The 131,866-nt window shown below is 44.4% G+C and overlaps 1 protein-coding gene across 6 annotated transcripts; it reads right to left on the reverse strand.

Annotated features, from left to right (window-relative positions):
- Positions 1-8,828: 8,828 nt before the first annotated feature.
- On the reverse strand, positions 8,829-119,049 carry TBC1D1 (TBC1 domain family member 1). Of its 6 annotated transcripts, none has more exons than XM_054164090.1 (21): positions 118,551-119,049; positions 72,953-73,486; positions 68,950-69,039; positions 67,867-67,971; positions 67,122-67,254; positions 65,655-65,746; positions 58,000-58,110; positions 54,437-54,565; positions 53,405-53,491; positions 50,647-50,897; positions 48,572-48,700; positions 46,107-46,226; positions 44,836-44,972; positions 31,156-31,341; positions 30,515-30,676; positions 28,276-28,434; positions 21,913-22,157; positions 21,323-21,482; positions 16,109-16,278; positions 13,039-13,209; positions 8,829-10,405 (listed from the first exon to the last, which is right to left on the reverse strand). In XM_054164090.1, the coding sequence occupies exons 1-21, from the start codon at positions 118,965-118,967 to the stop codon at positions 10,205-10,207; spliced, it is 3,789 nt and encodes a 1,262-aa protein (XP_054020065.1). In that variant the 5' UTR covers positions 118,968-119,049; the 3' UTR covers positions 8,829-10,204. The 6 variants fall into 6 exon arrangements, with proteins under 6 accessions (XP_054020065.1, XP_009894857.1, XP_054020073.1 ...); XM_009896555.2 differs by having other exon boundaries at positions 50,608-50,897; XM_054164098.1 differs by lacking the exon at positions 46,107-46,226 and having other exon boundaries at positions 50,608-50,897.
- Positions 119,050-131,866: the final 12,817 nt, after the last annotated feature.

Genomic DNA, 131,866 nt, shown 5'->3' on the forward strand with positions numbered 1-131,866 from the left:
CTGCATCTCCACTCTGTCCTTTCCACAGCTTCTCTCTGATGCTGGGTGAGTCTGCTGGGTTTCTCTAACATCTTCACCAGTTGCTCTCCCTGCACTTCAGCAGCAGCCCTGCAGTGAAGCACAGCACTAGGAGCATGCAGGGCACAGAGCAACATGCTTCAAGCTGTCTGGTCTCATCTCCATTACCTTTCTTTTTCAGTGAGTTTTTTCCTCATTGCCACACTTACTACAGCATTGTAGCTGAAACCAGTTCACAGTTCTGTGCTTGGCCAGCTCATCAGTCCCCCACGGCCTAAACCCTCTGGCTGGGGCACAAGTTCACTGTTGGTAGAACACACCATGCTCAAAGTGCTGAAATCAGAAGTTTGATAGAAGAATCAACGTCAACAAATACTCTTAAACCCAGCCATCACTAGGGCAACACTTTCACCTGTAGAAGGTGTGTGCCTAGAATCATTAAGGTTGGAAAAAACCTCTAAGATCACCATGTCTAGCCACCAACCCACCACCACCACCACATTCCCTAAACCATGTCTCAAAGAGCCACATCTGCATGGGTTTTGAATACCTCCAGGGCAGTGATTCCACCAATTCCTTGGGCAGCAAGAGGTTGGTTCAGCAACTTTGTTCTGTTGTTTTTACCATGCAGCTCTTGGTATCATGTAGAGAAACTACATCTCGTGGAAGCTGATGTCTGGAGGAGAAGCAAGCACTCTGCAGAGCACTCAGCAGCTTGCATAACAACAGCAGCACGCCAGCTCCTCCTTCCCTTAGTTTCACAATTGCTGCTTTGCTTTGGAGATTAGAGGCTTAGGTCTTAAACTCCAAGGCTAATAAACAAGTTAAAAAATAAGCCAGCAACAACAAAGGAACCCCTCCCCCAGAGGCAGTTTCTTATCTGAGGTAGGAATAATAAGGGTACTATCCTGTTCCTGTTGGAACTGAGGATTAAATTCCACTCCCCCCCAGCCCCCGGGGGATAAATTCAGGCCCCTTAAGATCAGACACTGCGAAAGAACAGTAAAATGAAATGCCAACCAAAAGGCAATTTAAACCTCTGCCAAAAGTTTTGTGACTTTTCTTTTTGAAACCAAATTTCTTCCCTTGCTGATGAGAAGCAGCAGGGTAACACTTCATGGTGTTGGTGTTTCTTGCCTTACACAGAGCAAGCATCTCAGATGTGAGACAAAGTCCTTAGAACTTGTAAGAAGATAGTTACCATCTGCCCAGTGTAAGCCTGCAGTGCAGATTTTGGTACTGGATGGCTGAGATCATAGAATCATAGAAGGCTGGAAGGGACCCTTGAAGGTTATCTTGTCCAACCCCTCTGCAATGAGTAGGGACATCTCCAACTAGATCAGGTTGCTCAGGGTCCCATCAAGTTTGACCTGGAGTTAGTCGTTTAATTTTTACACTTTCTCCAGCTCTGGTGAGACCTTACCTGGAGTACTGCCCATGGCAGGGGGATTGGAACTAGATGATCTCAGCGGCCCCTTCCAACCCAAGGCAGTATGATTCTGTGGTTGGACTCAATGCTCTTCAGTCTTTTCCAAACAAAACAATTCTATGATTCTTAAATTAAGGCAAGGGAACGAGTGTGGACTTTCTGCAACTTGTAACTGTGGTTTTGCCTCCAAATGAGGCCAGTTTGGTAGCCAGCAAGACCTTCAGTATATATGGAAAGTTCAGGGGCTTGGTAAATTAATACAGTTGGCAACTCTTGAGCTGCTTACATTTAAAAGTGGACCCTACCTTTAAAAAGTTGAATCAATGATCCAGCCCACGGTCATCACCAGCAAATTTAAGAGGCGTTCCCAGAGTGTGCTGGGACAAGAAGATCTAACATCATCTACAAACACAGGGCTGACATGGGGCATGCAGAAGACCACCAATGGAGCATCATATATGGGGTTTGTGCCTGTCTTCCAACCATTATGAAAAAAGGAAGGTGGTACAGATGCCCATTTTCCAGTCAAGGACTTGCATATCTGTCATACCTTAAGTCAAGAGGAAGCCTAGAAGCTGAGCAGGTAACACTCACAGTATGTCTCCATGGAATGGTCTGAGCTGACATGAGCAAGCTCCTTCCATACTCCAAACATGCTGGGCACAGGCTAAGTCCAAACCAGAAACCACATAACTGCCATCAAGATTACAGTTAGCCCAAGCTGATAACTTGGCTAGGAAGCACATCAGCAAGGTGTGGGTTGTGGATGAGATAACTACTCCACTGGGCAGGTCAGTGTGTCAGGTCACAGACAGCTTTTTTCAAATCTGCCTCTAGAGAAGTGGGGAGATGAGCCTTGAGAAAGTAGCCAAGGATCAGGAACTGAAGGGAGGAACTGGATTTGAAACCAAGCCTTGTGAAGGGGACATGGCTTCATAACAAGCTCCTGACGTGCATAAAAGCATCACCTGATATTAGGGAAAAGAGATCAACCCCCACTTCACTCTTACTACAACCTCCTTTCAGGGAGTTATATAGAGGGCAATGAAGTCTCCCCTCAGCCTCCTTTTCTCCTCAGTTCCCTCAGCTACTCCTCATCAGACCTGTTCTCCAGACCCTTCCATCAGCTTTGTTGCCCTTCTCTGGACAGTGCCTAAAAATGTCTGGCATTTGTAGGCTACAGCAGGGAGATGTTTTGTGTTGCTTGCTCTCTGGAGGTCATGCAACGGGTTTGGGTAAATCCCTCCTGTCAGCTCTTTGCTTCTGAAAGTCTCATTTCCTCCTTCTCTCACATACACTCATGTTCCTTTAATCATAAAAGTTCCTGCTTCTTTTTTAAGCAGAAGCTGACAATGGAAGTTTTTCTCCTTTGTTGAGGCATGAAGTTTTTCAAAAGGGGAAACAAGAATTTGCTGTCCTTGGGCCACACTCTCAGCAAAGAATCACTAGCACAGAGCCACTCAAATGTCCAAGAATGCCCTTGTTGGATGGAGTAAGCATCCTGGCATTTTTAAAGCAGAGTTGTGATGTTTTATCCTCTGAGACAAGTATGTAGGACCAACATCAACTGCCACGACTAAGAGCTTGAGGCTCATGGCCACTTTGTTGGATTTACCTTTCACTCTACATAAATGGTTGGATTCCAGGATCTTAGAAGTCTTTCCCAACCAAAACACCTCTATGATTCTATGGGTCTATATTGAGCTGGGGAGACAGACACGTACCACTAATCCCATCAAGAATCTATGGCCTCATGAGCTCCAAGTCCCAATTAGTGGCCAACTCTTTAAGCTACATAGCTCATTTCAACTGATAGAAGAAACAATCTTTGAATCAACTCTAGCCTTGGCAATCCCAAATCTTTGACACTGAAAGGCATTTCACTATCTACTATCTACAACAACACCCCAAGCATCCCATGTTGGACACATGGGAAAAGACTTTCTATATCAATGCTCTAAGTATTTGTTAATCCTGTAACAGCTTAGGAAAGAAAACACCTGAGAAAATAGAACTTTGGAAACTTCTTCAATGCCAGTTAAACAGGCAAAGCCCTCTCCAATTGCAAGAGAAGTTGGGAAAAGCAAGAAAACAACTTTTCCCCTGATTACCATCCTGATTAGACTGACTTGCAAATACCTGGTGAGAAATGGAAACTTGCTGTCTCATTAGCAACGGAAGGACAGGTACCAAAGGTAATTATCATATTCTGCTTTCAGCTGGAAAATAAAAACAAGCATTGATATCTCCTTTGTAGACAAGCAGGCTGGTGTGAAACATTAATAAAAAGAAAGGTGCTAGACAGAAACAGAAAGCAGGCATCCAGCTGAGCCTAGGCACAATATGACTGCACTCAGAACATCTTTGTAAGGCATTTCACTCCTCATCAAAAGCAAATCTTGCTTCCACCTCGTTCCATAGCAGCAATTTCTACTTGTGAAATACAACACTTTTCAAAATGTCAGGAAAATTCCCTCAAATAGAATAGAATAGAATAGAATAGAATAGAATAGAATAGAATAGAATAGAATAAACTAGGTTGGAAAAGACCTCCAAGATCACCGAGTCCAACCTATCACCCAACACCATCTAATCAACTAAACCATGGCACCAAGTGCCCCATCAAGTCTCCTCTTAAACACCTCCAGTGATGGTGACTCCACCACTTTCCTGGGCAGCACATTCCAATGGCCAATCTCTCTTTCCATGAAGAACTTCTTCCTAACATCCAGCCAAAACCTCTCCTGGCACAGCTTGAGACTGTGTCCTCTTGTTCTGGTGCTGGTTGCCTGGCAGAAGAGACCAAGCCCTACCTGGCTACAACCTCCCTTCAGGTAGCTGTAGAGAGCAATAAGGTCTCCCCTGAGCCTCCCCTTCTCCAGGCTAAGCAACCCCAGCTCCCTCAGCCTCTCCTCACAGGGCTGTGCTCCAGACCTCTCCCCAGCTTTGTTGCCCTTCTCTGGACACCTTCCAGCAAGTCAACATCTTTCCTAAACTGAGGGGCCCAGAACTGGATACAGGACTCAAGGTGTGGCCTAACCAGTGCTGAGTACAGGGCAGAATGCTGGCCACACTGTTCCTGATACTAGCCAGGATGCCATTGGTCTTGTTGGCCAACTGGGCACACTGCAGGCTCATGATCAGCCTACAGTCAACCAGTACCCCCAGGTCCCTTTCTGCCTGGCCACTCTCCAGCCACTCTGACCCCAGCCTGTAGTGCTGCATGGGGTTGCTGTGGCCAATGTGTAGAACCCAGCACTTAGATGTGTTAAATCTCATGCCCTTGGACTCTACCCAAACATCCAGCCTGGCAAGGTCCCTCTGCAGAGCTCTCCTACCCTCTAAGAGATTGACACGTGCCCCCAGCTTGGTGTCATCTGCAAATTTACTGATGATGGACTCAATGCCCTCATCCAGATCATCAACCGTAACTAATAATCAATAAAGATATTGAACAGGATGGGGCCCAGTACTGATCCCTGGGGCACACTACTAGTGACTGGCTGCCAGCTGGATGTGGCACCATTCACCACCACTCCCTGGGCTTGGCCCTCCAGCCAGTTCCTAACCCAGCACAGACTGCCGCTGTCCAAGCCACAAGCTGGCAGCTTGGCCAGGAGTTTGCAGTAGGGGAGAGTATCAAAGGCTTTGTCCAGGTAGATGACATCCACAGCCTTCCCCACATCCACCAGGCAGTCACCTGATCATAGAAGGAGATCAGGTTGGTCAGGCAGGACCTGCCCTTCCTGAATCCATGCTGGCTGGGCCTGATCCCTTGGCCATCCTGTAAGTGCTGTGTGATTGCACTCAAGATGACCTGTTCCATAATCTTGCCTGGCACTGAGATCAGGCTGACAGGCCTGTAATTCCCTGGCTCATCCAACCAGCCCTTCTTGTGGATGGGCACCACGTTGGCCAGCTTCCAGTCTTCTGGGACCTCTCCAGTGAGCCAGGACTGCTGAAAAATGATGGAGAGCGGCTTGGCCGGCACATCTGCCAGCTCCCTCAGCACCCTCGGATGGATCCCATCCGGTCCCATGGACTTGTGGGGATCCAAGCGGCTAAGGAGGTCAAACCCAAACTCTCATCTTTCACCAACCTGAAAGTGGGAAGCTTAAGGCAGACTCAGCCATGTGGCTTCTGGCAATTTCATTAGGCCCCACCAGGTGTCTTTCCCATGTTCATCCCCTTGCATGGAGGAGACAGGAGGTCTGATGTCTCTGGGGCTGATCACTTCATGTGTGCAGGACAGATGTGGCTTCTTCTGGAAACTTCATTACGCCTCTCCAGCTGTGAAGAGTCTGGCTCCACCCTCCTGACACTCACCCACTGGATTATTGATCAGCATTACTGAGATCCCCACTCAGCTTCCTCCAGGCTAAACAGCCCCAGCTCTGTCAGCCTTTCCCTTTAAAGTTCCAGTCCTCTAATCATCTTAGTGGCTTTAATCTCTTCTGTTCTCCCTGTAAAAGGAGTCTCATCATTTTTTAGTATCTATAGCCCCAAAACATTCCTAACACCATGGAAATATACAGCACAATTAGATAGAAGGAAAAAAATATCCCCTTATACAAAGGGCTAAGTGGGAGTCTTCTACATAATGAAGTGCTTGCCGATTTGCTTCGGGCCATGTTGAAAAGCCCTACTGTGAGGCACCAAGGCTGTCTCAGGTTTGTTTAGATGAAAGCAACACTTTCAGGCAGCTACATGAGCAAATGAGCAGCCAGTGATCCACCCCAGGCTGGGTTATGTAAAGCTATGTCTGTGTAAGCCACACAAGTGCCCTCCAAAGGCGATGCCTGGGTTGCCCTCCTGCCGGTTGGCTTTGCTGCCAGCGTTCCTCTCCCTCCCACGCACCTGCTCTGCTAAAGCTGTAAAAGAAAAATGACTTCACAGGGTGTGACACAACATAAATACTGTGAAACGATCTCAGGTGCCTCAAGCAAGCATGGCATCCATCCAGCACTAATCAAAATAGATGTTCTGCACTTCAGGTGCTTCTTTGGTGTGGGGATGTCTGAAGTGGAAAAGAACATGCCCACGGTATTTTGAAGGAGATTGGAGTCCTGTAAGGGCTCTTCTACACAGTGTGGCCATTGTGTTGGAGATCCCTAAGCAAGGTGGAAGAGAACTGGCTTGCTTGCTCAATGAAGAGCAGCGGCATGCAGAGACACCTAAACAAGCTCTGACCAGCCCAGCTCTGGAATCAGCAGCGGTGTAGATGTGTAATCTGAGCTGTGCTACAGGGCTGTGCTGGGGAGCAGCAGGGGCAGGTGCTGCTCTGAAGAGGAAAAGTGAGTCAGGAGCTGAGGGTGACAGGCAGGAAGGCAAGAGGGGCAACTTCCTGACAGGGGGCTGTCCGGCAGTACCCAAAATGGACAAGCAGGGCAAGCCAACAGTTCAGGTCACAGACAAGGCTGTGGTGGTGAGTCAGGTTTGAGGACAAGCCAGGAAGCCAAGTCCATAGGTCAGGACTGACAAGGGTATGTGGGCAGATGAAAGTGTGGCTGCAACACAGCTCAGGCAGAGCTCAAGCATAAGAGCCTCAAGCTTAAATACAGGTAGTAGGAGGGTGAGAAGCACCTGGAGGCCAGCAGTGCCTCAAAGCTAGATGTGTGCACTTTCTAAATGGCATTATCTCATTAAGCACTCAAACCCCAGGAGACAGAGGTCAGTGCCCTTGGCTAAGGAGTGGTGATGTGCTCTGCTGTGTTGAAACATCAGCCTGTTTTATTAAGGTGAAGGTGCAGCAGCTATTGTGTTGGACTTGAAGCCCCAAAACCTGTATTCAGCTCCTTGCTCCACAAAATGGTGGAGGAAGATCCCGAAGGAGAAAAAGCACTGGCTCCATTGCCCTCTCTGCTCTGTGTGGATGATCACTGTCCTTCATTGAGAGTCCTACTAGCTGCGGTTGCGTGACTTTGTCCCAGGTAATGGCAACTCTTGACAAAGATTCCCCTTCATGCTCTAGTACAATCCTTGCTGCTCAGGATTGCTGGCAGTGCAGCTGCTGCAGCATCTCCAGCAAGAGCTGGAAGGTACTAGATACCTGCAGAGCAGAGGACAATATGTTTCAGCAGGACTGATGGCATGGAGGTAGAGCTGTCAGAGAAGGACAAGGTTCCAACAACTGCACATCCCATTTTCCATGGTTTTGGCAGAGCATTGCATGACTACTGAGTACATGTTACAGACCTTCTGGAACAGTCTTACAGACAACCAGCAAGACAGCTTGACCACAGCTTAGAAGATCTGGATTTCAGTGCCAGCAACCAGTGAGAAACGGAACTATTCGGTACAAGTCATTGATGTTCTTTGTCAGATCTCACTCAAATGAGGGATAAGTGCCTTTATGGAAGAGCTTTTAAGAGCATGACAGGGACTGCATCATCATTCTCAGGTGCTGTATCAGAATCATAGAATCTTTTTTTGGTTGGAAAAGACCTTTAACCACTAATTCAAGTCTGGTGCTAAACCAAGTCCCTCAGCACCACATCTTTAGGCTTTTAAACACCTCCAGGGATGGGGATTCAACCACCTCCCTGGGCAGCCTGTTCCAGTCTTTGAGAACCCTTTAAGTCACCAACTTTTTTCTAAAGTCCAACCTAAACCTCCTCTGATGCAACCTGAGGCCATTTCCTCTCATCCTATCAATTGTTACTATGGAGAACAGCCCAAGACCCACCTCACTCCAACCTCTTTCAGCTGGCACTCCTGTACTATGGGAGTTCTGAGCTGTCACCTCAACAACCATGGTTTTGGTTTTAAATTTCAGAAGATGTACAAATGTAGATGTAGGCAGAGATTATTTTTATTGCTCTTGTTAAAAATCAGTATATGAATTACGGCACTACGCTGTAAAAATGCAACATTGTGGAGGGCCCTAACAGTTTGAGGTCCATCATGACAAGATTTTTCAGCATGAAGCACGAGCTTCAAGACGGATTTCCATATTAAAAAAAGCAAGCCTAAGAGATAAGTGGATTAATAATAACTGATTTATCTGGAATTTCAACACTAAGTGAATACAGGGTGGACTTGCAAGAACCTGACATATTTAAGACATGACACATTCAAATAAAGAAGAAATGGAAGAAGTAAATTCTCTTTTTTTTTTTTCCTTGTTGACCTATACAGAGGTATTTTTACCTGCACAGTAGATGAATGTTACAACTCTCCTATAAACTACAACCACAATGTGCTGGGGGCGGGGGATGTTGCATGAGGAAAGGGGAAAAAAAGCAAAATAAACTCTCTTCTGCATTGCCAGGCAGAGAAAAAAACACAATAGAGTAAAAAAACAAACCCCTAACAAAGTAAAAACCTGTGTGCTTGAAAGTGGTAAAGATAAAAACATCAGGTTAAGAAAGGAAAAAAAAAAAGAACTAACCAAACCCAAACACAACCTGGCAAAAAAAATTTGGATCTCCAGCCTAACACAACACCAATGTGGATGAACTCTGTTCTTGGGGAACTGAAGAAAACTGTGGTACTACTCCTAACTGTGAAGCGAACCCAAACAACTGGATATCCATGGATATTATTGCACTTGCAGCAGTGGTGCTTCCTAACTGGCCTGGAAACATTCACTGTATTAAGGAAAAGAAGAATTATCTGTTTAGTTTTTAACATGTGTAATCTTCAAAGCTGCTTTGTGAAAAAGAATGGTGACCTATTTCAGACCCTTTCTAAACCAGTTTAAGCATATCTGGCACAACATGAAGCTCTTGAAATGCCTCCACTACTTCAGAAAAGAAAAGAAAAGAAAAAAGTCTTCAAGAATAACATTTGAGAGGGGACAGAGGACCAAATTAGGGGAATAAAAAAATGATAGAAAGGGGCATTAGTCTCCCATCAAAAGGATGCCTCCCATCACACAGCAGATCAGAAATAAATAAGATGAAATTTGAAAAGTCTTGAGCCTAGCTCCATGGATGCTGTTGCAGGAGTCACAGGCCTCACCAAACCCATGTCAGTGTGTGTTGTAAAGCATAATGCAGTTGCTATATACAGGATGCTTATTAGATAATGCCAGCTAACAATGCTCTAAATTAATGGCTGTTAAACAAAAGAATGTTCTGAAACAATGTACTTAGAAAAACAGACAGCAAACCTCAACTATGCATAGTTACATAGGAAGAGGTCCAGCTCTCTGGAGTCCAATGGAGTGGCACCTTCAAGCATCAGGAAGCACTTTTCTGAAGCCTAAACAAGACCATTAACAGCCAAGCTGAAGGGGAAATACACCCTTAAAAACATCTCAAGTCCAGTCACAAACCTCTATATCAATGTTATCACCACAGAGCTGCAACAGGGCAGCCATCCCTTCAAAGGTTTGACACTGCTGCATTTCCCCAGAGGACCTTCTCAAGGATGTACTGTTTAACATGGTGGTGGATCCACACACAAACCAAGTATGTGATCAACACAAAGCACTTAGGTGCACTTAGGTTTCAGAAGCACTTATGGAAGAATCCATGACACCTTTACAGTGTGCTGTGTATGACTGCACTTACAAGTCCTGCTTACTATCAGTAGGCATCTTACTGCTCATAGTATTTCTAGATACTATGAAGAAAGAACCTTCTCCCCAAGCTTCTCTGATATGGGAAGCCTCCATGCCTGTATCTTGCTTTGCTACAGTAAGGCATGTACAATGAAGGTGACAATGTCAAATTCCCAGGGATCGTGACAAAAAGACCCACTTCTTCCCTTTGTTTCTTGCTCAGCTTCTCAGCTCCATTACAGCTGTGAATGTCAGTCAGCATCCATGTGTTCTTGTCCAGTCAGAAGAGGCTTCCCATCAGTATCACCAATCTTCTTCTGCATCTCTTCCACTGCTTTCAGCAAAGCTGCTCTCTCTTGCTCAAGGGTGAGAATGGACTGCTTCAGTTTGCCTTCATTGCTCAATAAAAGCTCTACTGTGGCTTCAAGGTTTTGGATCTTTCCATTAGCCACCTTTCAAAGGAAGAAGAAAAGAGGAGTGGGGAGGAAGAAGGGGAAGAAAAGAAAAAAAGAAGAAATCAATTAATAACCAAACCAGACCTTAAACTATTTTTGTAGACAGTTGAATACATACAAAACACTTTCCAAATGATGAAAAATTGCAAAGGCAAGTGCAAGTATGGATGTTATTAGATTTTGTATATTTCAGATTACAACTAGGGCTTTGCCTATAACAAGAAACTTCCCCCTCGTAACTTGATTCCCTTGATTAGTTCACAATTAAACTCAGAATGGGATGCAATGTAACTGCATTAGAAAGTTACTAAGTCTACTAATTATTTACCAAAGAGCTGCAGGTTAAGATAAGCCTCTGTTTGGGTCAGTTAGGAGACATTTTTGGCCAGTTCTATTTGTTGAATTGCAAAGCAAAGAAATCCTGGTCTGTTAGCTGCATCCTCACTTCAGCATGAACTCCTTCCTGCACCTGTTATGTTACAAAGTCTGTGTCTTTAACAATAATCAAGAGACTTGAAATGCCTGCTTCCTATCCCTTTCTTCATCTAAGGAAGTGCTTGGTCAGAAGTTTTATAACAAATGCCCTGTTATGACAGGCTGTGAGAGTTGGGGCCATTCAGGGTGGAGACAAAAAAAAAAAGACTCCAGGGACACCTTCTAGCAGCCTTTCAGTACCCAGAAGGAGGCCTACAGGAGAGCTTGGGAGGAACTTTTTACAAGGGCTTGCTGTGATAGGATGAGGGACAATGGCTTTGAGCTGGAAGAGGGGAGATTTATATTGGAGATTAGGAAGAAATTCTTTACAGTGAGGGTAGTGAAACACTGGAACAGGTTGCCCAGAGAGCTTGTGGATGCTCTCTTCCTGGAAGTGTTCAGCACCAGGCTGGATGGAACCTTGAGCAACCTGGTCTAGTGGAAGGTGTCCCTGACCATGGCAGAAGGGTTGGAACTAGGTGATAGAATAGAAAAGAATAAACCAGGTTGGAAGAGACCTTCAAGATCATTGTGTCCAACCTATCATCCAACACCACCTAATCAACTAAACCATGCAACCAAGCATCCTGTCAAGCCTCACCCTGAACACCCCCAGCGACGGCGACCCCACCACCTCCTCAGGCAGCCCATTCCAGTGGGCATTCACTCTCTCTGTGTAAAACTTCCTCCTAACCTCCAGCCTAAATGTCCCCTGGTGCAGCCTAAGACTGTGTCCTCTTGTTCTGGTGCTGGTTGCCTGGGAGAAGAGACTAACCTCTGCCTCACTACAACCCCCCTTCAGGTAGTTGTAGACAGCAATAAGGTCACCCCTGAGTCTCCTCTTCTCCAGGCTAAGCAACCCCAGCTCCCTCAGCCTCTCCTCATAGGGCTTGTGCTCCAAGCCCCTCACCAACTTTGTTGCTCTTCTCTGGACTCGTTCCAGCAAGTCAACATCCTTCCTAAACTGAGGGGCCCAGAACTGGACACAGTACTCGAGGTGCGGCCTAACCAGTGCAGTGTACAGGGCACAATGACCATCTTGCTCCTGCTGGCCACACTGTTCCTGATGCAGGCCAGGATGCCATTGGCCCTCCTGGCTGCCTGGGCACACTGCAGGCTCATGTTCAGCCTACCATCAACCAGCACCCCCAGGTCCCTCTCCACCTGACTGCTCTCCAGCCACTCTGACCCCAGCCTGTAGCTCTGCGTGGGGTTGTTGTGGCCAATGTGCAGAATGTGTGCCAATGTGATCTTTAAAGTCCTTTCCAACACAAACCACTCTAGGATTCTATGACTTCCTGAACAGCTGCACAAAAACACCCCTACAAGAGACTGCTGCAGAAACTGCAGACCGAACAGGCACCGAGCACATACTAGAAATTATTTCATATCTTGTCTAAAGTTCTTTTAAAAAAAGTCTGCCAAGAAAGAGAGGCTCAGAGACCTTATTGCTGTCTACAACTACCTGAAGGGAGGTTGTGGCCAGGTGTGGGTTGGTCTCTTCTTCCAAGCAACCAGCACCAGAACAAGAGGACACAGTCTCAAGCTGCACCAGGGGAGGTTTAGGCTGGATGTTAGGAAGAAGTTCTTCACAGAAAGAGAGATTGGCCATTGGAATGTGCTGCCCAGGGAGGTGGTGGAGTCACCATCACTGGAGCTGTTTAAGAGACTGGATGGGGCACTTGGTGCCATGGTTTAGTTGATTAGATGGTGTTGGGTGATAGGTTGGACTTGGTGATCTTGGAGGTCTTTTCCAACCTGGTTAATTCTATTCTATTCTATGACAGACTAGTATCCCTGCAGCCACTCAAAATGTAAAAATGAAGTTGAGAAAGCACTTTCTGTATTTTGAGTCATCTTCTACAGCTATGATTTGAATTCCAAGAGAAGAGACAGTGTGACAAATCAACTGTTCATAAAGTGCAAGACCATGGTCTATGCACCTCCCTCAGTTTCTCCTGCACTTAAAGGCAAAACTAAAGAGAATTGCAAGTGGCTACAGTTTAAAGGCTAAACTAAAGAAAACTGGAAGGAAGATGCTACACTTTAAGGTCACTAGCCCCAACGCCAGCCTCTCCTGAGCCTTGATGTAGGATGTTCTCTTCTGAGAAGGTGGATAACTGAGAATGTAAATTAACTATGAACATAAGCTGTACCTGCAGTTCTTCCAGGAGATCAAAGTTCTGTTTGCGCAAGCTACTGTTCGCCTTCTCTAATTTATCCAGCCTCTGATTGTCATTTAACGAGGAGTCTATAAGCTCATCCTGAAGCACATGGTATTCAACTTCATAAGCTTGCAACTGCTTGGCAATATCCATTTCAAACACCTGTTGGATAAAAAAAAGTGTTATTAGGTGCTGTGCAGATGAAAGCCAGAGCTCATTCAGTGCTCTAAAACCAATGACTGAGATATTTAATCACCGCATACAAGGAACTTCATGTTTGCCATTCGCATTTCCTAGTGTGCAATACATCAGTGTTGGATCTACTTCAAGCCTTTGCCACTGATTTGCTGCCTGACTTCAGCAAAAACACTTGCACAAAGGTTTTCAAGAAGTGTAGACTCTGGAGGGTGTTCCTCTCTTTAGAAGTGAATTGAATGCATTTCACTTTGGCAGGGACCTTCCTGGACCTACTCAGAATGAGATGTCACTATACAGAAGTGTGGTCCAGACTCATGTGCCACCTATACAAGCGTAAGGCTCAGCAGAAAGAAAGCTTGACATGCAAAGCAGTAAATCTGCTAGGTTTAGTTATGGTTCTACAGTCCTCCTAGAGACTGAGAGAAAATGTGATGGTGATGAGACATTGGAACAGGTTGCCCAGGGAGGTTGTGGATACCCCCTCCCTGAAAGTGTTCAAGGCCAGGTTGGATGAGGCCTTGAGCAAACTGGTCTAGGGGAAGGTATTCCTACCCACGGCAGGGGGTTGGAACTAGATGATCTTTAAGGCCTCTTCTAACCCTAAGCATTCTATGAATCTATGAAAATGAAATCATCCAGCCTGACGCTCACAAGCTTAATGAAAACACTATGTAACGTCAGAGCAGATTTCTATTATTGTTAACTGTGGATCACTGCAATAAACGTCAGTCTTGCTCATGAATATTAAGAAAACTTCTTTTACCAGCAGGTAAATAAATAGAGATGCACAGAGTACAGTGCTATTGTACTTTCTTTTTTCCCTAGGTTTTGGCAAATACCTGCCTTCAAATTTATCAGGAAATATGACTTCAATGCCCCTAAGCTAGTCAACTCCTCCAAAAGCAGTGAAGAGGGTGGTAAATTAAAAGCACAAGTGTGCCAACCAATGAACAGCAGAAAGAAAAGCTGCTTGAAAAATGTTTTTGCAAAACAGCCCAAGCATGGAAGTTCAAGGGTTATCTCTTTTAAAAACCCTGGTACTTAATTCCTTTGGGAAATGAGTCAAATATCAAATTGTATTTTAAATACCTGTTGAAATAACAAGAATTATTTCCTAACTGATTTACCTGCTTTGTCTATAAAACTTTTAACTGTTGGCTAAAGGAAACATCAGCGTTCTAGCACCTGGTACTGATGCCATACCAAAATTCTCTCAGCTGCACAGCAGCAGCACACAGACTGAGCATCCAAGTGCAGAAAGCTGTACTGGATTTGGGTAGATATGGATTTTCCATTTTCTGTAGATCTGAGCATCTCTGGAGAGAGCACACTGGTGAAATTTCAATAAATCAAACTGTGCAACTCAGCAGAGCAGAATGCTAGTTCCTCTCATGACCCCTGCCACTTCCAGCCTCTGTGCTCTTGAGAAGGGAGGGAAATCACTGCTGACATACCCACAGTATCAAATCTGAAAGGGGGTAAAGCTTGACTTCTAAATGAGGTTACTGAAGGCAAGTTAAGGCATGCAAATGAAGGGCCAGGCTGCAGAAGGTGTGAGGAGGATGGAGATTAGCCTAGGAGCTCTGGATGGACTGCAGGCCGGGCCAAACAGCTACTCTCTTCAAAGGCAGTCCTCATCAAAGTAGGGGAACTGCTCTCTTTTCAATCTACTTCCACCTGCCCACTTGAAACTCAGAGCAGTCAGAGCTGCCTAAACAGAGCATCTCTCCCTCCTGCTGCTCAGAGACAGTGGTTTTCTGCAGGTCACCTAAGCACTTCAAAACTCTGCAGAGGTGTGCACTCCAGGCTTTTAGCTTGGCAGAGAATGGGTGATCCTCTTGTGTGCCCTAGAAATCACTTGCTTTCCTTCTCCTCCTACAGGATTTCTAGTTCTCCCTTCCTTCCTTTGATAGTGAACACTAAAAGAAAAGTTTCTGATCATAATTTGAGCCTGTGTCCCTTGGAAGCTTTGCTGCTAGGGATCAGAAGTGAGCCGCTTGCAAGCAAGGGTACTGCACTGCTGCCTGCTTCCTATAGGCTTTGCAGATCTCCTGCAACCCTTGCTGAGTGGCAGGCACTTGCAGTTCTGCACAGTACATCCCTGTTTTGGTCCACAAAAGGCCTTCAGGAAAACCAGATTAAATCCTGCTCCAAATGAGATGTCAAATTTAACAGTTAGGGTTTCTGAACAGGCAAGCCAGAACTGCAATAGTTTGTGATTTATTTCTTTTTCAAATTCCAGTGATCCTTTGGAGCCTTCTGCTACCTGAGCAATATTGCATCATTCTCCTTGTCTGCCATCAAAGTGCATCAAGCATTCCCCAGCTTTGCTGCCTAGGGTCACTGCTCACTGCAAGAGCCTGCAGTGCCCCATGGACTCCTGGCAGATATACAAAGGAGCTGTTGTAACATACTGAACCACCACCACCACCACAAAAGCCAACACAGACAAAAGTCAACACCGGGAGGCTTCTAATTTCATTAAGCAAGGTCAACACTTGTGAGGTCAATTTCTGTTTCTGAAATGAGACTTGGAGAGCAAGACTCTTTGGAGACAGGAAATCTCAGAAGGCTTTCAGCCCACCTTGCTGCTTGTTTTCTGGAATGCACCGTGTATGGGCTGTAATATTTGCTGCCAGTAACTAAGTGTTGCACACTTCCAAACCAAAAGTAACCTCATTTTTTTTAAGGGTTCATGAAATGACCACAACCAACACACATGTCACATGCTTGCATAAGTTTCCAGTATCTTCAGAACTCCAGTAACAGAATTCTCAACTTGAGGTAACACATGACCCTGTTGTGGTTCTTCTGTCAAGAGCATTCTTTTGCACACTACTCAGATGTCCAGATTATTTCATACCTGACTAATGGTCTTTTCCATCTGTACCAAACCCAAGTTGGGGAGAGTGCTTTTAATAAAATCAACAATAGTTTCTAGGTTCTCATGCTGCAGAATCAAGGGCTTGTGGCTTCCCAAGAGGCTTAAAGCCACTTTAAATATAGCCTCTGATCCTTGAAGAAAGAGCATATCTGTGAAAACAAAGAAAAAACCCAACACAGTACATAAAAAAGCTCACATTTTTGATGAGAATATTAATACTGTCAGATGTCCAAGGACAGCTTCTCACAGGAGCAATCTGGAGGCTAGCTATGCTGTGCCAGATGTGTTTTTGTTACTAGGGCTATGGCTTTAGAAGTCTTGTAGCATCAAGATTACTACTGTGAACAGCACACTTGACTAACACAACCCACTCTCAATTTTTTTTAGTGAGGTTTCATCCAAAAAAGCCAATTCAAATTTAAACTAAGGACACAGCAAACCAGGAGGTCAAGTTTTTAAGTGTTGCCACCTTTTGTCCATGTAATCATTTGAGAGGCTTTTTTTTTTACCCCTTTTGACATGTTCATGGGAACCTGAATTTGAACAGAATTCTAATCCCAACAGAACAGGTAATGGACACAACCCAAGATCTGATCTGATTTTTTTCTCATCCTGGTAGAGCAAGCTACAAAATCTCCCTGGGCAAGTGCTTATTTTCAGTGTGTCTCTCAAGCACTTCCGTTAATATTCCAATAGCTACGTTACTAAGTACCATGAAATCTTAGTAAGGCAGCTGAAGTATGAAAATCGCAGGGGGCCTTGCAATGCCAGCACCTGGCATACGCTCAAGCACACTGAAACCACAGTACATGATGACCTTTCAATGCAACTTCCTTTCTTTTCTTTTCCTTTACAAATTGCCTATGTCTTTACAGAGGAAAGAAACGAAGGCTGCAATAAGAGCATCAGACTCAAATCCCATCTTCACAAACCCATCTGTCCATGGTACAAACAGCACTGCCCTGCATTTAATTTCCCTGCTACTACAACTCAGAATCTGATCCTGGTTGTATTGAGGGACTTGCTATTGGCAAAAGCATCTAACATATGAAAGAATACTGATGGAGATGGAAATGAAGAGAAGATATTGTGGCTTTATTCCGTATTTGGTGAGGGGTTTGGAGCACAAGCCCTATGAGGAGAGGCTGGGATTGCTTAGCCTGGAGAAGAGAAGGCTCAGGGGAGACCTTATTGCTGTCTACAACTGCTTGAAGGGAGGTTGTAGGTAGGTGGGTGTTGGTCTCTTCTGCCAGGAAACCAGCACCAGAACAAGAGGACACAGTCTCAAGCTGCACCAGGGGAGGTTTGGGCTGGATGTTAGGAAGAAGTTCTTCACAGAAAGAGTGATTGCCCATTGGGATGTGCTGCCCAGGGACATGGTGGAGTCACCATCACTGGAGGTGTTTAAGAAGAGACTGGATGGGGTGCTCAGTGCCATGGTTTAGTTGATTAGATGGTGTTGAGTGATAGGTTGGACTTGATGATCTCAAAGGTCTTTTCCAACCTGGTTAACTCTAGTATTCTATTTTTCACAATGTATTTTTATTTTTAAAGAGTTTCTCTCTTGTTCTTTCCCTTTTTCTCTCTGAAGCTCTGAAGGAAGTCACAACCACTTACGAAGGTAGCACAATGACATCAAATAAATACTATGTCTTAATGATTAGACAAAATAAAAGAAAGAATAATAAAGAAGATAAAAATCTCAGCACATAGTATGGAAAACAACCACAACTAGCAAGCCCACATGTATCATAGAACATATGGAAACACTGGCTATCTTTTTCAGTAGTGGCAACCTCTCTGTCCCAGTTTGTACCAGTACCAAATTTCCCCTTGCACTCTTCTGCCTGTAACACAGAAGCCACACCTCAGAGTCACCATAGTTGGAAAAGACCTCTAGGATCAAGTCCAATCACTATCTTACTCCTCTCTCTCTATGAAAGAAAAGCATAAGTAATAACTAATCATTAACATTACACTTTTCTGCCATCTGACCTAGGAGTAGTGAAGGATTTTTCACCTCCAACCAATGTGAAGTCCAAAGGCAGGAATGATTGAAAGGTGGTAACAGAGCAGGCATCTGCCTTGATTCCCTATGGAAGCTGAGGACTATGGGAATATGCTTCATAGGGAAAGCTCTAAATGCAGAGAGGGAATGCTGAACAACAGTGAGAAAGCACAAAGTGAAAAAAGGGGTGGAAAATAATGCATGATTCAGCACCTGCCCCATAAAGACACATAGATTAACTCAGGGTGACCTATAAGTTGTTAATGAATGTCTGAGCGAGCTGAGCTGATAATCCAGGGCTGAAATCCCTCTCTCATTTAAAACAGCAAGTAGTTAACAAAGACCTATTTGTTATCCACTCCCCACGCTTCCCATTAAGTGGGCTGCCAGCCAACCACAGCCCAGTGAAGGTACCCAAATGAATGTCAACATGACTGGCAGCCTACAGGATGAAAAAGACTCAAGTTTTATCTACAATCCTGAAACAAAATAAACATTCTTCTACCAAGCCTCCTCCATTAATAAGTAATAAATAAGGGTATTAAAGAACAGATCTTTGTTAAAGCTGTATTTCATTAGCTCCTGCTCAGGAGAGCTGTTGAAAGTTTGGACAGATAATTAAAAAGTTAAAAGCAGTTTTGCAATTTCACTCATAAAACAGTCATTGAGTTAACCTCTTTATAGCCCACTTCTTTCATATATTGCTTTTAAGATCACAGAATCACAGCATGGCAGGGGTTGGAAGGGACCTCTGAAGATCATGCACTCCAACCCCTCTGCTAGAGCAGGGTCACCCAGAGTAAATCACACAGGAACATGTCCAGACAGGTTTGGAATGCCTCCAGCGAAGGGGACTCCACAATCTCTCTGGGTAGCCTGTTCCAGTGCTCTGCCACCTTCAAAGTGAAGAATTTTTTCCTTGTGTTCCAGTCCGTGTCCATTGCCCCTTGTCCTATCACTGAGAGTCTGATTCTACCCTCCAGTGCCTACAAGAAGTACTCTATGGAAATCTAAAGGAAGTGGTCTGCAACAATGGGATTATTAAACAGCTTCATATATGAAAGGTTCAGAGACACCATGTGAGAAAAAGGCAGTGTACTCCTACATTCTTGGTGAACTTATAGATCAATTACTCCAACATTAAAAGACCATAGGCTTTCATCCCAGGAGTTCTGATAAGCGAGGAATGAAAATATTATGTGTGCTCTACACATGGGTCAGAGCTGATGGGATCCTATCTTGCTATGCTGCTAACAACAGCCACTAGCAAAGAGTCACCTCCAGCCTTTTTCAGGTTTAGAACTGTGTTTTAGAGGTAAAGATGAGATTTTACTTTTGGATATAAAAGAGTGTCCAATGCTCTTGACTTCTGTAGTTCCAATAAATGGGGCAACCCTCAATGTCAGTACAGGCTGGGAGAAAGCTCCAATCCACCCTGCTCAGTATGTGATGCAGTACCACATAAAGAAATTAAAAAATAAATAACTGAAAAATAAATAAAGCATCTCCTCAAGTACCAAACAATTAATCTATGAACTGAAGAGCTGTAACATAAGATTGAGGTAAATTCTTAATTGGAATTGAACTTAAAACCTGAGAACTTTACTTCCATAGATTCTAAAGCAGGTAACAGAAGTGAATTTAGCTCTTCTTTAGTTCAGGTGCTTCCAAACATTTGATGATCCAAGGGGTGGAACACCTCTGCTATGAGGACAGGATGAGGGAGCTGGGGTTGTTCAGCCTAGAGAAGTGTGGCCGTTTGACGCTGTGCCTTTAAGAAAGGGGCACACTGGCTAAATGTTTGTAAAATATTTTGGTAGTCTAAACGAATTTCATTGGTAGGATTGTGGGAGGAGAGATTGGACCCAGGGGAGTTGGGAACTTTCTCTCAGTCTTCCTTCCTTCACTGTCCCTTTCGGCTGGATCTGCTTCTGGGATTCTGGCCAACTAAGATAAGATACTAACTCCCTGTGCAAGGCCTTTATTCTTTTCCTGCCCTGTTAACTGTCCTCGTCTCTTCTTCTACCTCTTTTGGGGGAGAAGGGAGGTAGGGGGTTGAAGGGGGCACAGGGGGAAGCCCCCTCTGCGGGGGGTCTGGTTTCTGGTTGAGTTCATTTGCTGTATATTCCTGTATATACTGTAAAATACCTGTGTTTGTTGTGTTGCATCTAATCTGTTTCCTTGTAAAATATAATCTCATTTCTCCGACTGGGTTTAGCCGTGGTCTCTTTCTCAGTGGGGGAAGGAAAGCAGAGCCTTTCCTTTCAAACCACCACAAGAAGACACTGGGAGGACCTTAGAGCTGCCTTCCAATACCTGAAGGGATCCTACAGGATAGCTGCAGAGAGATTTTTCATGAGGGTGTCCAGCAATAGGACAAGGAGTAATACTTTTAAGCAGAGAGAGAGCAGGTTTAGACTGGATCTTAGGAAGAAGTTCTTCGGTACAAGGGTGGTGAGACTCGGGAGTAGGCTGCCTGGGAGGGTTGTGGAAGCCTCCTTCCTGGGGGTGTTCAAGGACAGGTTGGATGAGCAGCCAAGTCTAGCTGAGAAGTGTCCCTGCCCATGGCAGGGGAGTGGGAGTAGATGACCTCTGAGATCACTTCCAACCTATGATTTTTGGAAAGTGGGATCATCAGTCAGGCTAAAACTATAAGGAAAAGAAACATTAGATTAAAAGCCCTCTATTTCTGTAGAGTAATCCATATTTAAACTGCAAGGACTATCTGTGTGAGTGTTTTAAAACCACAGATTAATTTTCCACTGACATTGCTGGAGACAATGTTAACGGAGAAGGTGGATAGATTTCTCAGATGATACCTTTGTTACATCTCTTTCTAGCTGGAAACTAACAATTGTCACTGCTGAAGGGCCATTGTCATAACACCATGACTTCATGGCACCAATTTCACATCCTCTCTACAAGTGCTTACAGGGTGGGAAAAGGTAAAGATGAGGATAAGAAGACTGGATATTTTGGGACTGTTGTATGCTTTCCTCTCTCTTTTCAGTTGATTGTAAATACATATTCCATAAGATGACCTCTGCTGTACTTCTGCTCATCAACAGTAAGTAAAATACTCTTCCTGGGTGTCTGAAGCAGGTGGGATAATAATGGTGTTCTAACACTGGAATTACAAATGTAACACTTTGAAAAGAAAAGACAGAAATTTCAGGAAAAATTACCAAACACTCTGGCTACAAATCCGAGGGGAAATTGAGAGGCAAACATGGTGAGAAACCAGGGAGCAGCATAGAGGCTGGGGCCAATCTCATGTTCTTCTAAGTGGTTATAGAGATCTCGATGGTAGTCATGAAGGAGTCGAGACAGCTGATACATCTGGATCTGTGCAGAGTAAGAACAAAGAGACTACAGATAAACGTCTTTTAATATTCACAGTAGCAAGGCCCATGCTTCACACTCTAGAAGCAGTGAAAGATACCTGTCAGCTAATGTTTAGATGGAATTACGTGAAGAAAACAAATACTCAGAAGCCACCTGAGAGACCCAGGGAGGGTCACCTCGTTTGCAGGGTCATTTGAACCTCATACAATAACGTAACAGAATTCTTCTTGTTTATGGCTTTCATCATGTCCCTGGGAGTCTTTTTGTTTGAAACTGGTGTATTGAAGATGCTGTATTCTCCTCCCAGATTATCTTCCCCTATTTTTGAGAATTGAATTTAAGCTGAAGTCCAAATTTTGCCAGAGCTACCTCTCTTGCACTCTGATGATGTGGCATTAGCAGCCTTCTGTTAGCAAAACTGAAATCCTACCTGTAAAATTGTCATGTCTGGACGGTACTGTTTCCGCAGGCCCATGTCAAACATGAGAAACTTTAGCATTTTAAAAGCATCTTCTTCACTCATATGAAGTAGTAAGACTCCAGCTACAAAACTAAGGCCCTGGCAATATCCTACTTCCTGGTCCAGAAGTGAATAGGCCTTCAAAATGTTGTAGAGTGACAGCTGCCCAGCTCCCAGCTGCGCTGAGAAGTACGGATGCGTCGGAAAGGTGCGCCCTGTGGAAAGAGCCAAAGTTAGTGACTTTAAACTAAACTAACAACAAACCACAAGAAACCTTTGCCATGTTATCAAATGAAACACTCATTCAAAAAGGCAGATTATTTTGAGAGGTAGATTCTGAGTCAACCCACAGGAACACCATCAAGAAAGGGAACAATACAAAAGTACTGACTCATACTCTGCTGTTTCATTACGGTAGGTGCAAGATTCATTCAGAACTTTTCAGGGGGATGGGGACAGGCTCTTGGTGGGAACAGCTGAGCAACCAGTTCTTAAGGCTGGCCCTTCACTGGTTTGTTACAAGACTTATAGGGGCTGGTTACCTGTCATAGCTAGAGCCTTGATTCAGTGGCTCAGTGAGTCCTCTTTTCTTAAGAACTTTTAAGCTAGTGTTTGTAGCTTTTAGACAACCATTGGACTCAGACACAGACTTAGAACTTCTGAGCTCGCTGGGTTGAGGTCCCTTCCCTTTCCTTTTTCTGCGTGCCTTCTCTTCCATTAAATGTGTCTCATCACCTCCCTCCTTGCATTTATCCCTATCCAGGGTCCTCCCTGCAATGTGAGACTCTTTCCATGAACTGATCCAGTTCACTAACCTGGCCGAAATAACTCTTTTAGAATTGAGTTGGTTGCTCTGCCCTGTCCCTCAGCTGTGTCAGCTCCAGGAAGTGTCCCATGAACACCAGCACAAGTGACAGGCTGGAGAAATCATAGAATGATACAATTGTCTGCTTGGAAAAGACCTTGAGATCACTCGGTGCAACCATAACCTAACATCTCCTTGTACACAACTGTTAGACCATGACCCTAGCACCTCATTCAAATGTCTTTTAAATACCTCCAGGGATGGTGACTCTACCACCTCCCTGGGCAACCTGTTCCAGTGCCCAATGACCCTTTCAGTGAAGAAATTTTTCCTATTATCCAATCTAAACCTTCCTTGGTGCACCTTGAGGCCATAATGGGATGACAGGAACACCAAGAAGTTCAAAAAAGGGAAGGACAAACATCCTGCACCTGGGGAAGAACAACCTCATGCACCAGTATATGCTGGGGATCACCATGAGGGTGCTGATCCTCACCAAGATGAACATGGGCCAGCAATGTGTCCTGGCAGCATCTTTGCAGTAGGAGGAGCATTGCCAGCAGATCAAGGGAGGTGATCCTACCCCTGTATGCAGCACTGGTGAGGCCACACCTGTGGCCAGCTCTGGGCACTTCAGTAAAAGAGAGATGGACATACTCAAAGAAGGGTCACCAAGATGATGAAGGGACTGGAGCATCTCTCCTATGAAGAAAGGCTGAGAGAGCTGAGACTGTTTAGCCTGGAGAAGAAAAGTCTCAAGGGGATTTTATCATCTGCATGAATATGCAGCAGCAGAAGAGGAGGGAGACAAGCTCCTCTCAGCAGTGCCCACTTAAAGGACAGGAGGCAATGGGCACAAATTGACCGACAGGAAATTCCACCTAACGTAAGAAGAAAGTACACATTTTTTGTTGTAAGGGCGGCCAGATGCTGGCACAGGCTGCCCAGGGAGGTTGTGAAGTCTCCATCTATGGATGTACTCAAAACCTGAGTGAACATGGTCCTGGGCAACCTGTTTTAGACAATGCTGCTTTGAGCATCAGGGGTGGACTAGATGATCTCAACAGCTCCCTTTCAACCACAACCACTCTTTGATTGTGTGAACAGAGGCATTAAAGGCTTCACTTTTGCACTTGTCAAAAACTTTTCCAAAAGGGAATATTTTCATTTCTAGGAAAAAAAAAAAAACAACAACCCTCCTCCTCTCAGATTTCCCTGTGAAATACCTCAACAGACAAGACATTTGAATACTTCTTTTGTTCTGGTATTAAGTGGAGCTTGTTTTTCAGTTGCCCACTTGTTAAATACCACCCCACCCTCAAGCTCCTGGAATGCTGCTGTACTGCCAGATAATATCAGAGCTCCTGTTTCAAGAAGACAAAGCCTTGGGCTAGAGTCCTTCTGCCTACCATATGCTAGCTGCTCTTGCCTGTCACATGGGACACTGGCATACAGTTCCTGAGCAGGTCTTCCCTGGCTGGGCTGTCACAGAGCTGAAGTTTACAGAAGTATTCCCTGCTTTCCAAAGTGTTCCTTTGCAAAGGACTCCTGTGACCAAATAAGTTACTACAGGAAAGTCTAAAGGCAGATGTGTAGTGCCACTCACACAGCGTGAAGAAAAGTTACGATCTGAGCAAGAACAAAGAACAAGATCTGAGCAATGCAAAGTTCTGAGGAACCCAAACAGTAAATGGAGGAGGAGCAGAACTGCTAAACTCACAAGCTGGTTTCTGAATCTCCTCGTGGTGCCTTAACTAAGAATTTCAGGTTTTACTTCAGAGCAAACAACTCCTGCCCCTGCTGAAGAGACTCTAAATGAACTGTGATATCTCAAGAGCATCAGAATGAAAAAGTAAGTAGCTACACTGCTTTGCTTTTGAAATGTGATAAACCAAAACATAATTTTCTACTATGTTCAGCAAGCACTCAATGATGAGTACAGTGGTTTCCTACACTGATAGCATCTGGAAGTCAGTTTACCTTATCTTAATAAGAACAGGAGTCCTTTACTGAGCATGACTTTGGTGCTCAGGCCCTAAAACCCCCAGTGACTGCATTATTTGTGTAGGTGGGGCCACAAAAGGGAATATACACACACAAAAAAAAAGCCTTAAAGGAATCGTGGCTTTATTCTTGTTCAGGGAATGAAATAGCACTGTGACATGAACTGGGCCAGGAAAGCAGCTGCTTTTACCTCTGCACTCAAGTGCACACTGCTCCCCTTATTCTCACTATTAAGATCCAACAAAGTGTGAGTGATACTATGACATCCTTGGCTCACACTGTGTTAGCAAGACCTCTTTAGCTTGATTTGGGAAAGCTTTGTTAAATGTTATAACCACATGTTGCAAGAACACTGCTGGGTGTTGTTTTTTTCCTTTCAGTGCAAGCTTTTAGAAGGATTCTTAAAGATTTAAGAGAAAATGCTTCTGACAGCCTGAAGGAACACAAGTGAGCACATGCAAATTTCTTCTACCTGCCTACCCAGCTATGCTGTGACTCTATTTCAATGGGAATTACTAGGAAACTAGGAAGTCTCCAGCTTTCTAGTTTCATCTTACTGAAATAATAGGGCCCAATCCTTCCCTCACCTCATGGGGTAGCAAATAACTCCCCAGCATGAAAACCAGCATGAAGTTACCAATTTGCCAACACTTGCAGTCATTTGTTTCTACAAGCAGAGCTAAGGTGAGAAAGCATTTTGTGCTGAACCAGGCAGAAAACATGAAAAGCTTGCTGAGCCAGCAAGCCCCAATCTGCTGTGAGCCAACCAACCTCCACCTAACTGTGCTCTTTGCTGTCCAGGAGTTGTCCCATCCCTCTCTCTGCAGCTGAAGGTGTTCGCTAACACTGACTGAGGCACTTCAGCATAACAGAAGCCCAATGTTCATTGCTATGCTGACTTGGCTAATAGGTGCTTGCTGACAAATGACCTCTGGCTGCAAATAAATATCTCTCTCCAAAAAAGGGAGGTGCAGTAAGAGCCAGGGGAATTCCTACAACTGGTGTGACAAAGTCTGGAGGGAAACAATTTACCTACATTGCAACAGCCTAGTCCCAGCTGCCTTGGAGTGTTAGCTTCCCAGAGCTGAGCTGAAATGTGGCAGGCCTGTCAAGTAGGGGAAAGTGAAGACAGCATCGACATCACCCTGCCCACCTCAGCTCACACCAGTTTCTCCAGATACTTGTTTTCTGTGCACTGCCTTGATACTCTGACTCACTTTACCAAGCGTGGCAAACATGGAGACCATTCTGACCCAGCTGAAGTGCAGCCATGTGCTGCCTGAGGGCAGGACTGGAGAGAAAAGTGAACAGCCTTCATGAGGGAAGAGAGAGAGGGCACTGAAAACTACCTCTGTGAGGTTCACAAAACAAATGGCTGACTTGTGGGAGCTGCTGAGATGGAGAGGTCACTAGTACTGATAAAAACCTGTACAAAACCATCTGGGAGCAGCAATCAGAGACAGTAACCACATTTACTAGTGACCATACATCTGACAGACTGTACTGACTTTAGGTCTCATTAAATGTGCTGGGGTTTTGTTATCTCCTCCTTCTACAAGTGACAAGAGTCAACCAGTTGAAGACAATCTCACACAAGAGAACTAAGTGTGATTAAAGAAGGAGGATCAGGGAAATTAAAAGAGAGGGTTAAGAATGGCATAATTGTTTTTGAGGCATATAAAGCCTGGTGTTTTGCAATTACCTGAAGCAATTTCTTTTGCTCCTACCCTAAACCAAACATTTAATTCTAGTTAGATTTTCTTTTTTTAAATTTCTTTCTAATACAAGAAAAAACTTTGTGTGCCTTGAAAAGCAAATCATAGAACGGTTTGGGTTGGAAGGGATCTTTAAGACCATCTAGTTCCAACTCCCCTCTACATCTCCTCCTAGACCAGGTTTCTGTAGAGAATAAATGTGAGCGAAAATAGAAAACGGCTCAAGAAGACCAAAAGTCTGTCTGAAGCCCACCTACCAGTCACTTCAAACAGAAGAGCCTTGGTTCTCTGGGCTGTATTAGAAGCAGTGTGGTTAGTAAGTCGAGAGTGGTTTTCCTCCCCCTCTGCTTTGCCCTGGTGAGGCTGCATCTGGAATATTGTGTCCAGTTCTGGGCCCCTCAGTTCAGGAAGGACCTCAGGGAACTGCTTGAGAGAGTCCAGCACAGAGCTACAAAAATGATTAAGGAAGTGGAACATCTCCCTTATGAGGGGAGACTGAGGGAGTTGGGGCTCTTGATCTTGGAGGAGACTGAGAGGTGACCTCATTCATGTTTATAAAGATGTAAAGGGTGAGTGCCAAGAGGATGGAGCCAGGCTCTGCTCAGCGATGCCCAATGACAGCACAAGGGGCAATGGGTGGAAGTTGAGGCATAGGACATTCCATGGAAACACGAGGTACAAAATTTTCACTGTGAAGGTGACAAAACACTGGAACAGGCTGCTCAGGGGGGTTGTGGAGTCTCCCTCTCTGGACACATTCAAACCCCACCTGATGTGTTCCTGTGTGATCTGGTATAGCTGATCCTGCTCTGGCAGGGCAGGTTGGACTGGATGATCTTTCAAGGTCCCTTCCAGCCCCTAACATTCTGTGATTCTGTGATTCCTAACCTCTCCTAAACTTAATGGACTCTAGCATATGTGCCTTCACAGACCAATTCACTCTCCCTAATTAGAAGCCAGCTACTGCTTAAAATCAGGCAGTGTGAATAACCTGCTTTAAAAAAGAGCCTTTAAAAGTTGTCATTAAAAAGCTTCTTCCATAATTATTTTATTGTAAATAAAAATACCCATTGATAGCAGCTATCCTTTAAAAAAGGAAAAGGCTTACAAGGGCTTGTAGTGATAGGACAAGAGTGAATGGATTGAAGCTTGAGAAGGGCAGATTTAGACTGGAGATTCGGAAGAAATTCATCACAACGAGGATGGTGAGACATTGCACAGGCTGCCCAGGGAGGTTGTGGATGCCCCCTCCCCAAAAATGTTCAAGGCAAGGCTGGATGGGGCCTTGAGCAACCTAGTCTGGTGGAAGGTGTCCCTGCCTAGGGCAGGGGGGTTTGAACTAGATAACTTTAAGGTCCCTTCCAACCAGAACCATTCAATGAACCTATGAAAAAAAGTGCAAAAAGCAAAACTTCTGTCTTATTTCAAATGAAAGTATTTGAGTGAGACAACAAACACTGGGCATCAAGAATGAACAGCACAGGATTCAACAGCCTCCTTGTAAATACTGATTTTCTTTCTTGATTATTTCTACTCCAGATGCCTGTGGAGTTCACTGTCTAGGTCTGACATACAGATGCATAACAGTTGCATCTAGCAACCTCTTCTATCATGCTGCAAAGGGTCCCTGTGCTTGAAATGCACATTTTCCTAGTGGTGTCAAGGAACAGATACTAGGTTCAAAGCAATTCTTCCCAACAAACTGCTATTAAATGCTGAGAGACTTTCTGTGTGTTAGCTTCTGTCATTTAATTCTCTTCCAGAGACCACAACCCCCTCATTTTAGAATCAGACCACTCCTGTACTTACCAAGGTCAATAAGTATGGCATGTTGTTGAGAAGTTAGCTGTTTTAGGAGCTCTTTGTAAGGCGTGTCCTTCGGTGGTTGTTTACTTGGAAACTGGTGTTTAAGATGGTATTGCTCTGCTAGGAACTTCCAGATCTCTCCACGGTGGTGACGTGGTACTCCTGAGAGAGGAAAGTCATTAAAACAGTAATTTGTAGTCAGACTGAAGGTTCAGCTATAGTTGAGCTAACAGGATTGAGGAACTGAAGATCCATATCTGCTTGATCTGTATCTGCTGTCTCCAGTAGACCATAGAAGCAAATCCAACTACAGTGCTTAGACTTCCTCAACCAGTAACAGACAGCACCGTAACAGAAAAGATTTAAGGGAGAAACAAGGTGAGCTGCTTAACTCTAAGGTTACTGCTTACATCCAGTCTGAGAAGTACTAGAAGAGGCAGCAAGAACTGCAATATCTGCCTCTGAAAATTTAGATGCTTACCTCTCAATTTTCCCATAAAGCACTAATTAACATTTGTCACTGACACTGTTGCTAGCAGGAAGTTTTAGGGTGCAAGCATGCCAAGAGCATCAACATGTGCAGAAGAGATGTGATCTAGAGCCTACAACAGAAAGCTGACAACCAGTCAGGAAGCTGGTGTTGAGTTTCTAGCTTTGCTGTTGGGTTTGCTGGATGACTGGCACCTAAAAATATTTTAAAACTTGACTTTCTTTCTGAATGAGAAGGAATGGTGCTACTTAACCTCTTCAGAGAGGTAAAGGTAGCTTTCATCTGTATGCAAAACACTGAAAGTAAAATCAAGTCTGTTGTTACACACACAGTTTACTCAGCACTAGGTTAAATCATCTACACAAGAAACCAATGTCCCTTCCAACCTAAACCACTCTAGGATTCTATGATATTGGTAGGAACCTGAACTTACCCACACAACTCAAAAGGACAGTTTGGTTTAACTGGCTTGAGTAACTGCTTATAGGCAGCTGCAATGTTTAAAACACTAAACTTCTACTAGTGGTGTATTCCTGATGCTTCATTTAGACACTGGAAAGATTTGTAGAGAAATATAAAAAGCACTTTGGATTAGCACTCTTCACCATTGGCTACACACAGCACTCAGCATAAAGCCTTTGGGTCTAAGCATGGCACAAACAACACTGAATCACAGAACAGAATACAGAATTGTGTTGGCTGGAAGAGAACTTTAAGATCAGCAAGTCCAACCATTATCTAATTCTATCTAATTCTGGTGCTACACTATGTCCCTCATGGGGGACCCAGCACCACATCTCTGTGGATTTTGAACACTTCCAGGGATGGGGATTCAACCACCTCCCTGGGTAGTCTGTCCCAGTGTTTGAAAACCCTTTTAATCAAGAAGTTTCTTCTAATAGCCAACCTAAACCTCCCCTGGTCCAACTTGAGGCCATCTCCCCTTGTCCTATCACTTGTTACAGGGAGAAGAAACCAACAGCCACCTCATTACAACCTCCTTTCAGGAAGTTCTAAAGCGTGTGAAGGTCTCTTCTCCTTTTCTCCATACTAAACAACTCCAGTTCCCTTAGCTGCTTCTTACCAGACCTATTCTCCAGGCCCTTCACCAGCTTCATTGCCCTTCCCTGGACTTGCTCAATGTCTTTCTTGTAGTATGGGCCTCAAAATTCAAGTAATAACCCCTTTTCTTAGAACATTTTAAACCCCCCCTTAGCTTATACAACTTTAAGGAAATGGAGATAGGGGCTGGCTGCTCAGCCCTGCAGCTTTTGAGGAAGACTGTAGGTGACAACTGCAGGCACAATGCCTTGTTCTCCAGAAATATCCACATGTATTGTCTGCATCCCAGGCTGGAACAGGGAATTTCCAGATAACAGTGCAGACAGATTCTTCACTAATTTTTCAAAAGCAATTTCTTTGATATTATTATCCAGGCCTTTTTATGTAATTTCAACTTTTAATTTGTAAAATCAGACTGCACCAATTGTGTGACACTGAGGCACTGTAAAACTTCCCTTTGAGATTAAATATTCTTCAAAGAACACCGACACTGTAACCTACTACTGTAAGGGATTGTTACTTACATTCCCATAACCATGAAGACACTGAACACTATCACTTCTTCAGCAACCTGAGGAACCCTTCTAGTGAGAATCTGGTTATAAGGAGTGGTTAAGGGAGGTCACCCCTTTCCTTTTCCAGTTCAATTTATATGCATTCCAGTAACTCACAATTACAAACAGTGCTTACCTTGCCCAACAGCAGAGTGTATTTTTTCCACATCAAATTTTGTCTTTGACCTTCCAGGTGCACTCAACATTTTTTCCCAAATCAAAGTAACATCTTTCAGGCATGGTGTGATTTCTTCATAGTCAAGCTTCAGACGTCTGTTCTGCAGATTGTTTTCTGAAGCTAGAAAGTGACACAGTGAAAGCACCAGTTAATATTCTTTATTGTTTGTAAAATGGACTAATTTCACCTAGAACTTCATTGTGCAGCCCACCTAAAACTGAATCCTCTTCCTTCTGAAACACTGTATGTCTAATTTTTCTGGTTTGGGATTAGGGGTGTTCTGTTTTTTATTTTGTTGTTTTGGGTTTGTTTAGTTGTTTTTTGAAGATACTATATGCCATATACAGAGATTCATAGAATGGTTTGGATTGGAAGGGACCTTAAGGATCATCTAGTTCAAATCTCCCTGCCTTGGGCAGGGACACCCCCACTAGACCAAACTGACACTAAAGATTGCCGAGGGAGATGCTGCTGAACTAATTTACCTTTATGCTCCTGAAATGTTTCATTATCGCTTGGTCCAAGCTGCTGCCAAGGCCACAGAGCAAACCAAAAGTGAACTTGTACTACAGTGGAGTGTAATCAAGAACTTCACCAACCTTGTAACTTCTGGTTTTCTTTCTCCATCCTGAGGAGCAGTATCTGCTGAATGATGGCTTTCTTCCACAACTCGCGAAGCTCATGGGGTGTCCGTTTCCTTTCCTCCTTCACTGGCCCGAAGGGGCCATCTTCACACACTGGTTCCAATGGGGATCTTGGGGGAAGTTCTCCCAATTCAGAGTAATCTTCAAAAGAGAAAAGCTGTTGTCAAGTGCTTGTCTTTCAAGAACAGCTGAATGAAGGGACACATTTTCAAAGATTGTATATGCACATGCACACACACATAGGAACCATGGAATGCTTTTGGTTGGGAAGAAACACTTTTAAGATCATCAAGTGGACCCTGTGCTCTTTAACATCTTTATCGATGATCTGGATCATTGAGTCAGTCATCAGTAAATTTGCAGATGACACCAAGCTGGGGGCAGGAGTTGATCTGCTGGAGGGTAGAGAGGCTCTGCAGAGGGACCTCGACAGGCTGGGCAGATGGGCAGAGTCCAACAGCATGAGATTTAACACATCCAAGTGCCGGGTTCTGCACATTGGCCACAGCAACCCCATGCAGAGCTACAGGCTGGGGTCAGAGTGGCTGGAGAGCAGCCAGGTGGAGAGGGACCTGGGGGTACTGGTAGATGGTAGGCTGAACATGAGCCTGCAGTGTGCCCAGGCAGCCAAGAGGGCCAATGGCATCCGGGCCTGCATCAGGAACAGTGTGGCCAGCAGGAGCAGGGAGGTCATTGTGCCCCTGTACACTGCACTGGTTAGGCCGCACCTCGAGTACTGTGTCCAGTTCTGGGCCCCTCAGTTTAGGAAGGAGGTTGACTTGCTGGAATGAGTCCAGAGAAGGGCAACAAAGTTGGTGAGGGGTTTGGAACACAAGCCCTGTGAGGAGAGACTGAGGGAGCTGGGGTTGCTTAGCCGGGAGAGGAGGAGACTCAGGGGTGACCTTATTGCTCTCTACAACTACCTGAAGAGAGGTTGTAGACAGGTGGATGTTGGTCTCTTCTCCCAGGCAGCCAGCACCAGAACAAGAGGACACAGTCTCAGGCTGCGCCAGGGGAGGTTTAGGTTGGATGTTAGGAAGAAGTTCTATACAGAGAGAGTGATTGCCCATTGGAATGGGCTGTCTGGGGAGGTGGTGGAGTCATCATCATTGGAGGTGTTCAGGAGGAGACTTGATGGGGTGCTTGGTGCCATGGCTTAGTTATTTAGGTGGTGTTGGATTGGTTGAGGGGTTCGACGCGATGATCTTGAAGGTCTTTTCCAACCTGGTTTATTATTAAGTCCAAACATTTTCTAACTCTACCCAGTGCCAAACCATGTCCCTCAGCAACATATCTAGATAAACATACTCTCTCTCTCTCTATGCTTATAGGAGGCAGCAATACCAATCACAGAATAGCTTCGGTTGGAAGGGACCATAGAGATCATCCATTCCAACCTACTTGCCATGGAGAGGGACACCTTTCAACTAGATTTGGCTGCTCAAGGCCTCCTCCAGACTGGCCTTGAACACTCCCAGGGAGGAGGCATCCCTAATCTCTCTGGGCAGCCTATTCCAGAGTCCCACCACCCTTGTACTGAAAAACTTCTTCCTAAGAGCCAGTCTAAACCTCCTCTCCCTCAGCTAGACACCCTTATGAAAAGCCCCTCTAAACCAAGCAAGGTTTCACAGAATACATATACATAGAATAAACCAGGTTGGAAGAGACCTTCAAGATCACCGCGTCCAACCCATCAACCAATCAAACACCACCCAAACAACTAGCCCACGGCACCAAGCACCCCATCAAGTCTCCTCCTGAATGGTAGCGATTGGAAGGCACCTCTGAAGATCATGGAGTTCAACTCCCCCTGCCAAACAGATTTACAAGCTGCTTCTGAACAGGAATCACATGGGCCAAAGCTTGGAGCCCTATTTTTTATTACCTGACGAAAAGAATGTGCCAGACACCAAGACAACAGCTTGCTAACTCCAGCTTTACAAGGACAGAACTAAAAGAGGAAAAGGCTAGTTTGAGAAATTGCTGAAACGCAACCTACAGTGGAAACCCTGCGGGATTCAAAGAGCGGATTGCATCAAACACAGAGAGAATAACCTCTAACCTGTGTTTAACAAACACAACACACACCCTTAGCTGCACAAACACACCACCACCTAAGGCCATACAATGGGATGATTACCAGTTCTTTAAGTAAACAGGCAGAAAGGGAGACAGGAACCTAAGACATGTTTGCTCTCACTCTAACTTTTAACTGTGTCATAACCTTCTGTGCTTTTCCTTTTGGCTCCAGCTGGCCTGCCATGAAATGTCTCTTTTTGTCAAGCATGTGAATAATTCCAAGACTGAAAACACTATAAAATAAAGTGAGAAGCACAGAACTTTCAGGCAAATGGAGGTGTTAGGTGTAAGGTTGGACTTTAAGGTTGGAGAAGTCCTCTATGATTCTATAAAACCTATCTTCCTTTTTAGAGAAAGGATAAACAGCACTGGTTTTAATGAAGTTGTCAGCACAGGGAGCACAAGTTCCTATACTTTGTTTTCTTAGTGCCTGCTGCAGTGTCACTTTATTTGATTGTTTTATACAGCTTCTCTGAAGGCTCAATAGTCTGTGATATAACCTGTATCTAAAAGTAAAATGACTCAGTTCACCTCCTTGAAAAGGAATGGTCCAACAGCCAGCACAAGGACACTTCTCCAGCCGAATGGAATGGCTGTGAAATGTCACCCTGAGGGCAAACTGACCAGCTGTGCAGGCAAGAAAATGGTTTAGAATCAGTGCAAGGAAACCCATTCCCCAGACTCTCCAGCCAAGCACAAGTCCATCGGTGCATGCTATTGCAAACAACTCCTGGAGAAGGGACGCTCCTGAAACAATTATTCTGTGTCCTAGCTCAGTGGTCCATTTCTTTATCACTGCCTAACACAGTGATAAAGATCTTGAATTAACCCCACACCCCCCTCCCCAATTATCTCTATAAACTAACAAAACAGGAAGGTTTTCACCCCTTCAGAATCTGCTCAGAAAGCTACCATGTACTGACTCACACGGTGCATAGGAAACCGTTCTTGTTTGTTGAAAGGAAGCTCAGGTAACTCAGTAACAATGGAAATACAGCCGTTGGCTTTTGCCACTGTCAAACTTCTCCTCTCAAAGAGTGAGTTGACAAATAGGGTGGGTCCAAACCCACTTGTTTCCTCACACAACATTTATTACTTTGGCACCACAATTAAATTCCAGGGCTAAAATGTACATACATAAAAATGAATGCAATGTTTTTGGGTAGCAGTACCACTGAAACTTTTACAAGCTTGCACTCTGGGTAGAAGTGTAGCTGCTTAAACTTTGGGTATCTACAGGCTTTCAGAGAACTATGAACTCCAGGGGAATGGGAATTAGGCAAAAAACAAACATTGGACACTTCAAAGGCAATGAGCATGTTGCAAAGAGAAGCAGGAAGCACTGACAGAAGCATTCAAAAATACAACTAGTTATGAAAAATATCAATGCCATGAATAAATCCTACTGTATCTTTTAAAAGAAACTGAGAAACATTCACTGATATATTTTTTCTTCTTTATTCCTTTGCAGGTAAATTGAAAGAAATCCCTGGAGAAAGGACTGCAATTCCAAAAGACCTTTAGGTGAATAGAATAGAATAGAATAGAATAGAATAGAATAGAATAGAATAGAATAGAATAGAATAAAGCAGGTTGGAAAAGACCTTTCAGATCAATGAGTCCGACCTATCACCCAACACCACCTAATCAGCTAAACCATGGCACCAAGCACCCCATCCAGTCTCTTCCTAAACACCTCCAGTGATGGTGACTCCACCACCACCCTGGGCAGCACATCCCAATGGCCAATCACTCCTTCTGTGAAGAATTTCTTCGTAACATCAAACCTAAACCTCCCCTGGTGCAGCTTGAGACTGTGTCCTCTTGTTCTGGTGCTGGTTGCCTGGGAGAAGACACCAACCCCCTCCTGGCTACAACCTCCCTTCTGGTAGCTGTAGAGAGCAAGAAGGTCACCCCTGAGCCTCCTCTTCTCCAGACTAAGCAACCCCAGCTCCCTCAGCCTCTCCTCATAGGACTTGTGCTCCAAACCCCTCCCCAGCTTTGTTGCCCTTCTCTGGACACCTTCCAGCAACTCAACATCTTTCCTAAACTGAAGGGCCCAGAACTGGACACAGTACTCAAGGTGTGGCCATCAGATAGAGCAGGAACACACACTCTTAATAACCCCCAGCTTGTGATAATAATTAAAGTATTTGGATTTGATTGTTGGTTTTGATGCCCACACTGCCAACAGTGTTCTGTACACACAGTAGCTTTCATGCTGATTTTTATCAAAGATCATTATAAAGGAACTGCTGTTAAAGACCTTAAAGATCATCAAGTCCAACCTGTCACCCATGACCTCATGACTACTAAACCATGGCACCAAGTGCCATGTCTAATCCCCTCTTGAATACCTCCAGGGATGGTGACTCCACCACCTCCCTGGGCAGCACATTCCAAAGGCTAACAACTCTCTCTGTGGAGAACTTTCTCCTCACCTCGAGCCTAAACTTCCCCTGGCACAGCTTGAGACTGTGTCCTCTTGTTCTGGTGCTGATTGCCTGGGAGAAGAGACCAACCCCCTCCTGGCTACAGCCTCCCTTCAGTTAGTTGTAGAGAGCAATAAGGTCTCCCCTGAGCCTCCTCTTCTCCAAGCTAAACAATCCCAGCTCCCCAGCCTCTCCTCAAGCTAATGCTGGTAGAACTGCCCGAATTTGCATGGATTAAAAAAAAAAAAAGAAACAACTGGCATCTGGAATGAAAAATTTTTCATCTTCTCTACATGCAACAAAGAAACATCACCATAAGAAAGAGGAATTAACAAAAATGGTCACGAAATATGAATGCAGAATGTCCAAGTGATCCAGGTAGGTACAGCCTTGTCCATGGCATGCTAGCTGTAGTCTATTCAGTTCTTAGTACATTTATGAGCACCCAGTATTTTAGAGTAAAAAACAAAAATCTCATCCTACACACCCTCTCAAGTGGTTTATGAATGTCCTTTAAAGTCAGTCATATTTTATGCATATATATGTGTTAGAAAATAGCAGACTAGCTAGAGATAGTTTGTGGTTACACACCTGCAAAAAACCCCAGGCTGCCAAGGAAACATGCAAGGAAATGATTAAACACATTATAATCCTAAAGAAAGAATGAACACATCCAAGACCTAAAATCTTCCTGTTTTAACATGCACATCTCACTTTCTCAGTGCAAATTTTGTGGCTTGGTCCTCAAGCACCAACTTAACAAATGTCACTTTTTATTTATCTGAGATGTTACTCACTTCTTGTCCTCCAGTGATCAAATTTAACTGTAGCAGCACTGAACCACTACAAAGCATTAGTTATTGAAGTTCATGGTCCTTCTTCCATCAAGGCTGAGCATTTCTTGTCTGTTACTGACTACCCTGATAAGATCAGTATTAGTAAAAGAATTTCACTCACAATGGTTAAATCTATAAAAGAAAACTGCAAGGCTACAAAACTCTACAGGCTGAACAATTATGATCATCAACCCTACCTCTAATTCTTCTGTGGAAAAGTCCTAGGTTGATTTTGTCTTCCAAGTGGCAGCTCCTTTTCTATCTTTTCTTTCTTTCTTATCACTTGTGGACACTTAACAGAAAAGTCTAAAGTCTACTCTGATAAAGTGCAACACATTCACAACCTGCCCTCCCTCCCATTTCCATGCTGGCCGGTAGCAGGATGTATAGAAACCCAAATGAACCTGTCTAACTGCTCAGGTGGCCTGCCTAAAGTTTGCAGAGTTGCATCAGCTGCTCAGCTGGTAAAGGGCGGGGAAGAAGTGGAATGTGCAGGTAAGGCCTCAAGTCACAGTGAAAAGCCAGACATTTGGTTAAGTCAGCTCTAACCCAAGTCATGAATATCATCAACAGGGTGACAGCCACCCAGCGTTCACATCCAGAACAGAAATACTGTAGCAAGAAACTGAGTATTACTTCATTATGCACAAATGACCTAGAGGATAGGAGCGAAAACAAAGCTAAACAGCACAGCAACTCAACTGGACATAACTGGGAGCTCACGTTCCATCAAACCAAACTGCCATGTGTTAAAATCCAGTTAATGTGCAGCATCCAGAACGTCTGTAAGATCAGCCACTGCACTTGAGCAGGACCTGAACACTTCAGCACACACTGAAAGCTTGCTTCCCTGTTCATCTGCCAACCTCATCTCCTTTGGTTGATTCCTATTCCACATTTGACTTGCACTCCTTTCAGATACGTTCCTCCCTTCCTTGAAGCTGAGGTATGAAATCCCATCTCTGTATGTGCCACTTCTACAGGTCCACCATACTTCTGCTCTTTCAGGCTCAGGACTGAGTGGACTCAAAAAAATCATGATTATATTTTACAAACATATAGATTACTTTCCATTTGAAGTGCAGACCTGAACTGCCCATTCTACAAGTCTGTGGGTCCAAACTGAAAAAGGAAATGCTCCGAGGGAAACCACACACACCAACTTGAAAAACAACAGAAGTGACAAACCTACCTCAAAAGCCTGAATTTTAAAGACATTCTTTCAGAAGCACTGAGTCTAACCAACCTCAAATACCAAAACCAAGATAACAAGACTCATCTTTGCCTAGAGACTGCAATACCTCATGTGGAAAGGAAGGGCTTGTTCTATTTGTATAGGAAGCTAATAGGGAGGAGGCTCAAGTACACATCACTCTCATCCTCTCTATCAAGCTTTTGCTATGTGGCTCTCCCTGCAGTGCTAACCAGTCACATCTGCTCTCCAGGGTTAAGACATCAGGCAGGACATGGAGAGAACATGGAGGGAGGAATTCCATGAAGCATTTCATTTTCTGCATTACACAGTTTTTCTTTGTTACATTTTCAACATTACAGAACTCAGCTTAGCAAACAAACCAGAATCTTCACGGTCATGTAAGATTAAACTGCCCAGAGGAAAGGACTTGTACAACATCCTTAGTTCTCTTCAGATCTTCCACCGAGGTAAAGTAACACACAGAATCATTTGGGTTGGAAAAGACCTTCAAGCTCATCAAGTCCAACCATTCTAACCAATTCTGGTGCTAAACTATGACCCTCAGCACCATGTGTCTGTAGCTTTTAAATACCTCCAGAGATGGGGGTTCAGCCACCTCCTGTGGGAGCCTGTTCCAGTGTTTGACAATCCCTTCAGTCAAGAAGGTTCTTCTAATGTTTCTTCTAAGATCCAACCCAAACCTCCCCTGGTGCAACTTGAGCCATTTCCTCTTGTCCCAAACACCACCTTTCATACACGATACAAAATCAGAGCATTAGCAAACTCCTATAACCATAGTTACCTACAGCATTTGACTTCATAACTGAATGTGCTTACATAACCAAGAGCCTTCTGCTACAGAAAGCTTCAGATAGGGCATCGCAAGAAGCAGGAATTTATTCTAGTCTGACATAAAACTTAAAGCAAGGGCTAAATGAGGAATTTTTTAAATACTGTGTGTTCCAATACAGTTAAAACAGCTGAGAGATGCTTTAGAGCTCGATTTTTCTTTTAAAGTCAAGAGCTTTTTAAAAAGTAATCAGTACATCCAAGAACAACCCGTTTAGCAATGAGAAACACATGCCCTGACACTTCAATGGGCACGGAAGCCATCATAGCTTGTGTGTGGTACTTACTGCTTACAACCAAGCTCCTGTGCTGCAAATCAAGATTATGAGCATCTATTCACTCTGAGAGGGACAGAGCTGAGTCAATTCTAAACAAGAGGCTTTCCTACAGCACTTAAAAAATTAGTCATTACTTAATTAATAATTAACTAGGATGAGTTAATAGGACAAGAGGAAATGTCCTCTAGTTGTACTATGGGAGGTTTAGGTTGGGTATTAGAAGGAACTGCTGCTGAGTACCCATCCTTTAGGTGTTTAAAGGAGGCAGAGATGTGGTGCTGAGGGACACAGTTTAGCATCAGAGTAGAGTCAGATAATGGTTGGATTCAAAATCTTAAAGGGTCTTTTCCAACCAAAATGATTCTATAATAATAATTCTGTTGCTAAAAAAGAATCATTATATGGCCTTAAATGACACCTTCCAAATAATTTACCCCACATAAATGCCCATTTACTTCACAAAACTACTCATACCCACATGACTCTGCTGGGAGTGTCTGACTATCTGCACAACACCTCTCCCACTTTGGCCAGTTACAAACAGCCAGTATGTGAAAATGGGAGTGGAAATAATAATAATAATAATAATAAACCAGGTTGGAAGAGAACTTCAAGATCATTGCATCCAACCCCTCAACCAATCCAACCCACCTAAACAACTAACCCATGGCACCAACCACCCCATCAAGTCTCCTCCTGAACACCTCCAATGATGGTGACTCTACCACCTCCCCAGGCATCCCATTCCAATGGGCAATCACTCTCTCTGTGCAGAACTTCTTCCTAACATCCAACCTAAACCTCCCCTGGCGCAGCCTGAGACTGTGTCCTCTCGTTCTGGTACTGGCTGCCTGGAAGAAGAGACCAACATCCGTCTGTCTACAACTTCCCTTCAGGTAGTTGTAGAGAGCAATAAGGTCACCCCTGAGTCTCCTCTTCTCCAGGCTAAGCAACCCCAGCTCCCTCAGTCTCTCCTCATAGGGCTTGTGCTCCAAGCCCCTCACCAACTTTGTTGCCCTTCTCTGGACTCGTTCCAGCAAGTCAACCTCCTTCCTAAACTGAGGGGCCCAGAACTGGACACAGTACTCAAGGTGTGGCCTAACCAGTGCAGTGTACAGGGGCAGAATGACCTCCCTGCTCCTGCTGGCCACACTGTTCCTGATGCAGGTCAGGATGCCATTGGCCCTCTTGGCTGCCTGGGCACACTGCAGGCTCATGTTCAGCCTACCATCTACCAGTACCCCCAGGTCCCTCTCCACCTGGCTGCTCTCCAGCCACTCTGACCCCAGCCTGTAGCTCTGCATGGGGTTGTTGTGGCCAATGTGCAGAACCCGGCACTTGGATGTGTTAAATCTCATGCTGTTGGACTCTGCCCATCTGCCCAGCCTGTCGAGGTCCCTCTGCAGAGCCTCTCTACCCTCCAGCAGATCAACTCCTGCCCCCAGCTTGGTGTCATCTGCAAATTTACTGATGACTGACTCAATGCCCTCATCCAGATCATCGATAAAGATGTTAAAGAGCATGGGGCCCAGCACTGATCCCTGGGGCACACCACTAGTGACTGGCTGCCAGCTGGATGTGGCACCATTCACCACCACTCTCTGGGCTTGGCCCTCCAGCCAGTTCCTAACCCATCGCAGTGTGCTCCCATCCAAGCCATGGGCTGACAGCTTGGCCAGGAGTTTGCTGTGGGGGATGGTGTCAAAGGCCTTGCTGAGGTCCAGGTAGACTACAACCACAGGCCTCCCCACATCCACCAGGCAGTCACCTGATCATAGAACGAGATCAGGTTGGTCAGGCAGGACCTGCCCTTCCTGAATCCATGCTGGCTGGGCCTGATCCCATCCTGTAAGTGCTGTGTGATTGCACTCAAAAGACCTGTTCCATAATCTTGCCTGGCACTGAGGTCAGGCTGACAGGGCTATAATTCCCTGCCTCATCCAACCGTTCCTTCTTGCGGATGGGTACCACGTTGGCCAGCTTCCAGTCACCTGGGACCTCTCCAGTGAGCCAGGACTGATGAAAAATGATGGAGAGTAGCTTAGCCAGCTCATCTGCCAGCTCCCTCAGCACCCTAGGATGGATCCCATCCGGTCCCATGGACTTGTGGGGATCCCAGCAGCTGAGAGCTCCAATAGTCCACCGCAGTGCAGTGTAGATGCTAGATGAAAGTATGCAAATTTCCCACTGCTCTGCAGTGCAAGGTGAAGTTTCATGATCACTCTGTACTGTATGCACAAGGGCAATGAAGTTGATGAAGGGACTGGAAAACAGGTCCTGCGATGAGCAGCAAAGGAATTGGGGTTGACTTAGTCTGGAGAAAAGGAGGCTGAGGGGAGACCTTCTCACTCCCTAAAAGTCCCTGAAAGGAGGTCGTAGCCAGATGGGTGTTAGTCTCTTCTCCTTAGTAACCAGTGACAGGACAAGAAGAAATGGCCTCAAGTCACACTAGAGGAGATTTAGGTTAGATCTGAAAAGAAAATTCTTGATTGAAAGGGCTCTCAAACACTGGAACAAGCTCCTCAGAGAGATGAATTCCCATCCCTGGAGGCATTTAAAAGACACAGAGATGTGATACTGGGGATATGGTTTAGCACCAGACCTGGCAGAGCTAGGTAATGGTTGGACTTGATGATCTTAAAGGTCTTTTCTAACCAAAGTGATTCTGTGATTCTCTGATTTTAAGTGTGTCCTGCTCCTCAGCAGGGTGAGATCACCCACCCTCAGCTTCCACACACGTGTCCCTGGCTCTAGTGCTTGTGTAATACTGAGTGGCACCAGAAAGCTGATTCAGTTGAAAACTTATCACTTTTTTTTTTGATAACTGGTTTAAAATTACTACCAGGTTGTCCCCTTCACCTTTTTACCATTGAAGACAGAGAACTAGGAAGTTCTAAACCATCTGCATAGCAACATTATCTGCTTAGAGAAGCTCCACAGAAGATTGAAAATCACTAAGCAGGGTGGGTAGGGTGTAAAGAAACTTACTTCAAATGTTTAAGACAGTGAGAGATCTAGAGTAAATTTTGTATACCTACAGAATCATAGAATTGTTTCAGCTGGAAGAGACCTTTAAGACCATAGAATCATAGAATGTTTTGGGTTGGAAAGGACCTTAAAGATCATCTAGTTCCAATCCTCTGCCATGGGCAGGGACACCTTCCAACAGACCAGGCTACTCAAGGCCACATCCATGATTATCAAGGCAAATTATTATCTAACTCTACCAAGTCTGGTGCTAAACCATGTCCCTCAGCACCACATCTAGGTGTCTTTAACCACTTCCAGGGAAGGAGACATGTAGAAAACAGACCCAAAAAAAGAGATTAATGGAAACCTTCTTTCAAAAGCAATATAGTATTGTAACAGCCCAAATTGTGATCCCTTTTGTAAGTGACCTGTGCTCCTCTTATTCTATCTCTCCTCTCCTTACAGGACACAACACTCACTCCACCCCTACAAACGAATAATGAGCAAGCTTTCAGAGGAAGAGACACTTGAGTCAGTCTCAGGGTGGTGGTGAGAGAAATGCTGCCCCCCAGTGCTCCACACTACCTGCAGCAGCAGAACTATTCCATCAACAGAAGAGGAGGCTGGACATTTCAACTGCAGCTTGCTACAACAGAACTAGCATAATTCAACCATCTATATCTCCAGCCACCAGCTGAAAAGCAATAAAAATCTCTAGAGATCACTTTGTCTATGCAGGAAAGCCTTTCTAGATCTCCAAACTGGTGATCAGCCTCATCTTCAGGCTTACCAGAGACCACCCGGCTGTCTTGCAAAGCAGCAAACTGCATAATGCCTTACTGGAAAGTTATGTATAGAAGCAGAGGAAAACAGTGGGGAAAAGGGTAAGTGGAAGCACCCACAAGTGCTGCTTCTCCTTGACAGAATATGAAAGAAAGAGGGATGAGATGATGAATGACATTTACTTTGGAACTACAGAGGGTACTGAGTGAACTGCAGAGGTGAGTCCAATATTAGATCATCTGTACAGTGGCTCTCTCAAAGGCTACAGAGATTCATAGATTCATAGAATGGTTTGGACTGGAAGGGACCTCCAAGATCACCTAGTTCCAACCCCACTGCCATTGGCAGGGGCACCATCCACTAGACCAGGCTGGTCAAGGCCTCATCCAACTTGTACTTTAACACCTCCAGGGACAGGGCATCCCCAGTCTCCCTGGGCAACCTATTCCCATGTCTCACCACCCTCACTCTTTGTAATCTCCAGTCTAAATCTGCCCTCTTTTAGCTTCAATCCATTCCTCCTTGTCCTATCACTACAAGCACTTGTAAAAATTCCCTTCCTGGCTTTCTTGTAGCCCCTGTCAGGTACTGGGAGGCTGCTATAAGGTCTCCCTGGAGCCTTTTCTTCTCCAGGCTGAACAGCCTCAACTCTTGTATCATTTACTGCCAAAAATGTTCAAGGAGATGCATGCAAATCCAAAGGGAAAAACTTAATACTTGCTATAAATAGGGAAAAAAACCTACCTAATTCTTTGAGTTTTCTCCCTCTGTTCCCAAATTGACTATGTACCTTGGAACAACACCAGAAAATGAAAACAGGAGTGTAGGAAAAGGCCAGATACTTCAAATTGCTCCTCCTATTAATAGCACTTCCTGTTTTCCATGTTGGCCACCCTTGTTTCTCCAACTGTTCTGCTTACCCAGCTGCAGGTTGTTAAGATTGTATCTTGCAGCTATTATGTCTCAGAGGAAATGCTTGGATAGGCAATTTAGGGTTTTTTTCCTATTTAACGTGGGAAGGTTTTCAGGCTTTCAAAAACAATCCAGTCCTAAAAAGATGCTCCAAGCCTGCAAAAACAGTAAACTTACAGAGAGCTCCTTCATATGACTTGAAGTACAGGAGAGCATTTTACATGTCCGGCACGCACCAACCCCATGAATGGTCCAGGCTTGGGGCAGAGTGGCTGGAAACTGCCCAGCAGAGGAAGACTTGGGGGTGTTGATCAAGAGCTGGCTGAACATGAGCCAGTGTGTGCCCAGGTGGCCAAGAAGGCCAACAGCATCCTGGCCTGGATTAGCAATAGTGTGGCCAGCAGGACCAGGGAAGTCATAGTCCTCCTGACAGGGCACTGTGGAGGCCACACCTTGAGTCCTGGGACATGGTTTAGTGATGACCTTTCACTACCAGGTCAAAGGTTGGACTGGATGGTCTTAGAGGTCTCTTCCAACCAGACACATTCCATGATTCTGTGTGATTTTGTGAGCAAAAAGTAGGTGTGAAACTGCTAAGACCATAAAAACAGAGCACTGGGCAAAGTATGTCTACCTGGTAGACAAAGAATAGCTTCAGTTGGAAAATACCTCCAAGATTCACAGATTCATAGTTGGATTGGAAGGGACCATAAAGATTATTTACTTCCAGCCCTTCTGTCATTGACAAGGATGCCCTCCACCAGGCCAGGTTGCTCAAAGCCTCATTCAACCTGGACTTGAAAATGTCTAGAGAAGGGGCATCCACAGCCTCCCTGGACAACCTGTTTCAGTGTCTCACCACCCTCACTGTAAAGAATTTCTTCCCAATCTGCAGTCTAAATCTCCCCTCTTCCGTCTTCAATCCATTCCCTCTCATGCGATCACTACCAGCCCTTGTAAAAAGTCCCTTCCTGTCTTTCTTGTAGCCTCACTCAGGTAGTGGAAGGTCTCCCCAGAGCTTCATCTTCTCCATGTTGAACAGCCCCAACTCTCACAGCCTGTCCCCAACCTTCTGATTACCTTCACAGCCCTCCTCTGGACCTGCTCCAACAGCAATTTGATGTCCTTTGCATGCTGGGGGCCCCAGAACTGGAGGCAGTACTCGCGATCATTGAGTCCAACTTAACACCACCATGGCTGTGAAACTATGTCCTGAAGTGCCATGTCTACAAAGTGATCTGCACTTGACAAGACTATATCCCCCAGCACTGTTCATGGGAGGCAATAAGCACAGACTTTACCATCATATCTGCTGGGAGAGTCACAGGCTTTCTGTGGGGTTGCCACTCGCAGGAATATCTGCTGCCTCCACGAGTGCCGTCGAGTCCTGACAGGGCTTTCCCCACCGACCTGCTGGCTGTGCTTGGACTCGTAGTCACTAAAATGGTGGGACAAAGAGTGGTTTGTGAGTAAGTTACCTGAATCTGCTTGTGACAGTGACACAGTCTTCAGTGAATATCATAACATGAGCCAAGGAGTGCAGTGTGCTGTGCACATGCTGAGCCAAGCTCTCAGTGGTAGGTAGGTGAAGCTTGCTTTGTGGCATCAGGCTTAAATAAGAGTGCAAACACCACTTAGGTTCCCCAAAAGGGGCTGGAGCAGCTCTGTGCAATTTACTTTCTCCAGTTTTAATTAATTTTCATCTCTCTCTGCAGCAGTGAATGAAACATAATGCATTAAGGACATAACTTATCTTTACCATCCACAAAATCTAGTAATTCATAGGAGAGACAAAAAATTGCTGATGCCTTTTAACAGAACACATCAGGAAGCTTTATCAACACCAAGTAAACTTCCAACCTTCTGTGAACTGGGTAGATAATATATCCCTTCACAGCAAGAAATGGAGCAAAACTTTTAACCTTTGTGTTCTTAAATCACCATCTGAAATAAGCAACAAAATTGGTACCAGTGTCCAGGAAGCTTGGATGATACTCCTTTGGTGTAATCCACAAAGTACATTCAGAGGTTTTTATTCAGAGTATGAAATGAAACAGTCAACAGCAATGCGCTTTCCTATTAAAAAAATCCCACTAGAACTTTTACCCATTACATCTTTCAACTTCTAATACCTTTAATTCCTGCTATTAGCTAAAGAGGTAAATTAACTCAGCTCTGGACAAACAGCTCTGGCAGCAGCTAGGAGGAACATTTCACAGGTCATCCTCTCCTTCCAATTTGAAGACACTACCAGTGCTTAGCTTAGGATGAACCATGAATAGTCTCGTAACTGAAAACTGCCAATATAGTCCTTTGGCAGGAATAACCACAAAAGTACACAGATGGAAGTTGCAATACCATTACAACATCAAAATGGCTAAGTTCTGCAGCCTTAATGGGAGAGGAGTCTGGGATAGCTGCATCCTTTGGACAGCAATCACATGCAGAACACATGCAAGTGAATTGTTGCACAAATCAGAACTTGCAAGTGCAAGAAGCATTTGAAATCATTCAGACAAGGAAACCTTTGAAAACACAGTTTTACCTCCAAGTCTTTAGGAGAGAACCCTACCTTGTTGTGTTCCTAAAGTCAGAGGTGTTATTTTCATCTACAGGAGCCAGAAATTTTAAGAAATTTGGCACAGAGGAGGAAGAATGAAGCTTTTTCCTTAAGGCAGTACGGTAGGACATGCTGAGAGTGCAGTTGGGAAAAGTAAAGTTTAGAACAAAGAAGCATAAACTCACAGAATAAAAATAATACACACTGATACATTTCAAACAACAACAAAAAAGGCAGCTACATCCTAAAGGCCTTAATAGCAAGGAAACCAAAGTCAAAGCTGAAACTGCTAACAAAGTGCTACTTTGAAACGCATATTTGTTTGGGCAAACTAAAATATCCCACTATAAATAAACGGACTTCCAGTAAAGCAGTTATTCTTTGCTATATCCCAAGATTCTCTGTAACTGTTTCAAGTAAATTCCTTTAATAAGAACTGATGCCAGCTTTACCGCTGTACATTTATTGAAGTGTCAGTTTCAATGACTCAGGTTGGAGGAAAAGGTTAGGAAAAGCTGACACTGATAATCATTATGCTGCTAAGTGCAAAAGAAGACTTTGGCAAATCTCATTTTGTAAAGCATTAACAGGGTTTTACTCAGACAGGAGTGGAACTCTGAGGTTAAAAGCTGCACCTTCTGACTGGTCATTTAGGATTGTGGCTCTACTTATGCAACAGAGAGGAGCACTGATCAAATTTCATCAGTCTTTTGGCCAACATAGTCCTGATCTTTCTTTTCAAATAAAAAGCTCTCAGCATACTAAGAATAAGGTTATGAGAAGGAAAAGGGAACAACTCCAATAGCAAAGTTTCTGCATGGAATGAAAACCATCCTTGGTTGAAGATACTCAGAAGAGTACACAAAAACACAAGAATAGGACAGTTTACTGCTGAAAAAACTAAGTATTAGAAAGAACTACTTTTGGTAAACCATAATGATCTATTTGGAGGGCATAAAGCATGATCTCCTGAAGGTGTGATTGAGATGGGGCATACACTGGGATAATCACCAGTATGAAGTAAAGCTGTTCTTCAGTAGCTGGGACCGAGCACAAAGCCTGGTGTACCCTGCCAGCAGGTTTCACTTACAATCATGTTGTAAATCCATCACAGTTACACAGGAATGTCACTTACAGATCACAACCAACTTGGGCAGTTTTACTTTACTGATTTGAACTCATTAACCCATCTGATAGCCCTATCAGTTCCTGTTTTCAGTCTTTGTTGCTCAGAGTTCCAACATGGTATAGCCTCAAATGACAGGGAAAGAGAAGGCACAGGTGCTGCTGAACATGCAGAATCATTACCAAATCTACTTTGGAGAGTTTAACCTTCAAGATCCAATTAAATCTTATCACAATGAAAAGAGCACAATGCAGACTCACATTTCCCTCCCTGAGCTATACTATACTTCTGAGGTGAAGCCAAATTGAGAGATGCTAGCTAGTACTCAGCAAACACAGCTGAAGGAACTTGTGCACCAAGGTTTTCAGATGAGTAGTTTCTCAGGATCCAAGGAATCAGCACCTTGGGGAGAGAGGAAATCTTCACCCAGAACAAAACCGAAGAGCAACAAATACAAATTGCTTGCCAATGAATGGCCAGTGACTGCTGACAGTGCTCCCAAGGGCATTTGGTCTCATCAGCCTTTTGAGCCAGAATAAACACTTTCAGCTTAAAGGGTCAAGAATGGGTTTCACAGTTAAGACTTTTTGGGAGCTGCTCAGGTTCTCAGGGAAAATAATGGGTTAACATCCTTTTCTCAATGGCCTCTACACAGATTTTTGTTCTGAGAAAGGAAGCACAGAAAAATATAATTTGATATTGTTCAAAGTGAGACAAATGTATGACCTGACAGGCTGGGGGTTTGGGTTTGTTCTCTTGGTTTTGAGGAGTGGGAGGTGGTTGGTTGATTGGTTTATTTTACTGGGTTATGAGGTTTGGGGGTTTTTTTGGTGTTGTTTTTTTTGGTTTTTTTGTTTGGGTTTTTTTGTATCAGTTCTCCATTTCTTGCTATTTCTTGTCCCATTCAGTTACCTTCCTCAATTTGCCTTTAATGCCAGGCACAAAGGAATATTGACATGATCCTGTGTTACTATGAAGAAAGCAGAACAGAACTGAATGATCAGGAGGGGTAGAGTGAGCTGGATCACAAGCTCTTGGTAACACATCCCCTACTCAACTTAAGCAGTGCTGCTGTCTGATGCATAATGAGAAGCTACTTTGGAGCAATTTGCTCTGAAAAAAAGTAATGTGTCCATGTGTCTGAAGGAATTTAACTTATTAAACCAAAAAAATATTATGACAGTAGCAGCTCTACCTTCAGTAACTGAGCAGTTGACGAGTTTCCTCTCCCATAAAAATCTACCACTTCTGCTCTACATTAAATTGTTTTAATTACTTACACTACAGAGATTCACGTTCGTGACACAGTAAAACAAACTTTACCCCAAACTACATACAGGTGCTAGCTCACCTCTTTTGTGCAAAATGCCCACTTGGTTCTCCACTTGAATTATGCCTTAGGTATTTAAAGAAGTTGGGTGAAGAGGCCGAGGGGTTAAGACGAGCTAGAGTAGGAGAACGTGCAAGTTGACCAGAGGAACTTTTAGATTCGCCGACAGATGCGTTCGAACCGCACAGCAGGATTCCAGCCCGAGCCACGGAGTGGAGGTAGCACAAAGGACACAGCACAGGAGGAGAGGAAAGGAGGGGGAGGAAAAGACAAAAAACAAAAAAAAAGTGAAATCCCTTCTCTAATCTTTGGAAGGGACCTGGCAGATACAAATAAGCCATTTCCTGTTACATGAATACAGTAACAGGCTGAACAAATTAAATTGATCTGCAACATCCCCGGTACACACTTTGAGGCTTCAGCAAGGCATTTTCAGTGCATGACTGAATTTAAACTCCCCCAAACCTCCCCCTTTCTTTTCCTTTGTATGCGCTTTCCCTTGGTCTCTAAGATAAAGTCAGGCATATGATCAAGAGTTCTAATGGATGAGAAGTGAAATGCTACAGGAAGAACTGAATTTATTTAACCTTTGGAAACAATTTCTGCCTTGAGGTAAAACTGTTCAAAAACACTCATGTCATGTACAAGACTTGTTAAAAGTCTGTCATTGTGGTGGTTTTGGAGAACTTGAAGTATACATCTAAGTTTTCCATTTCTCCTGGTTCTGCTCATTTGCTATGGAAGGGAAGCAACAGGGATTTCATTTTGGTTTGAGCTATCATCATAGAATCACAGTATGCTTTGGGTTGGAAGGGACCTTAAAGATCATCTACTTCCTAACCCCCTGCCATGGGCAAGGGCACCTCCTACTAGACCAGGCTGCTAAAGGCCTCATCCAGCCTGGCCTTGAACACCTCCAGGGAGGGAGCAGGCACCCTCAAGTCATACTAAAAATGACATGACCAAACCCTAATAGAAATAACCAAGGAAATAAAAAATATACTTAATCTCTAGTGGAATTCCTGTCACAAGGTAAGAGCTGACTGAACAAGCAGCCACATGCATCAGGTTATCTCATGAAGGTAACAGACCAACAACACAAGTCCTAAATGGCACTAAAAAAATAATAATCTAGTGGTTTAGACCTTTAAGATCATTGAGTCCAATCATTATCTAACTCTGCAGGTTAAAAAAGTGTTCAGAGAAGGAACAAAATGGCAACCTGGGTTATGTTTCCTTTCAAATACTATCACTCTTTCCTTTTCACTGTCATCACCTATTTCAGGTATTTTGATTTACTGCCCTGCCTCCTGCAGAGAAAAATCAGCTGGAACACACAAAGATTTCCTCCTCTCTGATTTGTGTAAATGAGCAGTTTTGGAAGCAAAAGAGAAGCCTACAGACAGAAATGTTTCCACAATAATTAGAAAAAGGCAGGCAGAGGGAGGGAAGAAAACTGCCAGGAAGTTAAGTAGAGAGTTTAGAGATGTAGAGGTAGGTTTTTGAAAGAGGACAGCTTGAAGATTATAAGCCTGAAGGCAAGTAGCAGATGGGTTTTGTGAGTAAAATCTACACAGGCTCATTGAAAAACAAGACAAAAAGAAGCCTCACCTCTCTCAATAACGATAAACTGCCTACCTGTCCATTTTGTGTGTTATTTTAAAGTCACATATGAGTTAATCAATTAGCCAGGTTTTCAGCACCACAAATGCTGCTGGATTTTTCTCTATAAACAGACAAGAAGAAGTAGCAACACCAATGAAAAAGAATGAATATTCATTGCCAAAAAAAAAAAAAGATAATTGAAACCCTTTGAAGCAATCCTATGATGTGCTTACATTTGGTTGTGTGACACATATTGTGAAACTGCAGGTCTCATGTTTTCTCTCCTCTGTAGATCACATAGGGTTAAAAGTGGTTTTAAACAGAATATCAATGAGTGACACGCTGCTGCAATATATTTCTTATCCATTAAGAGGACATACCTGGTATGCAATTGTCATCCCCAAATATGCCCTCAACAAATGAAATCATAGCCTGCTTTCAGTAAGTCTTACTTTCTTTTGTGAGGAGTCTCTGTGCTCACTGAGTGATACCTCATTAGTTTCCTCTGGGGAACAGAAGGAGATGTTTCAACAGGTACCAGAGGCTCCTGGCTTTCTGTTGGCAGATGACTCAGTGTGTTGGCTCGCCTCCGAAAGCTTTGCTGAGGGACCGTGACAGACTGCTCAAGAGGAGAATCATCTGCGTTGTTGGAAAGATCACCCACTGACCCACTGCTCTTGACAGAGCTTTCTGCAGGGAGTGCAGGAAGTCTGTCTTTCTCCTTTTCACACTCTGGTGGATCCTAGAAGTGAAAAAAATAAGGTTATCAATCCCTGGGTTTAGAACTGATCTCTGAGGTTGCAGTCCCATGTTGTTATTCACATCCCACAGAAACCTGCTTCAAACTGGCGCAAAGAAAAAGTTCAAACCAGCTCAAAGAAAGGATCTCTTATGTTTTATGACTTTATTATCAATCATTTAGGTCAACAAACCACAGAGAAAAAGTGATTTTGAGAATAATTGCACTTTAGAATATACATGAACACAAATAGGGTCAGAACAGATGACTTGGGTTTGGGTGACTGTGACAGCAATAAAAAGGGTGGCATAGATCTACTAGACAGAGTCCAACAGAGAGCTATGAGAATGATTAAGGGACTGGAACATCTTTCCTATGAGAGAAGGCTGAGAGGGGATCTGATCAATGTCTGTAAATATCTGAGGGGTGAGTGTTGAGGTGAATGCGATGATCTCTTTTTGGTGATGCCCAGTGACAGGTCAAAGAACAATGGGTACAATCTAGAACTCAAGAGGTTCCACCTCAGCATGAGGAGAAACTTCTTTATGGAGAGGGTGATGGAGCACTGGACCAGACTGCCCAGAGAGGTTGTGGAGTCTCCATGTCTGGAGATTTTCAAAACCTACCTGGATGCCTTTCTGTGTGGCTCGTCCTAAGTGATCCTGCTTTGGAGAGGAGTTAGACTCAGTGATCTCTAGAGGTCCCTTCTAACCCCTAACATTCTATGACTTCAGAGTGCTGTACATTTGGCATGCCCTCTAACAATAAATTATTCCTCTTCTGTAGATGAAGGTTTGCACAGAGGACTTCAATCCCATGACTAGATGCCTGTTTCAGTGCAAAACCATGTGCTCGACTTCATTCCCACGTTTCCTGCAGAGTCAGCCGCTCTCCAGAAACATCAGCAGAAAGAGCAGACTCTTGATAACCTCAAGTCAGGAGTCAGTAGGTGACTAGGCACTAGAGCAGAATCAATAGCTGCATCAACTGTGCCAAGTGCTGGGCTGCCTCCAGGGAAGAAGACTGGCTGCTTCTGTGATCTTTGTTTACATTGTTTTACTCAGACTAAAAGCTTTCTAACTGCACAAAGGGGGGAAATGACTCTGCTTCTTGTTTTACATTTCTTATGAATGTCATCCTACATTCATGGTATGGACTTACCGGCTGGAATCAAGCAGGGTAGGTCAGCAGCCGGGTAATTCATAGAATCATAAAATGGTTTGGTGTGGAAGGGATCTTCATGATCATCTAGTTCACACTCCCTTGCTATGGGAACGGACATCTCCTACTAGACCAGCTTGCTCAATGCCTCATCCAACCTGGCTTTGAACACCTGCAGGTTCAGAGGCTCCAAAACTTCTCTGGGCAACCTGTTCCAGTATCTCACCACCCTCATGAGGAAGAATTTCTCCCTAATGTCTCATCTAACTCTAACCTCTTCGAGCTTGAAGCCATTACCCTTCATCTTATTACTGCACTGGTTTCGCTGCACCTGCATCTTTTGTTGCAAGATTCAGATGTCACATAACAGTTTATGTGACAGACTCCCATGATAAGATGCATACATAAAACATGTATTTATTTATTTATTAACAGTACAAGGCATTTCTGATTTAAATGCAGACCACATTGCACTGCTCTTTCTTATAGCAGAATGGAAGACCTGAAAATTCAGCATGAACGAACTGAAAGCTGGAAGAGGGCAGATTTAGACTGGAGATTAGGAAGACATTCTTTACAGTGAGGGTGGAGAGACACTGGAACAGGATGCCCAGGGAGGTTGTGGATGGTCCCTCTCAGGAGGTGTTCAAGGCCAAGTTGGTTGAGCAACCTGGTCTGGTAGAAGGTGAGGTGTCTCTGCCAATGCCAGGGGAGCTGGAACTAGATGATCTTCAAGGTCCCTTCCAACTCAAACCATTCTATGAATCTATGAAGTTGAAACTTCTGGATAACAGAAACACAGACTTACCATAAGTCCCATCTTGTCAAAAGGGATGGAAATCACCAGTGAAACCCTACAGAGAGCAGGATCTTGCATATGATCACTGTGTTGCCATGTAACTGCTACTTCTTAGCCTGACTGTTCCCTGAGTAAACTAGGAAATTACTTTGTTCAAGTGACTTACACTTCTTCCTATGGAGATCAAGGTCACTTCTAAATCTTGTGTGCCATTTTGGGCTGCAGTAAGAGGTCAGACCCATGGGGATAAACAGACAGGACAAGACACCCAACAAAGGTTTCCATTCCATAAACATCATATTCAGTACAAAGCTGAGGGATCACTAGGGTTAAGTTCCCTTCTTCAATAGTCAGTATCCAAGGAGGACTCACAATCAGTCGCAGTCACAATCAGTCACCTTGTCAAACCCCACAAAATAACCGAAACAAAATGCAAGATGTTGGAACAGAAGATGAGCAGTTGGTGACCACGTTTCACACTTGACTATTTGTCTCAGGGAAGATTATCTGAAGTCTCTAAATATAAACATTCACCCTAGCCCTCACTTACTTTACTCATCCTGCTTAAAGTGCTGGACACGGTGTTGTCCAAATCTCCAGGTGCAGAACTGTCCAGTGGACCTCTGGCTTTACTGCCCTGCAGAGATAAAGCATACAAACAGTTAAGGTTATGATACGTGGGGCACACCAAAAAGATTTGTACAGCACAATCAAAATCCGTAATTTTCACAGACAGCATCAAATCAAATTTCCTGAAATGCCTAAGAATTGCCTTTGCCTCTGTGAGAAAGGAGAGGCTTCATTCAGGACATTGTAAAGGATCCTGTGGGATTAAGGAATTCTCATGGGCTTTTCATGATACGGACTCTTCTCTCAAGTAACCACCAGTAGGACAAGAGGTCTCAAGCTGCACCAGGGGAGGTTTGGATTGCATAATAGGGAAAATGCCTTCACTGAAAGAGTGGTCAGGCATTGAAACAGGCTTCTCAGGTAGGTGGTGGAATCACCATCCCCGGAGGTGCTCAAACAATGTGCAGATATGGCATTTGGGGACATGGTTTAGTGGACACGGTGGTCCTGGGTTGATAGATGGACCCGATGGTCTTAGAGGTCTTTCTTTTTCTTTACATCTTCAAAAAATCTCCATCATTTGGATGTTCAGCTGCACCTATTTGAGGGTAGCAGAACACTGGTACAAGCTGCCCAGAGAAGCTGTGGAGTCTCCAGTTCTGAAGGCATTCAAAACCCACCTGCCCTAGGTGATTCTGCTTCGGCACGGGGGTTGGACTGGATGAACTCTGGAGGTCCCTTCCAACCCCTACCATTCTCTGAGTCTGTGGAATGTCTATGTACTCTATTTCCCACTTAGAAACAAGTTCACACCTTCCAGGCCTTGGCATTCTCTCTACCAAAGCCTTGCTTTTGCCATCTTCCAACATGAACGCACAAATACTTATGTCACTGTTGTCCTTAATAATCACTTGGCTATGACCTGGCAGGAGAACAAATATGACTTTTCTATCATTCACATAAAGCAAGCAATGAAATTCTGTTCAGAAGCAATAAAGATGAAGATACTCACACGGGATAAAATGCTTTCAAAGGATTCTGTCAGAGACCTTTTTGCTTTGTTCTTTAACATATCTAATCTGAACCTCGGAGCGCTGCTGGGCACCTCATTTACAGCATTCTCAGCAGGGGCCTGTGAAGCCTGCAAGTTTCAAAACAGAAATGTGAAATACTCAGAGGCATGCAGCAGAACCTCAGTGAACAGTCTGAAGACTTCTGCAATCTGAGTCAATACTCCCTCCCGGCACCCTTGGCTTTTCATGCCTTTTTCTCCACTGACACTTACAGCGAAGCTTAATAAACAATACTAACACAAGCCCAGCAAATCTCCTGAAGGAAATGTGCTGAGGGCAGTAGTCTGCTTCAGAAGAATTGCCACTTTGGCAGGAAATTGAGGCTGTGTTGACAAAATTTCTTTAGTGACAAAGTACAAGTGTATGAATTCCAAATGTTTACATGTAAGAGATTACAGATTTCTGAGGGATTTACTTTTCTTCAGCCAAGAAATTAATTGAAATTGGTGAAGCTCATAGCAAGTAGAAACTCTGAAGTGTCTCCATCATATTAGGAGATGAGATATTATGATAGGAAGAGAGGAAGTGGTCTCAAGCTGTGCCATGGGAGGCTTAGGTTGGAAATTAGAAGAAATTTCTGCCCAGGGAGGTGGCTGAATCCCCACCCCTGTAAGTGTTTAAAAGCCACAGAGATGTGGTGCTGAGGGACATAGTTTAGCCCTAGCCTTGGTAGAGTTAGATACTGGCTGGACTGGATAGTCTTACACGTCTTTTCCAACCACAATGATTCTATTAAAAATGGGGCTTTCTAAGGGCTAAGAAAGTATGTAACAATCAAACTCTTCTCTGTATTTCACCAGTAGAAACACTTCCACTTTAAAGCTAAGTCTGTTGAGAGTTTTGCTTCAGAATCAAATCTTTTGGTCCATTCTCACTGCTTGTGAAGGCTAGCGTAGCACATACGGAAATATCACCAACTCAATCTAACACCTGCAGCAGAGAACAGTTTGCAGTGCTACTTTTGGGGGTTCATCCTGAGGCCGCCAGGCACCAGCTCTCTACCTGGCCCTAATTTTAGAAATCTGAATGTCTGATCTATATATAGTACATGGGCAGCTGAACAGCACATCACCACCATCACCAAACTCCTGTCTAGACATAATTTAAAAGCTTCCTATTTTCAGTTTAGCTGGAGAGGCACTTTTTAAAAAGGTGTGCAGTGACAGGTCAAGGGGAAATGGCTTCAAACTGGAAGCAGCTCAATTGAGATGAGACACGAGGAGGAAATTCTTCCCCATGAGGATGGTGAGGCACTGAAACTGGTTGCCCAGAGGCTCCAAGCCTGGAGTGTTGAAAGCCAGGTTGGATGGGGCCTTGAGCAAGATGAGTAGTAGGAGGTGTACATGCCTATGGCAGGGGTTTGGAACTACATCTGGAAGGTCCCTCCCAACTCAAACCATTCTATGATTCAGTATGATAAAGTTAAAGACTTCCATATTTTCCTTTTAACTTCACTCATCACATCCTGAAAAGGCAAACCAGATGCAACCTGCTGCCATGTTCTTATGAAAAGACACTTATCTGAAGGTTATTTTTGTTCAGTAAGATACATATACTACTACCATACTTATTTTTTTCTCTTTTGCCTTAAAAATTAAAGAAAACAAGTGATGAAATCATGAAAGTGAATACTTATGTAGAAAAGAAGAGAACAGGGACATCAGGATGTCATGGGTTAATGATTGCTGAGACTAGTAACACTGCCAGAGTACATGTTCAAAGGTATCTGCTCTTACACAGCTCTGGAGATAAATTGTCAGAGTAAATACAAAAAGTAACGCTAAGACAAATGATGGGTTGGGGGCAAGTTAACTGTGTTCTTAGAGCACTAGCATCTTAGCATGTGTGAGATTAAGCAACTTTAGGTCCAGCAATTGAGCAAACAGACTGCAAGAGGCCTTAGTAATTTTCAAATCACACTGAAGACACATTAAGGTCTTCTCTGGCTTCAGGTATCCCTATTTCCAAGCCATCAGGACTGACAACTATTTCAGCATCAGCTGGCATTAGACCACATAAGAATACTTCAGGTATGATGAAACATTTCAGGCAATGCTTCTTCCTCTCATACCATAACTACATTGTTTTTGCTTCTTAGAAACATCTATGGTGAGATGCTCAACACCAGAGATCAGAGAAGGAAATACCCAAATTTTTCTTCCTGCTTTCTAAGGGTGATCAATAATCAGCCAGTCAGGCATAAAATGAGAAGATATTAACAAAGTGAATTAATAGTAAGTGAAGACTCAGGCTGAAGGAGTTGGGTTGTTCAGCCTGGAGAAGAGAAGGTTCCAGGGAGACCTTAAAGAAGTCTTTCAGTACCTGAAGGGGGCTATAGGAGAGCTGGGGAGGGACTTTTTAAAAGGGTTTGTAGTGACAGGATGATGGGCAATGACTTTAAGCTGGAAGAGGGCAGACTGGGTATTAGGAAGGCATTTTTGCAATACATGCAGTGAGACACTGGAACAGGTTGCTCAGGGAGGTTGTGGATGCCCCATTCCTGGATGTGTTTAAGGCCAGGCCTTGAGCAGCTTATTCTAGCTGTCTAGAAGGTATCCCTACCCATGGTAAGGGGGTTGGAACCAGCTGATCTTTAATGTCTCTTCCAGCCAAAACCATTCTATGACTTGCTGCTATTTCCCTAATTTCTTCAGGGGCCTAATTACTCTCCATATTTCCATTTGCTGGTTTGTATCATAAATGGCCAAGAGAAGTCAGCACAGTGGAATTAACAGCCAGCAGTGGTGGGACAGCCAAGATTCTTAAAAGGGTCAAATAAATGGTACTGAAAGTTTCCAGAGAATAGGTGCAGATCCTCTTTCAAACAGAGGCCTACTTGAGGGGTCTCAAGTTAGTTAGTCACAAACCAAGGCACCTGAAGTCATTAATCCCCTTTGCAGAATCTTAATTGTGCTGTGTTAATAACCAGTTAATCAGCACTGAAAACCTGATACAGAGTGAGAGGTAGCTCAGCTCCTTGGAAATGGATGCCAGTCTCTGCTGCTGTTTCTGCAGCAAACCTCCTCTGCTACTCCTCCTCAAGGCCACTTCAGAGGGTGGTTTGCATACAAGAAATAACTTCCAGCTCTTGAGTAAATGCAATAGTCTCCATCATGGATCAGATCTAATGTGTTGGACAGAGAGAGGGAGGACAAATGTACATAGATGGGCTGAGAGCAATTACAAATTCATTATATATTCTCTCACAGACACTGAATTTTCATTGCACTATGAGAAACAACCAAATTAGTAGTCTACCTTGTTTGCATCTCTGTCTCCTAGGCGTGAAATCAAGACTATACTGGGTATCTCAAAACCTAAAGTATGCCTGATTTGGTACATGAAACAGCCTAGGAATCATACACAAACCCAGTGCTCAGCACTGCCTACAGCTAGAAGTTCCAAAATACCTGTAACAAAAATTTGCCTTTAGAGAGATATAAAAATGGAAAACTATTTCCTGGCTCCTCCTTACACAACCTAAAAAGAAATGATCACTTACCTGTTTTCCTTCTCCAACATGCACATGGTCCTTCTGCTTTTCTTCATACATGTTTCTCAAAACAGACATAACCAACTCATTCTCTTTTTGATCATTTCTTGGTCTTAATTTCTGTAATTGAAAACATTACAAGCACAATAATTATACATCTGTATAACAGCAAATATTTACTCGTTTCATTTAGTCACTGTCAGCATCTCCTTAAACCTCGACTTGGTTGATGCTACTACTCCAGTCCACCAGAGGACAGCAGTGTTCTGGGCACAGCAGCAACACAGCCAAGAAACACCTGACCTCACTACACACATGACAGCATAGACATAAGAAGATAAAAGGTTAACTGTCGAGGTATCAAATTGCCAAACACACACACCAAAAAAAACCCCACAAACAAAACCCAAAAAAAGACTTTAAAATATATTTCTGCCGCTTTGGTTTTGAAGTAAGGAAAACCAAAAGACCATAGCTCAGAGTTTGTAGCACATAGAATAGAATACATAGAATAAACCAGGTTGGAAGAGACCTTCAAGATCATCGCGTCCAACCCATCAACCAATCCAACTCCACCCAAGCAACTAACCCACAGCACCAAGTACCCCGTCAAGTCTTCTCCTAAAAACCTCCAGTGATGGTGACTCCACCACCTCCCCAGGCAGCCCATTCCAATGTGCAATCACTCTTTCTGTATAGAACTTTTTTCTAACATCCAGCCTGTATCTCCCCTGGCGCAGCCTGAGACTGTGTCCTCTTGTTCTGGTACTGCTTGCCTGGGAGAAGAGACCAACATCCGTCTGTCTACAACCTCCCTTCAGGTAGTTGTAGAGAGTAATAAGGTCACCCCTCAGTCTCCTCTTCTCCAGGCTAAGCAACCCCAGCTCCCTCAGCCTCTCCTCATAGGGCTTATGTTCCAAACCCCTCACCAACTTTGTTGCTCTTCTCTGGACTCGTTCCAGCAAGTCAACATCCTTCCTAAACTGAGGGGCCCAGAACTGGACACAGTACTCGAGGTGCGGCCTAACCAGTGCAGTGTACAGGGGCAGAATGACCTCCCTGCTCCTGCTGGCCACACTGTTCCTGATGCAGGCCAGGATGCCATTGGCCCTCTTAGCTGCCTGGGCACACTGCAGGCTCATGTTCAGTCTACCGTCGACCAGCACCCCCAGGTCCCTCTCAGCCTGACTGCTCTCCAGCCACTCTGACCCCAGCCTGTAGCTCTGCATGGGGTTGCTGTGGCCAATGTGCAGAACCCGGCACTTGGACGTGTTAAATCTCATGCCGTTGGACTCTGCCCATCTGCCCAGCCTGTCGAGGTCCCTCTGCAGAGCCTCTCTACCCTCCAGCAGATCAACTCCTGCGCCCAGCTTGGTGTCGTCAGCAAATTTACTGATGATGGACTCGATGCCCTCGTCCAGATCATCAATAAAGATGTTAAAGAGCAAGGGGCCCAGTACTGATCCCTGGGGCACACCACTGGTGACTGGCTGCCAGCTGGATGTGGCACCATTCACTACCACTCTCTGGGCTCGGCCCTCCAGCCAGTTCCTAACCCATCGCAGTGTGCTCCCATCCAAGCCATGGGCTGACAGCTTGGCCAGGAGTTTGCTATGGGGAACGGTGTCAAAGGCCTTGCTGAGGTCCAGGTAGACTACATCCACAGGCCTCCCCACATCCACCAGGCGGGTCACCTGATCATAGAAGGAGATCAGGTTGGTCAGGCAGGACCTGCCCTTCCTAAACCCATGCTGGCTGGGCCTGATCCCTTGGCCATCCTGTAAGTGTTGTGTGATTGCACTCAGGATGACCTGCTCCATAATCTTGCCTGGCACTGAGGTCAGGCTGACAGGCCTGTAATTCCCTGGCTCATCCAACCGGCCCTTCTTGTGGATGGGTACCACGTTGGCCAGCTTCCAGTCAGCTGGGATCTCTCCAGTGAGCCAGGACTGATGAAAAATAATGGAGAGTGGCTTGGCCAGCTCATCTGCCAGCTCTCTCAGCACCCTAGGATGGATCCCATCTGGTCCCATGGACTTGTGGGGGTCCAAGCTGCTGAGGAGAGCTCCTATCACTTGCTCATGGAACACAGGGAAACCATGCAGCTCCCTGGCTCCCTCTGCCAGTTCTGCAGGCCAGCTGTCTGGTAGACGTTCTTTCCAGCTAGTAAAAACTGAGGTAAAGAAGGTGTTAAGTACCTCTGCCTTTTCCTCATCCTGTGTTACAACATTTCCTTCCATGTCAACCAAGGAGTGGAGGTTGTCCCTGCCCTTCCTCTTGCTATTAATATATTTATAGAAGGACTTTTTGTTGTCCTTCACATCAGAGGCCAGTTTAAGTTCCAAATATGCTTTTGCCTCCCTAATTTTCCTCCTACATGCCCTAGCAACCTCTTTAAACATTCCATGGGTTGCCTCACCTTTCTTCCAAAGATTATACACCCTCTTTTTTTCCCTTAGTTCTATTAAAAGTTCATTACACAGCCAGGCTGGCCGTCTGCCCCGGCGGCTCCTCTTCCGGCACATTGGCACAGCCTGCTCCTGAGCCTTCATCAGCTCTTTCTTGAAGCAGGTCCAGCCCTCCTGGACCCCTTTATTTTTAAGGGCTTTCTCCCAAGGAACCCTCTGAATTATTTCCTTGAGCAACCTGAAGTCCGCCCTCCGGAAGTCCAGAGTGGAGGTCTTCTTGCTGCCCCTCTTAGCATGACTAAATACTGAAAATTCTATTATTTCATGGTCACTGGCCCCTAAACAGCCTCCGACCACCACATCACCCACCAGCCCTTCCCTGTTGGTGAAGAGGAGGTCAAGCATAGCCTTGCCCCTGGTAGGCTCCCGCAGCACCTGGGATAAGAAGCTGTCCTCTATGCAGTCTAAGAACCTCCTAGACTGCCTCCTCTCTGCTGTGTTGAGATCCCAGCAGATGTCAGGCAGGTTGAAGTCGCCCATAAGGACAAGGTCAGGAGATCTTGAGACAGCCTTAAGCTGTCTATAGAATGCTTCGTCGACATCATCCTCCTGGTTGGGTGGTCTATAACAGACTCCAACCAGGATGTCTGCCCTACCGGTCTTCCCTCTAATACTTGCCCACAAGCATTCAACCTGATTGTCCCTAATCTCTAGCTCAATGGCATCTAGTGCCTCCCTGATGTACATGGCCACCCCTCCACCCCTTCTTCCTTGTCTATCTCTCCTGAAAAGCCTGTAGCCATCAATTGCAGCACTCCAGTCATGTGAGCTATCCCACCACGTCTCCGTGATGGCAACTACGTCATAACTTTCCTGCTGCAACAAGGCTTCCAGCTCCTCTTGTTTGTTTCCCATGCTTCGTGCATTAGTGTACATGCACCTCAGCTGGGCTGCTGGTTTGGCCTCTGACCCTAGCTTACTGCCCCCAGACTCTTGCCTGAGGGGACTAGTTTCAGCCCCTCCCCCCTTCGAAACTAGTTTAAAGCCCTGTCGATGAGAGCTGCCAGTTCCCTCCCCAGAATCTTTTTACCTTTGGGGGACAGGCCATTCTCATATACTGTGACCTTTCCCCTTCTTTGGGACAGATGTACTCCATCTGTTGCCAGGTGGCCTGGTGCAGTAGAAATTTTACCAAGATCAAAAAACCCAAAATTCTTTTGTCTGCACCAGCCTCTAAGCCACTTGTTGATTATGGCTGCTGTCCTGTTCCTTGTGGTATTCCCTCCTGCAACTAAGGGTATTGAGGAAAAAATTATTTGAGCACCTGTCCCCTCAACCAGATCTCCCAGGGCCCTGAAATCATTTTTGATAGCCCTGGGAGTTCTGACTACAACATCATCATTCCCTATCTGCATAAGTAGCAAGGGATAATAGTCAGAAGGCTGTACCAGCCTGGGTAGCCTTCTGGTAACATCATTAATTTGGGCTCCAGGGAGACAACAGAGTTCCCTATGAGATGGGTCTGGCCGACAAATGGGGCCCTCCATTCCCCTCAGAAGTGAATCACCAATAACAATTACCCTCCTCTTTTTCTTGAGGGAGCAGGTCCTGATGCCAGGGGAGGGTTGTTTAACCTTAGGCTGTTTTGCCTTAGGCCATTTAACCTTAGGTTGTTTACCCTTAGGCTCTTTAGCCTCAGGGAGAACCCCAGATGGTGTGTCCTCTGGTAACAGGACCACCTCACCCTCGATCTCCAGTGCCCCATACCTGTTTTTCAAGAGCAGCGGGGAAGGTGTGGGAAGGCAAGGAGGTTTAACCTTGTGTCTTTTGAGAGGAACCTGTGTCCATTCCCCTCTGCTTTTTGGGTAACCAGCCTCTGCTGTGGGAGCCTGCAGAGCCTGCTTACTCATGTTCATATCTTTCCCCCTCTGGTTTATCTCTTTCCTCTTCATGTTCTTCTCTTCCCTACATTCCCTTACACTTTTAAGACTAGCAACCTCATCCTTTAGTCTGGCCACCAGATTAAGTAGGTAGTCAATCTGCTCACACCTTATGCAAGAGTTACCCCTACTACTCTGCATCTCAAGAGCCAGGCTCCAGCACTCTCTACAGCCAGATACCTGGACAGCTACCTGCTTGTGTTCTTCCTCAGTCTGGGTCGACACTGACTTTTTTAGGGAGTTTTTGCTACGAGTTACTACCATGATTGTCCCTTACCACAGAACCCACTAGGAAAGAGAAAGAAAAAAAAAAAAAAAAAAAAAAAAAAAAAGTAGCGCAACCGTGACAATACGGGCTTCCCGACGAAAAGACCCTCGCGTGCGGCAGTAAAGCGCGTTTAAATCAGCCGGGGGTGACGTAGCAGTCACAAGCCCCAGCGGCGCGAAGAGCCGATTCCTGCCGACCTCGCGGCGTGTTCAAGGGACGTTCTCAGCTCCGGTGGCCCCAACAGGCATAGAAGTTACGATTGCATTTCTAGTCACAGAGAAATCTTGCTCTAGAAATCCTTCTCTTTAGCAGCTGAGGGAACTGAGGTTGTTTAGCCTGGAGAAAAGGAGGCTGAGGGGAGACCTACTCACTCTCTACAACTCCCTGAGAGAAGGTTGTAATGAGGTGAGTGTTGGTCTCCCCCCACGTAAAAGTGACAGGACAAGAGGAAATGGCCTCAGGCTGCACCAGGGAAGGTGCAACTGAAAGGGTTCTCAAACACTGGAACAGGCTCCCTGGGGAGTTGGTTGAATCCCCATCCCTGGAGGGTTTAAAAGCCACAGAGGTGTGATGCTGACAGAGTTTAGCCTTGGTGGAGTTAGAAAATAGTTGGACTCGATGATATTCAATGTCTTTTCCAACCAAGATGACTCTATGATTCTATTCTCATTGAACAAAGGCAGAAGGTGAATAGAATAGAATAGGATAGAATAGAATAGAATAGACCAGACCAGGTTGGAAGAGACCTTCGAGATCATCGAGTCCAACCTATCATCCAACACCATCTAATTGACTAAACCATGGCACCAAGCACCCCGTCAAGTCTCCTCCTAAACGCCTCCAGTGATGGCAACTCCACCACATTCCCAAGGCAGCACATTATTTCTATTTAGATCATAGAATCATAGAATACTGGTCTGGAAAGGACCCCAAGGATCCAACTGATAGTGTAGTTGAAATGAGATGGCCCAGCAACGTGTCAAGCTGAGTCTTAAAACCAGTGCAGGGGAATGCAGTACTTCCCTTGGGAGATGATTCCAATGTCTGTCACCATGGTGAAAGATTTTCTTCTGGAGTCCAACTGGAATTTCCCCAGAATTAACTTGTGCCCATTGCCCCCTATCTTTTCCATATGACTCCTTGTAACCAGGAAGTCTCCATCTTCTTGGCAGCCATGCTTTATGTACCGGTCCATGGTAATTAAGGTCTCGCCTAAGCCTTCTCTTCTCAAGGCTGAACAAACCCAGCTCTGTCAGCCTTTCTTCATATAGCAGAAGAAAGGGATAATGTTTTTAAAACAATCTATTATAGAATTGAATCCCAGAAACCTAACTTCTGAAAGGCAGATGCTGCTTAAGCCTCTAGATGCAATGCAGAGGATACGTGATGAACTAGCTAAGACCAGGGTAGCCCAGCAGAGTAATAATAAAAATATCTTTCCAAAGAGCATTATCTAGACCCACAAATCATAATTACAGCACATGGAGCTGTAAGAATGTAACAATAAACATTTCAGGCAGTTTGGCTCAAAAAAACCAGCTGTAAAAGACAGGCAGGAGTGATGCACTTTACCCTTGGTTTTAGCAAGTTAATGGTTTGCAGTTTCCTGTGACTGTAAGCAACAGCCGTGCAGACCAGCTAGCTGCTGCCTACCAACAAATTACTTAGCTCATGGAATCTCTCCCACAGAGTAACTTCCAAATTTGGTACTGGATGATAAACTGCCACATGGAAAGACACAAAGAGACAGAAATGACTCAAGAGAGGAAGGAAATAGTATTTTTTTTAAATGTCTGAAATTTCCTAATCTTCAACAGTGTGCCAAGCCCACTGATACTTCCTACAATGTTCTGCATCTGTCTGTGATCCAGCTGCTTTCCTCTCTGCTCAGATGGATTTCACTCAGAAGAGAGAAAGTTCAACTTTTCCCCTTAGTTTGACACATATTAAGAACTAGGATAAATTTTAGGTGGGAAATAAGGATGTTGACTTGCTGGAACAAGTCCAGAGAAGGGCAACGAAATTGGTGAGGGGTTTGGAACACAAGCCCTATGAGGAGAGACTGAGGGAGCTGGGGTTGCTTAGCCTGGAGAAGAAGAGACTCAGGGGTGACCTGACTGCTCTCTACAGCTACCTGAAGGGAAGTTGTATAGACGGATGTTGGTCTCTTCTCCCAGGCAGCCAGTACCAGAACAAGAGGACACAGTCTCAGGCTGTGCCAGGGGAGGTTCAGGTTGGATGTTAGGAAGAAGTTCTATACAGAGAGAGTGATTGCCCATTGGAATGGGCTGCCTGGGGAGGTGGTGGAGTCAACATCATTGGAGGTGTTCAGGAGGAGACTTGATGGGGTGCTTGGTGTCATGGCTTAGTTATTTAGGTGGGTTGGATTGGTTGAGGGGTTGGACATGATGATCTTGAAGGTTTCTTCCAACCTGGTTTATTATTATTAAGTTTTATGATGTGGGAGTGCTAAAAGTAATTTGTTTGGGTCAAAGTAACTGTTGAATGTTTTCACAGTCCCAGTGGTTGCCTTCACCCACAAAAAATACGTGGGGTTTTACTCAAGATGTCAACATTCTCATGGAGAACAAGTAGTAGTAGGGGAAGAAGTAAACTGAGCCATTTTCATCAGAAGGCAAATTTTTAACAGCTCTAGGAAAACAATGATATTGGAATTTATGCACAGGGTGATTAAAATATAATGAATAATTCACAACTAAGAAAAATTGAAGCCTGAGAAGGACAGATTTCGATTGGCCATTAGGAAGAAATTCTTTATAGTGAGGATGGTGAGACACTGGAACTAGTTGCCCATGGAGGTCATGGATGCCCCACTCCCAGGAGGTGTTCAAGGCCAGGTTGGATAAGGTCTCAAGCAACCTGGTCTACCAGCAGGTGTCCCTGCCCACGGCGGGGGGTTGAAACTGGATGATCTTTAAGGTCCCTTCCAGCCCAAACCATTCTGTGAATCTATGAAAATAATGTTGCTGCTTCATACTGATGTTGGCAAAAATAGTTTTTAAATTTTGTAGGAAACAAAGGGCTTACCTTAACTTCTTCAAAAACAGAGGCCTGCTCCTGGTTATTTAGTGTTGTTAGATGCTTTTGCAGTTCTAGTTTAGTCTTAGAAGGGTGCAACCCTACCAAGAGGAACAGAAAAAAGAACAAATCACAAGGTCAAATACGTCAGAATTAATAAATCACATAAATCTGCACACAATTTAAGCCCAAACCCATCAATTACTTGAGCTGACCCCTTGCACTGATTTCATAACAGGGCATTAGAAGGAACTTTAGGTTAATTTCAAGCTACTACTGAACTCTTTAAAATGAGGGACACTAACTCTCTGAGGAGATTTACTGAGCACAGAGCTGGATTATACTCTTAGCTGAAGATTCCCTTATCACACAAGAGAAAATAAACCCACAATCTACCACATGTCAGCGGACTGCTTTGGTGGGGGTTTAAGCAGTACTGCTTGCTTGTGATATAAATACAATTTCCATTGATTTTCTCCCACTTGTATGCCTTGGCCTCTTCTGAAAAAAGGTAAATTTACTGCATGTTAGTGAAGCTCTTGCTTTGCTGCAGGCTGAAAACATTTACTGGCAGTCTAAAGCAGGCTACCCTCTCATTCACATTATGTTTTTTGCTCTCATCCTGGATTAAATCCCTTTTCCTCTATTTTCTGTGGAAAACCAGCAAAGCACAAGCAGCATTTTGTACTTCAGTTTCTGATCAAGGCGTTTCTCCCTCAGAAGAGGATGACATGATTAACCAGCTGGCATGATTAAAGGCATTAAGAATCATTTGCCTTTAAGAAATTCCTCCAAAACCATAGCTATCTGCAGACCAAAAGTAGTTTTGGAAGTTCTCCAGTTTCATCAAATTAATACTAGACAGGTTTTAGTTCACCAAGCTACTGTCATGTGATCTGACAAGCTGCTGTTGCCCTTTGTTCACCTCAGACAAAAGAATGAAACCTGTCTGATTGGCTGGAATGCAAAGATGTTTGCTTTTGTGGGTTTGGGGTTTTTTTGCCCTGAATTAGTTTTCTGGGCAACGACTACAACTCTCACTGCTGTCTTTTCATGAAGGCACACAGATCAAGACCAAAAATGCTGCATATTAAAAGCATACTGTTTGGTTCATGTTGTCCATGGATTCAGGAGGAGAGCAGGTCACAGCTACTGCAGCACCTTTCTTTTCTGGGAAGTTTCTGTCCTGCAGTTCTCCTTGGCTAACACAGCCAAGCTAGCTGCACTTCAGTAATATTTAGACTCTTGTTTTTAAAAATCAAAGTACAAGAAAGAGGCTTAACTTTTGATAGAAAATTCTTATTACCACACAGGTAACCTGACACTGCAGTCTCCTAGAGGGCTTTCAACCCTGTATCTCAAGTCCCAAGATCTTTTTAAGTATCCATTCCCTTAGTTTGCCATCTAAGATTGTCCCCCACCAACCCCCCAAATTGTTAGAAAAAATATTCAACTGGGAAGTTGTTTAAAGCTCACCTTCTATCTTCTCACAGAGTTTATGCAAGCTCTGCATAGGACATCCTTCACAGAGCTGGGGCTGTGCCTTGGAAGTCTGCTGCACAGCAGCTACGGTGAAAGCCTGTTTCAATGTCATCATGATTTCATCCACCTGGAAAGGACAGAGTGCAGCACAACAGAATTTCACTCCTCCACTGAGCTTCTGTTTTCCTTAACACAAACCCTACAGTCTTTCAGGATGACACTGCTGCTTGCTTGGGAATGTTTATGATTACAAAGAAAAGCTGTTCCTGTGCCATTTCTCCACACAAACAGACAAGCAAGTCAAAGCTCATTGTGAAATCTTATCTCTTCCACACTGTGGTCTAATAAAAGATATTACCTCTATCTAGAATCCTTTTCTTGTCTGAGATAAAAGAACTTCCGGTAGTTGTGATGCACTGGTCTGACCTAGAGCACATTACTGTAGTGCTCATTTTCTGAACAAGTACATTATGAAAAAACCCTCTTCCAAAAAAGAGGCACAGAGTCTAACTTAGTTTATGCAATCAATGAAAGGAAGTTGTATTGGATTTTTCGAGAGGATTTTAACCCCTGCCTTCAAAACAAATAAAAAGCTCCTTTGCAGACTGCTGTGTTAAGTCATATTTCTGAAGTACATCTGCTTCTTAGTAGAGTGGGATTTAAAGATGTTCAGCACAACACAGAGCATGGAGCAACAGAAGGCTTTTAGGGCTCAATAATCCATGATTCTGCCACTTACCAGTGCTTCATCTGTACACTGAAAGACGTAGCAAACAAAGTGGAAGCCTCCATTTTCTGATGACTCTCTGCAGATGAATCCAAAGTGATCCACGTGTCTAATTCCCTAGCACAAAAACAGCAGTAATGAAGCAGTCGGCTTTGCTTTCAGTGTGCATTTATTCCAGTAACAAAAGCAGGAAAGGCTCAACAGCATTACAGATAGGTCACATACTACAGTAAAGCCACCTGGCCATTAAAAAAAATCTATTCTGTTTTAGAGTCTGTTACTTCATCAGTCTTTTAGAACAGGTCCAGAGGGACATGAAGACAATCAGAGATCTGGAGCACCTCTCCTATGAAGATAGGCTGAGAGAGTTGAGGTTGTTCAGTCTGGAGAAAAGAACACTCCAAAGAGACCTCCTAGCAGCCTTCCAGTATTTGAAGGGGGCTACAGGAGAGCTGGAAACGGACTTTCAACAAATGGATGGAGTGACAGGACAAGGGGTGATGGCTTCATACTGGAAGAAGCTGGATTAAGATGAGACAAGAGGAGGAAATTCTTCCCTCTGAGGGCAGTGAGGCACTGGAACAGGTTGCTCAGAGAAGTTGTGGAAGCTCTGAGGCTGGCAGTGTTCAAAGCCAAGTTGGATGGAGCCTTGACCAAGCTGGTCTAGGAGGAGGTGTCCCTGCCCAAGGCAGGGTGTTTGGAACTAGACGATCTTGAAGGTCCCTTTCAACCCAAACTCTTACATACATATTTTCTCCTTGAAAAACAGGGCTCAGAGAATCTCAGTTTTGCACAACTGTGACTTGAGCTCACTGGAATCTCAAAGCAAAGCTGACCCTTCTAGATCACATTCTTCAACCACCAGACACAGCAGTGAGTCCTTATCTCAGAAGCTTCAATGGAAAGCATGGGAGAAGAATGACAAGTTTACAAAATTACCAATTAACTACCAACTTGTCGATAGCAATTACTAAAAGTGCTGGGGTGAGGACCCATCCAAAATGCTAGGAGAAAGGAGAACATGAGCATCCACAAATGGAGGGTATTTAAAGAAAACAAACAAGAAAAGAGAGAAAGAATGCACTGCAATCTTACCTGAGAACAAAAGGATATTTCTTTAAAGCTTTTTTCAATTGCTACTTTTTTTGTGTCAGGACTGATAAGGTAAACTTCAGACTGCCCAATCTAAAAAGAGTAAAACAAATAGCAAGATGGTAACAAGCAACATCACTTTTTGTTTGTTTTTTGTTTCTAAATCTTGCTACAAAAATGCTTCCTGGACATAAATCTCTTTTCTTTTCCCTACCTACTTAGACCAACTAGTATATTACTACCAGAGAACAAAAGTGTGGCAATGCCTGTGACAAGCAGTGTGAGCAATCTGGCAGTGTAGGCCTAGAGCCTGACATGGTGGTAGGCCATGCTCAGCATAAGTGCAGAAGTGGCTAGCAGTGTAGCAAAACAGTGCTGTGCCTGCAGCATGTAACTAAAGCAGGACACTGGTAACTATAAACACAGAAAGTTATCTGGGAATAACAGGACACACACCTGCATCAACAACCTCGTGTGTCATTAGTAGTTGGACCAATAATCTATAATAGTGCGATGTGTGGTCACTCATGGGAACCAATGAAGCCATGCCAACAAGGCACTCTGAGTTTATATAAGTTGTAGAAGTTCCCTTAATACGCACTTTCCTTTCCTTTCACTTTACTTTGCTTTGCTGTGCTGTACTCACTATGCTTGCACTATAGTCCTACAATACTGGAACGATAAAGGAACAATACTCGATCATATTGGTCGTCTGCATTGACTCCAGTCTCCGTCGCCGACACGAAAGAACGCTGAAACTATGATTTGGCATTTAGAGATCTGTATAGAATAGAATAGAATTAACCAGGTTGGAAAAGACCTTCTAGATCAAGTCCAACCCATCACCCAATATCATCAAATCAACTAAACCATGGCTCCAAGTGCCTCATCCAGTCTCTTCTTAAAACACCTCCAGTGATGGTGACTCCACCACCTCCCTGGGCAGCACATTCCAATGGCCAATCTCTCTTTCTGTGAAGAACTTCTTCCTAACATCCAGCCTGAACCTCCCCTGGCACAGCTTGAGACTCTGTCCTCTTGTTCTGGTGCTGGCTGCCTGGGAGAAAAGACCAACCCCCACCTGGCTACAACCTCCCTTCAGGTAGTACTTCACTGTACATCACAGAACAGAGGTGTAGTTTCGCATCTGATATACGAAACTGAGAATAATGTTTAATTAGATAAGAGTAATAGTACACCACCAGTAACTTTCTTTGCACTGAGGAAATATACTCACACTCCCCTTCCTTAATTTTCTGCAGTTCTGGCACAGATCACATTCCCAAAAGCTACTAAATACAATTTTCCTAAAATTCAAATCCAAGTGTGTGCTTCTACCTGTGTCCCATGGTTTAGTTGACTAGATAGCGTTGGGTGATAGGTTGGACTCAATGATCTCGAAGGCCTTTTCCAATGTGGTCTATTCTATTCTATTCTATATTGTGAAACTCATGCTCAGATGCATGGACTATAATCTTGGAGAAACAAGCATCTTAGACCTAACATTACTGATCAATGTGAATAATTATTTTGTGGGGTTTTCCTTAAGACATATGCAGCATTTAATTTAAAGGCTTTAACTTAGACTACACAAATGAGCTCCCTAGAGTGTATTTTCTAACTTCATTTCATCTGTAAGGCTGTTTGCACAGCAGTGACCCAATAGCTGATACTAACTTTTGATAGGCAAAGGGCATTTTTAAGGTTACTGGTCTCCCTGCTCAGGGCAAGGGAGTTGGAACTAGATGATCATTAAAGCCCCTTCCAACCCAAACCATTCTATGAATCCTATGAAACGTGCTGAAGCTTCTACCATTCTCAAAACCCATAAGCACATGAAAATATCAGCTGCACCAACAGACCTGTGAGTTCTTAAAGAAGGGGGAAGGGGAGAATCCTGACTGTGAATGGATGAAGTGAGATGTGCCCCCTCTGTTTGTGTAAGAAGGGTCCTACACATTCCACTACCACATCTTCTCCCACTTTAACCAGAGGTCTTCTTCGCTCCTTCAAAAATACAGCCAGGAGAAAAGCCTAAAAATAAAGCCCCTCCAGGTCCTAAGAAATTAGTTCAGAAAGCAGCTCTTTGGGAAGAAACACCAAAATCAGGACTGTCTGAATAAAGTGAGGAGAGCCAGCAGGTAACTCATCTGAACGTTTTTCACACCTCCTACACCAACCAGCTTCTGCTTCAGTTCTGGGGAAAATCCAAGAACTTTAACTCAGAAAATGCAAACAAGTGTTTCCCCTCTAGATATAAAGTTACTTAAGAGTTTCATGTATAGTCAGCCACCAAGAAACTGATGAGCAGAGAGGACCTGTGGCTGCTGCATACCTACTGCTCCTCAGGACCTGCTGAGCACATGGAATGGCTAACCAAGAAACTCAGCTCTGCCACCAAATGCTGCCTTATGGGTACTAGAGGCTGCCTTATGGGTACTAACCACAGTTACTTCACTTCCTGGCATTCAGCTGGATTTAGACTGGCTGAATGGCTAAAGAATACAACTGTGAAACAAAACAGTATTTTCCCAGGCTAAAAGCAACCCAAGACAGAAGGCAAGGTCAGCAGAGCCTCAGAACTTGGAAATGAGTGTGTCAGCAGGCGTTAGATGTTGTGTTCAGGCTGAAGCTGCACACGCCTTTGAGAAATGTTACTTCTATTTAAATGCACTCAGTGGAGTAAGAGGATCTGGGCCTAAGCAGTCCATCTATAATCTCCCTCTCTCTAAAAATCTGTGTCATGAACAAACAATGGAGTCAGGATTTGTTTCAAAATTAGGCATTATTATAAAGGGCATCTTTATTTGCTGTGTGAAAATGTGTTCAGGGGAAGAAGGTAAGCATGCAGTAATTTTTTTTAATCAGGCATAAAATTTCTCTCTACCTTCTCCCACTTCTCTCTCTGCAGCTGGCCTGCCATGACTATACACAAGTTTTAAATCAGCTACAGGTAACTACCCCTCATCCTGTGTGTTACTTTTACAGACTTAACACTTTGGTAATCCTTAAAGCAGCACTTCTCTTCCCCCCTCTCCAACAAGTCTGCTCTAACTGCATCCACTCCCCTGTTCCTATCCTTAAAATCTCCTAGCCCCAACAGCAGCTGACAGATCCAAGATCACTCTTCAAAAAGAGTGGTTTGCCATTGGAATGGGCTGCCCTGGGAGGTGGAGTCACCATCACTGGAAGTGTTTTGAAAGAGACAGGATAAGGCACTTAGTGCCATGGTTTAGTTGATTAGATGGTGTTGGGTGACAGGTTGGACTCGATGATCTCAAAGGTCTTTTCCCAGCTGGTTAATTCTGTGACCTTATGACAGCCAGTCATCACAGTATCATCTCCAGGCTTGCATTATGTTCAGACACAGGATCTCTAAAATATATTACATAACTTCTCTATCTTCACTTGTTTCTCAGGTCTTGAAAAGCAGTTTTGCTGCTCACCTATCAAGGCAAAAGCATTCCTAGCCACACAAAAGCAGGACAGGGGTGGGGGAAGTGTGGTGTAGCCTAGGAAGCTGCTACACTGCTGCATCATTACACACCCATGTTGGCAGCAGGAACACCTTCATGAATGGTACTGCTTATCACCAGGCATAAAAAGTCTGCCTCCATGGTTTGGGCTTTCTGCTCTAGTTGCAGGTAACTCATTCACCCAGAAATTTATTTCTGCTGTTACTAGTTAATGTAATGAATTGTATGCACCATTTTGCAGTTAAAGTGCCTACTAACTTGCTGCTGCTTTTTGAAAGCTGTCTTTAGGAGCCCAGCATTGCAGGCAGCACTGTTTTAAACTGTTTAACATAAACTTATTTTGACCACATAGAAACAATTAACAATGACTGGTAACGCATTCAAGAGAAACAGGCAAGTTTAAGTTAAGCTCTGGTTATTGCAATTAAGTTACTAATTAAGTAACTGCCATCTGTCAGAACATCTGCTTTGGTGTTTGCCACTGCAAACTGGCGTGAGCGTGCCAAGGAGAGCAGCAAACCTTGCTTTACCGTAAACAACATGGTCCTGTTCTCTGCCATGTCTGTCGGCTGCACGACGCTGTGGCCATACACCAGCTGACTTTTGAGGTTCAGTGAAACAGCATCTTCTTCAAAAGACCTGACAAAGCTGTTACTCCTTTGGCCTGCCTCTTGCAAATCCTTCTTAAAAGCAAAGGAACGAAGCCCAGGCTGAGAATAGGATTTCCTAAGCGGCCTTTTCTCCTCCTCTTCACTGACCAAGGGCTGGAAGACGGAGCGAAATTTGTTGCTCAAAGAGAAGCCTCCGAAGTTATTGGCAGTTTCGTGTTGCTGGGATGATGAGCTGGAGGCTGGCTTTTTCGTACAGCTCGCACGGTTGAATTTCTCAATGCATTCATCTATGAGTGCTGGAGGTGCGTTTTTATGCGCTACTGTCACCCGCCCGCAGAACAGCACCTCAAACTTTTTGGCAAAAGGGTCTTCAACATCTGAGAGGTTGTTCTGGAACTCTTCTTGCCGAGCAATTTTCCCAGCTTGCCGAATGGAGCTGATGATCTCAGGCACCTACGGGAGGGGGAAACAAAAGGCACAACATGAACATCTGGTGCTTCTAGGAGCAACAGTAAGAGGTGCTCCCTGCTGTTATTTCGCTGGAATGGCTAATCTGGCTTTGTTTTCTGAAAGGCCAGTTGAAGCCATCTCGTTTTTGTCTGATGGATGCATTACAGAAGTCAAATGCTGCCTGAACGAATTGCTTCTTTGTCTCCCTGCCAGGAGCTCATCGTGAGAGGGAATGGATTGAAGCTTGAGGAGGGGAGACTCAGACTGGAGATTAGGAAGAAATTCTTTACAGTGATGATGGTGACCCTGGAACAGGTTGTCCAGGCAGGTTGTGGATGCCCCCTCCCTGGAGGTGTTCTAGGCCGGGTTGGATGAGGCCTTGAGCAACCTGGTCTAGTGGAAGGTGTCCCTGCCCATGGCAGAGGCTTGGAACTAGGTGATCTTCAAGGTCACTTTCAACCCAAACCGTTCCATGCACGAATCTATGAATCACAGAATCAACCAGGTTGGAAGAGACCTCCAAGATCATCAAGTCCAACCTATCACCCAACCCTAAGTAATCAACTAAACCATGGCACTAAGTGCCTCATCCAGACTTTTCTTGAACACCTCCAGAGATACTGACCCCACCACATCCCTGGGCAGCCCATTCCAATGAGCAATCTCTCTTTCTGTGACAAACTTTTTTCTAAGATCAAGCCTAAACTTCCCCTTGCACAGCTTGAGACTGTGTCCTCTTGTTCTGTTGCTGGGTGCCTGGGAGACAATACTGACCCCCATCTGGCTACAACCACCCTTCAGGTAGTTGTAGACAGCAATAAGGTCATCTCTGTCACCAAGAGCTTCATCTCTATGATTTCAGTTGGACTTTTGAAGGAACCAGTACAATGTGGCATGTTCAAACTCAAAATGAAAGACAAAAATAATTTGGAAAGCAGAAGAGAAGCCACAGACTAATTATTTGGAAAAGTCATTTAATCTCTGTTGTTCTTCACTCCCTTCTCTTACTCAAGCATTCACGGGACATAGATTAATTAGTCTCTTGCAAACCCTCATAACAGCATCTCACATCATTATGGCAGGCTGGTGGTTGGAGGGATTTTAACTGTAAATTGCTGTGGTTTTTAAAGAAATATATTAATTATTTCAGATAGTCATTTTGATTCTGCCAGCCTAGATGACACTCTCAAATAAACATTCCTTACACATTTAGAATCATTTGCAGGGCATCTGCATGAGAGAACAAGTCTGCTACAGCCCACAGATGTTTAACCCAAACTGCCACCTGAAACATTTTAACTAACAGTAAATGGTGACAGCTCCTGCCATGGTCATAAATGAGTAACACACGTTCTCTGTTAAGCTGCTGTGAGGCCCATGTTTGGTTCCACCCCACTGCTTTGACTGGCCCGTCACATTGAGGCTCCTCTGCAGACTGAGTTGATGCTGTAATGACAAACATGGTGCCAACATCTCTGATTACAACAGGTAATTCTGACTACTCCTTCATTTCCCCAAACTACTCTGCAAAGTGTGCCAGCTTCCTGACAAGTGTTTCCTGACAAGCACCAATTGGAGCTTGCTTACTTCTGGAGAATCAGAATTACACACAAAATGGCAAGGCTTGGAAGGGAACTCTGGTGATTATCAAGTCCAAATTCCATGCCAAGACAGGTTCACCTAAAGAAGGTCACTCAGGCATATGTCCAGGTGGGCTTTGTATGATAGAATCATAGAATTGTTTTGGTTGGAAAAGACCTCTAACATAATCAAGTCCAACTACTGACCTAACACCACCATGGCCATTAAACCACATCCCAAAGTGCCATGTCCACGTTTCTTGAACACCTCCAGGGATGGTGACTCCACCACCTCTCTGAATGCTTGAGGACAGTACAGAAAGAAGCCTGGAAGTAACAGACTAAAACAGTAGCCCAGAAAAACCATCTGCCCTATGAGAAAAGGCATCCCTAAACCTAAAGAATGCTTAAAGAATTGTCCTTTTCAGACAATTCTATGGTTATCTAACACTCTAAATGGTAATAAAAATGTACACAAACTAACCCAGGAAACAGGGCAGGACTCAGGAAAAGACTGAAGAGGGAAAACTGGATGTTTGTATTCTGGGTGCTCATAAAGACATCAGTAGGACTTTTTTTCTAGGTAAGGAAACACAAATAGGTAGATATGGATAGGGCAGATATATAGATAGCAGGTGGGTAGATAGACATATAGAGAGTGGATTTAAGACAATAACATTACAAAATAAATAAGACGCCTCGGGAAGCATTACTTCACTCTTGATCACAAGGCATGAGTCATCAGCAAAGACAATAGAGGAGAAGTAAGGAAAGAAGGTCATGACTTTAGAAGTCTGTCCTCAGCTCTGCCACCAGCCAGTCAGAAAGCCCTGGGCTCCGGCAGCTTCATGCCTAACCTTTTATTCACCTCCAAATAAGAAGCCTATTACCTCAAGTGATATGCTTCTGCTGCACAGCGGATTCAAGGTTCCCCTCAGTTCTATTTGCCTTATACTCTGCCAAAGAATCAATTTTTAGTCATATATCAGGGCACCAGTGAAACACAAAACTTTACCCATATTTCAGGCTGCAACTACTTCAGCATTTTCTAGAAAGCATGTTTTCCTCTTGTGGGAATGTCTGGACTCATCAGCCACAGGCAACTTTATTTCCGAGTTGCCCAGAACACAGACCTGTGACTCTTCCTCTGCTTTTGCTGAGGCTGCAGAGCAAGCAGCAAAGGAAGTAGGTATTTTCTGGAAAACACTTTGCTGAAGCCAGGAACATCATCTTTCACATGGGTGAAGAGTGCCACCATCTCAACCAGGGATAAGCTCCCTTAGCACCACCCGTTCTGATGACTTCAAGGAGAGTTTCCAGCAGCACAGGTGCTACAAGCAGCTGCTCCCTTTGTCTAGAACTAAAGCCCAGAGAAGACATCATGGATCCATCACAAATGTGTAGTTACTGAATTTGACTTCTTCAGTATTTTTTGTTCTCAGACACATTTGGTCATCAACCAAACTGCTACTCAGCAGTGGCTGGACATTATACACAGACAGCTGTTAAGAGAAAGATGCTAAATACAGAGTGACTTCGTAGTTGTGGTGGGTTAACAAACTTCATGTTTGAGGAGACCTTGTAGGCCTGTTGATGAAAACCAAAGGGAGTCTTTGTTATTTATTTTCACACATGCTGAAGTTTGACCTATGCCACTGATCAGTAACAGCTGGTTCCATGCTACATTTACTGAGAAACACTGACTTCCTGCTTATTAACCTAAAAACCCCCACAGCCTGTTGATATCATTTTATTACTGCTGATTAAGCACTTGAACCAGCAAATCGTCATCTCACTTTCCTGAAACCCTTACATATGTTAAACATGAATGTGTTTTTATTAATAGAGAAAAGATGCCATGATCATAAAATCATTAAGGTTGGAAAACACCTCTGAGATCATCAGGTCTAACCTTCTACCCAACACCTACATGTCCACTAGACCATATCCTGAAGTGCCACATCTACTTGTTTTTTGAACAGCCCCAGGGATGATGACTCCACGCCTCCCTGGGCAACTGTTCCAATGCCTGACCACTCTTTCAGTAAAGGAATTTTTCATAAGATCCAATCTAAACCTCCCCTGGTGCAGCTTGAGGCCATTTCCCTTCATTCTGTTGTTAATTACTTGGGAAAAGAGGCTACCATCAGGCTCACTCCAACCTCCTTTCAGGTAACTGTAGCGGGACATAAGGTCTATCAGTCTACTCTTCTTCAGGCTAAACAACCCTAGGTCCTTCAGCCCTTCCTCATAAGACACACTCTCCAAACCCCTCACCAGCTTGATGAATGAGCAACAACAAAAATGCCATTTTCCCTGGAACAGTTCTTGGCCTCACCAAGAGCTGTGGTCTTTTCATCTACCTGTACCGTTCCAGACCTTTTATGCAAGCAGTTAGAAACGAAGAATCCATGTAGTCTTGTGTGTTCTCTGCTCCTGGCTCCCTCAGCAAACAGACTTGGGTGCTGAGTACATGAAGACTAAGTAAAAAAAAAAAAGTTATTAAAAAATTACTAAAAAATAATAATCTGTGAAATGTAAATAAATTATAATTATTTCAAATTACTGAAATCAACAGGGTAGGCTCCATCCTGGCAACTGTTTATTAACCACAGCTGGAATTGTTCCAGATTAAGCAGCGCACCGCTAGGCCACCAGTAACCACATCTCATAGTTTTGAGTTGTGGTTGTCAATTAATCTCTAGCAATGAATTAATTGCTTTCATGGCTCTTTCAGTTTGTATCAAAAAGCAGCAAGGATCAAGATGCACCTGAATTAAGTTAATGTCACCTGGAGATTTTTAAAAGTTGTGGGGTTCTTTCTGACCATAAGAAAAAAGTCTTTTATTGTAAGGGTGGCCACATGCTGGCATGGGTTGCTCAGATGGGTTACAGGGTCTCCAGCCTTGTAGATATGCAAACTGCCTCAACGCTGCCCTCAGCAACCTGTTCTAGATTACCCTGCTTTGAGTAGAGGGCTGAATTAGAGGACCTCCAGAGGTCTCACTCCATCTCAGCCTGGTGACTTAGATATCAACATCTCCTAAAGTAGACCTGTAGGTCTACTTTAAACCTGCAAAGATAGTATGGGAGGACTGCTGCACACACGTATGACTTCTTCCAGCCACACAGGTTCTCTTTTCTAGCACACTTCTATCCTGAAGTGTTTTCTGACTTGTTTCTCAGTATAAATATGTAATTAGTGGAATGATTACTTCTGTAATAAAAACCCCAAACCAGAAACAAACAACAAAACAACTGCTGATGACCTCAAATTGTTTCCCTAAAGCCACATAACTAAATATAGGCAACAGTGTAAGCAAGAAGGAAAGTTTACCAAGCTCAGAACATTACTTTCTTACCACTCACCATGGGCCAAGCAGGGGTGGTGAACAGAACTGAAATGTGTTAGGAAATTTTTTTAACTTGGGAGTGTCTGAATTGGCTACAAAAAAAGATGCATCTACAACAGTGGACTGTTGTGATTTGGTTTATTTCATTTTAAGCAGACTATGTTATTTCTGATGTGATGAGAATGTTTATTTTGTAGAGACAAAGCAGGCAACTGAAACGCCGAGTACTTTTGTGTCCTGACTCTTGAGTAATCAAGCAAAGCACAACCCAACACTGAGACCTTCCTGATGCACCCTAGCCTGCCACTAGACAAGCAGCTCCAGCTTCCTCACCAGGCACCAAATTATCAGAGATGGCAATCATTGTTAAGCATGCTGAAGAAAGAGGAACAGTTCCTTTTCTTCACAGAAACCATAGCTGCATTTTTTTTCCCCATGCAACCAGAATTCACCCTGTAAGTTTACACACAAGCATGAAGTAAGATGTCCATGCCTTTGGCCAGTCAGTGGAGTTGAGAAAGAGGAAGAAACTGAATGAAAAAAAAACAAACTAACAGCCCAGTAACAGCTGAATGCAAGAGCTGTTTGCTAGTAAACAAGGCCAGGCTGAAAAGGATTCCCTGCTGCTTTAGCACACAACAGGTAGGAAAGCAATGGTGCCACAGAAGAGCTGCCAACAGATCAGCTGGGCAGGACTAGAGGGGAAAAAGAAACAAACAAGTGGGATGAGTTCTGATTTTAGGTGCTACACAGTATTTGTACCTACAGCATAAGCCTACCAGTTTATGCCTACCAGCACCTTCACAAAGGTTCAGGTCAGTGAAGGCTTAAATACAGGCTCTTAATGATGTCAAAGGAGCAGGTGGCTTTGTTTAAGAGACAGACCTGTCATGGCAGGAGATGATCTTATACAATACAATCATAGAATAATTTGGGTTGGAAAAGACCTTCAAGATGGAATGGAATGGAATGGAAGGGAATGGAATGGACCAGACCAGGTTGGAAGAGACCTTCAAGATCATTGTGTCCAACCTATTATCCATCAACACCTAATCAACTAAACCATGCAACCAAGCACCCTATTAAGTCTCCTCCTGAACACCTCCAGTGATGGTGACTCTCGTGCTAAACCATGACCCTCAGCACCAAATCTCTGCAGCTTTTAAACACCTCCAGGTGATTCCACCACCTCCCTGGGGAGCCTGTTCCAGTCTTTGAAAACCCATTCAGTCAAGAAATCCTTCTCATAGCCAATATACCTCCCCTCATGCAACTTCAGGCTAATTCCTTTCATCATATCACTTGCTCCTAGGGAGAAGAGACAAGTATCTTGCTACAGCTTCCTTTCAAGCAGTTGTACAGTGAGATGGTCTCCCCTTAGACTCCACAAATTCTTAGAGACTGAAAACCATTAGTGTCAGATCTTAAGCTGAGAAAGTCTCATACCACCTTAGCTACAGCAAAGCCTTTCACAAAGCTCTTTAAACAAGTAGCTGTTTTGAGTTAGTTTTGCCTGCCTGTTCAAGTATGAGATGACATCTCAATTATTTTTAAGTGTTTTTACTTGCTCTTTTTTTATGACCACAGCAAGCTCAATAAAATGTCTAGAAGTCTGTTTCCTGTTAACACCTTTTCTTCACTATTTTACTGGAGTGTGCCGCTACAGGAAAAATAGGGTCCAAAGCTATTTATCTAGGGAGAGTCGCCGAATGGTGAAGGTTGGAAGGGACTTCTGGAGATTTAGTCTAACACCCCTGCTAAAGCAGGATCACCTAGAGCAGGCTGCACGGGAATGTGTCCAGGAGGGTTCGGAAAGTCTCCAGAGAAGACTCCACGGCCTCTCCAGGCAACCAGTTCCAGTGCTCCAGCACCCTCAAAGTGAAGAATGTTTTCTTGATATTTAAGTGAAAGAAAAGCTCTCTATCTGCATCAGGACACACAGCAATATTTTTATCACCCATAAAGTATTTATAATCATGGAATACTTTGTAAAAATAATAGAGTAGAAAACAGGAAAAGAGGTTTTGAGACATATGCAACATAAATAAAACAATGATATAGCAAAGGACGTCGTTGCATCTGTGAAAGGCTGCACAACATCTTTGGTTTCAGCAGTTTGCTGTGTACCAAAAAGCAGGTGGTCTGATCTCAGCACACTGCTGGCAGAACAGCTGTGCAGGAGTGGAACAGATCAATGCGTCCCATCCTTACCGCTCTTTCAACCCACACTAGTGGGCGGCTGACTTTTTTGGAACACTTTTCTCCACTCGCTGGATGTGAAGTTTAAATTAAAACGCTTTAGCAGTAAAATGCTAGAGACTGTCCTGGGATTTTGTTATCTTAATCAAGATACTGCAGAATTTCTCCTTTCAAAATCACATCATTTAATTTGCATGTGACCCCTGTCAGCACAGCCTCCCATGCAAAGCAAGGCAAACTTTTGTGTTCAATCCGACTTTAAACTTAGATGAGATGCTGAGGGTCACCGCCAGCTGAGTTCCAAGTAGCCCCCACAACGGGGAGCCCAGAACTCCTCTTCCCCACAGAAAATTTGCAGTTGCCAAAAAAGAATGGCCTGCCTACAGCTGAGATTCTTTTGCGATAGGTGTCGCTCACTACTTTAACCAAGGAACAGACTGAAAACTTCCAAGCACAGAACCACAGTCTTGAGTCTCTCACAAAGGTAAAAGAAGTGTCAAAAGTGTCAGAATTTCCTTACTCCTCAGCACTGGCAGAAATTCAAGGTAGAAGAGTAACAAACTTTGTAAGTTCATTTCCAACCAACTTTTATATTCAGGTCTTATCTCAAATGTCTTCATAGGGTTTTTTTTCTTTCTCTTATCTTGCCTGGAGACTGTTCTACAGCCTCCTACACCCCACTGACTTTTTCTAGTCATTAATTCTCCTTTTGCAAATTTTCATCCCTTGACTCCTAACCAACAGTTGTACAGAGCACTTCAATTGTTATCTTTCTTCCTTTGCTATTTGCTGACTTATTCCTCCCACAGAGCCACTTTCAAGCCAAGATCTAATTCAGGAGAAGCAGAAAGTTTAGTTCCTCCAGTCCCTGCATGATGATCATCTTTTTGCAAGGGCCCAGCAGTTTTTCTGTGAGTGACAAATGCACCACAGGAACAGCAAAGTGAGATTCTTACCAAGAGGTCCCCAAGGACATAAAAATACAGAGAGAGAGGTCACCATGACTTTGCATCTCAATGTATCACCCAAAACATAGCTGCTGGATCCTGACTGCTCATAAAACAACTATCAGCTCTCAGCAGCTTCACCATCTGCACATGCTGTAGTACCAAAAATTCACAAAGGGTCTCACTTACCCAGGGACTTGGGGGTATCTTTTGAGAAAGAAGAACAGGTCAGAGCACAACCAGAGGGCTGGGAGGGGTAGCCAGGCTAGCAGCCAGCCAAGGCTAGCAGCCAGCCAGGCTAACCACACCACAGGTGTGCTGCTGGGGAAGGACTGTCAAACCAGACCTGCAAAGGCACAACAGAAGTGTTGTTTCAGCCTTGCTAGGGGAAGGCTGGCTGGCTGAAGAACATTACCACAGAGCTATGGAAGGAAAAGACATCCTACGCCTGTCTGCTTGGGGGGTTGGCTTAGTGAGGTTTGATCAGGTGTTACAGAGAGAACAGAAGTCAGGGAGGTGAGGCCAAGGTTCAATTTTTGCAGGGATGTATGCAAGAAGCTGATCACAGAATCATAGAACTGATGAGGTTGGAAGAAACCTTTGAGATCATCAAGCCTAACTACTCTGCTAGAGCTCACAATCCCACCACTACTAAGCTGCTACCACTAAAGTATATCCCACAGCACCACATCTATGCATCTTTCAAATACCTCTAGGGGTGGTGACTCCACCACTTCCCCAGGCAACCTGTTCCATTGCCTGATAACTATTTCTGTGACTGTTCTCCTAATATCCAACCTAATGATGAACAAGAGTGCACTAAAATTCAAAGGATATTCCATGTGGGGCAGAAGAGTCATCTGCTTAGGGACATGGTTTAGTGTTGACCTTGCAGTGCTGGGTTGAAAGTTGGACGCGATGATCTTGAAGGTCTCTTCCAACCTGGTTTATTCTATTCTATTCTATTCTATGCTATTCAGCTCTTTTTTTGACTTGGAGCACGGTAGATGAGTGACACTAGCGTCCTCTGAGATGATCTGGACTACCTAAGCACTGAGAGTGGAGCTCCACACAGCCAACACATACCCTTGCAGTTTACACTTTATCATAAAAAGTCATAGAGGTAATTTGGTTTCCTACTTACATCAAGACTGATCAGTAATGCAGTCTGAAGCCATGAGCACTGTGTGCCACTTCCACAGTTATCACATTCCTTTCACTATCACAGACAACCCTCTGCTTGAGAGCCTCCCTCACGAATCCTCAGCAGCATGGAAAAGGTTACACTTTTTGCAAAGTCATGTGAGTTGGAGAGCACTTCATGCAATTTTAAGAGGCACAAAAAGGTTTTATTTCCTTTCTGGAAAAAAAACAAAACAGTATTTGCAGAATCTGTTTATAGATCATTGTAAACAAGCTCAGAAATAGAACATAATTGGACTTGGTGTTCTACTGAAGCTGGAGTGCTTTATTTTGTGGTGGTACTTCCTCCTCAAGAGAGATGCATCACATTGCTGATACACTTTTGGGTTTTCTTTCACACTTAAGAAAAGCAGCCGGTTATTTAGTTCACCAGTTTTAGTCCATTTTGGATGTCAAACAAATGGTTCCTCCTGTCTAGGAGCTTTTTGAGTTATGGTACATTTTTCCTATGGTAAGACTTCTAGTGATGGCTTCTCATCCAAACATCTAACAGGATTATTCAAACTTGTCAATTAACTCCCTCACATAGAACTGTTGGAGTGAGACCAGAGGAGCTAGGTGTTGAAGGCTCTTTAGCTGCATTCACAGACTGCATCAGGTTGGAAGGAACCCTCATCTTGTCCAAGGCCCCGGGAGACAGCAGGGACACCCCCAACAAGAGCAGGCTGCCCAGGGCCACATCAAGTCTGATCTTGAATGTCTCCAGGAATGGGGCCTCAACCACACCCCTGGGCAACCTGTTCCAGTATTTTACCACTCTCATTTTAAAGAGCTTCCTCCTGATGTCCAGTCTAAATCTACCCTGCTCCAGTTTAAAACCATTGCCCCTCACCCCATCACCCCAAGCAGTCCCTCCCTAGCCTTCCTGTGAGTCCCCTTCAGATACTGAAATGTAGCTATAAGGTCTAATTTCCTGTGGGAATGCCAGCGATGAGCAGTGTGAGCAATCTGGCAGAGCAGGCCTAGAGCTTGACATGGTGGTAGGCCATGCTCAGCAGAAGTGCAGAGCCAGCTAGCAGTGTACCAAAACAGTGCTGTGCCTGCAGCACTGTAACTAAAACAAGACGCTGGTAGCTAGAAACACAGCCAGTTATCTTGGGACAACAGGACATGCACCTGCATCAACAAACCTCGCGTGTCATCAGTAGTTGGACCAATAATCTATAATAGTGTGATGTGTGGTCACTCATAGGGAACCAATGAGTCCATGCCAACAAGGCACCCTGAGTTTATATAAGTTGTGGTTTCCCTTGCTATGCACTTCTTCTTCTGCCTGTCCTATCTCTTCTCCTTCCATGCCTTACCTTGCTGTGCCATGCTGTCACCCTAGGCCTGCGCCATAGGCCTGCAATACTGGAACAATAAAGGATCAGTACCTGATCATATTGGTCAGCCGTATTGATTCCAATAACCTCCGTCCTGAAAATTTCCTGTAATTCTGTTCTTCTGCTCAGATCCAGAAGTCACAAAAAACTTGCAAGAACAAAAAAAAAAAGAAAGTACTTGGAAGAAGATGCTCTGTAAATTGGTAATTCCATGGGTCTTTACCTCAGGTACCTTTGAAAATCACTGTAGGAGACCCCAGTATGTCTGCACCAAGTACTAATCATGCTAGAAATGTGAAGAAAGAAAGGAAAAACAGATGGGGTAGTACTGAAAAAATTCTTTAACGTGTATTTAGGAGAGGATGATGAGTTTGTAAAACATGCTGCTTGCTTACAGACTGCCTGCAAGGCAGCCAATGTCACCATGGATGGCGGTGGAGCAGGGATCTAGACTAACTATCCTATGTCTGGCAGTCTTACAGTTCCATCCTGCACAGCACTACTTCACTTGTCCTGCTTCTGGTTATCTTCATCAGATCTCATTTCTTCATGTAAACGTTGGCATCTCCACAGACTGTTGCCTGTCAGTATAGCTGTTACAGGGCTGACAAGCATGCAATTTCTGTGGACAGTCAGTAACAAATTTGGCCACAAAACCCTAGATGTCAAGGTCCTATTTAGCTAATGCAGCACATTTAGTCCTAAATGCAAAGGAGTGATCAAAATGCAGATAAAAAGGCACCATCAAGACAAAAGGAGCTATAGGATCACACCCGACAGCCATCCCAGAACCAAGCCAAGGTGCCTCATGAGGAATACCTAAGAACATGAAAACAGAGTTTAAGCAGTGCTTCTAGCTTATGAAAATGCCATGATGGTTCTCCCTATGACAAAAGAAAAAATTACTCCATATTTATGTCCTGTACTAAACTCAGTACAGACCTACAATGGCAGATCTATATACCTGCAGCCTGTGCTAACAACTTTATTTTCATAGAATTGTTGGTCAGGCTCAGAGGAGACCTTATTGATGTCTACTACCTGAAGGGAGGTCGTAGCCAGGTGGGGGATGGTGTCTTCTCCCAGGCAACCAGCACCAGAACAAGAGGACACAGGCTCAAACTGCACCAGGGGAGGTTTAGGCTGGATGTTAGGAAGAAGTTCTTCCCAGAAAGAGAGACTGGCCATTGGAATGGGCTGCCCAGGGAGGTGGTGGAGTCATCATCATTAGAGGTGTTTAAGGAGAGACTGGATGAGGCATTTGGTACCATGTTTTAGTTGATTAGATGGTGTTGGTTGATAGGTTGGACTTGATGATGTTGAAAGTCTTTTCCAACCTGGTTCATTCTATTCTATTCTAAACCAGCACCACATCTCTGCCTCTCTTAAACAACTCCAGGGATGAGGATTCAGCCACCACCCTGGGGAGCCTGCTCCAGTGTTGGAGAACCCTTTCAGTGAGTAGTTTCTTGTAATATCCAATCTAACCCACTCCAAACCTCCACCAAACAGACCTAGCCTTTCCAAACAGTGTCTGCATGATAGTACAATAAATGGAGGCATGAACTCAATTAATAAAGACACCAGTAAGAGCATATGCAAAGACTTTCAGTAATGCATGTTAGCCTGTGACCATGAGACTTATGGAGCTCCTACCACCTATCAATATTAGCACTCATTAAATACAAAATTTGATCCACATCATATTTTATTCAGCTGCAAATTACAACAAGAAACAAAAAGAAATGCAGAATCTGTTCTCTTTTCAGGGTTATAAAATGGCTATTTTAAGCCTAGCAAGTCTCTTCCAACTGTATCTTTTCCATTACTCCTTTTTGTTCTTCCACTTTCCCCTATAAGTTAAGGCTGGGTGCCTTTAGAGGATGGTAAATCAGATGAACAACTACCAAAAATGGAATTGCAGCTAAACTGGACAGTCCATGCTGCCACACCCCTTACAAAGGGACTGAATTCTGACCTTCATAGTTATTTCCCACATATTCTATATGTAAACCTTCACCCCCAAGGAAACCCAAAGGGTGTGGTGAGCATTTGGCATTTCCAAAACACAGATCTCACAGAACTGTAGGATTATAGAAAGAAATGTTTCCACAAGAAGGTGGTGAAGCACTGGAGCAGGTTGCCCAGAGAAGCTGTGGAGGCTCCAAGCCTAGCAGTGTTGAAAGCCCATCTGGATGGGGCCTTAGGCAAGCTGGTCTAGTAGATGTCCCTGCCCATGGAAGTGGAGTTGGAACTAGATGATCTTGAAGGTCCACTCCAACCCAAACCATTTTATGATTCTATGCTCTCCATGAGAAGCTGGAGGGTGATACAAGGATGATGCTCTATGGGACACACTGATGGATCAGCTGAAGGACAGCAGTAAAGGAAAGACAGGAAGGAAAAAAGGATTTCAAGGAAAGGGCCATTTTATTTCCCACTTCTTCCCCCCTAAAAGTGTGCCAGCATTTGGGACTGCTGGTATTTCAGCCACACCTAATCTACAAGTGGACTGGGCCTTTTTGTGTTGTTTGGGTTTTTTTGTTTGTTTGAATAGGAAAGAAATGTTTATGGAAGCTTTACAAATACCAGAGTAGAAATGCTGCCTGAGTTATAACAACCTACAAGAATTCATTTTGCATGTGATCATGCACTTTACAGAAGAAAACAAAGCATCATCTCCACGAACTGTGCTTGCATATAAAACCCCATTTTTCTTAGAACTACAAAAGTCTGCCTCAAGTTATTGTGTGAAATGGAAATGTCAACCCTTTCCACAGGATGCTAAATCCTACAGGTTAATTCCCAGCAGGATTTACCTCAATTCTGAAATTCCAGTAGGTATTTTTGGTTCAGTTTCTGTGTAACTACCATGAGAGTTTGACTGGAGGCCTGTGGTACATAATCGTCTGAAACTCCAAAACACTTCTACAAATCTCCTTTTCCATGGTTTGCTGTTTGAGGAGATTGGAAGATATAAAAAGGTCCAAAGAAACAGAGCCAGTGTGAAACATTTGGTGCTAACCATCCAAATTTCCATGACAGGTTCAGTGAGCTCACCTCACTGGTACTACAGCAGCAGACCAATGGTCCAGTAAATGTGGAGAGGCAAGTGGCAAGATCTCAGAAAATCAAGGTATTTGGTTACAGAACTCCTTGAAATAAACAGACAACCCACCAAACCCATTTGATTGAAAAATAAAGGGGCTGCTTAGGTTAGCTCAGCTTTGCCTTTTTCAGTAGTTGAGAGTGTTGCAGCACAACTATGAACAAACTGTGGTCTCTTCTCCCCAAACCTGCAATTTCACAGGATATCTGTACCTGAAAATCCTGTTTGGTTACTGCATATCAAAGGGTTCCCTTGGGAAAAAAAAAAAAGAAAAATAAAAGGTATGTTTCTGATTACAGTGGTGGTGCTCTAAAGGCACAAAGAGAAGCATTCACACTTCCAAAGCCAGTCACTTTTGAGTCGGGGAAAGACCTTCCAGATATTTCAGCCTTGATGAAATTTTGGTTTGTTTTGTGTGCTGGCATGGATGCTGCCCTGAGGAAGGAAGGCAATATATGGTTTTACACTCTTTTCACAGTGCTTCAGTTTGGGGCAGACAGAAGTCTATCTCACTAGCCTGAAACTATCAACATTCCCAAACCTCAAGAATTCTCTGATGGGCCAGTCACTGGAAAGCCATGTGCATGCTGTTTGTCCAGCTCCTTCAGCTGGATTCTCAAGTAATATGTAGGTGTGACTACTTCACTATTTTAATTTGGAGCAGGAATGTGCCTAAGAGTGGATTAGCCCAATCCACTTCTCAGTGTGCCTCAAGTGATGTCCATTTAAAGAGAACTATACCTTCATTTTGTGAAGCGTTTGACTGCAAATGGGCATTGGGTTCACAGCACCAAATCAGAGCCAGTCCAAAGTAAAACCTGTTTCCCTGAATCAGGTACACAACCTGTTCTCAGCACAGATTCACAGATTGCATTAGGTGGGAAGAGACCCTTAAAGGTCATCTTGTTCAACGCCCCTGCATTCAGCAGGGACCCCTGAACTACATCAGGCTGCCCAGGGCCACATTGAGTCTGATCTTGAATGTCTCTAGGGATGGGGCGTCAACCACATCCCTGAGCAACTTGTTCCAATATTTTACCACTCTCGCTGCAAAGAACTTCCCTCTGATGTGCAACCTAAATCTGCCCTGCTTTAGTTTAAAACCATTGCCCTTTGTCCTACTGCTACAAGCTCTTCTAATCAGTCCTACCTCAGCCAGCAGTTCCCTTCCCAGCACCAGCAGTTGCCCTTCAACAGTCTGTTGCTGGGTGCTAGTTACTAACAGAGAAGCAACCTACAGATGATTTCATCCAGGCTTATGACTGCAGCTTTCACATATCTGGCCAGCTGAGCAGGGAATACTGGTCTGGTCTTTTAGAAACTGCAGACACAGAAGAAAAAAAGGTAGAAGAAACCCAGTTGTTCCACTCCAGTCCACCTCAACAAAGTAAAGGTGCCTGAACCTCCCTCCTACTTCTCAGTGAGCAAAACATGTTTTTTCAGAAAGATGTAAATATCTCCTATTAAAATTTTATATTTAGAGAATAATATAACTGTTTTGGTTGAAAAAGATCTTTAAGATCATTGAGTCCAACCATTTTCTAACTCTGCTAAGGCTGGGGCTAAACTGTGTCTCTCAGCATCACTTCTCTGTGGCTTTTAAATCCTCCGGGGACAGGGATTCAACCAACTCCCCAGGGAGCCTGTTCCAGTGTTTGAGAACCCTTTCAGTTTTCTAATATCCAACCTAAACCACCACTGATGCAACTTGAGGTCATTTCTTCCCACCCTAACACCCAACATTATGAGTTAATTCATCTCAGGATTTGTTGTTACTACAACTTGTTTAAAAAGAAAGAATAACTAACAACAATTCAGCTACAATTCAGTGCAAACCCCTCAGTTACTAAAACACAGTGGTTAATGCCATTCATTGCCTCAGCTTCTGCTCTCCAGGTTGCAGCTGCTCTTCTCAGCTCTCCCACCTTACCTCCTCATACAAGTTAGTAAACAAACTCCTATTTGGGCAAATCTCTTGACATATTTTATGTATCTTTAGTGATATGTGAAAAAGGAACAAAACCAAGGCTGAGACTTTTTCCCCTCCTCAGTCACTGCTATCCATGAGTATTTCAGCTTAAGTAGTTACGCTGTAAAAGCTTCTAATTAAAAAATAAAACTAGAGCCAAGCTGCAATTCCATTAACAGTGTTTCTGATGAAGATTTACTTGCTAAGTCACCAGTCAACCTCTGTGCACCAAACACAACCTCAGCTCCTTCAACTTTATGAGGTCTTTTAAACCATTTTCTTTCAAAATCTGAGGTATTTATTAGTTGGCACAGGAAAAATGTTCCAACATCCCCTTAAAGCAGAGGTTTCTCAGAAATGCCACAGCTTCTATATTCAGAATGATGGGAAACTACAAATTGGATTTGTCTTGCAGCTCTCTTAGCACATCTTTGAAGAAAGAGGTGTTTTGCCCAACTTTTCCCTTAAAGGTATTTCTACTTGGGGAACCCAGAGCCAAACTGCTGCTTTTGTTCTCTCAGAAACACCTCTATTGCACACAAAAGTCTGGTTTCATTATAACAGTTTTTTTTAAAAAGCAGGCTGTGGTGTGAAACTGTATTTCAGACCATCAAATGTATAGCAAGTAAAGTTAAAACTGTGGTGCCCCATATATACTTACATGGCAAACACCCAAACAAACCTTTTGTTGTACCATCCATCTCTGTTGGGACCTAGAGCTTTCCCTGATCCTGCTGGATTTACTGTCGTTTCGCTATTGGTTTGGCCCAAAACGTGTTAACCACACGAAGACAGCTAATAGCACCAATTTCCAGAGAGCTTTTCAGCAGGGGAAAGCAGACAGGTTTTCAGTGGAGCTTAAATGTTCTGTTTTCATCTGAAGGCAATGGGACCTGTACAAAAGAGCAAGCTCAGCTACCTCACCAGGCTTGGCTTGTTGTTAAAACTGAAGGTCAACATGAACCTGAGAGCAGATCTTCATAAGAAATTAATTCAGAAAGTCATAAATGATTCAAGAGAAAAGCCTTGGTAAGCTGCAATCTACATGGCCAGGAATTTAACTACGGAAAGCCCTACTCTTGCTTAAGCACCTGTAATGTACCTTACAAATGCAGAGGACAATGCCCTACTAGATCTGCCCAGACAGATAAAAGCCTTGAGAGCCAGGCTGTGTGCTGGCCCTCTCCATCGCATCGAGGATGTCTAACCTGGAAGGGAACAATTCAGGTCTGGAAGAATGAGGAATAAAAGAGAATAGCTCCGAAGGGAAAGTAAGTGCTGAGTAACAGGGGTTTCACCCACAGCACCGCCTTCATTGCAAATGCTGAGCGCGTATTCCTCGGTCATCAGCCAGACCCCCGCGGGGAAGGTGGGGAGTGACTGGCATACAGAAATCAGCACGTTTCCGCTGCTCCGTGTTTGAGGGTAATCTGCACCTATCTGGAAGATGGTAATTGGTCAGAACGTTGTCTTACCCCTGAAAAAAACCTGACCTGGAGAAGCACCCTGAGCAGTACCGTAGTGTTGCGTGACAGGGGCATTGTGTGAACTCAGGCACCGAAATCCAGCTCTGGCAGAAAGCTGAACTTTCTCTTTGCTACGCTGCCGGCATCCGGCCCCAGAGACAAGTGAGGGTCTGTCCCTCCAGCCCTCGAGGAGATGCAGATACAAGCAAAGCAGTGGCATTTGAGCCTTCCCTCCCCAACGATTCCCAGCTCTTCCCTGACACTAGTTCTCTATTAGCTCTGATTCGTGATGTAGTATCCAGGCATTCAAATTCACTTATAAAAAGGGCTGCTGGGGTAAATGCATCAGCACAAACAAGGGTTGTACACCATAGGATGCCACCGTCACTTATTCATCTCTCTACAAAAATTACTACAAGAAACGTGGGCTTAAAAGTCAGTCAGGTTTAATAAACTTCAAGGTATTATTGGGCTCTAAACAGTGTTAAAATGTCTGGTTATGAGGCTGCCTTAAAGAGATTAAATCTAGATTCATTTGGCTCAGATGCTAGTCACTCAGTGAGGGGTCAAAGACACCCAGAGGTGCTCAACTTTGCTGGGGAATAAAGGAAACAAGAACGTCCATACAGCTGTAACAAAACACCCTCCTAAATAAGTATGATACATCCTAAAACAGACCCGGAAAAAAAGCCAAGATTACCCTTTCAGAACACTCTTTAAAAGGGGGGGAAAAATAAACAAAAACAAACACAACAAAAAAACCCTGACCAAACCAAAACCAAAACCCCCCGAACCAAACAAATACACACACACACAAAACCACAACACCAAAACAAAACCAGGAAAGGGGAGATTTCTTGAGCTTCCTGATTTTCAGTCACTCATTCCTTCTCATTCTTTTCCAGAAGGCAAATTCATTTCATTTGTAGCTTCTGACCTAAACTAAGAAGCAGATTCTTACTGCGACATGTTCTCCCCTGGAGATCTACTAGGCACTCTACTATCTAGAAACTAGATGCAAAAGCAACACAGCAGCAAGATCAAGTCTAACACAGCACAGCAAGCTACATTTGGATTCCAAGAAAAATAAGTGGCATTTCCAATATTATTATAATTACCACTTCCACAATGTTTCATCAAACAAGCCAAGAAACCAAGCCTTGCTGCACTGAATAGGGCAGAAACTGTTTTGATGCCTTGAGAGCTTCCCAAACTGAGCAAAGCTCACAGGCAGTTCTGACTCAGCAGTTCTTGGGAAAGAAAAGCCAACACAAACCCCCACGTACTTTTTGCTTTGCTACTGGGAACTGTGGAGCATCTGTTGTGAATGCACCTTAAAATCTGACTCTTCAGAGCAGAAGAAACCCAAACAATCAGCTTTCAATCCAAGGTCCAAGATTAGCCAAGCCAGCTGGGGACGACTACATTGTTAACCGACCTTTACTGCCAGTGCTGCTGGCCCATTCTCTGAGGTTCCTTCAAGCTGCAGTGAGAGGAACCTCATAAAAGAACTTGGGGTATCCCCTTTCCATCTGCTCTCCTGAAGGCATCCTGACCAGGGCTGGTTGGTCCATACCAGCAAAACTATTATTTAAATCAAGGTCTCTTCTACAATGTAACTTCACTTTGTATTTTACCTTTACTGGCTCCTTGCTGGTTTCTAATCCTTCCACTAAAATAAGCTGAAGCTAAACACAGCCTTTATGTTATAGATGGCACTGGTTTTGTTAATAGACATAGTGTGTATAAACTGCTGAAGGAGCTGAGAATCTGAGGACACATTAATCTTCTACTTATACAATTTATTAACCAAAACCCTGTTTATTTCTATTTATTCAGCAATCAGTTTTTTAATTCTTGTTTCTGTCAAGCTGCTTCTGAATAAAAACTTGCATTATAAAGTGTTATTGTAGATGACTAACACTGAAATGGTTGGGTTGTTTTACTTCTTTATTAAATATAATGGAAATACAATTCTCAACAGCTATCACTATACTATCTTCTCCTACTAATGAATTAATGGTGTGCAAGTACACCTCAGATCACTAAAAATCAGCATTTCTGTCTACTTCTTTTATTTGCAGTCTGAAACCTTTGATGGTTTTTGCTCCAAAGTGATTTCTTTACTTTTAGTAACAGTTATTGCAGTGAACTAAACTGAATGTAAATGAAAATACCTCTGTATATCTACAAGACTGACTGTATACCCACAGCACTGCAAAGTTAAGTCACACTTTCAACAAACTGTGTTTTAAGGTGCTCAGTCAAAGGTTTCCCTGAAGTCAGCTGTCTGCATAAAACTGGGCAGGAAAAACAGGTATAACTATTCTCTTTTTTATTTAAATAATTTTAGGAGACTAAAAGAAGTCAATACTTAGGAATTCACCACTCAAGTGGTTTACCCAGCATCAGCATCCATATGGCCAATGTTGGCAACACCAACCCACCTAAGACTCAAGCAGGGCTTTATCCTCCAGCCCAGAGTGGGCCCCACAACCTGGGCTGGCAGTTCCTCAAAACTCATCCCCAAGGAGCCTGCATGTAGGTAAGGAGACAAACTGGGTAAAGCAGCACGTAAAAACCTGCCATGAAGATGTATTAAAAGGTAATGTTTAAACAAACACTAGGGACCAGTTTTATAGCGTATGGGAGTAAATTACTTCACTTCTAAGTACCTGTGGGCCTGGGGACTGACATGGTGATGCTAACCACTTGTGTTACTGCATGGTGGGGTTACTCTTTTTACACTAATAAATGCAGGAGGACAGGTTTGTTTTGAGAGGGGCAGGTTCCTCCTCCTACACCCTGCAGTCCTTCCCCATTCTGGAACAAGCCACCACTTTCTAAAAACTGCATTTGTGTTGAAAGCCTCCAGCACTAGTTCCTGCATTTTCACTGAGAAGATTTTGGCAGACAGGAAAGCTTTCTCCTTTAACAAGGCTCATTTTATATTTCTAAATACCCTGCTTTGCTTCCCTCCCCTAATTAGTACTGATGATTAACAACTGTTGAAAGAATAAAACTAAACACTTGTGAAGAACCAGCATTGCAATAATTAGTTGTGAAAGCCCAGAAAGCACTCCTGAAGGCAGTTAGGAGTGTGTGTTTCTTCTCTTACTCTCTCTAGAGATGTGGCCAACTCTCCACACTACCAGTTCTGCTTGTACCTCCTCCAAGACTAACTCCTCTCTGACTAGTTGCTTTGTCCAGCTGACAAGTGAGCAAGAGGGAGAAACAGGCCACCCATTTGTGGCATCCTGGAGTAGTTACTCAACAGCATCACATATGTGATGATTTGTGCAGATTTTTGACAGTAGCCAACCTGTATAGGAGATTGGCACATATGTAAGGCCTGGCATGGAAAACACACAGTATCGTGCCCTGAGATATCACAGCAAGTCAAGCCTCACACTACCATCCAGACAGAGACACAATGATGATAGAGAGAGAACAACTGCAACAAGAGCCCCACCTGGTACCTTTTTAAACAGAGAAAGTCAGGTGAAAGAGAAAATCATGAACTTCTCTTTCCCAAGGCACAGCTAACATTAAACAAGCTCCTTTTTAACACAAAACAGAGCAAATCCTTCTATCTGAGAATCTGACCGAAGGCAAGGCACATCAAGCATTTCCCTCTTGCCATCTTCCCAGGGTAGATATTTCACCTCTTATATATTCAAGGAAAGGGATGCATAACAGTGATTATGCAGCCATTTACACCTGGCAAAACAGAAAGGAGAACCAGGTTTTTTGTGGTCTGCCTAGTAGACTATCCTACTTGTCAGTTTAGTTTTGAGATGCAGTTGTGCTTGTGTTTTCCACAGCTAATTCCTCCAAGGAAGCCCTAATTGTGGCCTGTCATCCATCTCTGTTTTACCCACTCCTCCTGTCCTGAACTTCCTACCGTGCCTCATGACAGCATATCATAGAACCATAGAATTGTTTTGGTTGGAAAAGACCTCTAAGATTATTAAGTCCAACTGCCAACATGCCCACTAAACCGTGTCCTGAAGTGCCATGTCCACAGGTGTCTTGAACACCTCCAGGGAGGGTGACTCCACCACCGCCCTGAGCAGCCTGTTCAATGCCTGACCACCCTTTCAGGAAAGAAATTCTTCCTAATATCCAATCTAAACCTCTCCTGGCACAATATCATATATGGGGCATTTTAAATTCAGAATGACTGTTTGGAAAAAAAGTTTTTAAAAAAATTAAAAGTATATATAGAGATACAAATATAGATATATGTTCTGCAACATCAGCTCAAATATTCCGATTTATTGAACCATCCCTGCTGCTTTGCATCCATAGTGTCCCAGTTGCCGTGGGAGATTCTACTGAAAACCCAGACACACAGATGTAGAAGCCAGCACATGACACACGCTGTCACACTTAAACATGTATGATGGCCACCACAAGCGAGCTTACTGCTCTTCAGAGATTCAGAGTGTGACAAAACCCAACAAACAGTCCGAACAAGCAGGAGAGAGTGCTGCTGCACTCTCCAGAGCACACAAGAAGCGTTAAACGTGAGCAGAGTGCAAGACCACGTCTTCCTAGCAGCTGTGCTCGCAGCTCTGCCATTCCCTGGACCCGCACAGGGCAGGACAGCTGGACACAACCGCGGCTTCCAACCCCTCAGCTCCACCCGCTCTCCTCGTCTGCTCACTGCGGGAGCTTCTCCTCGCTCCGGCGGAGCACCACGGAACGGTTCTGCTCCCTTCCCGGAGAGGGGTGACTTGCCTTGGGATTACAAGCGAACATCTGCAAACTCTTAGCTGGACTTTATCTCCCGAGAGCGGAGGACGGCGGGCGCGCCACCGCCTACCTTGGCCACCCAGCTGAACAATGGTGACATCCTAGGGACTCCGGCGCGGCGGCCGGCGGCGATCCCCGGCTCCGGCCGCTCCTCTCCGCCTCTCACCGCTGCCGCCCGCCTGCCGCCTCATGCGCCGGGAGCGGGGAGCCAGCCAGCCCGCCCGCCCGGCCTCCCGCACTTCCAGCCGGCGGGACGGGCGACCTCAGCGCGCCGGGGAGGATCCCCACGGCGGAGCCGGCTGCTGCGAAGTGCGGCGGGAAGGGAAAGGAAGGGAAGTGAAAGGAAGGGCCGGGCCGGGCCGGGGGCTGAGGCCGGGCCCGCGTCCCGCCTCCGCCGCGCTCCGCCTCCGCGGGGCCGCGGCCGCCTGTCCGCGGGAAGGCGGGAAGGGAGCGGGCAAGCTCTCCGGCAGCGCCCCAAAACAGGCAGCCCCCGGAGACCTCATCGCCTTGGCTTCGAGGTGATTCAGCGCAGAAGTCGGGACTCGCAATTGCTGCGAACAACATCCCGGTGCGTGGAATTTCTGGGAATGGGCTGGCATCGGAGTTGTGTCGAAAGGATCACGCAAAAAATCACCGAATCTCAGCATGCTAGGGGTTGGAAGGGACCTCTGGCCATTATCCAGTCTGACCCCTCTGCCAGAGCAAGGTCACCCAGAGTAAATCACACAGGAGCATGTCCAGGCAGGTTTGAAACGGCTCCAGAGAAGGCAACTCCACCACCTCTCTGGGCTCCGCCATCCTCACAGCGAAAAAATGTTTCCTTCTGTTTATGTTGAACCTTCTGTGCTCCAGTTTGTGTCCACTGCTCCCTGTCCTGTCACTGGGCACCACTGAGAAAAGTCTGCTCCATCCCGGGGAGGGGGGGTCCTCATATTCTTCCTGTCTATACCCTTAATTAGCTGAAGCAAAATTACTTCCTCTGTCTTTATGTATCACACCTCTAAGATCACTGAGTCCAACCATCAACCCAGCATCACCATGGCCACTAAACCACATCCCAGAGTGCCATGTCTACACAGTTTTCAAATGCCTCCAGTGATGGTGACTCCACCACCTCCCTGGGCAGCCTGTTCCAATGCCTGACCACTCTGCCAGGAAAGAAATTGTTGCTAATACCTAATCTAAACCTCCTCTTGTGCAACTTGCCATTTCCCCTTGTTCTGTCACTTGATCCTAGGGAGAAGTAGGCCCATCAGTTAGGTGTTAACGAGATCCCCCCTCAGTCCCCTCATCTGAAATTGCTGTGAGATGTCACACTTCCAGTCAGGCTCACGATTCATGTCAGCTAATGGCATCTGACAGCATCCATCAGTAGCTCTACTTTCAGAAATAAGATGTTGAAGATAATTTAAAAATCAGTCAACAGTCTGCATATTTCTGGCAGGTCAAGGGATGTCACCTGCCAGCCCAACAGGAAAGGTGCTGGTTCATTCCTGTTGTCTCTCCAGCTGGACAGCTTGTGAACACACACTGTGGCTGCAGGGCTGCCTGAAAACAGTTCCTTTTCCTCAGTCTGGAGGAAGGCCACAGAACCAGGATTTAAAAAAGGCTCGAGTTTTACAGGAAATAATCCCTTGGGCCCAAAACAAAAAGCCCTTTATTTCCATCACCTCATAGAAACAAAGTGAAGGACTAGATCTGCAAAACTGGAACAGGAAGGTGTAGGGGTCTGCTCTGCGTTTCTCTCCAGTAATATTCAACTGTTCAAAGTTAGATGTCAAAGTGCCAAATTCAGCTCTCTGCTTTGCCCAAACACACTCACACTGAGAGTCACCCCACTGGGACAGTGTCCTATATCTTCTTGCACTTCCACAGGCAGGGCCACTGGAATAGTCCCTAGGTTGGGAGCTGGCACTGTCCCACTCCTCTAAGCCATGAAAACATGAGCACTTCCTTCCTCCTTCTAGGAGTAGGTTGCACCTACTTCTCAGGTTGTACCTGCATCATCCACAATACCTAAGCATGATAATTCCATCCAGAGATGATACATCCATCCAAAACAAACCAGAATGCTGCTGCAGAGCTGCAACACCCACCCAGAAAAAGTGGCACAACAGAAAGGACTGAGCCAGTGAAGCAGGATGTTTCTGTCATGGCCATCACATAGCTGACAGTCCAAGAATGGAGCTATCCAACTGTGGTGTATGGCAATGCAGTAGTCCCAGACTGACCCAGCTGAACTTGTGTTGGGACTGGGGAAATCTTATTCCTGTTGGATGTTAGAACTCTCTAGCTATATAGTAGTTTACACATCCATACAGATAAGTATTGACCAGTTTTGTTGGTTTGCTCAAAGACACGTGGCTCATCTGCGAATGAAGTTTGATGTTGAATTTAAAATCCTTTTCTTCAGCAACATTTGGCAGGGAGCCACAAAATGCTAAACAGTATGAGCTAATAAACCAGAATGCAACTTAGTTATGGTGACCTTCTGATGGTTGGAGAGTCCAAATCCTGCCTGAGCCTGGGTTTTAATCCCCTTACAACATATGCTACAGTTTCTGAAATTAAGTCCAAACCAAATACATTTCATAATTTGATAAAAGGAGAAGAGAGAGACATTTTCTAACAGTTCTACAGGCAAAAGCAGAAGTGATACACCAGGATGGCTAGCAGCTCCCTCTGTCATTAGGATAGGGGCCATGGAGAGCTTGATTGCACAGGTGTTACAGTTCACGATGTATAGAGCATATACCTGAGTAAATGACATGTTCTCAGAGCTTTAAACTAGGCACCTTACAAGAACACCATCTGAAGTACAGATCTGGGCCTCTATTTCATGGAGGAACTACAGGCAAGAGCAAGGCAGAACAGTCCTCATTATGTGCTTATAGCCACACAGTACTGTCTATCCACTGTTTGGTGGGAGCATTAGAGTTGCATTTCTTTAACACTGAAAAATTATTTCTTCCCTTTTCTCTGAGGAGATTCTGCCTGCTTGGAAGTTCTTCCAGCTCCCCCTCCCTGGCTGGCACCCTTCCACAGCTTCAAACTAACAATACACACATCAACTCTGAGTCCACATCAAATGCTGATGTCAGGAGATCTGGCTTCTTGCTCTGACTGCAACTGGCTCAAAGAGCCAGCCCCAGAATGTCACTTCACATTACTTAGCCTCTAACCCCACATCATGCAATTGTTACAGCAATGTTTGTATGATTTAAAATGCACTCTGAGACCTTCAGCATGCTCCTACAGAGCTGGAGGGAGACTGGTTTTGGGGTGAAGACACTGAACCAGGAGACAGAGTAACAGTGAATGAATTCCAGCTTCTGCTGTTACCATGGTTTTCAGGCACACTGTATCACAGCTCCTTCTGCTTTAGTTCATCTGTTAAGCAGAGATGATATCTGCAAGCCTTGAATTACAGAATCATTTCAGTTGGAAAAGACCTTTAAGATCATGGAGTCCAACCATTATCTAACTCTACCAAGTCTCCAAGTCTGGTGCTAAACCATGTCCCTCAGCACCACATTTCTGAGGCTTTTAAGCACCTCCAGGCATGGGGATTCAACCACCTCTCTGGGCAGCCTGTTCCAGTCTTCGAGAACCCTTTCAGTCAAGAAGTTTCTTCTAATGTCCAACCAAAACCTCCCCTGATACAACTTCTGGCCATTTTATCTCCTTATCACTCATTACTAGGGAGAAGGAGTGGGCACTCTGGCACTTGGGAAATAGCTGGCAGCAAGGCTTAAGTGTTTAGATATAAAACCTTCTGTAAATCCATGAAACCATTCAGTGTAAAGAAAAAGGTCAGGCTGTTGCTCACCTTCCCAGATAGATCCAGTAATGCAGTAGGAACAATAACTGCACTCATTTCTCAGGATGTTCCAACTTTCTAAAAACAGAACCTCTGTGTTTTTCTATTTTAAGTTTGGCTTGTCTATTTGGCAAATAACTGTCTCTCCAGAAATACTATATATCCATTTTGGGGTAAATGGAAAAAAAAATCAGAGCCAGGGAGTAACATCTGCACCGCATAAACAGCAAGTAGCACTTGACACCATCTTATCTCAGTGCATGATCTTACAAAAACCAAAACAAAATCCTCATTCCTCTGAACTGCTCCATGCTATCATGGAAAATATTGCAAGACATTCGTGGCTGGTTTTGAAACTGTAGCAACTAAAATACTTCAAAGTCACAGCTTAAAGCTTACCATGGTCAGAAAGATGCTCTTGCAGTTACACAGATGTCCTTCAAGAATTTACACACACAGAAACACCGATGTTATTTTGCCTTCAACAAAGCTCTCTCCATTGAAAAAAATCATTTGGAGAAAGGAAAAGAGGTGTAAGTTATTCATAGACCCACAGAATGGCTTGGGTTGGAAGGGACCTTAAAGATCATCTAGCTCCAACCCCTCCTGCCATAGGCAGGGCCACCCTCCACTAGACCAAGTCAGTCAAGGCCTCATCCAACCTGGCCTTAAGAAGAAAGGAGGCTGCAGTCAACCTATTAACTCAGGAGAGAAACAATTTCTGACTTACCGTCCTCTTATTTCAGCTTTCTTTAAATTTAATAGCTGCAAATATTACTGAGAGTCTCCACAGCATGTCACTGCTGAATGAAATCTCAAAAGAAGCTACATTAAGGGTACAGCCAGAATTCTGCCACCTGAAAACTGGCCTCTCCTCTGGCTTTTGTGTGAACTCTGGTGGTGCTTTTGCAGCAGACCCTATTCCCTTTTGAAGTTTTTTCCTCTGAACTGTTCTTTAGGATGTCTTGGCAGCTATTCATCTCATGGATTATCCCCAGCCCATGTTCACTGTTACAAGTCTCATTCTTTCTTTCCCTGTACAAGAGGTCTTTGTAAATTTAGTTGCAAAAATGAAAGAAAAGACTATGCCTGCCAGTAATTACCAGTATCCATTATTGGGATTTTGTTTAAAAACACCAACAATTTTTCTCCTTTATTATTTACCTTTACCACTCGTGGATTTCCTTGAGTCGTCTCATCCATTTCCATTCCAAGCACAGGCTAGATTCATACATTCATAGAATGGGCTGGGCTGGAAGGGATCTTATAATTCATCTAGTTCAAATCCCCTGCTATGGGCAGAGACACCTTCCACTAGACCAGGCTGCTCAAGGCCTCATCCAACCTGGCCTCAAACACTTCCAGGGATGGGACATCCAGAGTCTCCCTGAGCAACCTGTTCCAGTGTTTCACCTTTCCCCCTGGTGCTTTACTGTAAAGATGGTTTCTGCTTTTTCAGAGGAAAAAGACAGAAAGAAAGTAACTGGTGGGAGAGTTGTCACGTGAATTCAAAATGCAATAATTTCTGGATCTTAGATAGAACTTTATTAAAAAGTGTCTCTTTAAGAAAACCCTTGACTTTTATGGCACCTCCATGATACAAGATGCAACAAATGAAGAAAAGCCCAATTAATCCTCTCAGTTTCGTCCTATCTAAAGACTCAATCGAGTCTGGCTGCTGAGAAGATGATGTGGTGAGGAAGAGTTTGTTACTTCTTTTGGCTAAATGATAAGCAAGCTCCTTTTTTATCAGTACAAAGATTAATCACAAAACCAAACTACCTTACCAAACAAGACTTGCATCAGCCCCCTGATGAGAGACAAGAGCAAGACTTGACTGGCAGTGGCTGTCCCCATAACACAATGTGTTATGTAGGAGTAGGAGCCCACTGCCCTGAGCTGAAGATGAACTCCAGCTCCCACCACAGAAAATGTGATGACTCTCTGGGTGGTTTCCAGATAGTGGAAACAGAAATTACAGTGTTTTGGGTGATCTTTGGGCTGTTAGTGAGTTAAGAGAGTAGACCGAAGTGTTTTGGCTCTCTGCTGACTAGTAGCAAAAAGGAAAAATCCAAGATATTGAGTGGGTGCCCAGAGATAACATGCAATTCCCTCCCTGTGTGGCAGACAGAAGACAACTCCAGGCTGCTGGGCACTGATTCAACAGTGGAGCCCTTCCAACCTCTCCTGTAGGTTTGAACTTATACAGGATTCTCTTTCAGCCACAAAATTTGCAACTGCTAAAATGCTTTGATTTAAGTGGCATTAGCATTTCCCATCCATCCTCTTCCCTACCAGCAGTATCCATCCTCTCCCCAGTAGAGTGCCAGAATAAGAGAGTTACCATGTGCTGAGGCTCATTTGGAATCTTGATGGGTCCCTGAGCAACCTGATCTAGTTGGAGATGCTCCTGCTCACTGGACAAGATGACCTTCCAACCCAAAGCATTCTATGATCCCAGCAAGATGATTGAGGGAAGGAGAGATCTGTGAAGGGAAAGGTGATCCTACTCCATGTAGGAGAGAAGCACTAGAGCCCAAGGGCTACCTTTCTCCTTCTTGAAGAAGTCCTCCTTGGGGAAGTGCTGTCCTGCAGGCAGCGTTAGATCAACTATAGTGAGGAATATTAGGTGATAAAATGCCTCATGAGGTTGAAGTAGCTTTCCTAGTTGCTACCATTATCTTAAGATTCTTCCCCATGGGTCTGTTTTGGACCAAGAAGTGTCAGACATTATTTTTTTTTCCCTTGGAAAAGGTCTATCTTGAGAAAAGTTTTTTTTTTATGCCCTATTATTATAAGGCAGTTCTGGCTGATAGCAGAAGTTAGGCTGAGCAGTCAGATATCTTGAATGGAATGGATCATCTCTTGGCCCTTGATTCAGAAAGTTCAGGGTAGAAATGTTTTGGTCAAGTTCTTCATCAAACAAGAGATGCAGAACTCATCACTCTATAAGGGACCTCTCTGCATAAGGATCAGTGTTATAGTGAATCTAAAACAAGAGTAAAGCAGCTTTGTCTTCAATACATGAAGTGGGCTCCAGGAGGAGAAGCTGGTATGAGGACACTTTCAGACATACAGTATCTGACCAACAAACATGATGCATGTCAAGGGTACCCACAAAATCCAAGTACAGAGGGAAAGCAACATAGAGAAAGGAAGAGAGGCAACTAAGGTCCATACATCATCAGTGTAGCAACACAATGGAGCTTTAGGGTACGAGTGCCCGTTCAGAAATGTCAAGAGCAGCGGATGCAAAATACTCATCTTGACTGAAATCATCCAGCCACCTCAAACACTTCTAAAAACACTGATGAGTAAATTTTGGATTGGCAAGTTTTATGCTGGATTGAGTGTTTTTTGTCTTCCCACAGACAGCAAAAATCAAAAAAGCTTACAGCTCTCAGGAGTTTTGCCATGGGTTCTGACTAATTCTGCTCAAGCAAAATCAGAAGTGCACTGCTGAATGACCCAGTTGTGATCATTAGATCAGCTCTCTATACATGAATAAAAATACATGGTCTGAATCTGCAGACAAGCCCAGGAAGAAGGAAGGAAGAGTGGAGCACAGGCAGGGCAAAATGCAGAAGCAGGCCACGGAGCTCAAAACAAATGCAGATGCCCCCAGTGTGCAGTGACAAAGACAAATGCAGATGCCCCCAGTGTGCAGTGACAAAGACACAGGTCGCATCCTTCAGATCATCAACTTGGATTTCACTGTGGCTGAAACAGCTGGAAACCTCCTATTTTTCTCCCTGAGGGGCAATATATTGTGGTCTTCTCAGTGTCACCAAGCTGAGGGAGAACTAGATGAGCTCTCCAGACTGCTGAGGCAAAGAGCAACAGCCACTCTAGGGATGACACACACCTGCACACACCCCCTGACACAACTGCATAAACCACAAAACATTAACAACACAAGACTTGTTTATCTGAAAAATCCTCCTGACATTGGAACCTGAACTTCTACCTCAACAGGAGGAAAAATTTCTTTACTGTGCTGGAACACTGAAACAGGATACCCAGAGAGGTGGTGGAGTCATCTTCTCTGGAGATTTTCAAAACCTGCCTGGATGTGTTCCTATGTGTCCTGTCCTAGGTGATCCTGCTTTGGCAGGGCAGTTGGACTAGATCTCCAGAGGTCCCTTCCAACTCCTATCATTCTATGATTCTATAATGTGAGAATTGCATGGGGATTAATGTCCTCTGGCATTAAACACATGGCCATGGGAGGACTTTGCACCCTTTTCCTCCAGCCTCCCACTGCTGCTTTGATGGAAGCACTGAAAGGTCTCATGAGGAAAAACCTCTCGAAGTTTAAGAAGCATTTTCTGAAAAGCAATTAATTAAAGATTATACTTAAAGTGTTCCTTGATCCTGAAACTTACATGGTTAACCTAAGTGACTCAGATGGGAAGAAAGACACCTCATTTGAAAGCATGCCTCATTTCCTTTGTGGACAAGCACTGCCTCACAATGGGGAAAAGTATTAACCATTAAAGATTTCTACTTCCCAAAATGGGTAAGTTATGTAAAAAAAAAAAAAACAAAACCAACCTTGAAAGTGTCAAGGAAAACCAGGCTATGAACATAAAATGATAACTCCAACTTGAGTGGTTAAAATCAAAACCTAATTACAAAATTTATCAGTTCCCCATGTGCTCTGAGATATACAAGTACCGTGAATGCCTTTTTCCACTAGGAATTTCACATTAGTTAAGATGTCCACATTCACTTCATCCCATTAGAACCCTCTAGCAATGACTAATATAAAATAAGCAATTTTGCAAGCATAGTTTTACAGCTACAGCCTAGCTCTTTGTTAACACAATTAACAATAAACACAGAAATAGTGCCCTAAGCATATTATTTTGTGTATTTCCATTGCAAGAGCAGAAGACTAGGAAAGCATCCTGAGTTCCAGAGTGTGGAGAGCCAGGAAAAGTAGCCAGTTTTCCCAGTTCTCTACAATTTACTTAATAAATCTATTTCTGACAGCATTGAATTCTTGTAACTGAATTCAGCCACAATCCCCATAGACAGTACACAGATTCTGCTGGACTTTTACTGCAGTTCATATACTCTGAAGCAACACCCATTTCAGTCAGCTGCAAAAAATTGAACAGTTAGCATAAAACTTTTAGTGTTAACCATCCCACCACCCCAACTCACAAGATTCTTACTTTTGCTGAAGAGAGCTTAACAGTTTAGGTTTATCTGTCAGTAGATGTAGGATCCAGAACTTACCTACAGTCAATGCAGCTATACTGGAATTTAGATATGATGAGCATCTGGGTGTAAAACTATTTGAGAAGGATCCAATCCTGCCCTTAGTAAAACCACAGACAGAGTTGCCATTTTTACATATCTAAATGTAACAAAAAGAGGAAACAAAATACCACCTTGTCCTGTTCTTTTCCAGAGTCCAGCTGAAGAAATTTTAATCTCTGTAATGTTGCCCTCATATCATAAACCTCCCTGCTCCAGTGCTCTTGAACAGACCCTGGGTGGGAGAACTGCAGCAATCCCCTGCAGCCGATCAACTCGGCACTGCTTCTCCTCACCAGCCTTCCACTGGATCACAAGCTGCAGCACAGCCCTTCCCTAGACATTTCCTGTGGAATGTGGAATTGAGAATACTACTGGAACCTGCTCATTTAATAATTTGCATGAGGGTCACTTTGTATGGTGCATATAAATCTACCTTTTTATTAAACTCTTTAGCTTTTATTTTGCTGTGCTGCTTGTTGTGCTGTTGATCATGGAAGTGGAAAATTTTATCAGCAATGTTCCCTTGCACACATTTTTAACTTACTGTTTCTTCCTACCCTCTTCTCAGGGTTTATTAACCCCTTGAGTGTGTTTTTGGCAGTGATGTGGCCTCTTTTGCTCTTGTGATTGTATGTATTTTTGGCTAAGACATTGTTTTTCATACAGCAAAAGCCACAAAATGACAATAAACCACCTTAAAGACCAAGATTCAAACACTGCTTCTACAGATATGAAAATACACCCAACACTTTCCCCACAACTCAGCTTTCCATTCACGAGTCTGCAGCTCCTGGCTTCATTACAAACAACATTCCACACTGACTTCTTCTAAGCCAATTTCATTTTGACTCCACAAAACAGGCTGGAAAGGATCTGTGAAATAGAATGCACAAGACAGAGACCTTTAAAATACAGCAACAGGATTTGTCCTTATGACTTTTGTGTGGTTTTGATAAAGCTGCATGGCTTCAAAGGGCTCAGGATGTGTTACTGTAAGACACCACTGCACATTTTAGCCACATGTGCTGACTGCGCTTCCGCTCCTCTGCCAGAACAATGGAAATCTCTGGGTGCCAAGTCAGCTATCCCTCAGCCACAGATCCACCACCTATTCCCTCACTACAGGTTTCATTAACCACATCTCACCACTGACAATCACAGAATCATAGAATGCACTGGTCTGGAATGGATCTTTAGAGGTCATCCAGTACAACACCCCTGTGGTCAGCTCAGAGCCCAATCAAGCCTGACCCTGAATCACAGAATGGACCAGGGTGAAAGGGACCTCAGAGATCATTTACTCCAACCTCCCCACCATGGGCAGGGTTGCTCAAGGGCTCATCCAACCTGGCCTTGAATACTTCCAGAGAGGGGGCACCCATGACCTCTCTGCGTCACCCATTCCAGAGTCTCACCATCCTTGTACTGAAGAACTTCTTGCTAAGATCCAGTCTAAACCTACTCTACCTCAGCTTAAAACTATTCTCCCTTGTCCTATTGCTAGACACAGTTATGACAAGTCCCTCTGTACCCTTCTTGTAGGTTCCCTTCAGGTATTGCAAGGCATCTCTAAGGTCCACCCAGAGTCCTCTCTTCACAGCGTGGTGCTCCAGCCCTCATAGCGTGGAATGCCTCCAGGGACAGAGCTTCCACATCCCATATACAGCTCACTGCATGAAAGATTCCTGTAACAGGTAACACGTGGGAAATGTGTACACATTTTCAGAAATACTGCCCAAACTACTGACATGTGCAATACTGCAATACTGAAATGACTAAATATATAAAGTTACAATAAAAGAATCATGCCCTGATTCTGCCATTTCCTCCCTCTGGGTATTCCCAGTACTGATAGGGAATTCTGGCATTCCATGAGAAACCTGCACTTGAGCTGGATGGGTGGGCTGCACAGTTGAATGCTTCACTCAGGCCATCTGACACATTCAGGTATCAACTGCAGCCTACTCTTGTCCAGGCTGAACAACCCCAGTTCCCTCAGTCACTCCTCACCAGACCTGTTTTCCAGACCCTTCACCAGCTTCATTGACCTCCTCTGGACATGCCCTAGCATCTAGTTCTAGAGACAGCACCTTTACTTAGTGATGGCTTTAGTGCTGGCTCGCTGCATAGTAAAATATCAACTTATTTACTACATTTTTTAAAACCATGAAAGGATTCTTGAAAGGCTGGAACAGGCTTCCCAGGGAGGTGGCGGAATCTATGCCGCTGGAGGTGTTTCAAAGCTGCAGAGATGTAGCACTGAGGGATACAGTTTAGCACCAAGCTTGGTAGAGTTAGATCATGGCTGGAATCCATGATCTTAAAGGTCTTTTCCAACTGAAATGATTCTATGATTCTATTTTTTATTGAAAAAAACAAACAAACAACAACAACAACAAACCAAACCCAAAAACCCCAACAAAAAAAAAAACCACACACACACCCACACCCCCAAAACCCTGACACCACCCAAAAAACAACCAAGAGGAGAACCCAAACAGAACTTCAAAAGGATAATCTGGAAATAAGAAATAAAATCATAATGACAGGGCTGAGCTGCTTATTGAAAGCTTACCAGCATCTTTTAAATTGATTTCAACCAGTCTTAGATTAAGCCTTCAGTATCCCTAAGATAAGGTGAGGAATGCTGGTGGAAAGCAAAAGCAGGATAGGTGCAAAGTGTCACAGCTATCGCAGCATCTCACATTTGCTCTGGACAGCCACTAAGTGGCACTTAAACACCTCAGCTTAAACCGTGGTGATGTGCAGCCTGCCGCGAAAGGAGCAGGCTGGGGGAAGGAGCTCTGCACTCTGGGAACTAATCCCTTTGAAGAACAAAGATCTCTTCCTGCCGTTAGAGAATGTTTCTAAGGGCCTGACCATGTATGAGAATGTTACTGGCACAAGAGCTGTACAAAGTTCTGCTCCATGGAAGCAGAAGTAGTGCAGAGGGCTCTGCAGAAGCAACGGCTTCCTCTCCACAATCCTGGTCCTGCTTGGGGATCAGAGTGCCTCCTTCCAGCAGATCACTACCCACTGCTCTGCTGTTTTAAAATATGCACTGAAGCCAGGAAAATGACCATGGCTCATCACTGCTCAACAGCAGGTCAGACTAAAGAGGTCCTAATACAACTTCTAGAAAAGAGAGGGAATGGATGGAAGCTCAAGAAGGGCAGCTTTAGACTGGATATTAGGAAGAAATTCTTTATGGTGAAGGTGGGGAGACACTGGAACAGGTTGCCCAGGGAGGTTGTGGATGCCCCCCTTCCTGGAGGGGTTCAAGACCAGGTGTAGGATGAGACCTTGAGCAATCTGGTCTAGTGGAAGGTGTCCCTGCCCATAGCAGGGGGGTTGGAACTAGACGATCTTTAAGGTCTCTTCCAATCCAAACCATTCTAGGATTCTATGACTGTATCATTCTATGATCACAAAGTGTGTAATGGGTTTTCAGCATCATGAGATAAACAGTGGGATTGGGTGCATCACCAGGAATTTTGTAGATGACACCGAGCTGAGCGGTGCTGTCAGTGTGCTAGAGAACACACTGGAGAGGTGGGCCCAGGAGAACCTCATGACGTTCAATAAGACCAAGCGCAGGTTTATGGAGCTGGGTCAGAACAATTGTCACTATCAATACAGGCTGGGGGATGAGATGATAGAAAGCAGAGAGAAGATTAAGAGAGGTGATTCTGCCCCTCTGGTGAGACCTCACTTGGAGTAGTGTGTCCACCTTTGGGGCCCTCAACACAGGAAGGCCATGGACCTGATGGAGTGGGTCCAGAGGAGGGCCACAAAAATGATCACAGGGCTGGAACACCTCTGCTATGAAGACAGGCAGAAAGAATCGGGACTATTCAGCCTGGAGAAGAGAAGGCTCCAGGAAGATCTAATAGCAACCTTCCAGTAGCTGAAAGGGGGCCTACAAGAAGGCTGGAGAGGGACTGTTTACAAAGGCCTGCAGTGATAGGATGTGGAACAATGGTTTGAAATTAGAGAAGAGCAGATTTAGACTGGATGTTAGGAACAAGTTCTTTACCATGAGGGTATTGGGACACTGGAAGAGGTTGCCCAGGGAGGTAGTTCAGGCCCCATCCCAGGAGACATTCAGTGTCAGGTTCAGCAAGGCTCTGAGCAACCTGATGTAGCTGGGGATGTCCCTGCTCACTGCTGGGGGGTTGGACTGGATGATCTTTGGAGGTCCTTTCCAACCCAAACCATTCTATGACTCTATGATCAAAGACTGAAGAAGTAGGGTTTATATACAATTTACTTTTTGGACTTTCACAGAAACACCTCCATTTCCACTAACCACAGGTTTAGATGTACAATACCCCACCAAGTATCAACTGCAAGCTCTATTTTCCACCCTTGTCCTGAATGTCGCCCCCAGAAAGCTTAAATTAAGTTATGAATTTTATCTTTTATTCTCTGTTCCTAAGCTTTTAAAATTTACTTTATTTTATGATTAGAATCACAGTATATAAGCAACAAAGCAACTCAGAGAATCACAGAGCATTGGAAGGGCTGGAAAGAACCTCCAGAGATCATCAAGTCCAACCCCCTGCCAAAGCAAGATCACCTAGGGCAGGTCACACAGGAACACATCCAGATGGGTCCACAAGCAACTCAATGTCCTAAGAACAGACTTTTAAAGCACATTTGTCACATGTGAAACTAGCTCTGTGGGGTTCCTTCAAAGGATGAAACAAGAAGCTTGCAAATGAAAAGTTAAGTAGAAGGACCAAACTTAACCCAATGCAAGCGGACTCAGCAGCAGTGAAGCTGTTTTTGTGACTAGCAATCACTGGGAAAAGTGGGGGTAGGGTGGGAAAAAGGGAAGTCCACATCAACCAGCAGTTTCATACAAAGGACAAACCAAGTACAAACTGGTATTATCCACTCAATCCTTGTATCAGATCCCTGATGATCAACCTTTAGGGCAGACACACATATCCTTTTAAGCCTGTATTTGTCCAGTCACACAAATCATTCTTTAGGAAAATATTTCCCACAGCCCTTCCCATAACTTGATGTCCACAGAGAGGGTAAAAAAACAGAAATACAGAACAACTGTGTCTACCCTGGGCAAGGGCAAGCACTGATTTTACAACAGTGATTTGTTACCATTATTCACTCTGACATCTAACAGGATGAGAGATTGTGCTGCTAAAGTAAATAGAGTGGTTAGAGCTGCCTCCTCTGCTTTGGTTTTCTGCTCCACTACAGCCTAAGAGGCCACATTTGATGACCTTGAGGGCACAGTGTCATTGTCAGTCCAATGCATGCAAAACTCCAAACAAAAAGCCGATTGCATGGAAAATTAGGAGCTAATTCAGGAAGGTGATTTACTCAGTATCAGAATTTACATTAATCATAATTTACAAATGGGCATCCTTACATATTAACGTGGATGATTTTGTGTTGGCCCATTAGGGCAATTTTACAGTCCAAAAGTAAGAAAATACAATTCCATGACATTGAATGTCCATGTGTAAGCAGCTCCAAGTGAGCTAAACCCCAAGCTCTTCAGAGAAACTTGTGAAGCAGAGCAAATAGAAAGGGTTTGTTTTCACTAATGTTGAGGAAAGAGCAGCGATGCAGGACCCAGTCCTACAACCTAATTCATGCCAAACCACTCCTGAGTCTGTCTGGGGATGTTGCAGTAACCTACATGACTGACATGGCTTTTGTTCATTCAGGTATTTGACAAAAGCCATCTTCCCATGTGTTTAAAACCAGACTGTACACACTTTGTATGTTCTATTCCGTTGCCATCACCATGTTACATTACTGTGTGTACCACAACAACTAACACAGTATTATGCAAGACTGATGTTTTTATAAATACTGGGGGTTTTTTCAAAGCAGGTGGGTTTTTTTCCCCTCTAAAACATGTTTTCTGGTCTCTAATTACACCAAGTACCCACTAAATTAATTTTAAAACATCTGCATGATTTATATTCCTTAAGGGCATTAATTAAATGAAAAACAGAAACCAGCTACTGAATCTGACTTGTTTGTATCTGGGGGTCAGCAAGGCAGCACCTCTACTCTTAAGTTCACTTCAGCAAGCCAGTGGGCAATTAACTGCAAGAAATACCTGGAGTTTCTTTAGCATTTATTTCTTCTTGTAGTATCATACATTCAGCTGAATATTCAGCATTGCTATAAATCAAGCATTTTCTCTTTTTTTTTGTTCCCACTTGTTGAAGCTGGGGAATGAAAGGTTGTCAATGCTGGGGTAAAGTATGGATCAAAGCAGCCCCTCAGCTGAAGACCTACATTTACTTTGGTAGCTGTGTGGATTCAATAGCTTCTCAAATTTTCTCATTCATGTTCCACACTAAGTTCTCTTCAAGCTTTTCAATCACATTTGAAGACTACAGCATCACCAAACTCTTGCAAAGCTTAAGAATCATAAAATCATTCTGGTTGGAAAAGACCATGGAAAAGATCATGAAGTACAATCATTATCTAACAACTTCATGATCTAAGAGGCTGGTCAAAGAGGGTTAACATTTCTTGGTGAGGGTATTCCTTAGTAAAGCAGAAGGGAATTATTCCAGCTGAGAAAATGAAACAAAGCACAGTACTGAGTACCAGAAAGTCAGTACCAGAGTAAGGCAGAAGCCACAAAAATGAAGGTCTCACATGGCAGTATTTCACAGCACATCCAACCTCTCAGGGGCAGCTTCACTTAGTCATTTTAAGTCAGGTGTAAATCATGGCGGTGTACTACAAGCCTTACATTCCCATCACTGTAACAGCAATAGGCACAAGACTGGAAGAATTTACCAGCACTCAGACTGTTCCTGTCCTGTTCATGTCTTCTGAGAGCAAGGCTACTCTGTCCTTGGACTCCCTGGGCAGGCATACAGTGATTTCTTTTCAGACAATGCCAGCAGGAGAGACATCAAAGCCTGTGACACATTGTCTAGGTGCCCCTGTGTACAGATGCCAAGTAAGCCTGCAGGTCTCCCTGTGCACCTGCATCATAATAAAACCAAACACCAGGTTTCCTGCTGCAAAGCCCAATCCCTTTAGAGTACCTCTGGTGCTGCACTCTACTTCCACCATCTGGCCAGGAAAAAATTGTCCCAAATTACATTTTCACTTCAGTTTCCAAATTTGTGTCAATTTGAAATTTGACAAAACACCTAAAGAGTCATAGAATGGTTTGTGTTTGAAGGATTCTTCAAGATCATCTAGATCAAACCCCCTTGCCATGGGCTGGGACACATTCCACTAGGCCTGGTTGCTTAATGCTTCATCCAGCCTGGCTTTGAATACCTCCAGGGAAGAGGCATTAAGCAACTTCCCTGGGCAACCTGTTCCAGTATCTCACAACCCTCACTGTAAAGAATTTCTTTCTAATATTCACTCTACATGTGCCCTCCTCAAGTTTCATTCCATTCCCTCTTGATCACCAGATGATCTAGTGAGGTGCATTGAGTTGGGTTGGAGCAGAATGAAGTTCCAGATTTTTACCTTAGCTGCTAAAGCAGATCAACACAAAACTGAACAAACATCAGTGCCAGCACAAGGGAAACCATGGAGAATGCATGCCAAGCAATGGAGCAGAAGAGAAAAGAACAACAGACCCATGTCTTTTGGCAGAGGACAGCTCTTAGATTCTTCCCTGTATCATTAGATACAACACTTTAACTGAAGCCTGATGACTGAACTGGGGATCTGAGGTGCAGGCTTCTCTCTGCTCTGGATACCGTGGCCTTGCTTCACAAAGGTGCTCACAAAACTGTTCTGTGATCAGGTTAGCATCCTGATCTAATCAAAACTGTATCACCTTTCCTTTGGGAATATTACAATTGCTATGAATTGTCTCACTGAGTGATACCACAGCATAATACAAGAGCCTGGAAAAAGGCGGGAATGTGCACGTCAGCAACCAAGGGAGGGCCAGGACACCAGAATCATAGAATCAGTAAGGTTGGAAAAGACCTCAGAGATCATCAAGGACAACCTATCACCCAGCACCTCATGACTAACTAAACCATGGCTTCAAGTACCACATCCAATTCTTTTTCGAACACCTCCAGGGACAGTGACTCCACCACCTCCCTGGGTAGCACATTCCAATGGCCAATCTCTCTCTCAGTGAAGAACTTTCTCCTCACCTGCAGCCTAAACTTCCCCTGGTGCAGCTTGAGACTGTGTCCTCTTGTTCTGGTGCTGGTTGCCTGGGAGAAGAGACCAACCCCCTCCTGGCTACAACCTCCTTTCAGGTAGTGGTAGAGAGCAAGAAGGTCTCCCCTGAGTCTCCTCTTCTCCAGGCTAAGCAACCACAGCTCTCTCAGCCTCTCCTCATAGGGCTGTGCTCGAGACCTCTCCCCAGCCTCATTGCCCTTCCCTGAACATGTTCAAAGTGTCTCGATGTCCTTCTTAAACTGAGGGGCCCAGAACTGGACACAGGACTCAAGGTGTGGCCTAACCAATGTCGAGTACAGGGGCACAATGACTTCCCTGCTCCTGCTGGCCATACTGTTTCAGAAGCTGGACTCTGAATAGTTTGAGATGTTAACAGTGAGCTTCTTGTTGGAGATCTTAAGGAAGCTCTTCTCTGTGTGAAGAGGAAGTTTCTGAAGGAATTTCTGACTCTGAAGATTGCTTGGATACTACAGCTTCAATTACCTGTACTGGGCTTCAGAGGCCACAAGCATCAGACCTTGTAAGACAAAAGGAATGATCAGTGGTCAGATGAGAAGCCACCACACATCCACTAATTATGTTCCACTGGTTTGTATTTCTGCTACCATTCTCAAGAGAAAAAATGAAGGAACAACAAACAGTCCTGGCATGAACTCTGGTTCTAAAAGGAAGTGCACATGACAGCACAGGTAACAGAGGTACTTTCAATATTACTTAGGTTGAGAAATATGCTAAGAATGTCATCTGACCCAGAATTCTGTACTGCTGAAGTCACAGTAAGAGTTCTTATCAGTCATTCTGTAACAGAATTTCTGTATGATTTAGGAGATGGAAGAAATCACACGAAAATATAACTGTTTATGTTGCTGCCACTCTAAGTGGCAACAGGCCTCTCTTTTTACAAACTCTATGATTAATTTCATTTTCTATTGTGAGACAGAATCTCTGACTTTCAGTCAGCAAACAGCACTGCTACTGCACAAATGACTCCCTCCATCATCACTTCCTGTGCCTTATAAAGGCACAGGATAAGGGTGAACACAGGAGCACTTCTCTGAGCCAGGATGTACAACGAAGCTGGTGAAGGGTCTGGAGAACAGGTCTGGCAAGGACTGACTGAGAGAAATGGTATCTGGAGATGAGGGGGCTGAGGGGAGACCTCATTGCTCTCTACAACTCCCTGAAAGGAGCTTGGAGCCAGGTGGGAGTCAGTCTCTTCTCCCTAGTAACAAGTGATAGGACAAGAAGAAATGGCCTCAAGTTGCACCACGGGAGGTTTAGACTGGATATCAGGAAAACTTTCTTTATGAGAAGAGTAGTAAAGCGTTGGAACAGGCTGCCCGTGGAGGCAATGGAGTCACCATCCCTGGAGGTATTCAAGAAACATGTAGACATGATGCCTAAGGACATGGTTTAATGATCATGGTAGTGTCGGATTAATGGCTGGACTCAATCTTGAAGTCTTTTCCAACTGAAACAGGTCTCTGATCCTGTGATTCCATGTCACAAAGTCACTCTAGGGTCTGACAAGAGCCCTATAAAGGCCTTGGATAATGCTGGTAGGGACAGGGTCTTTGGCCCCTGGAAGAAGTGTTCACATTCATGAATCCTTTGAACAGATCCCACGATAAGAGCTGGTATAGTCACATTTTGCTCCAGGCTCAGATGAGCATAAAGCCTGATTAATTGTGTGAGTGCCCAAGCACAGCTGGCTGTTTGCACTGCAAAGGGCACTCCATTAAGATTTGCACAGCTAAACTTTGACCTACTTTATATACGGATCATGAAGACATACAAATAAGTATTTATTTGTGATTTTAAAATTTATTCTGTTGCCTTTTTTTTTCATTCTGTATTCCTATCTTAATTTTTACCTTAATCTCCTTAATTTGGGAGACAGGAGAGACTTCCTGAACCAAAAAACAGTGCTAGCAGTTTGCAGTTGAGCAGATTCCATCAAAAACCCCAAAGGCACATATGAATAGAAGGTAGAAAACAGCCAAAATCTCAGTTGCACCAAATTAACACAGAATACAGAATTAACCATGTTGGAAAAGACCTTCAAGATCATCAAGTCCAACCTATCACCACCTAATCAACTAAACCATGGCATCAAGTGCCTCATCCAGTCTCTTCCTAAACACCTCCAGTGATGGTGACTCTACCACAACCCTGGGCAGCACATTCCAATGGCCAATCTCTCTTTCTGTCAAGAATTTCTTCCTAGCATCCAGACTAAACCTCCCGTGGCACAGCTTGTGACTGTGTCCTCTTGTTTTGCCACAGGTTGTCTGGGAGAAGAGACCAACCCCCACCTGACTACAACCTCCCTTCAGGTAGTTGTAGACAGCAATAAGGTCTTCCCTGAGTCTCCTCCTCTCCAGGCTAAGCAACCCCAGCTCTCTCAGCCTCTCCTCATAGGGCTTGTGCTCCAAACCCCTCACTAGCTTTGTTGCCCTAAGTCCAGATACCTCACTTTGTTTCAGAGTTTTACACTTTCTGCAAAAGAAGAACCACATTTTAATCTCCCTAGGCTCATTAAATAGTAAAATATAGCAGAAAAAGATCACTTCTATCTTTAAAATTATCTTGCCTGAATTCTTTTAAGAAAGGGAAGTCATGCTGTTAAAAATGAGATATTTAGTGAGGCCATAATTAGAGTCTAATTTAAAAACAAGTTGTGTAAGAACCCTCAGTCACAAAGCTAAGCCTCACAACAACTGCTCTGGAGTTCACAGGGCCTCTGCCATTCCTTTTATAGATGAATAATGTGAAGTTCACTCTCAAAGTTAGCCTCATGCAGAGCTAATGCTGATCATCTGAAACCAGCTTCTGCAGCACATAATCAGCTCACAAACAATATCTGACAGAGCACTGCATTCCAGGTAATACTGCATGATCTACTTAAGTGCATAAGCTGATAGAACTCATAAATGTAGGTGAAGGTTGTTTAAAAACATAGTAGCTGCTAAAGCAATTAGTAGCTCCCCCCCCCAAAAATGAAACCCTCTGGCAAAAGGACACAAACAACAGCAGGGCAAGTGCTAAAAGTTTAAGGGAGCTTGGGCTTATCTGTGTCTGCTCTGGGGCAGACTTGGCACAAGCAAAGTCAGTGAGCAGGGTCAGGTCTGGAGCAGGTGTCCCAGTCTGCTGCAGCCACATTGGCACTGTTACTCTCATGGCAACGTTCCTGCAGCCCAATTCCTGGGCCAAAAGCTAACCATAGTTAACTTAGGAGCCTATAGAAAGAAGGGTGAGAAGCAGCAGTCAGACTTGTGCATGCCTTGTGCAGCTGTGACCCTCCTTAAATCACAAGCAGTATTTCTCTGTAATTGAAGAGTACACTTCTGCTCAGTGCTTTGTCAGCACAGCATTCACAGCTCTGCAAAACACCAGCATCTATTCCAGGCTGTTATGACAACGTGTGCCCAGACTCTTGGAAAAAGAACACAAAGAACTAAACTTAACCCCTTCAAAATCTGACCTGAATTTTCACCATTTCTTCACACTCTATTTCTGTATGGGTCACTGACAATGTCACAGAAATATTTCTCCTTACAAGATATCAGGCTCAAGTTTTCTCTCAAATCAGCTTAAACTCCTGGGTGTTGCCTCCAAAAACATGCAGGCAGTTTCACATTTAACTAGGGACTTACTTTGTTGTCTTTCATTTCAAACATGTCCAGGAATTTGATTAACCATGAAGAAAAAAGTAATTCAGTCTTTTATTATGAAAGGAGATGTGCTGTGGGTGATCAGTGCTGCATACTCACCATAATCCTCTGAAATCACAAACAGAACCAAGTGCATAAGCAAACTGCAAAGTGCATTTACCAGTTTCCACTTGATGCCAACTTCTGAAATATCTACTCCTTATGTCTGCTCCCTCACACAGATAAATTTGGCATTCTGCATTTCAGCTTCACAGGCTTTCTCACTTGAATGCTTATGATTTACAATGTATTTGCTTTCTAATTTACCAGAACTCCCTTTTATCTGGGGGATTTAACTAAAGCTGGTTCCATATGTTTCCAGCTTTAAGCTTGAGACCATGGATTTGGAACTGCACAATGTTTTGCTATTGGTCAGGCTGGCATAAATCCCATGTGCAGTGCTTGTTCAATACCTCCAGAGCGCTTCAGCAGGACAACTCCTATCCATCAAACAAGCAGCGTGAGGAGCAGCTGAGGGACCTAGGGGTTGACTAGTCTGGAGAGGAAGAGGCTCAGGGGAGATCTCATTGCTCTCTAAAATTCTCTGAACAGGGGTTGGAATGAGGTGGGTGTTGGCCTCTTCTCCCTAATACCAGGTGACAGGACAAGAGGAAATCATAGTCACAGAATACTAGGGTTTGGAAGGGACCCCTAGAGATCATTGAGTACAACCCCCAGTCCAAAGCAGGATCACCTAGAGCAGGCTGCACCAGAATGCATCCAGGCAGGTTTTTAAAGTCTCTAGCAAAGACAACACCACAACCTCCTGGGGTAGCCTGCTTCATTGCTCCATCAGCCTCACAGTAAAGAAGTGTCTCCTCATCTTGAGGTGGAATCTTCTGTGTTCTAGCTTGTACCCATTGTTCCTTGTCCTAACCCTGGGCACCACTGAAAAGTGCCTGGCACTTTCATCTTGACACCCAACCCTCAGATATTTATAGACATTAATAAGACCCCCTCTCAGCTTTCTCTTCTCAAGACTGAACAGCAGCAGGTCTCTCAGTCTTTCTTCACAGGAAAGATGTTCAAGTCCTTTAATCATCCTCAAGCTGCCACAAATTGCACCAGGGGAGGTTTACATTGGACATTACAAAAAACTTAACTGAAAGGGTTCTCAAACACTGGAACAGGCTGCCCAGGGAGGTGGTTGAATCCCCACTCCTGGAGGTGTTCAAACAACATGGAGATATGGTGCTGAGTGGCATGGCTTAGCACTGGACTTGGTAGAGTTAGATACTGGTTGGACTGGGTGATCTTAGAGGTCTTTTCCAACCCAAGCAATGCTATGATTCTGTGTAGCAAGATGCTATTTTCCAACACTATCGACAGAGTTTACCCTCAGGTGGTGAAGAACATGACACGTCACTGTTTTGTCCCAGTAGATGACAACAGATTTGTGCCAAATCCTACTCACCTTACCCATTCATGAGAGTTAGTCTCACATTACTTTCAAACAAAAGAAGGGGTCACCTATTTTTAACATCAGTCCCATGCTGTGCCCTTTTCAGCAGGGACACAATTTGCTTCTAGGAAATGTAACCTGATTCAGATCTCACCCCAGGGTGAGACAGGCACACCCGACTCCTCTCCCAGGCAGCAAGGCTCCCTGTCACACAGTTGCAGTGCGGCTGCAGCACAGATCTGCACCACTTGCCAGGCTCTGAGTACTACCAAGCTAGGAAGAGGTTTCTAGGGTCCTGTGGCTGGAGGTATGCTACCAATGGAGGCTCTACCCTACCCATTCCTCCTTCTGAAAAAGGAGGTATGTCCCTTTCCCAGTCGCATGGGTCTCAGCTCAGGAAAACAGAAATCTGAGAGGCCTCACCACAAGATCAGATCAAGTTCACAGTGACTGCAGGATGAAATCCTAGCTCTAGTGACATCAACACAAAACCCCTCACTGACCTGAGGGACAAGATTTCAGAGCAAAGTAGTTTTTAAGTTGCAGAAATTCAGGCTCTGATCCTGTAGGAGATTTACACACCTTTCACTTTGCATACTGAGCAGCTCAAATTCAACTGAATCATTCATATCCAGTAAGCTCATGCTTGTAACTAAGTTTTGGTGAGACCCAGTTCTAATTGTAAACATAACCACAAGATCTTACACTGCAGTGAAAGGTTTCAAAAGGCACAAAAGCAATCCCAGGATTGTTTGGGTTTTATGGGGTTTTTGTTTTCCTTTTACTTACTTTTGTCTGATCATCAGCTTTAAACACGTAGCAGATACTCCGCTGATTTGCTGCTCCATCCTTTATCAGACAAGCAAAGTAGCTCGGATCATGGCTGTTGTGAATCAGTTTGTGGACGTGCTGTGGCTTGTATTCAAACAAACTCGAATAAATCAAAGGATCCCACTGCTGGATCTGCCCAGTGTCTGGCTCGCAGCGCAGGCTGGCTGGTGTCACATAGAGCCGGATTTGGCTGGCACCAGGCTCTTCTTTGGGAGACTTTGTACTCAGCATCCGGATCTCCGCCACGATCCACGGCAGCATGGACATGGTGGTCAGCGAATGCACTGGCAGAGAACCCACAAGCTGGAGACTGAAGCTTGCTGAGAACTCACTGGGTGTTGGACTCTTCTTAGCTTTGAATGTTATTGGCTCCATTTTCCAGGCCTTTAGGGACCCAAGGGCTAACTCACTGGTATTTCAGTTCCGTGGAATGACGCTGTCTGGATGGCTCCTTTGATTAAAGTTCTGAAAGGAAAAGAAACAGTTATGTAGGTGCTGGAATCCTCCTGAAAGAACCCTGTCAGCAACACAAATATTACAGAATGACAGAATCACAGAACACCAGGTTGGAAGGGGATCCAAGGATCACCTCATCCAACCTCTCTAGGTGATAGTGTAGTTGAAATGAGTGGCCCAGCATCCTGTCAAGCTGAGTCTTAAAAGTGTCTAACGTAGGAGAATCCAATGATGATTGCATTCCAACATGTAACTATTCTCATGGTGAAACATTTTCTGCTGGATCCCAATGGGAATCTCCCCAGGAGTAATTTGTAACTTGTCTTTATGGGATTCCTTGTAAAAAGGCAGTTTCCATCTCCCTGGCAGCCACTCTTATTGTACTGGTCCACGTTAATAAGGTCTCCCCTAAGCCTTCTCTTCTCAAGGCTGAACAAACCCAGCTCTCTCAGCCTTTTCCTCATATGGCAGGCATTTAAAAGCTTAACATCAGAAGAGACACACTGATCATCTACTAAATATATTGCTTGGAAAAAAGTCAGTCCTGACTTAAAAGTAGTTTTATGACCCTTCTTAAACCATCTAATCAGTAACTAAAGGAAGACACAGTCTCAAGCTGCACCAGGGGAGGTTTAGGCTGGATGTTAGGAAGAAATTCTTCAGAGAGAGAGCAATTGCCCATTGGAATGGGCTGCCCAGGGAGGTGGTGGAGTTGCCATTAGTGGAGGTGTTTAGGAAGAGACTGGATGGGGTGCTTGGTGCCATGGTTTAGTTGATTAGATAGTATTGGGTGATAGGTTGGACACAATGATCTCGAAGGTCTCTTCCAAACTGGTTTATTCTATTCTATTCCAGTCTAGTCTAGTCTATTCTTATTCTATTCCTATTCTATTCTATTCTAAATTTCCAAGTGCAAGCTCTTTCTAGCCTCTGTTTCATGGGCAGGTCCATGTAGATCGTTTTAATTCTATTATCACTGAAAGAACTCAGTTGAACTTTGTGACAGTTAAGTCAGTGCTTGCTAAGACACCTCCACATTTGAAAAACAAAATAAAAGGTAATTTGTTTGTTCATAGGTGGATGGCCTACAAGAAATCTGGGAAGGTACTTTTAAAAAGGCCTTGTTGTGATAGGAGGAGAGGGAATGAATTGAAGCTGAATTGGGGGGGGGCAGTTTAGACAAGAGATTACAAAGAAATTCTTTAGACTGAGGATGGTGAGACACTGGTAGAGGTTGCCCAGGGAGGCTGTGGATGCCCTCTCCCTAGAGGTGTTCAAGGCCAGGCTGGATGAGGCCTTGAACAATCTGGTTAGTGGACAGTGCCCCTGTCTGTGCCAGGGGAGTTGGAATTAGATGATCTTTATGGTCCCTTCCAATCCAAACAATTCTATAAATCTATGATTTTGAATTTGGATACTAACATGGAGTTGTTTCCTTAGGTATAGTTTGCCAAGTGACCATGGGCTGTTACCAACCTGACTTTTTAATTAAATAACACCCCAGAAATCATTGCCATCTATAAAAGCCAACAGCAGCCAGCTGACTGATGGCTGCTAAACCTGTCAGGCAGCACAGATGAGCAACGATTTTTGCAGCATCCCGCTAAAAAGCAGATGATGATTCACAATCCATGACTGCATTTTAAAGCCTGTCAGCCAGCCAGGAATACTTCACTGTTTGATATGGTATCATTTTCATTTCTTCAAATGAACCAAGTTAGGCACAACACTGCTATAATCCTCTTGCACTCTGCATCTGTTACTACTTTATTACTCCAGATTAATAGTTTTAGTAACAAAATCCAGTCATGGCACTTATCTATCAATTTTGTTTTGCAAGATGCAGTCCATTAAAGCATTGAAACTGGCATTGGTTATACCATCATCTTTATTATTTCATTTCATATGTTTATATTCAATTTTAAGTCCTCATGAATTGAACTTGATTTCATAGATTCACAGAATGGCTTAGGTTAAAAGACACTTCACAGTTCATCTACTCCAACCTCCCCACCATGGGCAGGGACATCCCTCCACTAGACTTGGCTGCCCAAGGTCTCATCCAACCTGGCCCCCACAACCTCCCTGGGCAGCCTAGTCCAGAGTCTCACTACCCTTGAACTGAAGAACTTCTTCCTAAGATCCAGTCTAAACCTACTGTCCCTCAGCTTAAAACTGTTCCTCCTTGTCCTATCACTAGGTACCCCTATGAGAAGGCTCTCTCCAGCTTTCCTGTAAGCTCCCTTCAGGTATTGGAAGGCAGCTATAAAGTCCCTCCAGAGTCTTCTCCTCTCTAGGCTGAACAACCCCAGCTCCCTCAGCCTTTTCCTCATATGACAGGTATTTAAAAGCTTAACATGAGAAGAGACACACTGATCATCTACCATGACCTTCCTAGCACGTTTCCCCTATATCAGGCCTTACAGGTCCAACAAACATAACAACTAAATATAGTGCTTGGAAAAAAGTCAGTCCCGATTTAAAAGTTGTTTTATGACCCTTCTTAAATCTTCTTCCTAAGATCCAGTCCAAAGCTACTCTCACTCAACTTAAAACCATTCCCCCATGTCCTATTGCAAGACACCCTTATGAAAAGTCTCTCTCCAAGCCTCCTGTAGTCTCCCTTCAGGTACTGGAATACAGCTAGAAAGAAGGTCTCCCCTTAAGCCTTCTCTTCTCAATGCTGAACAAACTGCACTCTCTCAGCCTTCCTGCAGGCTTCCTTCAAGTACTGGAAGAAAGCTAGAAGGTCTCCCCCAGAGTCTTCTCCAGGCTGAACAATCCCAGCTCCCTCAGCCTATCCTCATAGCACAGGTGCTCCAGCTTCTGCATTATTTTGTGTGAGCCTGAGGAGAAGATGACAGCCCTGTAACTGTGTTTCAATACAGTGACACCAGTTTGCCCTCAGCCTTCTGAGAGTTTCCCATGAAAGACACATTAAAAACAACATGAGTAGCCCCAAGAACTCATACAAAACATTTTTCATTCTATCTGAACAAGTATTTAATAAATGGTTTCTGTTTATTGTGGCAACAGTACTTCTTGTCATTGTTCAGCTACAAATGCAACAAACACAAGCAAAACCAGCAGCATTTTCCTCATGAGCTTTCACTAAGCTTTGTCCTTGTAAAAATATTTTCAAAGTATTTTCAAAACATAGTGCTTCACTTTGGTGAAAGGAAAGTTTAGGATTTAAAAAAACACAAACCCAAACAAAACCCAAAACAAACAAAAAGCTTTTTAAAAACCCCATCAAGACACAAATTCATTTTGAATCAAGCAAGTGTTTAAAATGATCCAGTCTGGTGGGGGAAAAAAATGTTTCTGCAATAGTTGGGAAATTGTACAAACAAGAGAATTGCAGAAACCACACATTTGGGTACATTTACTTCTTTGGGACTTCTGCATCTTTTGACAAATGTGCTCTGTGGCAACATCACCAGTTCCAAAGATACCAAATTTAGCAATGGGGCAGGTTTTAAAGACACTGTTTGAAGAAATCCTCCTAAGGCACACTCTAGATGTGCAGAATAAGTTACCAAAAAGCCTTTTTAGAAACCTTTCTCTGCATGTCTGTGCATGGAAGGTGTGGGACAAGGGACCATGGAAATCCAGACTTTGCATTCCTTACTTCAATTATACTACAACTCTTATTCCATATTTTTTTTTGTGTTTCACAAAGAGGAACACAACCACCTTTATGACTGTTACTGTTTGAAGGGGGAACTTTAGCCTAGATCCTGACTGCAAAGACTGAAAGTTGCCCTTCAAACGGTAATAGAGATGAATATAAATGCATTGCATGGCCAGAGAGAGCAGCTTCAGGAAGTATTTTTACACCTTCTCAACACAGGCTGCTAAACACAAATATCCTTTCAGTTTTGCATCTGTCAGGAATCAAAACAGTCTCTTCTTTCACGAACTACAACATTTTTTCTCTCTCCTTAGCTGTAAAAATTAAAAATAGTTCAGCAGCTGCAGGGAAGGTTGGATTCATTCAGGACTACAATGGTGTGTAATCTGAAACACATGAAAACTGAGGGTTTAGCTCTGAGTGTTCTCACAATGACACCAAGCTGCATGGTGCAGCAGACGTGATGGTAGGACTGGACAGCACCCAGAGAGACTCTGACAGGCTTGAGAGGTAGGCTCACGACAACCTCATGAAGTTCAACAAGGTCCTGCACCTGGGTTGGGGCAATTCCAAGAACAAATAAAGGCTGTACAGAGAATGGATTGAGAGCAGGCCTGGAGTCCTCAACACAAGAAGGTCATAACAGTAAGAGCAGATTATCATAAGGCTGGAGCACCTCTCCTAGGAAAACAGACTGACAGAGTTGGGCTTGTTCAGCTTGGCGAAGAGAAGGTTCCATGAAGACCTTCTAGCAGCCTTCCAGTATTTGAAAGGGGTTATAGAAGAACTGGAGAGGGACTTTTGTTAAAGGTGTGGAATGACTGGATGAGGGGTAATGGCTTCAAACTGGAAGAAGCTCAAGTCAGATTAGATATAACGAAGAAACTCTTCCCTATGAAGGTGGTGAGGCACTGGAACAGGTTGCTCAGAGAAGCTGTGGAGGCTCCAGGCCTCTAAGTGTTGGAAGCCGAGTTGGATGGGCCCGTGAGCAAGCTGATCTAGCAGATGTCCCTGCCCATGGCAATGGGGTCAGAACTAGAGGATCTTTACATTTCCTTTCAACCCAAACCATTTGAAATTTCTGTGATAAAATGAATATAAATATACAATAAAGTCACCCTCATTTAAGTCAGCTTTTCAAGGAATAAAATGTTTGTTTGCACTACCACCAGCTACCAGACGCTTTTGCTCTAGATCTACAAAGCACAGCAGCCTCAGACGGGAATAAATTTCACAGTATAATTCGTTATTTTGCATGCTGGCCCTAAGGACTGAGCAGTATGGGAAAAAAACAAACCCAGGTTGATACTTTGTCATAATTCAACAAACACTGCACTGCTGGTATGTATTTATATTTAATGTAAATGCAAAGCTTCTTGCCATTCATCTCTCCTTGACAAAATAAACACCTTGCAAAGTCAACAGCACAAATACTCCAATGTCTGCATTTGTTATTTCAAAAGAAAAACAGTTAATACTAAATCAAACCAGTTAACTGGAAGCCAGAATGCCAGGGTATTTTTTCCTAACATTAAGAGGGGCTAAAAGTGCAGTTTCTCAGAGTACAAATTTAGCAGCATGAGAAGGTCTCCTTATCTAACCCACATCACTCTGTAGGTTACCATTCTGCTTGTTTCATCTCCCTTGTCCAGCCTTTCTTCCTGTTTCCTGCTGTCAGCCTTATCTTATTTTACATGCCAATCCCACCAGAAATTACACCAATTTCATGCTGCTGCCGTTAATGTCCTTTAAGTTTACACCAAGGACTAGGTTTTATTTCAAGACCATGAAGTTTTTATGTGTGTGCTTCTGCGTAGTTCTATCCATCTCAGTGGGCCTGCTCCCAGCCATAACATTAAGCACACATGATGCCCAGAGAGTGCCCGTGCACTGAGCCCATCCACGTCTGCCCTGACTCACCACTTGGAATTCTGGCACCTTCACCCATCTCTGGTTGCCATCACTTAGTTCATCATCTCTAAAACTTGGCTCTGGAGGCAGTGTACCCATTTACCATCAGTACAGAAAGCTCAAACAAGCTCCCTCTTTCTCCCTGATTAACTCACAGTGTTGGCTTTCTTCACCTTTAATCCAAGATGGAACAGAAATGGTATAAAATTAAAGCCATCCACTTGTTTTCATCTACTTAAACCTTGATTTTTCTTGGACACCTCTTGATATTCAGTTCCATTACTCCAGGCTGGGACTGGTTGAGAACTGGTTGTTCTCCCAGGGCTCATCCTTCCTCCTGAAGGATCCCTGTTGCCCTTAGAGCTCAGAAGAGCTTGAGTAGCACTCCTAGGCTAAGAGCATTGCTGCTGTCTGAGAAATGTTAATATTCTCCAAACTGTACCTTAATGTTGTCACTCTTTAACCTGCTTTGATTCAGCTCCATTTGTTCCATCAGCACAAAACCAGCCAGGCAAACTACAGCACATGAGATGTTTACCCAAATCATACTAACAAACCTACACTAGGAGACATCAGATGGCTCAGTAACATGAAAGATACACACAGGAACGAGGGGACAGCAACAAAGATCAGGACTGCTGCCCTTCTGGAGCTCAGGTTCTCCCTGCATGAAGGCACCTAAGCAGAACAGCATTGCTCAAAACTCAACTTCTCTCAACAGAACAAAGACTTTATCATGAGAACAAGGTACAGACTCTGGGTACCATTCAGTTGGATGGGGCCAGGTCAGCTTTGAGGTGGGGAAGGAGAATCTTGTGGGGTGCAGAGAACAGACTCCCCTCCTGGGAGGATTGGGCATTGGAAATCAGGTTTTGGAAGCTGAAGGAAAACAAGGAATATTTGAGATGGACTCACTAGCAAAAAAAAAAAAAAGGCAAAGGGAGAGAGCTTGTTCTAAACCAAAAGAGGACACACAAATGGAGGGGAAAAAATGGCAGAAATATAGCAGTGGTGATAAGTTATCCTTTCTACAGCTGTTTCTGCTGGACTGGACCAAATTCAGGACAGACGTGCGGCAAGAAGTTTCAGACTCCTGATCAGAACATGGGTAGCTATTGACCTGAGTAATCCTTCACACTCTTCCACCTCTTCCCTGGTTTGGTGGCAGTCAGCATGCTGGGATCCACGGTGAAGTGATGAGTTTAGAAGGTGCAGTCAGAACTTCCACACATCAAAGATCAAATGAGGAGTTTGACCTAGGAGGCTTCCTCAACCTTTGCAGTTCAAAAAGAGACAACTGTGCAGTTACTCCACATCAGGCTGCTGACCTGGCAGCAGGGTTTTTTTCCTGTAAGTTGTTTTTCTTTCCTGCTTTCCAGAAGCTAAGAACAACTACCAACCATATAGTAAGGTCTTGTGGAAAAACATCTAGTCTTGGGGAGCAGCAATTTGTTGAGCTCTTCTCTGTGTGGCATTAGTGCTGAAGCCTGCTGACAAATGGAAGCAGACACTATGGTACTGACTGCACTTCGCTGCTGATTATTTTAGCAGAAATATCATACTACTTAGGGATTATGAGGAGCACTGGCCTACAGCCAGACCTCTGGAACACAAGTCAAAAGTAAACACCACTCCTCTCCCTCTCTGTCTGATCCCTGAGTGAGATTTACATTGTCTTCACTCACTCTGACAGATTCCTCCATCCATCTAGCATGGTATATAGAAAAACACAAATAAGAATATGGCTGAGGTATGTCATGATATGGTCGCTGTTGAGAAGAGCTCCTTTTACGCTTCATCAATCTGCATGAAATTACTGTCTGGTATCCTTCCAGTACCTGAAGAGGGCCTGCAAGAAGGCTGGAGAGGGCCTGTTTAAAAAAGCCTGGAGTAACAGGATGAGAGGCATTGGTTTGAAATTAGAGACGAACAGATTCAGATTGGATATTAGGAAAAAGTTCTTTACAATGAGGGTGGTTGAGCACTGGAACAGGTTGCCCAGAGAGGTAGTTGAGGCTCCATTCCTGGAGATATTCAAGGTGAGGCTTGACAGCGCTCTAGGGAACCTGATCTAGTTGAGGAGGTCCCTGCTCACTGCGGAGGGGTTGGACTAGATGACCTTTGGAGGAGCCTTCCAACCTGGGTGATTCTATGATCACAACACAGCATCCATCAGTTTGTTCTATAAGGCAGCTACTTGCAAGCTTTATCCTTTTTTTTCCTTGAGGCTTCAAACAATATTTGGGGCCTGTTTTCTACAGTTAAACAAGATTGTTTAGACATCAGACCTCAGGTTGCTCTCAGTTTTCAAGTAGTTTTAATTTGACTCAGACTGGCACTGGGAACACAACAGGCCCTTCTGTTGCATGGAGGTTCTTTTCATCTCACAGCTACTTGTTATCTGCTCTTTTTCTTCCTGGAGCTGTGGCTTGCTGTAGGCAACAGCATGTGCAAGTCCAGAAGTCAATTCACCTCAAATTATTTTTTATTTCCATTACTGTTTTGTTTGTTGTTTGGTTTTTGGTTTTGTTTTTCATGTACATGCATCAAATGCTGAGTTTTAAAAGCAGCAGATTTGGACATGGCCCCTGAATGGTGTGCCACTATGGACTCTGAGCAAATAATTTGGTTTTGTGGTAATAATGACACTTAAAATATTTACCAACACAGACAGCATTTAGATCACTCCTCAGATAGGTTAAAAAGAAAAAATCAACAGACTTGTCAGCAGAAAAATATTCCAGCACAATGCTAATTTGTTCTTGATTATAAACATATAAGTTTATCACCAAATGAAGAAAAGAGCTCACTGTTCCTGCCTTTGACACCTGTTGCTATTTCCTGATCCACTGAAATTAATATGCTGATGATTGAGGTTTCCCCTGAGTCAGCCTCATAAGGACCTGAACAAAATATTAGTCTGTTCCACCACTGCAATGCACTAAAAAAATAACACATCTTTGTAAAAGAAAGCTTGCTAGGCAAATTACATTCTGAATGCCATTCCTCTTTATTTAGTTGTATATCACCAGCCAAAATACATGCATCCCACTTTTCCATTAACCAAATTATAAAGTGAAAAAAAGTGTCAAGTCTCAAGGAAACACTGAATGTTTTGATTCCTCCCAGTTTGTCATTTTTCTCACCTCAAAGCATTTCTGCTTTTGGGTATTACCAATCACACACACAGGGAACAGTAGAGCGGGAAAACAGTTCTAAAGATCACCTAATCCAACCCTCCTGCTAGAGCAGGGTCACCCAGAGTAAATCACACAGGAACATGTCCAGGTGGGTTTGGAATACCTCCACAGAAGACTCCACCACCTCTCTGGGCAGCCTGGTCCAGCACTCTGCCACACTCCAAGTGAAGAACTTTGTCCTAATGTTTACATGAAGCCTCCTGCGTCCCAGTTTGCATCCACTGCCCCTTGCCTGTTACTGGACACCATTCCTGACTCAATCCTCCTGACTCCCTCCCTTTAAATACTCAGAAGCATTAAAGAGATCCCCCCCAAGGGCTGTCTCCTCGCCTCCATGCTAAAAAGACCCAGATGACTTTAAGCATTTCTACACAACAAGCTATGACAAATTTCTACTTCAGCCCTTACAAGTGTTAAAAGCATAACCAAAGTAATCAGCTCAGAGGTATTTGCTACTCAGGAGATGTATATTTTTATTAATTTTGACCCACGATTCAATCTGGGTCAGCAGGCATAAATCTCACCATCTGCACTTCCAAAGGTTCCAAAAGCAGCTCTGCCATATCAGCTCTCTCCCAAACACAACACAGTACACAAAGGTCTCCATCTCTTCAAACTGCACTATAAATAACCACATTTGTTTCATACCTCCGCTCAACGCGGCTTCAACAGATCATTCCCCTGTTAATTTAGCACATGAATTTCAAGGGCCATAGAAGTACTGTGCCCGTGTGTGTGTGGGTTTTAAGGTTCAGCTTCCAGCTGTGCTGCTGTTGTGCTGTCCAAAATCCAGATTCCTTCATTCAGTTTGCAACACTCAACGTACACACAGAGCAGAGACACCGATGTATTAATAAAGTTGTCTGATTTGATGCGAACTTCAGCACAGCCTAGGCATCAGCAGTCAGTCGGCTACTCTTCAAGGACATAGCTGCTAGCAAGACAAGCACTGTTTATTTAAAGTGAGCAGCTTTACACTGAAAAACCAATTGGGTTTATACGATCAATGGTCCTCCTTGGAAGAACAACGCAGTATATTTAACCCTAGCTTACACAGTACCACTATAACCTAGGCATTTACTCAGTTTCACGTGGCTAACATCAGGAAAGGTTTTACCTCTGTGGGACGAAGCGCTCTGTCGCTCTAAGCAGCAGGAGTTACCTCGAGCGATTTTGCATGGAAGGTTGAGGAAGGTGCAGGCAAAGGTGAGAAACTCAGAGCAGACCGCCAATCGCAGATTGAATTCCAGGAGGTCTTTCGGTTGTGCTGACCAGAAGCCAGCTCCCCTGAACCCCGCTCCGCTCCCGCCCGGCCCCGCCGCCCCGTCCCGCACAAACACCGTCCCCACAGCAATGCGGCGGTTTCGCCGGGGCTCCGTTAGCACCGACGGCGCGACCCTGCCCCGAGAGCCGTGGGCACGGAGCAGGGCGCCGGGCCAGCCCCGCCAGCCGACTCACAGCAGTGTCCTGCCAGCCGGAGCCTTCTGCCACCCCAGAGCCCGGGTAAAGGCGCAAAGACCGGCCGCACCGGCCCCCTCGCCCCGCTTCTCGCCTCAACTCCTTCACTTCCTCCAAGCTCAGAGCCGCTCTTCCTCCTTCCTGCCCTCCAAAAATGCAGCTCGGACACGCCAGCGCCGCTTTCCCGGGACGGCGGTCCCCACAGTCGCCCCTCCGCCAGGCCTGGAGCTGCAGCAGGGGCTGGGGCTGCCCAGCCATCGCCACTTACCTCCATTCTCCGCCTGGCCGCCGCAGGACGCGCTGGCTGCAAGGAAGCGCCTTCGGCAGGCAGCGGCCGCCGGGCTGTCAGGCGCCAACTGCCCACCTCCTGCTTAGGGGAAAGAGGCAGAGAGCCGCTAACGGGCGCCGGGCCCGGAGCAGGGGGGACGACACCAGCGCCTCAAGGCACCGGCCGCGGCGGGCCGGGCTCGGGGGCTCCCGGCCGCCTCCTGTTGCTGCCCGCGCCGCGCAGGACCGGCCGCGCCGCTCCGCCCCTACCTGCCTGCGCTCGGGGCAGGGGGAAGCGGGCAGCGCACCCGGCGGCTGCCGCTCGCCGTCTCCCTCCTCAAGCGCAGACAAAAATAGCAACAGGCGGCGGGTCCTCGGCCCGGCGGCGGCGAGGGACAGACGGCCGCCAGAGGCGGCGGGCAGCCGGCGACAGGCGATAGAGCATGTCACGACAGCGGGTGGCTGACGCCCCCTCCCCTGGCCCGTTGTGTGCCAGTCGAGGAGCATTCCGGGCACGCTGCCCCGTGTGTCCGTCACGGCCTCTGGTCTCCCGCAGAAATGTGTCACTGTCGCCGTGCCGCAGTCAGCCCGGCGGGAGCGCGGGGTGAGCCCAGCTGCGGCACTGAGGGGAAGCTGGCCAGCAGCTGGCTCACAAAAGGAGAACCGTCACACAGCCCAGTCAGTACTGGGGCCCGTTCTTAACGTCTTTATCAGTGATCAGGACAAGGGGATTGATGCACCCTCAGTAAGTTCGCAGCTGGCACTAAGCTGCGTGGGAGAGTTGCTCTGTTTGAGGGAAGGAAGGCTCTGCAGAGGGTCCTGGACAGGTTGGATCAATGGGCTGAGGCCAGTGGGATGAGGTTTTAAAAGGGCAAGTGCCAGGTCCTGCACTTGGGCCACAACAAGCCCATGAATGCTCCAGGCATGGGGCAGAATAGCTGGAAGCTGCAGCAGAGAAAGACCTGGAGGTGCTGGGCAAATGAGCATGAGCCAGTGCGTGTCCAGGTGGCCAAGAAGTCCAACAGCATCCTGGCCTGGATGAGCAATAGCGTGACCAGCAAGACTAGGGAAGTGATTGACCCCCTGTGCTCAACACTGGTGAGGCCACACCTTGAGCACTGGGGGCAGTTTTGAGACACTCCAAGAAAGAGGTGCTGGATCATGTGCAGAGGAGGGCAACAAAGCTAGTGAAGACTCTAGAGAACAGGTTTGGTGAGGAGCAGCTGAGGGACCTGGGGTTGTTTAGCCTGGAGAAAAGGAGGCTGAGGGGACTGAGTTCTACAATTCCCTGAGAGGAGGTTGGAGCCAGGTGGGTGTTCGTCTCTTCTCCCTAACAACAAGTGATAGAAGAGAGGAAATGGCCTCATGTTGCACCAGGGGAGATTTAGTTTTGATAATAGAAGAAACTTCTTGACTGCAAGGGTTCTCAAACACTTGAACAGGCTCCTCAGGGAGGTGTTTGAATTCCTATCCCTGGAAGTGTTTAAACAACATGGAGATGTGGTGCTGAGTGCCATGGTGTAGCACCAGCCTTGGTAGAGTTAGATAATGGCTGGACTCAATGATCTTAAAGATCTTTTTCAACCTTTCAGCACTTCTCCAATTCTCTGATTCTGTGTTCAGCAGCACACATGTAAGTGACCATTCATTTCAGTGCTGGTAACAGACTTCAACCAGTGATATGACAGAAATCAAACTGCATTCAATGGATTTAGAAAAGAAATGCACACTAAAGAGTTTAAAGTTGCATCAAATGAAACAAAGGGCATTTAAATGTGATCACACTTTGGTGTGACTGGCTGCAAACATGGGAAAGAAACAACCCTCCTGTGAGAAAAAGAGTGCTTCAACATCCACACTTTCCTGCAGAGGCATATTTTAGGTCCTTTATTTGAAGAACCAAAAGCTCACTCTCTCTTTTGCGTCTGTTTACCCAGGATACAGGAAGAGCAGTTTGTTTCCTGCTCAGCCTGAGATTGTTCAGCCTAACTCCCATGGAAGTTCCCTGATCATCAGCCTGCAGGCTGCACTGGACAGCATTCCTTCTGTCTGCTTCCAGACAGAACTGATACTTAGATAGGGACAAAAGAAAAAAAGAATAAAAAGTTCTATTTATAAAAACAAGAAGAGAAACAGAACAGGGGGGCACACATTACAGTCCCTAAAGAGTAACACTTGCAAGGACTGGAATCCCTGTGTTCAGGTGAGAGCCCTGAGCACCAGACTGCCCATTAATTTTAGATTCTCAGAAACAGTAAATATCTGTTCTTTTCTCTTTCACAAGCTACTTTTCCTTTACAGTTGCTTATTATCTAAAACATATTACCATCATGTAAACTTCTTCAGAC

The sequence above is a fragment of the Dryobates pubescens genome, chromosome 1 (genome assembly GCF_014839835.1).
Source record: "Dryobates pubescens isolate bDryPub1 chromosome 1, bDryPub1.pri, whole genome shotgun sequence".
NCBI lineage: Eukaryota > Metazoa > Chordata > Aves > Piciformes > Picidae > Dryobates > Dryobates pubescens.

Coding starts and splice junctions, on each gene's coding strand:
- TBC1D1 (XM_009896555.2), bottom strand. CDS start 118,967: ATGGAGCCAATAACATTCAAAGCTAAGAAGAGTCCAACACCCAGTGAG. Junction 73,487..118,550: donor AAGCTGATGATCAGACAAAA/GTAAGTAAAAGG, acceptor CCCCTCCCGTAG/GTGCCTGAGATCATCAGCTC. Junction 46,227..48,571: donor GGGCATTTTGCACAAAAGAG/GTGAGCTAGCAC, acceptor CTGCACTCTCAG/CATGTCCTACCGTACTGCCT.